A 142,549-nucleotide genomic window follows, 5' to 3' on the forward strand; every position below is an offset into this window, starting at 1 on the left:
CAAAATATATGATTCTGATTGCGGTGGAGAAATGCACTGTTGATTCAATCCCAACCCTCCACAGATCGCCTAACATATCATTTTAAACTTTCCAAATTAAAGACCGACCCAGCCAAATTGTACCATCTATTAACCCCTGAATGAGGCTAACAAAACCAGGTGTCTTTAGATCAACAAACTAACTGTTTAATTAGAAAAACTAAATTCTTAAACACTACTAAGATATAAACATTTAAAATAGGAAAATTAGTGTCCTTGCATATTTACACCCCGAAGTGAAATCTTCCAATGTGGAATAGTCCAAGGTTGCTTGAAGTCCTCACAGCCGTCTGATGGGTAAAAAAAGGTTCAACAGTAGAACAGTCCATAGTCTAATTCAGCAGTTGAATTGATGCTCTTTTCCAGTGATGAATTTCAACAATTGCAGTTCAGTAGTTAAAGGAATTTGGTTATTTTCTTTTAAGAAATTAATCTGGCTTGACATCAGAATTCTGAGAGTATGATAAATAAGATTTAAATAAACAGAGAGAGAGCTCTCATTTCCTTCAGTATATGTTGGTCCAGCTGTCTGTCTGTGTCTCCTATAAGCCAGTTCAAATATAAATTGTAACATTGTATCTCTCAATCTTCAGTCTGAGTGGCTGTATCCCGGGGCAACGAGAATGCATTCTTTGACCCAGTCTCTGGAGCTTGTTGCCTTAAAGCAGTACTACTCCTTTTCCAGCCTTAAAGGCACACTGCACTCTTCACAGAAAAAAACACTACGGGATCATAACAATGTGAAGGAATTGGAGAGTGCAGAAAAGACTCACGGGAATGGTTCTAGGGATGAGGCACTTCAGTTACATGGATAGATTGGAGAAGCTGGGTCTGTTTCCTTTGAAAAGAAGGTTGAGGGGAGATTTGATAGAGGTGGTAAAAATCATGAGGAGTCTGGACAGGGTAGACAGGGAAATCTGTTCCCATTGGTGGAGAGATCGAGAACAAGAGGGCAGAGGTTTAAGGTAATTGGCAAAAGAAGCAATAGTGACATGTGGAAAAATATTTTCCATGCAGCGATTGGTTAGGATCTGGAATGCACTGCCTGAGAGTGTGGTGGAGGCACTTGAGAGAATTGGATTATCTGAAAAGGGAGAATGTGCAGGGCTATGGGGAGAAGACCAGGGAGTGGCACTAGGTAAACTGCTCTTTCAGAAAGCCGGTGCAGACATGATGGGCTGAATGGCCTCCTTCTGTGCCGTAACAATGGTGATGCTGTAGTTTTCTTAATTACTGGATAACTAGATTTTAATACAAATTGCTATTCAGCAATGTATATTCAACTTATCCTGGACTATAACCCAGACTGAGGCAGGATTCTTGAATTCAGTGACAGTTGCTGGGATTTGCATTCCAAATATTACTCAAGGTGATGCCACTAAGTCAATGAACATCACAAACCAGAGATGAATTAAAGTTCCTACTTTAAAAATCTTGTCCAGGCCGAACAGCATCACAAACATCAGCAAAGGACCAAATAGGCATTTTCGTCATCTGAGGTTAAGATACCCAGAGAATCAAAGCCACACACACTATTCTGGATACTGAAGAATTGTCAAAAATAAGGCTCAACTACCACCTGTTACTTTTCTTGTAGCTCCCAGGATCCTCAGCTACTAGTTTCCTATAGCTATGGCTTGAGACTCTAGAACAGCTTACAATTCTACAGCAGAATTGTTTAGTTGCTTGTCATTATTTTCTTTGGCTTTGGACTTCAGCTTCCTCTCACTTGAGCAATGTCTACTGAAGTAGCAGCTTACCTGGCCCATCCCTGCCAACACCACAGAAACCCAAGTTCAGTCTATATTTTTTTGAATACTCAGACTATTTCAACTTTATGGCTGTATGTAACAGATCAAGACCAATCTGGAGAAGAAAACAAAGCTAGAAAATTACAGGACCAATCATTAAGTTGTCAAAACTGAATGTTCCCAGCAACTTGCTTTCATTATCTTGTGACTATAGAGACAGATTTGAGCATAAATAATGAAAAAGAAACAGGAATGAATAGATTGGCATTTATTTAAAAAAGTACACAGGATTTCACATCAGTCTCATCTGCTGAAACTTCAATTAGCCGAATCTAAGATTTATTTAAATATTACGAGCAAATATTACGAGCAAATATTAGTGTATCATTCAGCAGGTATTTGACTCTGACAGTTCTTGAGAATACATGGATATTTGGCATATTGTGCCATTAAAGAGGTCCCTTTAAAACAGAACATCTCTGGACAGGAAAAAAAAAAAGCTAACTTTGTATAGCAGATCGGAACTACAGTAATATTTTTGGTCACTAGTTATTCCACTTGGTTTCTCATGGTTTGACAGTATTGTAGCATTTGCAACTTGTTTCACAATTCCTTCATATATTCACTAGAATGCATTTTACATTATCCTGTCTTGTCCAATACAATGTGTATTACACTACTCCTATTCAGTAAAGTAGTCACTGGTTGCAGTATCTAATTAACAGGATGTATGTACACCACCACATACATAATACATCCCCATTCGTGTGCCCAGTTATCTCAAAGTCTCAAACAATGTCTGCATTTGAAAGACAGTATCTCATTAAGTCAATCAGTCTAGCAAATCATATGTAGAAGATTTCCAACCTCCTAAAACACAAGCCACACAATATGGCTTTTTAGCAGACATTCCATGCACTTTAAAGAAAACCAATTTATGTCTCAACGCAAGATGTAAATCCAATTAGAAAATGTCTATAAACCTTAAAATAATTAGGCATCCATTTCTTAAATTTGTAAAAGTATACCTTTGATGCCACCCTGAACAATTTATACTCAGGAAGTGTTAAAAATGTCAAGATTTAAATGCAGAAGGCACTTTAAAACACAGTCGATACTGTGTGAAATGTCTCTCGGGTAGTCATTCCTCAATGTACCTGTCTTGTAACAAGATTGTTTAGTTATGTTAAACAACTTTTTAAATATAAACACACAGACCAAGAACTTCAGGCAGATTGAGGTCAGAAATCGATCACAGGTTAAAAAAGTTCTGCAGGGGAATTCATCCCAGTGTGGTACATTTAATAAGCTTTCTAAAAAATAAATAATTTATCAAGAGTTGAATTTTTGGACACGCTAAAACTATCTCTATATTTAAAAAAAAAGAGTACAAGCTGCTGGTTCAGCACACGTTTGATGTCAAGTGCAGCAATATCATAACATGACAACATATTGAATGAATACCAGCTGTCTCTAACGGTATTGTCAGCCAATGAACTGAAGAGAAATCAGAGCTTGCCCTCTGGCTACGCAAATCATGTAGACTGCACTGTAACAGCTCCACGCAGGCAGCAATTCAGTCCAACTGCTGTTCCTTTTTTGATTTGATGACTGATCTAAAACAAGTAAAACTGACTAACCTGTGCGACAACCCCACACGGGTAAATGCAAAGTTGTTTCATCATTGCCAACAGTATCATCCATATTCCACACTGCAGTGACTTTCTGGGAGTGGGACTTTGCAGCGCTAATTGACACTGAAGAATTTACATAAACTACAGTTGTTAACTAAACTCCAAGCCATTAAACTATTTGCTATGTTTGTCCATTTGCATTCACTTGAACACAGCTCCCGGCAAAGCCTATAGAACATACATGGATGCAATTGCTGCTGAAACGGACACAGAGCACAGTTCATTAGAATACGGGGAAAAAAAAGAAACAATGGATTACATAGATGTCTAACTAACACTATCACACCATTGCACTAGTCACTCAACCCCATGAGCCCCAAACTTCTACTTCATTAAAAACTGAAAACCTAAAATGGTGAAAGTCTTAAACAAGTCTCCCTCCTGTAATGTTTCTGTAAAAACTAAAAAACCAAAACCTTTCAGCTATAAATTCAGAATTGTAGCTAGATTTCCTTCCATGCAAATTAGGAAAGGACTTCCTTTATTTTTTACCTCGCTCCCCATTCTGGGAAATGCCAACCCTCTGGTACTTGCCCTAAGTGGTCATTCTTCATGTGTGAGCATGGACAGTTAGTGTTAGTGGGGCAAGTGAAACATGGAAATGATCACAGCCAAGCTTGACTCTGTCCATGCACATATAATTCCTGCAATGGACTACTGGATAATCATCAGGGATGAGAGTCCAGACTAAATCTCCTTCACTCACCTGGGATTCTCAGGTAATTTGTCAGAACCTCACCACTGCCCCTTGTAAGGATAGGGAGAACCAAGTAACAATTTGCTTCAATTAGACAGTTAGCTTAAATATCAGCACTTAAAAATTCAACAAAAAATTACACTGAAAATGAAAAATGCTGTATATTTTACTGAAACATGAGATTTTTATGAAGGTTACGACTTGTTAATGTTTGGATCTGAACTAAAAGCTCTGAATTTTATGGTTTTAATATGGTTGCACAAATTTATTAAAATCAAGCCCGTGTTAAGTCAACCGAGCAAAGATCTCAAAAAAAGGCATTCTACGAAAAGCAGTTAAGAAAGCCTCTTTGGATTCCAATGCGTCAGAATTAAGAATTTAAAATGTAAATAATGAAGGTCTGCAGCACTTTAGCACTGCTAGTCATTTTCAAAAGTTGTCATCTTCAATACTATGGAGGCAAAAAATTAGGCAAGATATAAGAAGAAGCCAAGTAATCCTGAGGTAAATGTCTTGCATTTATGCTGATCTACGAGAACAGCAGGAGGTATTTATTATTCTGTTTCCCTTCTGTGAAATCTCAAGAGGCCTTAATGAACTTTATCACTGAGAATTTTACCCTTGTATGTGCCCACAGGACTCTCACCTAGTTTGTTTGGTTGTGCCAGCTCCCCACGTGCACTTGCGATATAACCCAGCCGATTTCTCTTGTCCTCTTATTAAGCAGCCAGTGTTGAATCCAAAAGGTTTAAATATCAGTACTATGCTATTAATCTATCCCCTAAATAGCTCTGCGTCTAAACTTATGATTTTCAGTAGGTTACCTTTGCTAAAGAGCAGTGATATATTGAACCAGTCAGTGCACCTTCCATACCATGCACCACCCCCCCCACCACAAAATGAAAAATATTAATACACAAATACAACAGGCAATCATTGTCTGAGATGGTTACAGTTATTAACGTGATTAGCAGCAGTCTTAATGTAAAAAGTCAATTGCTGCGACATTGCTTTGCCACTTATACAACTGAAATGGGATACAGTGCTGTAAACAGTATAAAGTGAAGGTACAGCTAAGACACAAACCATATTGCACTTGGAAATGTCTCACAATACTCCCTGGGTAAAATACCAGAACATCGCAGGCAGCCAGTGCTAAATTAACACAAGTGGGGATAATGGCATTGCCTTCAAGTAAAAAAAAAGTGCCCCTCCCCATAGCTTCCATGTAAACAATATAAAAATGTCACAGTAATAACAGCCCTTTATGTGAGTTAAGGCAGCAGCTTAAAAATTCTCTTCAAAAAAGTATCTTTTTCTTCTCCAAATCTATCAAAATATTTTCATATGGCTTCCTGACATCCCATTGGACTCTTCAGTCTCAAAAATGTTCATACAGAATACCAACGCTGGGGCATTCGCATAGTCTAAAACAATTAGTATATTTCCATAACAGAAATTGTAACAAGAAAAGCTACACTGTAAATCGCTCTTTTGCATATCCAAAATAAAAAGTTAAATCGATCTAACAAATCTCATGTCTTCTGAGAGACAGCTTCCACGGTCGAAAAGTAAATGATATTTACCAGTTCCGGAGGATGGTCAAAAAAAATTGCATTTACTGTCATCTGTCAAAACAGCCAGTTGCATATGCGTGATGTCCGCTTAAAAAATTACTACCATAGGCCACGGTGATGCAGTGTCTGGGCTCTGTAGTTATGGCTACCTGCATAGCAATGGGTCCCTGGACAGGCAGAGCCCTTACTGTGGGCTGTAGGCTGGCCTGTAAACCTGGGTACGACTGTAGTGTATAGCTGCTGCCAGTACTTCCTGAGACAATAGTAGCTCGACGACCCTGCATGTGGCTCCTATGGGCCTGAACTGAAGCCTGAGGTTGCAAAGGTGAATGGAACTGTACGAGCTGTGAGGGGTTCTCGGTGAGGTGTTGGTACTGAGCCTGCTGGAACAAGAGCTGCGGTGATGACTGGTGTTGATGTTGTTGTTGCACTGTTTGCTGCTGTAGAGCTGACTGTTGTCCTTTGGGCTTGTTGGCTTCTTTGACATCATTATCATGGGCACTAAACAACACAAAACACACCTCAGATCAGACACTTGCTAATATATTGCCCTCTAACTTTAACTGTATGTACCAAGGCAAGCAAATAATGTCAAGTTGCATTTAAACCTTTGCGTTTACAAGTCAAAACTTTTGTTAATTTAAATTGTGATCAGCAGCAGTCTTAATGTAAAAAGTCAATTGCTGAAATAATACACTCTGGAATAAAGTAGTCCACTACTTCAACTACAAAGGATTTGAGCAGGAATAATCCAGAACCAAGTGTTATATAACATACAGCACATTTCTTTCATCGTCCAGCTATCTCTTCTCTCAAGACTAACTTATTATGGTACCTCATCCAAATTACCCTGTCATATAAGACCAGACACCATCTGTGCGCAGGCTATTCAACCATGGAAAGCATTATAAGAATCATTCTTGTCAAGTAAAATGCACATTGAAACCTTGATGCAAGCAAGTCAATGGACAGTAAACAGACAGGAACCTTGGCTAACTTCGCAACTCACTGGTCCAGAGGTGGTGTCAACTGTCCAAACCAATGAGCAAAAACAAAGACCAGGGATCAAACTTTGGAACTTACTGGTCTGTATGGCCCAGTTTTATTCTAGTTAAATGCATTAGGGAGCTATGTATCAAATTTCTTTCAAACAAATACTGCAACTCCAGATGTTTTTCAGCATGAGGCCAACTCCCATGGCATTGCTCATAGGCAGAAAGAATGTGATCAAGTGGTGGCAAAATCCAAGAACAGGCTGAATTTGAACAGAATTTGCCAACATGGAACTGGACCCCAGGACTTAATGCCTTCAGCAGAGAAGCAGGGAGAACAATGGCAACACTTAATATAAAGATATTAAAAAAATATATAGAGCACAGTATCCAACTGAATCTAGATATCATCAGAACTAGACTGCCAGGAAGAGTTACACCAGTGTCAGGATTTGCTGATAAAATTACTTTACAAACCTTAGCACCAACTGCTCATTTAGAATAATCCTTAAATCGATTCAACTTACACAATATTACCAGACATCCAGCATATGCTCCTGTCATTTGAGATACTTATTGCACTAAATAAGGCAAACTGGATAAGTGAAGAATGTTTTCTGCTGTATAATGGGAGTAATTTAGTCCTCTGGAATCCTTAGGCTGGATTGACTAGGAGTAGAGATTATATAGCAACAGATTAGAACATTAGAACATTACAGCGCAGTACAGGCCCTTCGGCCCTCGATGTTGCGCCGACCTGTGAAACCATCTGACCTACACTTCTATCCTTGTCCTTTTCCATAATTATGTTAAAACTGACTGAATTATGATCACTACCACCAAAATGCTCTCCCACTGCCACTCCTTCCCCTGCCCAGCTTCATTTCCTAAAACTAAGTCCAAAACTGCGCCCTCTCTTGTTGGATTTCCCACACACTGGCCAAAAATGTTCTCCTGAATGCACCTCAAGAATTCTGCTCCCGCACTTCCTTTCCCACTAAAATTATCCCAGCTAATATTGGGGGTAGTTAAAATCCGCTACTAGTACTGCCCTATTGTTTGTGCACTTCTCAGATATTTGCCTACATATTTACTCTTCTATCTCCCTCTGTTTGGGGTCTCTAGTACACTCCCAGCAATGTTCAGCACCATTCACGACTCCTCAGATACTGAAGCAGTCCGTGTAGAAATGCAGCAAGACTTGGACAATATACAGGCTTGGGCTGATAAGTGGCAAGTAACATTTGCGTCACACAAGTGCCAGGCAATGACCATCTCCAACAAGAGAGAATCTAAACATCTCCCCTTGACATTCAACGGCATTACCATCGCTGAATCCCCCACTATCAACATCCTAGGGGCTACCATTGACCGAAAACTGAACTGGAGTAGCCATATAAATACCGTGACTACAAGAGCAGGTCAGAGGCGAGGAATCCTGAGGCGAGTAACTCACCTCCTGACTCCCCAAAGCCTGTCCACAATCTACAAGGCACAAGTCAGGAGTGTGATGGAATACTCTGCACTTGCCTGGATGGGTGCAGCTCCAACAACACTGAAGAAGGTCGACACCATCCAGGACAAAGCAGCCCTCTTGATTGGCACCCCATCTACAAACATTCACTCCCTCCACCACCGATGCACAGTGGCAGCAGTGTGTACCATCTACAAGATGCACTGCAGCAATGCACCAAGGCTCCTTATACAGCACCTTCCAAACCTGCGACCTCTACCAACTAGAAGGACAAGGGCAGCAAATACATGGGAACACCACCATCTGCAAGTTCCCCTCCAAGTCACACACCATCCTGACTTGGAACTATATTGCCGTTCCTTCACTGTCGCTGGGTCAAAATCCTGGAAATCCCTTCCTAACAGCACTGTGGATGTACCAACCCCACATGGACTGCAGCGGTTCAAGAAGGCAGCTCACCACCACCTTCTCAAGTGCAATTAGGGATGGGCAATAAATGCTGGCATAGCCAGCAATGTCCACATCCCGTGAATGAATTAAAAAAAAAAATGTGACTGCCCCTTTTTTGTTCTTTAGCTCATTTGGACTCATTTGATGAGCCTTCTAACATAGCTCGTCTGCTTTATTTGCTGTAGTCCTTGCATTGAAATAGATACCCTTGAGCGCAAGGTTCCGTGGAAGTTGTCACAATGCATACAAAGAACATAGAACAGTACAGCACAGTACAGGCCCTTCGGCCACGATGTTGTGCCGAACCTTTAACCTACTCTAAGATCAAACTACCTATCTACCCTTCATTCGACCATCATCCATGTACCTATCCAAGAGTCGCTTAAATGTCCCTAATGTATCTGCTTCTACTACCACCACTGGCAACGCATTCCACGTACCCACCACTCTCTGTGTAAAGAACCTACCTCTGACATCTCCCCGAAACCTTCCTCCAATCACCTTAAAATTATGCCCCCTGGTGATGGCCCTTTCCGCCCTGGGAAAAAGTCTCTGGCTAACCACTCTATCTATGCCTCTCATCATCTTGTACCCCTCTATCAAGTCACCTCTCATCCTTCTTCGCTCCAATGAGAAAAGCCCTAGCTCCCTCAATCTTTCTTCGTAAGACATGCCCTCCAGTCCAGGCAGCATCCTGGTAAATCTCCTCTGCACCCTCTCTAAAGCTTCCACATCCTTCCTATAATGAGGCAACCAGAACTGAACACAATATTCCAACTGTAGTCGAACCAGGGCCTTATAGAGCTGCAGCATAACCTCGCGGCTCTTAAACTCAATCCCCCTGTTAATGAAAGCCAACACACCATACGCCTTCTTAACAACCCTATCAACTTGGGCGGCAACTTTGAGCGATCTATGGACATGGACCCCAAGATCCCTCTGTTCCTCCACACTACCAAGAATCCTGTCTTTAAGCCTGTATTCTGCATTCAAATTCGACCTTCCAAAATGAATCACTTCACACTTTTCCAGGTTGAACTACATCTGCCACTTCTCAGCCCAGCTCTGCATCCTGTCAATGTCCCGTTGCATCCTACAACAGCCTTCCACACTATCCACAACTCCAGCAACCTTCGTGTCATCGGCAAACTTGCTAACCCAGTCTTCCACTTCCTCATCCAAGTCATTTATGAAAATCACAAAGAGCAGAGGTCCCAGAACAGATCCTGCGGAACACCACTGGTCACCGAGCTCCATGCTGAATACTTTCCATCTACTACCACCCTCTGTCTTCTATGGGCCAGCCAATTTTGTATCCAGACAGCCAACTTTCCCTGTATCCCATGCCTCCTTACTTTCTGAATGAGCCTACCATGGGGAATCTTATCAAACGCCTTGCTAAAATCCATATACACCACATCCACTGCTCTACCTTCATCGGTGTGTTTTGTCACATCCTCAAAGAATTCAATAAGGCTTGTGAGGCATGACCTGCCCCTCACAAAGCCATGCTGACTGTCTCTAATCAGACCATGCTTTTCCAAATAATCATAAATCCTGTCTCTCAGAATCCTCTCCAATAATTTGCCCACTACCGACCTAAGACTGACTGGTCTATAATTCCCAGGGTTATCCCTATTCCCTTTCTTGAACAAGGGAATAACATTTGCCACCCTCCAATCATCCGGTACTACTCCAGTGGACAGTGAGGACGCAAAGATCATCGCCAAAGGCGCAGCAATCTCTTCCCTTGCTTCCCGTAATATCCTTGGGTATATCCCGTCTGGCCCCGGGGACTTATCTGTCCTCATATCATTCAAATTTTCCAGCACATCCTCCCTCTTAACCTCAACCTGTTCGAGCATATCAGCCTGTTCCACGCTGTCCTCACAAACTACCAGGTCCCTCTCACTCGTGAATACTGAAGCAAAGTATACATTTAGGACCTCCCCTACCTCCTCCGACTCCAGGCACAAGTTCCCTCCACTATCCCTGATCGGCCCTACCCTCACTCTGGCCATCCCCTTGTTCCTCACATAAGTGTAGAACGCCTTGGGATTTTCCTTAATCCTACCCGCCAAGACTTTTTCATGTCCCCTTCTAGCTCTCCTAAGTCCATTCTTCAGTTCCTTCCTGGCTACCTTGTAACCCTCTAGAGCCCTGTCTGATCCTTGCTTCCCCAACCTTAAGTAAGCTTCCTTCTTCCTCTTCACTAGCTGTTCCACATCTCTTGTCATCCAAGGTTCCTTCACCCTACCATCCCTTCCTTGCCTCATTGGGACAAACCTATCCAGCAGTCGCAGCAAATGCTCCCTAAACAACCTCCACATTTCTGTTGTGCATTTCCCTGAGAACATCTGTTCCCAATTAATGCTCCCAGTTCCCGCCTAATAGCATTGTAATTCCCCCTCCCACAATTAAATATTTTCCCTTCCCGTCTGCTCCTGTCCCTCTTCATGACTATAGTAAATGTCAGGGAGTTGTGATCACTATCACCGAAATGCTCTCCCACCAAGAGATCTGCCACCTGGCCTGGTTCGTTGTCAAGCACCAAGTCCAACATAGCCTCCCCTCCTGGACACACCTGACAAAAACTGCTCCATCCAAACGATTTGCACTACATGGCGAGGCAGTCTCAGGTGCTTCAACTCTTCGCACCGCAGAGCCTCTGTGGATGGCTCCTGGCTACCAAGGGCTATCCACTAAAGGCATGAATCGTGCCTCCAATGTGGAACCCCATGACAGAGGCAACAACCGCAGCACTATCTCCACCAGGGAAACCATCGAGCCAGTCATTGGTCTTCTGAAGATGCAGTTCTGGTGCCTTGATCGATCTGGGCCAGCCCTCCAAAGGTCTTGTGCATTGTAGTATGCTGCGTGTTGCACAACAAGGCGATGCAGAGAAGAAAGCAACTTGAGCAACTGAAGCAAGAGAGGAAATAGCAGAAAGTCTGACCACCCCTGAAGGTGGCAACGCAGGTCAATAGAGTGGTCAAGAAGGCATACGGCATGCTTTCCTTCATCGGATGGGGTATTGAGTACAAGAGTTGGCAGGTCATGTTACAGTTGTATAGGACTTTGGTTCGGCCACATTTGGAATACTGCATGCAGTTCTGGTCGCCACATTACAAAAAGGATGTGGATGCTTTGGAGAGGGTGCAGAGGAGCTTCACCAGGATGTTGCCTGGTATGGAGGGCGCTAGCTATGAAGAGAGGTTGAGTAGATTAGGATTATTTTCATTAGAAAGACGGAGGTTGAGGGGGAACCTGATTGAGGTGTACAAAATCATGAGAGGTATAGACAGGGTGGATAGCAAGAAGCTTTTTCCCAGAGTGGGGGATTCAATTACAAGGGGACACGAGTTCAAAGTGAAAGGGGAAAAGTTTAGGGGGGATATGCGTGGAAAGTTCTTTACGCAGAGGGTGGTGGGTGCCTGGAACGCATTGCCAGCGGAGGTGGTAGACGTGGGCATGATAGCGTCTTTTAAGATGTATCTAGACAGATACATGAATGGGCAGGAAGTAAAGAGATACAGACCCTTAGAAAATAGGCGACAGGTTTAGATAGAGGATTTGGATCGGCGTAGGCTTGGAGGGCCGAAGGGCCTGTTCCTGTGCTGTAATTTTCTTTGTTCTTTGTATCATTTTCCAGACCTCACTGGATACAGCTGTGGTGCCGGAAGATTGGAGAATTGCTAACATTGTACCTCTGTTTAAAAAGGGATCGAAGGATAGACTGAATAATTACAGTCCATATTCTTATTTTCTCCATTATCTCAGTAGCTCCTTACTAAATGGGATCTTCGTTAATGGCATTTGATTGTAATTAGTGTAGACAAATTACAGGCTCTAATTTACTTATTTGGAGTCAATTTTTCATTTGTCTGAATAAGGAGTTTATCTAAGAAACATGCACACAAAATGTGGGACAGGGATAGAGAAAAAAAACACCTCTTGGGAGTCAACTAATTTTTCAAACTAGATCTCAGTTGTGGTAGTAGTGGGGTGTTGTACAAGTCAGTGCCCCTTTTGGTGGGGTGGGGGGTAGGAGGGGGAAGCTAGGGCTCCAGTATTTGTAACCTTTGCTGGAAAATGTGCACCTGTAAATATCAAGTGAGGACATAAATCAAGCTCGGCTATGATGCTCTCCACAGGAGACTAGCCTGCTGGCAGTCAATATCTAGGCTCACATGAAGATGGTCACTTTGGCACACCACCGAAGGACATGGGGCACCCATGAGATAATATCCCAGCATGAATAAACACTTTCAGAACTGGGGAGAAAAACTGGAAGGGAGGTGGGGATGAGATAGATTTGCTTTTTATTTTGATAAAAACCTTATGATAGAGGAAGAAAAAAACAATTCCTTAAGAGTACACAGTTTGTTGGTGTAAGGATGGAAGTTACTTTTTCTGGCATTTACATGTCCCTGATGCAAGGTAGCTTAGCTATTTTGGCTAAATCAGATGTTAAACTTGGACTGCTGGGCTGCAGCAAATTCAGTTTACAATAGCAGTGGAATAAGGAGCAAAACATCAATAATTTTAAATTCTACCTCATGACATTTTAGCCATTAACTCATGTTAATTGGTCACATATCCATCAAATGCAGAAGAAAAACCCCTCAATATTGAGAACACAAGTCAGCACTATCCAGCTCTACGGCAGTTCAATGCTCGTGTGATTTGACAATCATTTTAATAGCCACTTAAGGAGCAAATGCAATTTCAGTAATAATGCAAGATGAAAGATCAAAGAAGCAATGACAATTAAATGGTGGGAAGAGGTTCCAGGGCTGCAGTTTTCAGTTCTCTTTGATCGGAGTTCTACTGAAGGGCCCCAATTTCCAAGATGTTTAATAGAGTTCAAAGCATTTCTAACATTTCATCTTCCAATTACTTATAAACCTAAAATTAAACCAATGAGCAAATCGAATATTCTGCATCAGCAAAGAACCGACTGAACTCAATACTCAGGCTAGACCAGCTGTCTTCCTTAACATGGCATTTATTTGGAAGCAGCAGCTCAGAGACCATCAAATTCCATGAAGCTTTCAATTATTTCCATCTGCAGTTAATCATATAACTGTCAGTCCTATTCCTAATCAGCCAACACCATCAAAAAGAAAGCTGGGAGAAGAACAACTGCTTTATTTAAGAGTAAGCTCCATGTAGAAGAATTTTTGGGAACAGAAAAAGGAATTACGCTCAACAAGTCAGTCTTTAATTCAGACATGAACCAATTTCTACAGGAGGAGAGAGGGCGGGCAGGGATTCAGAGGGCCGGGCAGGGACGCAGAGGGCCGGGCAGCTCCGGTGGTAGGGAATATGGGATTACTGTAGGGTTAGTATAAATGGGTGGTTGTTGGTCGGCACAGACTCGGTGGGCCGAAGGGCCTGTTTCAGTGCTGTACCTCTAAATAAATAAAGTCGTGGATCAACAGGTGGTCACGTAAATGAAGTCCACGATTGGATAATTGCACATGGTTGCTAGATGGAATGGGTTTGATGGGCTAAACCTCTCTCCCCTGCTCCAAACATTACATTTTCAAAGAATGATTTTTATCCAACTTGAGAATAAAGTACCATTGGGAAGCTCGCTATCCAACAAGATCTCAGCCATTATCGTACTTATCTCGATATTACAGCAGGACAGTTGAATAAAGCAGGCATTCGTTGAAATGTCTGTAACCAAGGTATCCTTTTTTATTCTAGTGCCTTTAATAGTGCCTCTCTGGACTGTGCTACCAGGAGACAACTATAGATCACAATACATAAGTACCTGGAGAAAATTATGAGATTACCCCCAAAAAGTATTGAGACATTAAATTCCAAATATTTAAATATATAATTAGATTCAGCAACATTCCCAGAATGTCATTTTTTTTTTAAGATTCGATTTTGAACTTTAATCCGCTACAGATGTCTTTTAAGAATATTTGAAAAGGATAAAGAGAGGGTTTTACAGCATCGTTGGAACTCAATTTGGGAAGAACACAAATCACAATTGCACAATCCAGGAAAACCATTGCCCTTGATTTAAACAGTCCTCCCTTTTTAATGTTGTATTAAAAAGTGAATGTATCTTACATCAGCATGAGCTCAACACAGGCAGTCAGGTGCTCCCACGTATATCCAGTCAGCAGGTGAAGGTGAGTGGTCAGGGATGGGCTGATGTGTAAACAAATGCGGGATGCTGTTATACAGGCAGCTGCTACCAGCGATGGACGAAAAGTCAGAAAGCTGTGATCTATAAGAACAGCAGCACAAGATCAATCATTCTTAAAGAATGTAACATATTCCATACCAACTCTTCCCCATGACCTGATTCTCTGTGACTTACATTGACTCCCATTCTTCCAACACCTGCAAGTTAAAATTCTTATCCTTGTGTTTAAATTCCTTCATGGCCTCGCCCCACTTCTCATCTCTAACCTTACTGCCACTCCCCATCCAACTCCAATTCATAATGTAAAATAAAAACATTCATTACATTTTTGCCACCTGTGCCAGCAAGTCCCATTTCCAGCATTCAATAGAAGGAAAGGCAGAAAGAATGAACAAACTTGCACTTACCTAGCATCTCATTACATCTTAGCTATATCGTTGTTTAGAAAGGAACTTTTGTTAGACTCCCTACTCTTTAAATGGTGGCATGAAATATTTTACTCCTTGGAACAATCAGATCTGGGCATAAGTTTCATGTAAGATTGCACTTACTATAATGCAGCAATCTTCCAATAATCAATGGGAGTACCCAGACAGCCTTTTTCCCACATTACTTCCACTTAGGAGAAAGCAGGAGAACCTATTTGGAAACTCATTTGTTTTAAAATTTGATGCACAAATTACTGTATGGCCTAAAGGTTGCCTACTTACCCTCTGATCTTGTACTGAATTAGCTAATTGCAGCTAAGGTGGCAGCTGCAAAGCTACAATTGGTCCCATGTCCCTATTCCTGGCTGCTATTCCTCTGGTGGGTGCACAACTTGGCTGAGAATAGGATTGACCTCACCTGCGGTGCTTATCCCCCCTCCTCTTCACCCTCCATGACACTGTCTGGATCACATATGACAAGTGACCATTTGGGTGAAGTATCAGAGTTTACCTAATGCCTGTGGAACCACATCCTAGTGCAAGTCAATGCCTTAGGAGAGGGCGTAAAAAATTTTTTTTAAACTTCTGTCACTAGGATGGCACAATAGGGAAATGTAATTTCCTGTTCTAGGTTGTGCTTCAAATTTTGGGGGAAGGCGTTGGGGAACAGGAAGATCATGCACAGAGGTGGTTTCCAAATGACACTCCAGCATAAACACAACTGAACCTAGAGATTGTTACATTCACAGTTTCGTTTTTGACAAACATACCTTGAAGAGAAACTTCTAAAAAATAATGGGCATATTTTTCCATGAAGGCTTTGGTCTTGGCAATAGAGGTGAGCGGCCAGCCATTGTGAAGGTCACTCTCGTGGACAGAGCCAGAGAGGTAGTAGTCAATGAAGTGTGCCGCTGTGGGCATACAGAGGTTCCAGTTGAAAGTCTCCAGCAGCAGCAGCTCCATCTGCAGCAGGTCTCGTTTGTTCAGCACCAGGTGCAGGCTGCTCATGAAGCCCAGGCTGTTGAGCTGTTCCAACTTTGGCACTCGATCTTCTTTCTCTTCAAATTTGCCTAGAAATAGCAGCAATAATAATGAACCTTTCGCTTTCCGACACTCCTCATCACACAAGACTCACATAGAAGGGAGATTTAGAGCTGGCAACCAGCTTACTTTCTAGCCAATCATATTTAAAGCTGATTAATGAATTTTAGTGTGCACTAATTTCAGAAATCCCTGCCACACTTCTTGTTGGAGCTAAAATGTCTAGTCAATTTCATCCAAATAGTGTGTCCATTGATTATCAATCCATGATTTTAAAGAAAAATAAATAACTTTTTCTTAAAATGCATGGGTTAAACAAAACAAAATGTACTTAAAGCAGTACGAAGTCATGGCATATGGAAATTGTTAAAGCAATAGGGTGCAGTTTCAGGCCCATAATTCCCCATACTATTGCTTTAACAATCTCGCCGTATTGCATTTGGGAAGAACTGAGAAGGATGGAAATAGATAATTAAAAGCTGAATTCAAAAGTTTACTGTGAACTGAATTAGTAAGAGCCAAGCACATGAAGTTCCTGATCTCCTGCCTGATGCCACGGTGAGCACAGGTGAAGCATTGTCCATGGGGAGGAATGCACCAAGCCCTGCTATTCATAAATAGCTTTTAATGGGATTCACAGAAGGTCTGGAGCAGGGCTATCCAAAGATAGTGACATTAAAAAAGATAAGCTAACATAAAATAATGATGGTAGATTCAAGGGAAATAAATGTACCTCCTACTAGTCACATCATGTGAAGCACTAGTTCAGGCCTTAATTAAAAAATTAAGACTGAAGCAAAATTGAATTTATTATTTTTAACCAGATGATCAGCTTTAACAGTACATGCAACTGGGACAGAAAGACATGATGCAGCACTTCCTAAAAAAAAAAATTGCACAAGACAAGCAGGCCAGTGTTTGTTGACAGAGTAAAAAATAGAGTAAAATAGTTTCAGAGAAAAGTAACCAATCTGGTTCTGACCACTGAACTTGACAGACAGACATCACTAATAAACACTATCAACTTTACTATACATTAATGTGAGGGATATGCTAGTTACAAAATGAGAGATCACATGAAGGTGCAAGAGAGGAGAGCACAAGAAACACCTCTCCAAAACAGTTTCCTAGATTTAAAACAATCTTTGCAGAATTGCCTTGCTAGTCATTGTTCCTCAATTTGTCCCTCCACGTTTTTTCTTCTAGTACTCTCCATCTCAATGGCTTCATGATCCATGCTCAGTTGTTGCTACTTACCTGATGTTCCCTTACTATGGTTTACTTGTCATCAAATTGGACTGTATGCTTGAATGGGGAACATAGTTCCTTTACAATTTATTAAAATTGAACTTTCATACTTCATAATCACAAAAAGCAGGACAGCTGCAGTAATTGTATTACACATCAATAGCCTCAGCTCTACATATCTGCATTTCTTCCTCCATCACTGTTTGACGAGATTCATTTTGAATGCCATACATTCTTGATAGCATTTCACCACATTATACAGAGCAATAAAAGTATTAATAAAGTTCTTACTCATGAATCAAGCCTAACTGGCAGTGAACCAGATAGCACTTCTGAACATTTGCAGCAGCCTCAATACAAATAAAACTACTCTATGTTGGTGTCCTTTAGACATAGGAACATAGAAAATAGGAGTAGGCCATTCGGCCCTTCGAGTCTGCTCCGCCATTCATTATCATGGCTGATCATCCAACTCAGTAGCCTGTTCCCGCTTTCGCCCCATATCCTTTGATCCCTTTAGACCCAAGAGCAATATCTAACTCCTTCTTGAAAACATACAATGTTTTGGCCTCAACTGCTTTCTGTGGTAGCAAATTCCACAGGCTCACCACTCTCTGGGTGAAGAAATTTCTCATCTCAGTCCTGAAAGGTTTACTCCGTACCCTTAGACTATGACCCCGGTCCTGGACTCACCCACCATCGGGAACATCCTTCCTGCATCTACCCTGTCAAGTCCTGTTAGAAATTTATAGGTTTCTATGAGACTCCCCTTACTCTTCTGAACTCCAGCGAATAGAATCCTAACCGACTCAATCTCTCCTCATACGTCAGTCCTACCATCCCAGGAATCAGTCTGGTAAACCTTCGCTGCATTCACTCTATAGCAAGAACATCCTTCCTCAGATAAGGAGCCCAAAACTGCATACATATTCCAGGTGTGGCCTCACCAAGGCCCTGTATAATTGCAACAAGACATCCCTGCTCCTGTACTCGAATCCTCTCGCTATGAAAGCCAACATAGCGTTTGCCTTTTTTACCGCCTGTTGCACCTGCATGCTTACCTTCAGCGACTGGTGTACGAGAACACCCAGGTCTTGCTGCATATTCCCCTCTCTCAGTTTAGAGCCGTTCAGATAATAATCTGCCTTCCTGTATTTGCTACCAAAGTGGATAACCTCACATTTATCCACATTATACTGCATCTGCCATGCATTAGCCCACTCACTCAACTTGTCCAAATCACCCTGAAGCGCCTCTGCATCCTCCTCACAATTCACCCTCTCATCCAGTTTTGTGTCATCTGCAAATATGGAGATATTACATTTAGTTCCCCTCATCTAAGTCATGAATGTATATTGTGAATAGCTGGGGTCCTAGCACCGATCCCTGCGGTATCCCACTAGTCACTGCCTGCCATTCGGAAAAAGACCCATTTATCCCTACTCTTTGTTTCCTGTCTGCCAACCAATTTTCTAGTCATCGCAATACACTATCCCCAATCCCATGCGCTTTAATTTTACATGCTAATCTCTTATGCGGGACTTTGTCGAAAGCCTTCTGAAAGTCCAAATAAACCACATCCACTGTCTCCCCCTCATCAACTCTACTAGTTACATCCTCAAAGAATTCTAGTAGAGTTATCAAGCATAATTTCCCTTTCGTAAATCCATGCCGACTCTGCCTGATTCTACCTCTGTTCTTTAAGTGCTCTGCTATAAAATTTTTGAAAATGGACTCTAGAATTTTCCCCACTACCGATGTCAAGCTGACTGGTCTATAATCCCCGGCTTTCTCTCTACCTCCCTTTTTAAATAGTGGGGTTACATTAGCTACACGCCAATCTGTAGGAACTGTTCCAGAGTCTATGGAATCTTGGAAGATGACCACCAATGCATCCACTATTTCTAGGGCCACTTCCTTAGTACTCTGGGATGCATACCATGAGGCCCTGGGGATTTATCGGCCTTAATCCCATCAACTTCCCCAACACCATTTCTCTACTCATACTGATTTCCTTCAGTTCCTCTCTCTCACTAAGCCCTGTGTTCCCCAACATTTCTGGTATGAGTATTTGTGTCCTCCTTTGTGAAGACAAAACCAAAGTATGCATTTGGTTGGTCAGCCATTCCTTCAGTCCCCATAATAAATTCCCCTGTTTCTGACTGTAAGGGACCTACATTTGTCTTCACCAATCTTTTTCTCTTCACATACCTATAGAAACTTTTACAGTCAGTTTTTATGTTCCCCGCAAGCTTGCTCTCATACTCCATTTTCCCCTTCTTAATCAATCCCTTGGTCCTCCTTTGCTGAATTCTAAACTGCTCCCAATCCTCAGGTCTGTTGTTTTTCCTGGCTTGTCCTTCGAAAAGATGCCTACATGTATATTTGTTTCCTTCTCCTCCTCCAAAGGTTAGAAGGAATGGCACCATGAGAGTATGCCATTACTTAAATAGCAAAAGACCACAGTTTTTTTCTGTCAGACATATATTTTAAGCAGAAAAAAGAATAATAAACCCAGTGCTCCTTGTGGAGGCACTTAAAACAAAAGCAGCTTCCTGGGCTGCAGTTCTCACAACTCACTTTAGGAGTTCTAGCCAGCTCCATGCAATCCATCATTAGGCCATTCGGAGATGACAGTAAGTAAGGAGCATGATCTTCATGGACTTACCCAATACCCAGCTGGTTACAAAAAGGAGCAGCTGAGCCAGAGGGACCTGCGGCTTCTAGGTTTAACCTCCATTCTGTGCCAAGTCAGTTTTTCTCAGCCGGACCAGCAGTAAGGACACAATTGGCCTTGGTGGGAGCAGGGAGAAAAAATAAGGGAAAAAAACAAGCAGAGTTTTCTTGATCACTACCAGCAATGCTGCCAGAAGTATGCATCTCTAGATGACAAGCGAGACCAAGATTGGTCTAGTGTCTGATGCCCCCGACAGCTGAACAGCCTGTTTCATTCTTAATGAGTCAAAACTAAGTGCAAATTAAGTACGAACCTTGAGCCATTCGATACAGAATTAAAGACAGTGAACGTGCATAGCTGACAAATTCTGAGTCTCATTGATTTTGGCACCAGAAAGTTCAGTTTCAATAAATAAAACTGTTAGAAAAGTATCACCCCTATAAGCAGGAATGGCATTGTGAAAATAATTTTCATAACGGGCGGTACCAGTGGCGCAGTGGTTAGCACCGCAGCCTCACAGCTCCAGCGACCCGGGTTCAATTCTGGGTACTGCCTGTGTGGAGTTTGCAAGTTCTCCCTGTGTCTGCGTGGGTTTCCTCCGGGTGCTCCGGTTTCCTCCCTCAGCCAAAAGACTTGCAGGTTGATAGGTAAATTGGCCATTATAAATTGCCCCTAGTATAGGTAGGTGGTAGGGGAATGTAGGGACAGGTGAGGATGTGGTAGGAATATGGGATTAGTGTAGGATTAGTATAAATGGGTGGTTAATGGTCGGCACAGACTCGGTGGGCCAAAGGGCCTGTTTCAGTGCTGTATCTCTAAATCAAATCAAATCAAATAAGTAATTGATAGTTATTTATTTCCTCATTACAATAGCAATGTTTCACAATCCTTCCACGCAGTTCATTTCTGGTGTTGATTCGAAATTCTTAATCAAAAAAATGAAGCAGAGGGCTTTCAGCAACCACAGAACTGTAACCCAGCAGGAAGCCAATTCCTTCAGGAGAGTGGCTGAGGAGAAAATCAAGGGAAAGCATAAAAAAGGAAATAGAAATATAAAGCATCTTTAGTTGCAGCCTATAGAAACTTCAGCTTCTCCTCAATTCAGGCCCAAGTATATCGCACTAATGCATTATGCTATACAACACTAGCAGTAATGCAATTAATGGTATACTTCATGACGATGCAATAAAAAGGGTTTAAGGTCAAGGCTTTTTACTTGAAGCAAATCAACAGAAGGAACTCAGCATCTATTAGGACTGCCACCACATTATTAATCACAATATGCGGGAAGCTACTAAAGCTTCTATATTTATAATGGAAAATATACTTTACCTAATTCTTAGTTATTGTGGTAATTCAACCAGAAATCTAGGTTTGCAAGTTATATTTAAAAATTTATATTATGTCCCTTTCCCATAAACTAAGTTCAGTATTTTTCACAGGCCTGTAGGTCCTTAATGTGTGTCGAACACTGATATTCAGTTTACATGTCACATACAATGCAATCATCCCATCCCCACAATGTACATCCAGAGTGTGAAAGACAATGTTGATTTGCTAAGGAATACCATTCACAAAAACACTAACTGAGGCTCGTATGCCTTATTAAGACCAGCAATCAACTCAGCTTTAGTTTGTTTTTCAGAGCACATTTAAACTCAACTGCTAGTGACTTTAATTTAACATAAGCAGTGTTAGCACAAGTAGCAAAGCTAGACCAGTAAGAAAAATAGGCTTCTGCCTTACAAACTAACTGGTGGGAGGAATGCACACTCTGGAGGCTGAGTCCCACCAAAGGAGCTCTTTTGTTCAGATGCCTCTCATAGTCACTGCTATGCAAACAAAAGCATACCCTTAAAGGGTCTTGCCATTGGAGATGAACTTGAACACCCTGTAAAGAAACAAAGTGGCATTCCCTTCACGAGTACTGAGTGGAGATTCCGCAGGTGCTGGGGAAGATATGGTGGCAAATCCACAAAAGACCCGTAATTTGTTGGCTTACATTTGCACAATCCAATGTAAATATTGTTGCTTAACCCTTTGTCAGAACATGGAGATTTGACGATTGGCATTTGAAATGCTGTTATGCGTTCATGGCTTAAAATGAAATTTGGTACTTAAAGCTTTATAGTAGAGTATGATTTTAAAGGAACTGATGATTTTTCCTGGATAAATGGGAGTCCCCTCGAGAACAGAGAGAATTCTTCCACCCACAGTCTTTGCATGTTTATCATTGCCTTGTTTTCCAGCCCGAGCAACAGCCTTATGATCTCATTACTTTGAACCAATCGTGCAGGGCAATTACACTGGTTGCCCACTGCAGAGGGAGCTGGATCCTTTTTCCTTGCTCAGTAGGGGGTCAGGTTACAACTAGCAATCCTTTCACCAGCCCTCACTGGTGTGAGCATTCCTCAAGGGTGCATCATTATAATGAAAATGCTGAACTAAAACTGTGTAGCATAATCGGAACACAGGGTGTTAAACTAAAACAAATCCAAAATATACAGCCAACCAAGTGAAGGAAGCACAGAGAAATGTGTCTAAAATATGTTAGGTTTTCCAGCCTCAGGCCTGGGAAGGGATTGGATTCTTCCTCCTTTGAAATTATATAGCTGATTTAAGCATGTGACTGGCAGCTGCAATAGAATCTAAATAGATAAAAGAATAAATTGAGGCAGTTGGGAGGCTGCTCCTTTCTTTGGCTGCATCATGTGTCAGTCATCTCTTAGCTTGCAGGCCTCAAAACCCTCCACACTGCCATGAGGCACAAATTGGAAGTTTTGCTCATCACTTGCAAAGATATTGTATTTAACAAGTGCTTTATAACAAGTAGAGTCATTGCTTACAGCTTTGAGACACCTTTGCCCTTTTCTCCTAATCATTAAGGTTTAAGGTAACTACTTTAGCTAATTTTTTTTGCTGATTAAGGACAACAACTTGCATTTAAGATGCAATTAGAGGTAACTAACAAGGGCAGATATCGCGAATATTATTTTCTGGTGCTTGCTGGGAGCAGAGAAAGATGTGTAGAAACTAGTGTTATACCAAACAAGGTGAGTTGCCCATGTTTTAACATACGCTCTCAACATGTAGATACATACTCCTCTTAATTTTGTCAATTAATTCAATTTTTTTTTAAAGCATCAAGTTCACACTTTACTGTTATTTACATTGCTTAAATAAAAGTATTAGACAATTCAAATTATCAGTAGACTTATTTACTTTACCAGCCAACCCCACAACCCTGGGACATTATTCGATTCATGTGATGGGACAGTTCTTTAAACACCATCACTAGTCAAATTCTGGCAATTACAGCTTATTTCCATCAAAACTGAAGAAAATTGCAAGTTAACCATCATTGCCAGTATCTTCACCATGCACACAATGGTTCACAAAGTTAGGTCCTGAGTGTCTAGTAGATATTCAAAAATGGGAAGCATCACCAATGTTCTCACCTAATGCCAACACATGCACACCTGAAGCTGGACTTGCTAGATATAGCCATGAGAATATTGACATTCAGCCCATCAAATCTGTACTTTTGCTTTTCTCCACGAGCTAGTCGAATCCAACTTTCTATTCACACCCTATTCTCGATCATCCTTTTTCAGGAAAATATCTAACATCCTTTTAAAACAATCTATGGATGCTGCTTCTGCAATGAATTGTGGCAAAAAAACATTTTAACTAATGTGTGAAGAATTATTCCTCTATAATACATTTGTGTGTCGTGCCATCTTAACTAGTGGAAACAGTCACTATCTACCACATCGCGACCCTTCATAATCTAAGACCATCAAGTCACCCTTAACATTCTCAAGGCCAATGATAAAAGTTCTAACTTCAAGCGCCACTTCATAACTGCAATCCTTATTCCTGGCAAATTTATACTGCATCTTTTTCATTTCTTTTATTTTCTTTTCCAGAATAGGCTTTATGCCTATGTAAACACCAAGTCAGATGCATCCATTTTTCGATTGTTGAATTGCCCGGATGATTTCCCCCTTTCCAATGCAGCGGCACCAAGACATAGAACATAGAACAGTACAGCACAGTACAGGCCCTTCGGCCCACAATGTTGTGCCGAACCTTTAACCTACTCTAAGATCAAACTAACTACCTACCCTTCATTCTACTATCATCCATGTACCTATCCAAGAGTCGCTTAAATGCCCCTAATGTATCTGCTTCTACTACCACCGCTGGCAGCGCATTCCACGCACCCACCACTCTCTGTGTAAAGAACCTACCTCTGACATCTCCCCGAAACCTTCCTCCAATCACCTTAAAATTATGCCCCCTGGTGATAGCCCTTTCCACCCTGGGAAAAATTCTCTGGCTATCCACTCTATCTATGCCTCTCATCATCTTGTACCCCTCTATCAAGTCACCTCTCATCCTTCTTCGCTCCAATGAGAAAAGCCCTAGCTCCCTCAATCTTTCTTTGTAGGACATGCCCTCCAGTCCAGGCAGCATCCTGGTAAATTTCCTCTGCACCCTCTCTAAAGCTTCCACATCCTTCCTATAATGAGGCGACCAGAACTGAACACAATATTCCAACTGTGGTCGAACCAGGGCCTTATAGAGCTGCAGCATAACCTCGTGGCTCTTAAACTCAATCCCCGTTAATGAAAGCCAACACACCATACGCCTTCTTAACAACCCTATCAGCTTGGGTGGCAACTTTGAGCGATCTATGGACATGGACCCCAAGATCCCTCTGTTCCTCCACACTACCAAGAATCCTGTCTTTAAGCCTGTATTCCGCATTCAAATTCGACCTTCCAAAATGAATCACTTCACACTTTTCCAGGTTGAACTACATCTGCCACTTCTCAGCCCAGCTCTGCATCCTGTCAATGTCCCGTTGCAACCTACAACAGCCTTCCACACTGTCCACAACTCCAGCAACCTTCGTGTCATCGGCAAACCTGCTAACCCAGCCTTCCACTTCCTCATCCAAGTCATTTATAAAAATCACAAAGAGCAGAGGTCCCAGAACAGATCCTTGTGGAACACCGCTGGTCACCAAGCTCCATGCTGAATACTTTCCATCTACTACCACCCTCTGACTTCTATGAGCCAGCCAATTTTGTATCCAGACAGCCAACTTTCCCTGAATCCCATGCCTCCTTACTTTCTGAATGAGCCTACCATGGGGAACCTTATCAAACGCCTTGCTAAAATCCATATACACCGCATCCACTGCTCTTCCTTCATCAATGTGTTTTGTCACATCCTTAAAGAATTCAATAAGGCTTGTGAGGCATGACCTGCCCCTTACAAAGCTATGCTGACTGTCTCTAATCAAACCATGCTTTTCCAAATAATCATAAATCCTGTCTCTCAGAATCCTCTCCAATAATTTGCCCACTACCAACGCAAGACTGACTGGTCTATAATTCCCAGGGTTATCCCTATTCCCTTTCTTGAACAAGGGAACAACATTTGCCACCCTCCAATCATCTGGTACTACTCCAGTGGACAGTGAAGATGCAAAGATCATCGCCAAAGGCGCAGCAATCTCTTCCCTCGCTTCCCGTAATATCCTTGGGTATATCCCGTCTGGCCCCGGGGACTTATCTGTCCTCATATCATTCAAAATTTCCAGCACATCCTCCCTCTTAACCTCAACCTGTTCGAGCATATCAGCCTGTTTCACGCTGTCCTCACAAATGACCAGGTCCCTCACTAGTGAATACTGAAGCAAAGTATTCATTTAGGTCCTCCCCTACCTCCTCCGACTCCAGGCACAAGTTCCCTCCACTATCCCTGATCGGCCCTACCCTCACTCTGGCCATCCTCTTGTTCCTCACATAAGCGTAGAACGCCTTGGGATTTTCCTTAATCCTACCCGCCAAGACTTTTTCATGTCCCCTGCTAGCTCTCCTAAGTCCATTCTTCAGTTCCTTCCTGGCTACCTTGTAACCCTCTAGAGCCCTGTCTGATCCTTACTTCCCCAACCTTAAGTAAGCTTCCTTCTTCCTCTTCACTAGCTGTTCCACATCTCTTGTCATCCAAGGTTCCTTCACCCTACCATCCCTTCCCTGCCTCATCAGGACAAACCTATCCAGCAGTCGCAGCAAGTGCTCCCTAAACAACCTCCACATCTCTGTCGTGCATTTCCCTGAGAACATCTGTTCCCAATTTATGCTCCCCAGTTCCTGCCTAATAGCATTGTAATTCCCCCTCCCCCAATTAAATATTTTCCCATCCCGTCTGCTCCTGTCCCTCTCCATGACTATAGTAAAGGTTAGGGAGTTGTGATCACTATCACCGAAATGCTCTCCCACCGATAGATCTGCCACCTGGCCTGGTTCGTTGCCAAGCACCAAGTCCAACATAGCCTCCCCTCTAGTCGGCCTATCTACATATTGAGTCAGGAAACCTTCCTGGACACACCTGACAAAAACTGCTCCATCCAAACTATTTGCACTAAGGAGGTTCCAATCAATATTAGGGAAGTTGAAGTCACCCATGACAACAACCCTGTTACTTCTGCACCTTTCCAAAATCTGCCTCCCAATCAGTTCCTCCATGTCTCTGTTGCTATTGGGGGGTCTATAGAAAACTCCCAATAAAGTGACTGCTCCTTTCCGGTTTCTGACTTCCACCCATAATGACTCAGTAGACAAACCCTCCTTGACGACCTCCCTTTCTGCAGCTGTGAAATTGGGTACTTTCCAACCTGCTTAACTGTCTGGGCAGCTCAGCTACAAATGTAATACAAATCACACAGGAAAGGAGTGAGGACCAATGTAACCAATTCATCACACACTTGCCAAATCTTATGATACAAAAACTGAGGAGCGATCATCTACAAACAGCAGCCACATCCTTATGGTTTATTATAATATAGGTAAAGGCACCAAATTTGATGTGAAAATGAAAATCAAAATGCTTTCAGTCATAGCCCAACAGGAGATTGTACGTACTCTTCTAAATCCAAATAACTCATCTCTTTCCTAGTGCACACTGCAACTTTCACATAACACACTCACTACATTTTAAAGTAAATAAACAAGCTCCAAACAGCAAGAGTTCTGCCCCCTTTCTAAACACTTCCATATATTGAGATGGATGTCAGCATCAATGAAAATCAAGTTTCATTCCTCTGACTAGTGCCAAGTTGACTGCATTAGAATGCATAATCATGAAACCTTTTTTCCCCAAAGCATACTTTATTCATAAAATTTGTAAAAGTACATTCCATAACAGTTCAAATTTGGCATTACATAAAATGCAATACAGATTAGTTTCTTTCAATACAGTACATGGGGTGCCTCACTAGCCATCACAGGTTATATTTACAATGTACATTTACATTTTATGTCGAACATTCTCTTCTGCATACAGCCCAAAGGATTTTACACGGTTTCCAGCCTCTCAGCATACTATGGTGGTAGGGCCTTACACAGTGGCCTATCCTCATTAAGCCTTTGCGTCCCTCAGCACATTGTCCTGGACCTTGGAATATGCCAGTCTGCAACACTCTGTCATTGACAGCTCTTTGCACTGGAAGACCAAAGAGTCTGACAGTCCTCCAGCAGCAGTTGATGTTTATCTCTATGTGTATCCCTGGGAACAGTCCGTAGAGCATCGAGTCCTGCATTAGAGCTGCTCAGAATGAACAAAAACCAGTGCATCTATTTCCATACCTGCTCCACAAAGGTGCATTCCAGAAGGTGGTAGGTGACTTTCTCTATCCCACCGCAGCTGCCTCAAGGGCAGCATGCATTGGTGCTAAGACTCCAGAAATGCAGGAAAGATCTGATGGAAATGGCCTTTCTCACCACCAACTAAGCTATGCCTAGGTGCTTGTTTGATAGTTCTGGTGATGAGGCATTCTGCCAATTGAGTTTGACAGTCTGCTCAGGGAACCGTTCTGCATAATCATAAACTGAAATCCACGCTCCTATAAACCTGACCATCCAAGTGGACTACAAGCATTCACACTGCTTTTATATTGGGATCAAGCAAGGGGTCATATCTGGATTTTTGGATCATTTTATTTTTACAAAAAGGTTTGGGAAAATGGAATTACTTTAAATGCAGCAATTTAAAAGTATGGTGACAGTGTAAGTGAGATGGTAGGTGAGTATGCTAAGTTAGCTTTGATGCAATTTCCTCATGGGCTCCAAATAATATACAATTCACTGTTCTGTCTAGGCAATGAGAAAAATATCTCTCGTCCATTGCGTTGAAGAATCCTTTGACATCTACCTGCAAGGGGGGATAAGAGACAGATATGAAGATAGCAAGGTAGGCTTTTGAAACAGCAAGGCTACAATAGCAGTCAATTTTGTTAAAGGAAAGCTGTGAAAGCCTTCATTGAGACAAAGGCTAGAAGTACAGGAGAATAGTCAGAAGATCTCCTTAGAAAGACAGCCGAACAAAGTGTCATGTTCATTATTTTGTGTTAGATTAATCTAAATTCTACTAATTAATGCAAGTTAATCTAATCATAACTGTTGCTCTGTATATTTCACTTTGTGTAATCAAGAACTTAACTCAAATCTAGCCTCAACTAGTGTTAAGTTGGTCCACATTCAGAGATCCAATAAATACCTGTGCAAAAAACAAGGATATCTTGTTCAGGTCACAAGGAGGTCCCAATGTTATACTGCTGGGTCACGCTATCATACAAGTAGATATAGCACAACTTAAGTCAACTCCTATAAAACTATGATACTCAGGTTGCTTATGGATGACACCGTTGATTCAGAGAATGCATCTCTGGTGCACCCAAATTTGTAAGAGGTGCTAAAGCCATTGGATTCCGGGTCTCACACCAGACGTCAACCCCAAATTGCTAGATTCACTTGGAACAGCTGCTAGAAGGACCATTTTTAATCAGAATAAATTGTGGACGATGGAAGGATGCCAAACAGAATGGTTAACCATGAATGAGTATGCCAGATGAGAATGGAATCAGATTTGCCTGTGATGCCTCCTATACTAAAATAGTTTGCTGACAGCAAGATTAACAGAATTTGTCTCTTAACATATCAAACGGCAACCAGTGCCCACGGCACTGCATCCAATTACAAGTCACTTGATTTAGGAAAGGGGTGTGTGCGCGTAGGGGAAGCAGGGAAGAGAAACAAAGAAAATTGGAACTCTGTACATAAAAGCCAAACTTTTTAAGTTCAGTTTTCATGAATGTCTCAACCCCCGAGAAGCTCTAAAGATTCCATATGGCAAAAGTCATGGGATGGAAAATGAGATGGGCCACAATCAAGTTACCCATGGAAAATTGCCATCTGAACAGGGCACTCTGTGCTTTAAACCATTTAAGCACTAATTACTCCAGCATACACAAGATGCAGTTTAGATTCTACTGTTCACACTACTGGCTATATTTTCTACAGACATCAGACACAAGTCGGAAAATAAAACATCTGTTATGTGTCCCACTGTTCAAACCACCCTCTGAGAAGTGCCTTAAGTTTTGCTATGTTTTGGCCCTATATAACTTTAATGCACTAGACAGCATGACAACAGGATACAGCCAGCTACAAGTGCAAGAAGGCCACACAGCACAAACTTCATATTATGGTGGTTACGGGAAAGTATTGCATTGGGATACTAATAGGCAGATCACAGATTTCCAGCCATAGCCAAGTGCACACTCAAACTGGTTCAGCAAGTGACTTCTGAACTGACATTTGACCTTCTACAAAAGTGTACAATATAGTATCTAAATTACAACACAGTAACTTGCATTTATACAGTGCCAGTGACTGAAAACTCGCATTTACATAGCACCTTTAGCATAGTAAAATGACCCAAGGGGCTTCAAAGGAGCAAACAAAATTTGACACCGAGTCACATAACGAGATATTAGGGCAGATGAACAAAGCTTGGTCAAAGTAGTAGGTTTTAAGGAACATCTTAAATGAGGGGAGAGAGGGGTAGAGGCACTGAAGTTTAAGGAAGAGAATTCCAGAGCTAAGGGCCTTGATAGCTGAAGGCATCGTCAACAATGGCAGTGATGAAAATCAGGGATGTGCAAGATGCCAGGATTGGAGGAGCACAGATAAAGGGTTGTAGGGCTGAAGGATGTTAGAAATAGCGAGGGGGAACGCCATGGAGGGACTTAAAAACAAGGATGTAAACTTTAAAATCGAGGGTTTTTTTAAAACTAATAAGAGAAAATATAGGTCAGCCTGCAGAGGCAATGGGTGAATGGAACTTGGTGCAAGTTAGGATATGGGCAGCAGAGTTTTGGATGACCAAAGTTTATGGAGGGCGGAAGATGGGAGGCCAATCAGGATTCCTTTGTAATAGTCAAGTCCAGAGGTAATGAAGGCACGGATAAGGGTTTCAACAGATGAGCTGTGGCAGGAGGAGGAGTCAGGCGATCTTACAAGAGGGAAATAGGCAGTCTTAGTGATAGTGCAGATGTGTGCTCAGAAGCTCATTCTTGGGTTAAATATGACACCAAGGTTGCAAACAAGTTTGGTTCAATCTCAAGACAGTTGCCAGGTGTTGGCAGCTGGGGGAGAGTTTATGGTGGGGACTGAAGACAATGGCTTCAGTCTTCCCAATATTTAGTTGGAGAAAATTTCTGCTTATCCAGCACTGGACATCAGACAAGCAGTATGACAATTCAAAGGCAATTCAGGGGTCGAGAGAGGTGGTGGGGAAGTAGAGCTGGGTGTCATCAGCATACATGTGGAATGTGACAGTGTGTTGTTGGATGATGTCGCTGTAAATGAGAAATAGGATGGGGTCAAGGATAGTTCCTTGGGGGACTTATTGCAGATGACTATCTATGACTGGATAGATAAGAATAAAGCCAAAGAGTGAAGTCATACCCAGCTGAACAATGGAAGAGAGGGGTTGGAGGAGGATGATGTGGTCAACCATACCAAAGGCTGCAGGCAAGTCGAGAAGGATGAGGAGGGATAGTTCATCATGGTCACAGTCACACAGGGTGTTGTGACAGCAATTGTTTCAGTACTGTGGGATGGACAGAAACCTGATTGGAGGGAATCAAACATGGTGGGTCAGGAAAGGTGGGTACAAATTTGGAAAATGACAGCACATTCAAGGACTTGAGAGGAAAGGGAGGTTGGAGATTGGGTGGTACTTTGCAAGGACAGAGGGGGTCAAGGTTTTTCTTTGAAGAGAAGGGTGATGATCTAAGATACTTCACAAATGATAGACAAGTAACAGATGTGGAGCCATACAAAATTCTGACTGTACAACAGAAGGCTTAGTGAAAAAGATTAAGTTTCAGAAGGCTTTTAAATTAGATAGAAGTTGACACAAAAAGTACTTTAGCTGGTGTGCTTCACACAGTAGGGCTAAGTGAGCTGAAGGATGTGCCACTCTTCTGGGGGAAGATTCAGGAGTGAGACTCTCAAAAGGTCAGTGATAGACAACAGAAGAAGTGTGGAGAAGGGACTATAAGGAGAAAGAAGTTGCAGTGATCAGATGGGGGAAAGCCAGGGAAGAACTTTAGCTGAGGGCAAAGAGTTTAAATTTGATAGGTTGGGAGACAGTTGCAGGTCAGCCAGTGGCAGACAAGCAAAACAGAATACAGATAGATGTCTGTGTCCTAAACAAGTTGAGGTTTCAAGAGGATACCTGATGAGAATAAAAGAGAGCATTGGAATAATAGTGAAATAAGCATGGGAAATATGCAGTCTTGGCGATGACTAGTACGTGAAGTTTGAGGTGTAGCTCAGGAAATAGCCTTCGTGAGTGGTCAGGGAGGGGAATGGAATCAATGGTAACAGTGATAAAAACAATGGCTTTGGTTTGAATAATGTTAAATTGGGAGTTGTGGTTCAATTATGATAATGTTAGATCGACAGTCTTAGAGCTTTAAGTGTGGAAAGGTGAGTCATAAGTGTGGAGATAGTTTGGTGTCAACAACACTCATGCAGAAGATGACCTCCTGCCTATGGACATTGCTGAGGGGCAAAATGTAGATAAGGAAGATTTCAGGCTAGGATCTTGGGGACTCTGCACAAAGAAATTATACCAAGTTATGTCATTTTGTTATGAAGCAATGCCTCATGTTAGTTCAACCTTTACATCTTGAGATTGAACAGATGAAAGATGTTGAGCTCCCTCAATAGCTCAGTGGAGCATTGTACAGTATTGCTGCTTCTCCAGATTACTACATGGACCACAGAGGTTCTGTCTGGAAATTCTAAGCTGTATTAATTCTCAGTTTTGTACTGAGGCTGTCTTTGTTCGGAATTTAGGAGACTGGAGTCCAAGACCTGTATCCTGGCAGCAGACCCAGCCAGTTTCTCATTGATTCTGGCCACAGTCTTAGCAACCTAAGAACAAAGAACAGTACCGCACAGGAACAGGCCATTCGGCCCTCCAAGCCTGCGCCGATCCTGATGCCTGCCTAAACTAAAACCTTCTGCACTTCCGGGGTCCGTATCCCTCTATTCTCATCCTATTCATGTATTTAAAATCAGATAGTTGAATTTACCAGCACCAGAATAAAAGCAGCAGAACATTAAAGATATTGCTGAACAGGCTCAAAGTCCTAAGTAGGATGGCAGTAAAATGCCACAAAAAAAGTGTGCGCCTGTGGACATGGTGGGGAATGGGGGTGGAGGACAGAATTGGTCTTAGCTGTGATGTCCTTCATGGTAAAAATGCCAGAGGGCGCCCAATGGAAGTGCCAGCTTCAGGATAAGAAATCTGTAACCATCAGGCTGAGAATAAAATATCAAAGAAAAATGAATCTCAGAAGAAAACACAGCAAGCTGCATGAGCTTTACGTTGCTAGTTCCTCCCCAACACAATAGTGTGAAATGGCACAGATTTACAAATAGACAGGATAATGTATTTTAAAGTATCTGCTGTTCTAACAACAGTTTCTCTCCAGTTTACCTTCATTTTAGGGTCATTGGCATTTTAACATATTACTTCTGCAGTGTGAAATATTACAAGCTTTGCTTTAATTGGTTTACTTTCCTGATAATGTTGAGTAAATTGACCTCATGATGCAGCCCCGAGTCATGTAGGCCAGCAAGTCCCCAAGAACCATCCCTGGTCTATGTTGAATTTGTCAACTGCAGTCTGGGTGGCATGTGGGAGATCCCCAGTTACTCCCAAGTGTTGCTCGGCTCAGCATCAGGGGGAAAACAATAAAATGAAGAGTTACTGTTCTTTAGCCCTGACCAGTAATCCCATTACAAATGTGCAAGTGCCGATGCTGAGTGCAAAAGAATCCGCTTATCTGTTATGCGACCTCTCCTCCACCCCCATCACAGAACAGCCTATCAGGTTTACTAGCCTAGCCTACACAAAAGAACAGTCGTTTGGACAAGGTGTTAACAAGCTACTGCTGTGCATGGAAATCTAACTCACCCCGAGTTACCGTTGAGGGGAGAGGAGAGAAAGACAAAATCCAAGAAAAAATTGGTGGATGATAAAAAAATAAGATGCTGCAGGCACCCTGTGACCTGCAGTTTCTCAAGCCAGAGAAGAGAAAGCTTCACTTTGAATCAAGTACAGTTTACTTGTCAGGCGAGTACTCAGCCAGACTGTCTAGAGTAGAAATATTTTCCATTTCCCAGTACTGGCAACCCCCACATTGATAAGCCAAAGTGAAGAGTTTATTTTCAGTGTATTAAAAATATTTAAATTGGCCACAAAGTCATCAGACTCTGCAAATTCAGTCCATTTAGTGATGGTTCAACACTTCAAAATGAATGTATGCGAGATGTTACTGCTATCAGTTTTATTTACAGGGGGCAGGAGAACAAAGATCGGTGCAGGAAAACACCCATCTCCAGCACTTTCTTCTAATTAATACGATTATCCTTTCAAGGGAAAAGGATATTCTTGTCAGTGCGAAATTTTGTGGTGGGCTTACTGTTATAGTTGTATCATTGAATTAATCACAAAGTACAAGATGATGACATTCTTAAGTAATCATATCTTTCATCTCTATATACAATTACATTTGTCTAGTGTATTATTACATCTGTCAAATTATTGCCTAGAAGCATTCAAAAAGCTAGGTTCTCTAATCGTTCAAAACCAACACGAATGCGGAATTTTAAAAAATTAAATGCAGTAATCAAAATAGTAATGTATCTAAAATTTTATATCTGCACACATGGATTACAAAATCTTACTTATTGTCACATCACACTCTCCATAATTTATATAACAATTGCCTAATTAGGCTGGTCACAGTGTAACTACAGCCTCTTGGCATTAGTGGCACTGTAACATGCCAGGTTTGCTTCTGCAAGTTCCCCAGCCTACAGAGAAACTCCAATGTCCAACCAGCTGTTTCCCAAATTGCAGTAGTTTTCCAATTTAATCAAAATATAAAATGAAATACAAAATAAAGGCAAAATGTTAACTTTAAAATGGGAATTGATTTACATCGGTGTCCCATTATTCCCTTGCCTCTAATCGCACTTCATCCAAGGACTACACTTAGTTTGGATTCCCATGGTGACTGAGTAACTGACTAGTAACATATTCAAAATCTTATGCCTGCACACACTCCTCTGTCACATGTGTCAACTTTCTCCACTGTAAATTTCTAAATCCGCATGATGGAAATGGCCAATGTAAGCTTGTCAGTGTAATATACCCTCCAATCAACAGCGGTGCTGTAACTTGATTATTTTCTGTCTCCCAGCCAATCAGCTTGTACTGCAGTGAAACTCCTATGCTCTACTCGCCTCTTTTTCTGAATTTCATCAAGTTTGCTATTTAACTACAAATAAATATTAAAACAAAAGTAGTGAAAGGGTGCACAAAGGAAAGGTGATGCCAATTAAGGACCAAAAAGATGATCAGTGGGCATGGTTGGGGTATTAAATGAGGACTTTGCATCTGTCTTCACATCAAGAGAATATTACCAATGTAGCAGTAAAGGAGGAGGCAGTAACTATTTTGGATAGGATAAAAATAGATAAAAAGGATGCACTTAAAGGGTCAGCAGCCTTTAAGTAGAAAATTCATCCCATCCAGATGGGATGCACCCTAGGTTACTGAGGGAAGTAAGCATGGAAATAGAGGCTCTGGTCATAATCTTCCAGTCCTCCTCAGATATGGAAGTGGTGCCACAGGACTGGGGGATTGGCAGTAATCCAGGGCAAAATTACTTGACACTTGGAAAAATATAGGCTAATAAATAAAATCAGCATGGATTTGCTAAAGGCAAATCATGTTTGACTAACTTGATCGAGTTCTTTGATGAACAGAGAGAGATGAGGAGGGTATATATGGACTTCAAAAAGGCATTTTAAAAAGTACATAACAGACTTGTTAGCAAAATTGCAGCCCATACGATTAAAGGGAAAATGGCAGCATGAATATAACATTGGCTAAGGAACAGAAAGTAGAATGTAGTTGTGAATAGTTGTTTTTCAGACTGGAGGAAAGTATACAGTGGTGGTCCTCTGGGCTGACATTAGGACCAATGCTCTTCTTGATGTATATTAATGACCTAGACTTGGGTATACAGGGTATAATTTCAAAGTTTACAGATGATACAAAACTCAAATGCAGTAAAATTGCAGTGAATAGTAACAGATTTCAGGTGGACATATACTGCTAAAATGGGCAGACAAATGGCCAATAAAATTTAACAAAGTGTGAAGTACTACATTTTTGTAGGAAGAATGGAGAGGCAATGTGAACTAAATGGTACAATTTTAAAGTGGGTGCAAGGCAGACAGACCTGGGAATGTTTGTATACAAATCTTTGAAGGTGGTAAGACAGTTTGAGAAAGCTGTTTCTTTTTTTCCCCAAAGAAAAACACATGAAATCCTTGGTTTTATTAATAGAAGAGTGCAAAAACAAGGAAGTTATGCTAAACTTTTATAAAACACTGGTTAGGCCTCAGCTGGAGTATTGCATTCAATTCTGCACACCACACTTTAGGAAGGATATCAAGACCTTGGAAAGGGTGCCAAAGAGATTTACTGGAATGGTACCAGGGATGAGGGACTTCAGTTACATGAAAAGACTGGAGAAGCTGGGAATGTTCTGCTTTCAGCAGAGAAAGTTAAGAGGAGATTTAATAAAGGTGTTCAAAATCATGAATGGTTTTGATAAGGAGAAACTGTTTGCAGTGGCAGAACAGTGGCACAAATTTAAAGTGATTGGCAAAAGAACATTAAAAATACTTTTTTTTTTAAAAAGACAGTGAGTTGCTATGACCTGGAATGCACTGCCTGAAAGGGTGGTGGCAGCAGATTCAATAGTAACTTTCAAAAGAGAACTGAATACTTGAACGGAAACAATTTACAGAGGTATGGGGAGCGGGGTTAATTGGATAGCTCTACTTATCAGCTGGCACAGACAATAGGCTGAATTGCCTCCTTCTGTATTATTCCATGATTTTATAAATGTCCTACAAAATTTTAAAATGGGGATAAAATACATCTATTCACACTACTTTGGTTATCTTCGGCCCGCTTCGTCGCACTTAACCAGAAAACTACACCTACTTGACTCTCTGTGTAATGCCATCAAGTATCAGGGCACAGAGAAATTTGAACTATGACACTTGCACTCCTATGCAATATAGTGAAAAATATCTATAATGCTCCTGATGATTTGGTGTTCATACAGACAGTAGTTGAACCACACCCATATGACAGTGGTTTAAGCCACTGTCAGCAGTAGAGGTGCTGCAATTGGCTTTAATTTTCCTGGCATGGGAAGAGAGACACGGAGGTTGCTGTTTAGCAATCTCTGCTAGAATGTGCATGTGCGAGAACACTGGATGTGGGGAGGATTGAAAGAACAAACTTGCATTTATATATCCTCAGGATTCCAAAGCACTTTAGAACCAATTAACTATTTTTAAAGTGTAATCACTATTGTTATACAAATGAGACAGTGAATTTAGGCACACCAAAAACCCACAAACATCAATGAGGTAAAATGATTAATCTGCTTCTGATAGGTTAGGCAGCATTTGCGGAGAAAGAAACAGGATTAATGTTACAGGTCAATGACCTTTTGTCCATTTCTCTCACCACAGATACTGCCTGACATGCTGAGTATTTCCAGCATTTTGTTTTTGTTTCAAATTTCCAGCATCCAAGCCAATTGCAGTACTTTTCTTTTGTATTTGTTTTCTACGTTGGTTGAGGGATCAAGTCGGCCAGGACACCAGAACTCCCTTGTTTTTCAAATAGTGCCATAGAATCTTCTACATCTATATGAACTGGTATATAGCACGCACTTTCAAGTGTTGCACTTTATCGATAATACCCTTATCATAAAGTACAGTATCCTGACAGACTATTAGTAATACCAAGGGAGCTCTGCCAGTATTTGGTTTAAAAATTGGAAAGATTATACGATTAGATATATTACGGCCCAGATTTTATTTTTACTCTTTCATGGGATGTGGGCATCACTGGCAAGGCCTGGATTTGATGCCCATCCCTAACTGCCCTCGAGAAGGTTGTGGTGAACCTCCGTCCTGAACCACTGTAGTCCATCTGGTACAGGTACTCCCACAGTGCTGTTAGGAAGAGTGTTCCAGGATTTTGATCCAGCGACAGTGATGGAACAATATAGTTCCAAGTCAGGATGGTATGTGACTTAAAGAGGAACTTTCAGGTGGTGTTCATATGCATCTGCTGCCTTGCCCTTCTAGATGGTAGAGGTCACGGCTTTGGAAAGCGCTGTTGAAGGAGCCTTGGTGAGTTATGGTACATGCTGCTACCACTATGCATCAGTGGTGGGGTTAATGAACGTTTAAGTTGGTGCGTGGGGTGATCAAGCGGACTGCTTTGTCCTGGATGATGTCAATTGTTGTTGGAGCTGCACTCATCCAGGCAAGTGGAGAGCATTCCATCACATTCCCGACTTGTGCCGACAGGCTTTGGGGAGTCAGGAGGGGAGTTACTCGCCACAGAATCCCCACACTCTGACCTGCTCTCGTAGCCACAGTATTTATACGGTTGCTCCAGTTCAGTTACTGGTCAATGGTAACCCACAGAATATCGATAGTGGGGGAGGTAATGCCATTGAATGTCAAGGGGGAGATGATCAGATTCTCTCTCGTTAGAGATAGTCATTGTCTTGCACTGTGCAGTGCAAATGTTACTTGCCATTTATCAGCCCAACCCTGAATGTTGTCCAGGCCTTGCTGCATATGGACACAGATGGACTCTAAGAGCACTGCTCTAAATTTCATCTTGCAAGTTGTAGCACCAGTCACCCTGTGAACCAGTGCCAAATGTATTCTAAGGAATGAGCAGCCTTGACTAATTGACATGTCCAGCACCACATCAAGTGCAAGATTTTCCTCTGCAGCTTTCTAATTAGCATGCAGTCATCTCAGCTGCATGTAAAAGTTGATGTTTTGACAAACCTTTTTTTGCTAGGTTAAAGCATAAGCATTATTAGTGTAATTGTACTGCTTCATTGTACAATGAAACAGATGCGTATGGTGTAATGTTGTGCAATGCCAGCAAGTGGCTAGCTTTAACTCAAGGCTGCAACTCTTCTACTGACAGTAATAGAATGGTAGGTGGTGTCAAAACCCATGTTAAAAATGGGCAAAAGGACGAAAATGTAAATGACTTCAAGATGAGAACAGCAAAAGGGAGCTGTGTGCTTCTGTGCCAAATCTGCTCTCAAGTGACTACCTATGACTTAACCTAGTTTCCATAAGAAAATTCAACAGAATTGATATTTGTGATCACACTAATCCACTTTTATACTGCTCTTTGGCTGTCAGTTCCTCTAAGCTGGGTCTCCCAAAGCCAGATGAAACCAAACCTACCATATTTTGTGAACTGGAGGCCAGGAAGACCCACATTTCCCTGGGTCTTAACACTTAGTGCCAGTCCAACTACACCTACTGAAGATTATGTGCCAGTATGCCCTCTTAATAATATCACAAAAATCACATCAATCACATCACACATACACCTAGCCCCATATAGGCTTTGCATACCGTGACAGAATTGCACTGCACACACTGGCACAGCCACTCTGTACACAACTTTTCCCTCTATTATGTTGAGGAACTGAAGAAGGAATTTAAAAATAAATTCAGGACACCAAAACTATTGCTCTCCCTGGACCCTAGTTTTTTTTTAAAATTTGTTCATGGGATTTGCACATCAGTGGCAAGGCCAGCATTTATTGCTCATCCCCAATTGCCCTCGAGAAGCTTGTGGTGAGCCACCGCAGTCCATGTGGTATAGGGACACCCACAGTGCTGTTAGGGAGGGAGCTCCAGGATTCGGAACCAACAATGAAGAAATGGTACTATAGCTCCAAGTCAGGATGATTTATGACTTGGAGGGGAACTTATGGGCTGCTTTGTCCTGGATTATGGGCTGAATTATACCAGCCCCTTGACCGTGGGTCGTGGCGGGGAGGCCCGTAAAATGCTAGTGGGAGCGGCCCATCACGACCCACGAAGCCGAGAAGGCCCTGCTGGATATTAGTGGCGGCAGCGAGGCCCCGATGCGGGTCCCCTGCCGCCAAGTGGCGAGGCCTTCATTAAAATATTTAAATGAGCGTTAATAAAATTCAAATGAACTTATCTGCCGATGGCAGCCGTCCCACGCCTTTACGGCCAACCGGCCGCAACCTGCGCACCTTTGAAACTCCGTTGGACACGGGTGGGGAGGGGGGAGGAATAAAATTATCAGGGCAGGAAGGGTAGGGGAGTGGGGAAAACACTATTGGCTGTGGGGATGGTGGGAAGGGGTTGAAGAGTAAATGTGAGAAGGTGTGGGGGATGTTTGGGTCGGGAATAAAATGTTTTCTGAATATACGGCAATGAAAAGACCATGGCGGGGGGGGGGGGGGGGGGGGCTGGTGGCTTGAGACAGGGTCTCCATCTTCTAATTATTTATTAAAGCAAATGAAATCTAATATCCTTTTAAAAATGTAAATTTTTGTTAAGGGCTTGAAGCCCATTAAAAATGGCGCTGGATGCCATTGCCGGGGGAAGCTGCTCCACCCCCTCCATTTAAATCACTAATACTGTGCTGCATCTGTGAGAGGTAGATTGGCAAGGACAAGGTCAAGTAGGTTTCTTGTTCTTGTTGGTTCTCTCGCCACTTGCTGCAGGTCCAGTCTGGCAGATATATCCTTCAGGACTCAGCCAGCTGAGTCAGCAGTGGTGCTACTGAGCCACCCTTGGTGATGAACACTGAAGTCCCCCATCCAGTACATCCTGTGCCCTTACTACCCTCAGTGTTTCTTCCAAGTGTCGCACAATACGGAGGAGCACTGACTCATCAGCTGAGGGGGGACAGTAGGTGGTAATCAGCAGGAGGTTTCCTTGGCCATGTTTAAACTGACGCCAAGAGACTTCATGGGGTCTGGAGTCAATGTTGAGGACTCCCAGGGCCACTCCTATACCACTGTGCTGCCACCTCCACTGGCAGGACAGATCCAGGGATGGTGATGGAGGAGTCTGGGACATTGTCCTAGTCACTGAATCATACCTTACAGGCTGTTGCTTGACTAGTCTGTGGGACACCTCTCCCAATTTTGGCACAAGACTCCAGATGGTAGTGAGGAGGACTTTGCAGGGTCGATGCCGGATAGTCCATCCGGTTTCATTCTTACTCAACTTTTCTGTTGAAATTTGATATAACTGAGTGGCTTGCTAGGCCACTTCTGAGGGCATTTCAGAGTCCTTGGGATTGGAGTCACATGTAGGCCAGATCAGGTAAGGATTAGTGAATTAGTAAACCAGATGAGTTTTTAATGACAAATTAGCAGTTTCATGATTAACATTACTGAGGCTAGCTTTTTATTCCAGATTAATAAATTAATTGAATTTAAATTGTTCAAACTGCGATGGTGGGATTTGAACTCTCATCTCCGGCGCATTAGCCTGGGTGTCTGAATTACTAGTCCAGTATAAAGAGTCTAAAAAACAGGGGTTGGAGCCAGCAATTTCAAAGCTGCAATACCTTATTAAAATTAGAATAGCATTAGTTGTTAAAATTTTATAAATCCTTCAAATAATTTAGGGTAAACAGAGCATTTTTATTTTTAAAATTGCAATATAGTGCAAAATATGTACTGAATGACAACTAAACAGCTAACAGCACTGTTTATTTTAAAAGGACAATCTTAGCTGCAGCTTTAATTACACTTCCATTAGACCATTTACCTGATGACTACATGGTGACACAAAAACCATTTTATGGCACAAATCTAATATCTACCCTTTGGCCTATGGTCAGACAAATCTCATTATGTTTCCCATTATCTCCTGTTTCTGCCCCAAGTCCCAATCCACAGAGAGCTTTGAACCATGGCCTTTGCCCTCTTCTACTTTGTTGTATTAATGGAAAATACCTAGAAAGACCCTGATGACTCAGCAAGTTCAGTCAGTCAGTAGTTGAGCCAGGTTCAAGCCAGTAGTGCAGGAACTGCAAATGGCTTCAGTGCCCCAGGCATGGGATGAGAGAAAGAGGTTGCCAATTCCAATAGCTGTTTAGCAATCTCTGTTGTAAAGCGCATGGGTGAGAATTTTGACTGAGAAGAGAATTGAAAGAACAAACTTGCATTTATACATCCCAAAGCATTCTAGACTCAATGAATTGCTTTGTGTGGAAATGATAGCGCCAAATTGAGCACAGCCAGATCCAACCAGCTGACGAGCTAAAATGTTTTGTTGTTGGTTGAGGGAAAAAGTTGACATTCTTCGAATAATGCCATATGATCTTACCCATTCATGTGGACAGATGAGCCTTGGTTTAATGTCTCATCCTAAAGACAACACCTAACAGCATAGCACTACTTTAGTACTGAGCCAGTGGAACATTTTGTTTCTCTACAGTATATTTTCCTCCAGTAACAGCATCTTTCTTAACCGTGGCGTTGGAAGTCTAGCTGTTGGGAGTCAACTGGCCTTTCGGCTGTTCCTCTCATCCTAAAAGATTCTCATCTCAGCTCAGAGCAACACAGCTGAGACGCATAACTTGCAATATGTAGCACATGCCCACATTCTACCACTCCGCACTACAACCTGTTATAGTCCCAATTTGCCACTGCCGCAGCATGTCTTTGATACTGCAAGTATCTGAACAGAAGAAGTATAAATGTGTCTCATCTCCCTGCTATTTTCTGAATAATTTCCAGTGGCAACGATTTAGTAATGGTCACAGTTTGCTTGTTGCCAAACCTCCCCATTTATAGAGGGATAAGTTTGGCAACAGACAAAATGCAATTTTTTATTTTTTATTTGTTGCCTTGATGCAGTATATCTTGTAGATGGTACACACTGCTGCCACTGTGCATCAGTGGTGGAGGGAGTCAATGGGGTGCCAATCAAGCAGGTTGCTTTCTCCTGGATGGAATTGAGCTTCTCAAGTGCTGTTGGAGCTGTACCCATCCAAGCAAGTGGAGAGTATTCCATCACACTCCTGACTCTTGCCTTGTAGATGGTGGACAGGCTTCAGTGAGTCAGAAAGTGAGTTACTCTCCACAGGATTCCTAGCCTCTGACCTGCTCTTTTAGCCAAGGTATTTATATGGCTACTCCAGTTCAGTTTCTGGTCAATGGTAACCCCCAGGATGTTGATAGTGGGGGATTCAGTGAGCATAATGCCTAGGACACTACTCTGAGGAACTCCTTCAGTGATGTCGTGGAGCTGAGATGGTTGACCTCCAACAAACACAACCATCTTCCTTTGCGCTAGGTATGGCTCCAACCAGCAGAGTTTCCTCCAATTCCCATTGACTTCAGTTTTGCTAGGGTTCGTTGATGCCATTCGTGGCCAAATGCTGCCTTGATGTCAAGGGCAGTCACTCTCACCTCATATCTTGAGTTCAACTCTTTTGTCCATTTTTGAACCAAGGCTGTAATGAGGTTTAGAGCAGAACCCAAACTGAGCATCAGTGAGTAGGTTATTGCTAAGCAACTGCTGCTTGATAGCACTGTCGACGACACCTTCTGTCACTTTACTGATGATTGATAGTAGACTGAATTGTCTTGCTTTTTGTGGACAGGACATACCTGGGCAATTTTCCACATTGCCAGGTAGATGCCAGTGTGGTAGCTGTACTGAAACAGCCTGGCTAAGGGCACGGCAGGTTCTGGAGCACAAGTCTTCAGTGCTACTGCCGGAATGTTGTCAGGGCCCATAGCCTTTGCAGTATCCATGTATAAATCTTGCATATGTGTAAGTAGTAAGAAGTCACTTTCACAACTTCATTATTCGGAGTAGGATCTTTCTTAACGCTGCATTGTAGAGTTGGATTGAGCCAGAGTACCCACAACCAGAACTAGTATGACAAACCCAACGTTACTTGCCACCACCGGGAGTTATTTAGCTTTGTTGCTGGCAGTACTTTCAGTCAGAGGCAGAGAGAAAATTTGCCAAGATAGGAAATTAAGACATTTTACACTACACCAGGCTAATAAGACATGTATTTTTATAGTGTCTTTCATGACCTTGGAATGCCCCAAACCATTTTACAGCCAATTAAGTATTCTTAAGTATAGCTACTGTTGTAATGTAGGAAATGTGCCTGCCAAACAGCATTGATAATGAACAGATCATCTGATTTAGTGATGCAAGTTGAGAGTAAATAATGGCTAAACAAAGGGGAGAATTCTCCTGCTCTTAAATAGTGCATTAATTTTTTCATTATATCCATCTGAGGGGGGAGATAGGGCCTCAGCTTAACATCTCACCAAAGAACAGCACCTTCAACAGTGCAGCATTCCCTCTGTTTTGCACTGAAACATCAGCCTATATTTTGTGCTCAAGTCTCTATAGACTGGGATTTGAACCCACAAAATTCTGACTTAGTGGCAAGAATGCTACCAATGCCTGCAGACACTCAAGCCTGATGTTGGCAGCAGTCTTTAGTGTAAACAAGCTGAGCTTCTCTGAACCAACATCATCGACACATAAAATATCAGTCTATGATTTTGCCTTCAGGTGAGGCTGCTGATTTTTCAAATGTAAACATAGGGGATGCATTGCTTCTACATTTGCTCTCTGGGTCTCTGTTTATGGAGCCCAGCAAACCTATGGAGATCAGCTCCTAACCAGGAATATAAAAGAAAGTAGTGCACACAAGCATCTTCCCTAAAACAGGATTCTAAAACACTATGTTTAAGCACAAAAATAGAAGCATCTTAAAAGGTGCATTATTGCATGGGGAAGTTGCATTACCTAGTAGTATAGTTAATGGTTACTATATTAAACACTTCTGAATACAAAACATTTTTGAGGTTTATACAGTAATGAGACACTTTGCACTGTGAAGACGACCAAGGCCCGCATTAATAAAGTGAAAATCTACATGACACAAGCCATTGCATTCATCAGAAGGCTTGTCAGAGCTAATTTAAAATGTCACAAGATGCCTCAGGGTGGGTGAGAGTCAGAGATGGAATGAGATCCTTTTTGTTTGGCTTGCTTCTCACAAAGCTTGTATTCTGCAGTTATGATGCAGCATGAAACACTTACCACTAAATTACACCCAGAATGCTTAAATTATTGCTTTGAATCAGCAAGTTCATACTCGGACTCTTTTCTTACGTCATATACTGCAGATTTTGTGCTGTAGTTAGTGACAAAAAAAATTAAGATCACAAAACCAGGACATACTGCTTTATCAACAAGTTCACTCTGATGAATGCTGTATCAGTCGATATTGCTGTAATCTGTGGCATTTACAATATAGATGTTGACTATATTACTCATGAGAAAACTAATCAGGGTAGGGTCATTTTGTCTAATGTCTACAAAAAGATATATTGTAACTTCAGCATTTCTTTTCTTTCTTTCTTTTGGGCCTCCTTATCTCGAGAGACAATGGATATGCCATTTATTAAATCAAAAAAATACAAACTGTTTGCTATGCATTTCTGGCTGTGTGAAATGTCATGGAATGAAGAATTTGGATTTTGAACTATGAAGTCTTTTGACTTATTTTTTCAATCGCTCATTCATTCATTGGTGCCCTGGTATTTATCGACATGGGAGAATTTCAGCTACAGCACAAAATGGGTCAACAGGCATTTTAAGCAGAAACCTACAGGAACAAGATTCTTATCCCAGTTATTTTTCATTAAGAATACAGTAACAGTTGAACATTCTGTCTGAAGGAAACATCAATGCAACAAACAGCTTAAAGTGTACATCAATTTGTATTTCAACCATTAGGTTTTTATATCCTCAGGCTTGGTAGTTCATAGCAGTGTTTTAAGATTCAGTCACAAGAATCTGTATCATGTACAATACATCTGTGGTACTGGTGACTGAAAATAAATGAAACTAGCTCCACAGTTACTGCATCAGCACAATTTTCCAGTGAGAGTATCCACACAAGTGAAAACACTACACATTGTTCAGTATCTTACAGACTATCAGCCCACCTGTATGGAAGGCGAAGTGTTTATTTATTTTTTATTTAGAGATACAGCACTGAAACAGGGCCTTCGGCCCACCGAGTCTGTGCCGACCATCAACCACCCATTTATACTAATCCTACATTAATCCCATATTCCTATCACATCCCCACCTGTCCCTATATTTCCCTACCACCTACCTATACTAGGGGCAATTTATAATGGCCAATTTACCTATCAACCTGCAAGTCTTTGGCATGTGGGAGGAAACCGGAGCACCCGGAGAAAACCTACGCAGACACAGGGAGAACTTGCAAACTCCGCACAGGCAGTACCCAGAATTGAACCCGGGTCCCTGGAGCTGTGAGGCTGCGGTGCTAACCACTGCGCATTCCTTTCTGTACAGAGGCTGATGAATTTTTTTTTTTTTTAATTTGTCAGTGTGACAAACACAGAATCCCATCTTATTCATGAGTATCCATAGAAATCTATGTCAAGTCTGTTTGCTGGTAATTGATAGGGATAATTGCACTGCAGTTCACTGTGCCTAAGGACAGTTTTGAAATGTGCAAGAGTTAGGGATCTCCAAATGTACACACGGCTATTGCTGGACTTTTAACACATGGGTCATCAATACAGTACAATATCAGCAAGCAGCCGTTAGGGCATTGATTTTTGGATTATCTAAATTGATTGGGAAGGATCCCACCATTCCCTACGGTGCCATTAAATGAGCTAGGTTAGTTAATCAATGGTGTTCTGGAGTACGTCAGACTTTCACATTGCCAAGCTTAATTGAAAAAATACCAGTGAAGTAGACAGTATTTAAGGTCCAGGCTGCCTAAATCATTAAATAACCCTTAAGAGAATGACTACTCACCTCCAGAGAGGGGAGGGAGGTGCACTTCTAGATACAATGGTGAGTGCAGAAGCACCTTCTAAGCTACTGATGGTTTATTTCAAAGCTTTTTTGTAAAGCTTATAATACTAAAATGAAACGGCAGCAGAGATATGAGCCAAACCATAATCACTGCTTTCCATTACCATCTGTCCTCACCAGCACCAATCATGGGATATGCTAGCATTTTGAACACTGAATTCCATGAAAGTGGGCAATAGGCTGGCTGCGACAGAAACACGGGCAAATTCCGCATGGCTGAGGATCGTGAAATCCACTGAAATCTCAGGAGATTCATGCACACAAGGCTGGAAGGATGCCCCTTACCACACGTTTTGGAAAACAGCTTTATAGATTCTGGTTCAGAAGACAGAGTAAAGCAAGTTGAAAACCTTCTGCTGGAAACTACAGAAGTTCTGATCTACATTTGGACTGTGGGCCAGGTGGTTTGTGTTACTGTACTAAATTCATAGGAACTAAAGTAACTTCACCAAGGTGCTTGTGCTGCCACCCTCATACTAGTAATGCTACCTTTAGAGTTTCACAAAGTGAGTGCTTTGTTGCAAAATGCCCTGCTCTAAAATGTTCATTCAGAAAGGAACAAATCCTCATTTTAACCTCCACTACACCCAGAAACCTGGGAAATTATTTTATGGGGGGGGGGGGGACGGGAAGGAGAGAGAGAGAGAGACGGGAAGTAGTTTAGGAACTGCTAAGCATCGAGACCTTGAACGATTACACCATATTCAGTTCTTTACTACAGGGTAGAATTCATCCAAAGCATATTTTCCCTTTTGTTTGGAGTTATCCAGGTCTTTTCTCAGACAGAAACAAAAGACAGTTTACATTGCTTACTTACACATTAGCTTTATTCCATTTAATTTTTTGTTTGAAAAATGCCACATTAAGAGAAATCATTTAGCCTTTTAGATGACTTGTGGAATAATTTTTGACATTATAATGAGTGTGTATCACAGTTTAAGTAAATGTTACGCAGTAATCAATGCCAGGCAGTGCAAGTAGCATGGTGAGTCTCAAACTAACAAGCATCAATTTAATATCAATTTCAGATAACTAGTAAGAGAGAACCAGTGGCAGAGGCCAGGGACACTATGGTATCTGCTACTCACTCGAATGGTACATGGCATAAGAATATTTAAAACAAAAGAAAAATGTGATGCTTTACATTTAGTAATGTGGAATACATTAGAGGAGGCAAAACCATCAAGCACATCACAATGAAATAACTTATTCTTAGTTCCCATCTAACAACAGCCCCTTCAGGCATACAACTGGATCAGATTTCAATGTACCATTGGTTAATTTTAGTAACACTGGATTGAAACCACCACAGTCAGCCAAGATAACTGACCTTTAGGGGATTATCCCACTTTAATGATTGGATTGTCTATGCTTCTTCATAAAATACTCCCAGAGAATAAGTTAAGTAGCGAATAGTATATCAGGGTGGCGTAGTAGAGGGGTCCCCCAAGGGCTCAATTACATTTTGCTCTTTTTAAGATAAAGGACAACTTTCCAGCACAAATGTGGAGCATTTCAATTACATAGTTGCTCAACAGCATACCTGAATGACAGTAATGCAAGAGAAAAGACAAAACAATGAAAATTCATTAAAAATGGTTATTTTCCCTCCCATTTTTTTGTCTCAAGGCACTGCTGAGTGCAGTTGATCGTCACTGGTAGCTCTTGACGATCTCACCAAAATTTCCCATTCGTTAAGTTTTAACCCAAACACAGGGTTATCGGATATTCTAAGATGTTAGGGACATCAGGCAACCCAGTCCATTTTGCAGCAGACGTCATTGGAATGTGGTCTGAAGAGGGAACACAGATTTCCAGCTGCCCACTGCGCCCACCTTGCTTTGTAGCCCAGGACGCAAAAGACCAATTGTATTGCCCATACTACTAACCTGCTGGCATTAATATATTGATAAAATAAGGAAGATGACCACCCCCTGCAAACATCCACAAAAACTGAGCTTGGCTGAATAGCCAACTTATTCCAAACTAATAAATTCCTGGTGTGGAAATCTCTGGGTCTCAGAATAATGGTGATGGCAGGACCATGCCTATTTACCATGCTAATTGCATAGCTAAAATGTTCTTACAAATTGCAAAGTTGATATTGTATTGAGATGTTTGATACCTTTTTATTTCCTGCTAATCATGCTAAAGGAAGCATTACTACTTCTTACACCCTTGTCAACATCAAGACACTTCCAGGTCTGTTACCAGATAAAAGTAAAGCTCCATTTACATAGCCCCAATAATGTGCCTTTACCCAAGCTCGGAGCAGCATCCCCACATTACAACACTGTTGATTTTCAATGTAACTTTTACATTCAGTCACTACAAGATGACAAATCTGCTGTTGGAATTGTTTCAATATGTAAAGGTAAATCAGTTGCGGCAGGAACAGGCGAGGATGTAAACCACCAATCCTATTTCCAGAGTTGGAAGCTTGAATTCAAAACAGACCACAACTTCTGTAACCCCACTAAGCCATTTGAGGATAAGATATAGCTGGACAGTAAGGGAAAAAACAGTTCAGGGTTCCTGCTGGAAATGGACTTATGGGCATTGGACAAGTATAGGATCCAGCTACCTGGCTCAACTGTGATGATCTTTCTTCTCACCCACTGCCCCACCCACTCACTCACCAAAGCTCATATAATAATGACTATTTAGGCAAGGTACCAAAAGCCAATGGTACTAATGGAACCATACCCCAAGATAGCGTCAACATCTAGAGAAAGGGAGAAAATTAGAATGGTATTCAAATTGTTATTACAAGTCACATTTTCCTGTACTGCAACAGTGACTACACTTCAAAAGTACTTCAATGTCTGTATAGTGCTTTGGAACAGCCCTCACATTCACCTAAACAAGGCCACAGTTTAATGTTGCTTCGACATATTGAACCTCAATCAATGTAGCACACCCTCTGTATTCCACTGAAATCCCAGCCTAAATTATGGCCTCAAGTCCAGGAGCAGGGCTTGAACTCATGGCCTGCTGACTTGGAGGAGAATGCTACTGCTCAGGCAAGCTGTGAGGAGAGCGCGCACGAGCATGCTAACACATGTGGAGAGAAAACAAACTGAAAGGTAGGTACACAAAAGTGGGCCTCATGCAAGTCATTGCTCAGGATTGCACCCCCTCAACATACCAGCAAGCCCCCTGATTTACATAGGATTTAAAGAAAAAGATTTCACCTCTGTGAAATCCAGAGATCTCAAGAAGGAACGTAGGAATAGGAGTAAGTCATTCAGACCCTCAAGCCGATTGTCATTGCACGAGATCATGGTTCATCTATATCCTAACTCCACATCCCTTAATATCCTTGACTCTCTAGTTATAAAGGCCAACATTTCACTAGCCTTTTTGATTTTTTTTGTACATGCCTACAACATTTTAGTTATCTGCGTACATGGACCCCCAAAATGCTTTGGATCACCACCATTCTAGCTTTTCACCATCTAACTACTCAGATCTATCCTTTTTGGTTCAAAATGGATGACCACACACTTATCTGCATTGAAATCCATCTGCTGACACTTATCTATCACTGCCTCTTTGTATTTTTGTGTCCCATCTACAACACTTACTATGCCAGCAATCTTTGTATCATTGGCAGACTTGGATATATGGCTCTCTATTCCCTTATCTTAGCTTATACAGTGAATAATTGAGGCCCCAGCATAGATCCATTTGGGACAGTCAACTCTTCCTAATTCGAGTGCATATCAATTATCCCTACTCTGTCTACCTAACCAATCTCTTAACCAGGTCAACAGATTATCTTCAATTCCATTAACTTTAATTTTAGTTAACAGACTGTTATGTGGAACCTCACTAATACCTTCTAGAAATCCAAATAAACTACATCCATAGATATTCCCTTGTCTACTACTTTAGTTACTTCAAAAAATTCAATTAGGTTTGTTGTATATAACCTACCCTTTACAAATCTATAAGATTTGTTCTGATGAAGGATCACTGGCCTGAAACATTAATTGTTTCTCTCAACACAGATGCTGCCAGACCTGCTGAGTATTTCCGGCACTTTCTGTTCTCTTTACAAATCTATGTTGGCTCTCTGCAATCAGCTCAAATTTCTCTACATGCTCCATCACTGTCCTTAATTATAGACTTAATAACTTCCTCACAACAGATGTTAGACTAACAGGATCTGTAATTTCCTTATTTCTTTCTCACCATTTTTAAATAATGGAGTTATACTTGTAATTTTCCAATCAAGTTGCAGAATTCCTGAATTGAGACAGCTCTGAAAGATGATGGCTAAAGTATTTGCAATGAATTACTGATTATTTATACATTTACTTATTTACTGTAGCCCCTTGGTTTAAATTACTCTGTACCTCCTTTCCCCTCTGCGCCAAATTCCTAATCTCACTGCCACTGTTTACCAAGCCACTCCATTTAGCAGGTTCATCCTAATCTCACCAAGGCTTGTGCTTAAATCTTTTCTCAGATATCCCTCTAATATAGACCCGGACCATCAGGTGCCTGCTGCCATCTGGAAAGCTAGCCAAGCACACCATGTCAGCTGGGACAAAGGCTGTGGCCAAGTACAGCTTCAACTAAAATTCTGCAGTGTACTGAAACAAAAGCACAATTAAACAAAAATTTTATACAGCTTCTAGCCAAAGATTTTAAATGTGACGCTTTTCCTCACATGTCACTAAGATAGTTATCTGAAAAGGAAGACTGCGCAAGGCTACAGAGAGAAGGCAGGAGACTGGCACTGGGTAAATTGCACTTTCGGACAGCCAACACGGACACAATAGACCGAATGGTTTCCTTCTGTGCTGTAACAATTCTGTGATTCAAAAATCATTTGATTCATCATGAATGCGTGGCCAAGGGTCTGTCTGATCTCTAATAAAAGGTTGCATGGTTTCAGTTCCTCAGCTGTTTACAAAACTCTCTCCAGGCATATTACTTGGTGAGATGAACAGGCTACAAAAATACCTTGAAGTACATAAAATGAGGAACGCTGAATTTTTTGCAACTAGAAAAAAATCTTTCCCCTCCTGCAAAACTACTTGGTACAATTTTAATTCCAGATAAATTGGGTGCAATCCTGAAGTGAATCTCAACTGTAAAAGCTACACTTGTGGAATCCTACAGCTAATAGAAACCACCACTCTCCCCCATTACAGGGCTCCAGATTGGCCGTACATCCTCTGATCAGCCGTTCATCTGCGCCACTCATCCCTTACTAACAAGGTTGCCAGTGCAACGATGTCTTAACAGGGTGTCATAACAATGCCATCTACCTACAAAAAGATATGCCATGTGGTGAAAACGCTGTTCATCTCAGACCTTCAAGCTCATTGGTATGTAAAATGAGCCAAAATAGGAAGTGCCTCACTGTAAAGGAATAATCAAAATTATGCACACATACACAATCTTAGAATCTCATCTGGCTTTTTCTCCCTTCCGAACCCAGGGGCACCGTGACCAGTTGTTGCGCCCACACCACAATCCCAGTTGAATCAGTTAACTCAGCTTAGACTGGAAATCAAATGCAAGATTTTCCTAGCCTGCGTGGTCCAAGTTTTGTTTTGAAATACTATAATTTAATGAAAGGTGACTAAAGTTGAATTTGTACTGTACGGTTTAATTTTATACACCACACAACAAGATAATAAAATCACTTCCAGGACAAGTCAAAATTCACATCAGTGCAATTAACTACAGCAGAAATGAGAAAAAATATTCTTATGGTTAAAAACTGGTAATGAAGGGAAGCTGCCTCATAATACCACTCCACCTGAAACACCAAACTCATTAGAAAGAAATTGAACATTTACTGTTTGTCCAGTCAGCATAGTGATCCTGTGTAAAATAGGAAGTAAATTGGCACTGAATAAAATATAAATACATTAGAAGGTTTAGAGTTTTAAACTATCTCTTCCTTTGCTGTTAACTCTGGTGACAGTTGTGAGAGGGAAGTAGAAAACACCTCATTTATTTGGCATTCACCTCAAGGTCAGAACAAGCTGGCTGATGTGAACCGGGTAATCCTCACATACATAGAAAAACAGGACAGTTATTGTGATCCAAGATCATGCCATCATTCGTGCCTTTGTTACCTCCAGACTCGACTATTGCAACACAATGCCAACTTGTCTCCCGCATTCTACCCCCCGTAAACTTTAGGTCACCCAAAAGTCTGGTGCTCGTGTCTTACCTCGCACCAAGTCCCATTCCCCTATCACTCGTGCTCACTGGCCTACATTGGCTTCCAGTCAAGCAACGTCTTTATTTAAAAATTCTCATCCTGGTTATCAAATCCCTCCATAGTCTTGCCCCTCCCTATCTCTAATTCCCTCCAGCCCCACAACCCTCTCATTCTGGCCTCTTGTGCATCCCAGGTTTGAACTGTTCCATCATTGGTGGCCACGTCTTCAGGCCCCAAACTCTGGAATACCTTCTTTACACCTCTCCACCTCGATTTCCTCCTTCAAGACACTCCTTAAAACCTACCTCTTTGACCAAGATTTTGGTCATCTGCCCTCATCTCTCCTTTTGTGGCTCAGTGTCATACTTTGTTTTATAATGCTCCTGTGAAACACCTTGGGACATTAAAGGTATATAACACAAGTTGTTACTGTACTACAGAAGGATATGCTAATTACTGCATACAAGATCATACTAAAGCTGAACTAGAGACCAAGGACAGAGTTGTCTTGAAAAGCACACTGGCACAGGCCTGTGCAAATAACTCCACTGATCGGTGATGTAAGGAGGTGTCAAATCAATTTATATGAACAGGATAATGACACAAGTTAAAAGGGAGTATTCTTTTCACACCATTCCCACTACTGCCAGGGATTTTAAAGGTATAAAAAGGATTAAAACATACATATGCAAGCCCTGGGAAAACAAAAACACTAAATAAATGTGCTTTAAATGGAAATGCAGGGAGGGGTGGGGAAGAAGAATATCAAGTTCTGTGTTTTAAGAGGTTGACCATGAATTTAGCTTTCCAGAAGTAAAACTATTATACAGTTTCAATTCCTCTATTAGTTCCAGTGCAACATTGCTTACAACTCCTTCATGACAAAAATCTGTAGTGTAAAAATGAACGAGATGGAAAGGTCTTTTGCACGAGAGCAGTAAAAACAAAGAAAACATGCTTGTGTTCTACAATGCATTAGCAGTAATGTTTTAAAAAGTGATCTAGTTGTTCCTATTGATTCCACAATTCAGAGCTTCTGAATATCAGGCTCTCTACCCAGTGCTGTGGAGCATTAGCTACTATATAACTGATTCAACATTGTGGTTTAAGGTAATTGTACCCATAATTGCAGTGTTAGCAGAGGCTCACATTTGTGAGCAAAGATTTGAAAGTATAAGTTACACAGGCTGATCTTGATCACTGGTCTTGCTGGAGACAGCAGTGGGTGAGGACAGGATTGGACTGGGTTGCAATTCTCTCCACAGTTGCCAACATTTACTGTCAAGGCAAGATACCAGAGGATGGCTGATACCTGAAGAAATGCATCACAGACTTAGTTAGCATCTTTAAGAAAGGAGGGCAGTAAATCATCTTTGGGTGGGGGAGGGGGGGGGGGGGTAGGAAAGAAAGTAATTCTAAAAAATCTGTCCTAAGTTGGCTCATAGCATGCAACCCTGGTGGCAACTATTTGCAAAGGCGAAAAATGTTTTGTTTCTAAAACTTATGTTTTGTGTATGTGGAATAAAATAGTTGAAGCCACCTAACAGTTTATCCTGGCCTGAATCCAATGCCTCTTGATTTACATAATGGCTTTATTCATTAAAATGGCAAATCGAAGTAACACTTTATCTACTTCTACTCTAGTCAGTCACTTTCAATTCAGATCAGTGGTCAAAATGGCAGAGAGCTGGTTACATTAGCCCACCTCTGCAGCTGGTGGCACAGGGAACAGGGACATTTTGGTGAGTTTGACCCAAACGGACTCTGGCAGTGGCTATGCAAAGAAGTTTATTCCGAAGTTGAATTGACGCACGTTTGTCTGGAATGAGGTATTTTGTAAATGGGGTTAAATGATGTGTTGCGATTTATTCCGTTCATTTATTGACTGCTATCTTTTTGTTACTTTATACTTCGCTTGTATAGTACCCAGAGGTCTTCATTCCAGGCAGCATATGATTCCACTATTCCACTTGGGTAGAAATAGTGTTTGTTTGTGCATTGAATGACACAATGCTTTCTGCATTCATACATTTTTTGTGTGGACAGTAGAGCAGTTGCGATTGGAAAAAAACTTGCCAGTAACAGTGGGAGTTTGCTAAGGATAGCACAGAGTTAGAAACCCTCTTTTTTTTTTAAATATCGGGGATATACTAGAATATGCAAGTTGTTTACCATGGCTCAGTGGCAGCACTCTCGCCTCAGTCAGAAATTGTGGGTTTGAACACAAAACCTAGGCTAACACCTCTCAGGTGTGCCTAAAAGATTCCGTGGCACTATTTCGAAGAGCAGCAGGGAAGTTCTCTATCGTGGGCAATATTTATCCCTCAACCAGTATCACTGAAACAGATTATCCAGTCATTATTATATTGCTGTTTGTGGGACCTTGCTGTGCAAAAATTGGCTGTTGTGTTTCCTACATTACAACAGTGACTATATTTCAAAAGCACTTAATTGGCTGTAAAGTGCTTTTGGACATCCTTAGGTCATGAAAGGCAAGAAGATAAATGCAAATCTGTCTTTCTTTTTTTCCCCCAAGGGTGAGCTGAGCCTTTTATATTGGTGTCCCTGAATTAATTCCTGCATGAAACCTGCTGCACAGGTAGCTTAATGACAAGAGATAGAGGGCAGAATTTTCCACATTTACACTAGCAATGAGGTAAGATCTGGAAGATGTCAAATCTGCTCTGACTGCCAGTGTAAACAGAGCACAAAGATGCTCAATTCACACCCAAGACCTTCCAGAGCACCACCATAAATGCAAAACAATCTTACGATGCCGGATCTAGCCATAGTTTGATTAGTCACCTCCCAAACATTTCAGAATCTGCTAGTAGCTTATTCCTACATGGTGCTGCATCTCACTGAATCAGCATTTCAGTACCATTGCAGAGAGAGGGATTAATACTCTACGCCTGGTGCTCAAGTGTTATTTTAGTCCTTAGAAACTGGCAATTGTTAGATGATACGAGAGAATTTTGAAGCTGGAAATGTAAATTCTGCACTCAAGGATCAAGAGCATGTGGTTATGGATCTGCTTTATGAATCCTTAATATATGTCACTTATTAAATTACAGTAGTTTTCCCTTTACAAGGTTACAGATCCCATAATCACTTAACTCATATTACCATGCACAAAATAGAACAGCTCACCGCCTGGGACGAAATCCCATGCCCCACTATAAATCCTTTTTACAGGTTTTCATAAATGATATGGAAAGCCAGAAAGCAGGCCATTTGTGCAGCTACTGCAATTGAGGACTTTAATCCATCCAAAAATATTTGGAACAGGAACATGGCAGGAAATGGTGAATGTTTTTAGTATATATCCATTATATATGGCAGAAAATTGGTAGGAAATTCCAGGGCATTGTGTTTTTAGGAATACTGTACTGTGTAGTTTATTCACTAAACATTAGTGAAATGAACGATTCATCCATGTACAAAATTCTTGTGTTATTAGCGAGGGTGGGGGGAGGCTTCTCAGAGTAATTATGTTGGTGGAAGTTCAACCTGCCCTCATGGGGCTCAGCCCATGCTTATTGTAACATTCAATGGCATTCTCTGATTTACAATCAGAGTTAGCCAGGTTGTTTATTTCTTTGTTTATTGTTTGCCTATTTCTTACAAAAGATGAAACTTGTTCTTGCATTTTTTGTAGATTTGGGTTTAAGTATGTTAATGTTAAATGGGCATCATCCTGATGCACTCAGGGATAATTGCTACAGCATTGATGCTTTAAGAATCTTCAGTACAACAGCTTGGTACTGCTGTAGATCTGCCACACTTCCCAACTACCATGTCGGGTCACAATTGTCAGTAATCTCCCTACTGGTGAGGCAATGCCTCTGAAACACAGACCTCCTCGCCATACAAAATTAATGCTGGTTCATCTCCATATTTGAAGGAGCACATCACTTTTTGTTAAATAACTAGGGACAGCTCCTTCCTGGCCAGATGGCAGCACATACACAAATCAGGAACGTCAGGGTAAAACAAAGAGATTACAACTTTTTTTTAAGCTAACACATTGAAAGTCTATTTGCTAAAATATATCCTCGCTCTAGATTTATAAAACTCTAGAGCCACCATGATCTGTAATTTTTCCTGAGTTTTTGAAAAGTTTGTGGATTACGGTCTTGAATTACTATCTAAATAATTATAAGACCAGGAAACAATATGTAACAATCTGATGGCTGTTACTTAGTGTCAACAGGTGCAGAGAGTCTGCAGTGACCGGTTAGATTTTTTCTTGTTAGAGAGGCATAATAAAGTAAAACAAGGGCAAAAAAAATTTGGAATTTAATGCGAGGTCAAATGAAGGACAATAACTCATCTGAATTTAGAAACTCTCAGCAACATAAAGTATTTTCTCGATCGGTTTGGCATTTTACTTGGGGACTGTGTAGGAAATACCACTTTTTGATCTGTGGTATTTTATCAGACAACTTCTTCCTGCTTTTCCAGATGCATTATTCCCAGTCTCCCTCAGTTCCTGGACTAAACAAATTCCCAGGCACACACTACACAGTTTAACTCTTTCAATAAACCATGTGCAAGGCAAGTACCCAGCTGAATAGCATCAGAGTCGGCTGCTGTGGCAACTTTTGTCTTCTCTCAATAACAGGAACATATGGCAGGTGCCCTGAAAGGCTTGTTTATAGCCCAAGGGCGCAATTAATAGCAATGCTCTTTCCAAGCTATTCAGTCCAAGAAATTATCCACTCTTTCCATACTTTGCATGGGATATTTTTCCTTTTAAAAGCCTGTAGGCTAGACACTAATTCCAAAAGCAATTATGGATCTTTTAAAATATGTACATACATAAATGCCATCAAACTGAAATCAATTACATGTTGGCAATGTTTCTGCACCCAGATGCAATGAAACTATTGTCCATCACATGCCCATCTCAGGTTTACTTTCCATCTATGTTACAATCCAGCATCACATAAGAAATGGAAGCAGGTGGCTATTCAGCCCCTCGAACCTGCTCCGCCATTCAGTAAGAGCATAGCTGATAGAAAAATATAGAAGAATTACAGCACAGAAAGTGGCCATTTGGACCATCATGTCCAAGCTAGCCAAAAACGACCTCTCCAGTCTTATCCCACGTTCCAGGTCTTGGTCCAGAGCCTTGTAGGTTACGGCACATCAAGTGCATATCTAAGTGGTTTGAAAATGCGATGAGTGTTTCTGCCTCTACCACCCTTTCAAGCAGTGAGCTCCAGACAGCAACCTTTTCCCCCCCCCATCCCCCCACCAAACTCTGGGTGAAAACATTACTCAACTATCCTCTAATCCTTCTAGTAGTTGCTTTAAATCTATGACTCCTGGTTTTTGACCTCTCTACTGGGTCCTTGCTATCCACTCTATCTAGGCCATTCAAAATTTCATACACCTCAGTTAAATCCCCCCTCAGCTCCAAAGAAATAGAAACATGGAAAGATTTACAATCTCCTATCTCAACTCTACTTTCCCACCCTATCCCCCTCAATTGTGTCCAAAAAGAAACAGTCAAGGTTTACGGTGAGCAAATAGGCCAAATTCAGTTTTCTCAGCACTTTTATACTGATCTTTGGCTACAGGCCCCAACCAGCTGAAGATAAAACTGCTTGTTAGACAAATACTTGGAACCACCACTTTTTTTTCCCCTTGGTCTTACTAGCACTTGTTGCTAGTCTAATAAAAATGTTGCACCAGCATAATCTTCAAGGATGTTTAGCACATGCGTCCTGATGCTATTTGTTGATGTCAATACCATTATGGTACACATGTACAATAGCCAATTTATCACAGCAGCTCTGCAGATGCTCAATACCCAGAACAAGCTTTTCTACTGGTCAAAGGTCCAACTGCAGTGTAAATTCAGGAAAGTTAAACTCTTGGACAACTGTCCCAAGGCCAGGCATGCAGTACAAAAGTGCTTTCTATCATATGGAATCATGAGTTTTTTTTATGAAAGTACTTCATTTTATAATGTTTTGTGAGGACTCGTGTTTTAAAATTGTGGAATTGGATTCCTTTGGAAATTGGAAGAGATTACATAGATGATCGACTTTGTCTTTTTTTTTTAAAAAGGTCACTGGAAGGACTTTGGGACTTGGTTTAGAAACACACCTACTGAAGTCACAGGCCTTAAACTAAGTAAACAGCAAGTCTTGGTGACTAGGGGGACTTGCTTACAGAGAAGTGACATGCCAAGATTTATGGTGTCAAGAGTTTGTTCAGTTTTGGATATTGTTTTGAGTCAGTTTGGGTACGCCTTTCTCCATGTCTCTGAGAAACTGAGAATCCAGTGTGAGCTGAAACCCCTGATGCCACATTTCTCCTGGAAAGCCCACCAGACTAATCCTTGACATTGCCCGAACAGAACTGTTCCAAAAAAGATGCCAGTGCCAGCCGTCTATGCGTATTTGGGATGTCAGAATAAAAGGGACAACTGATATCATTCCATATCAGTCAGAGTTATACAGCACAGAAATAGGCCCTTCGGCCCATCTTGTCCATGCCAGCCATCAAGCACCTATCTATTCTAATCCCATTTTCCACCACTCAGCCCGTAGCCTTGTATGCTATGGTGTTTCAAGTACTCATCTAAATACTTCTTAAATGTTGTGAGGGTTCCTGCCTTTACCACCTCTTCAGGCAGTGTGTTCCAGATTCCAACCACCCTCTGGGTTAAACAATTTTTCCTTAAATCCCCTCTAAACTTCCAGCCCCTCAAATTAAATCTATGCCCCCTGGTTATTGACCCCTCCGCTAAGGGTAAAAGCTTCTTCCTGTCTAACCTATCAATGCCCCTCATAATTTTGTATACCTCAATCAGGTCCCTTCTCAGCCTTCTCTGCTCTAAGAAAAACAACCCTAGCCTATCCAATCTCTCTTCATAGCTGAAATGCTCCAGCCAGGCAACATCCTGGTGAATCTCCTCTGCAATCACATCCTTCCTATTGTGCGGCGACCAGAAATGTACACAGAACTCCAGCTGTGGCCTAACTAGTGGTTTATACAGCTCCATCATAACCTCCCTGTTCTTATATTCTATGCCTCAGCTAATAAAGGCAATTATCCCATATGCCTTCCTAACCACCTTATCTATCTGTGCTACTGCCTTCAGTGAACTATGGACAAGTACACCAAGGTCCCTCTGACTCTCTGTACTTCCTAGGGCCCTACCATCCATTGTATATTCCCTTGCTTTGCTAGTCCTCCCAAAATGCATCACCTCACACTTCTCACGATTAAACTTCATTTGCCACTGCTCTGCCCATCTATATCATCCTGTAATCTACGGTTTTCCTCCTCACTATTTACGACACCAATTTTCGTGTCATTTGCAAACTTACTGATCATACCTCCTACATTCACGTCCAAATCATTAATGTACGCCACAAACAGCAAGGCTCCCAGCACTGATCCCTGCGGTCACCTCCTCGACAAATTCCATCAAATTTGGTAGACATGATCGCCCCCTGACAAAGCCATGCTAACTATCCTTGATTAATCCCTCCCTCTCCAAGTGGAGATTAATCCTGTCCCTCAGAATTTTTTCCAATAGTTTCCCTACCACTGATGTTAGACTCACTGGCCGGTAATTACCTGGTTTATCCCTGCTACCCTTCTTGAATAATGGTACCACATTCGCTGTCCTCCAGTCCTCTGGCACCTCTCCTGTGGCCAGAGGATTTGAAAATTTGTTTGAGCCCCTGCAATCTCCTCCCTTGCCTCACATAACAGTCTGGGATACATCTCATCTGGGGCTGGGGATTTATCCACTTTTAAGCTTGCTAAAACCGCTAATACCTCCTCTCTTTCAATGCTAATTTGTTAGCACATTACCTTTCAGAGAACTGCCAAGCTCTACTCCAACTTCAACTGAGTATTTCCAGCAAAAAGGCCATATTCTCTCCTCTGTACACTGCTGATTCTAGGAAGGTGGTGCTCTAGTCACAGGTGTGCTGTACAAGTTCCTGTAATGCTCACTGTATTCTGTTCTTACTGTCCAGTTCACTATGCTGTTCACTAGATTACATTCATTCAAATCACCTTCCCATTTACGTCTGATAATCCATTATTTTACCCAGCTGAAATAAGAAAAATGGATCTGTGGACAGCACATCTGCTTGGTCACTCTTTGAAAATAACAACCTTTGTCCGTTTACTATTAACTGGGACCTCCCCAGTGTTGATCCCGTCTTCATCATTGGGGGCTAGTATTTCAAAAGTCTCCACCTTTTCCATTAGTGCTGGATGATAAATACCATCTATCCAACAGGATTTACTTATCTGGAAATGTAATGCCTGCCTACGACTTCCAACTCCCTTAAATCGAAGTTGCTCCTTCTATTTATGACCTTTCTTGGGGGTAAGGGAGGATATGCTGCTCGTCTTCCCTAGTGGCTAGTAGGAGTAATCATCTAAGAAATCAGCTTTTTGCCTTTACCCTGTTTCAGCCCTGTTTGTATCCTTTACTGCTCTTACCTTCTTGCTGTTCATGTGTCGAGTTTTGTACTGTTATCTGTACCTATGCTTTTTTATCTCCAGATTCCTCTAAACCCAGATGACCCTTTTAAGTGGCAGCTTGGCTCAGTGATAGCACTCTCGTCTCAGTCAGAAATTTTTTTGGGTCAAGCCCCACTTCAGGACTTGACCACATATCTAGGCTGAAACCAAGTGCATGTGACATTGTCAGAAGTGATGTCTGTCAGATGAAATGTTAAACAGAGACTGTCTGTTTGTCTGTTCAAGTAGCCATAGCAGACTCCATGGCAAGGGAGTTTTCTCTGTGCCCTAGCCGTCTTTTATCTCTCACACCACAACCAAAATCTGTTGTTTCTAGGACCTTGCAGTGCACAAATTTGCTGCCATATTTGATTACATAACAGTGACCACACTTCAAAAGGTACTTCAAGGGCTGTGAAACACAACACATCCAACAGGTGTGAAAGCTGCTATATAAATGCAAGTTCTTTCTTAACAGGTGTGCACAAGTTCTTGAATTCATTACAGTTAACACATGTTGGGTGGCACAGTGGTTAGCACCGCAGCCTCACAGCTCCAGCGACCCGGGTTCAATTCTGGGTACTGCCTGTGTGGAGTTTGCAAGTTCTCCCTGTGTCTGCGTGGGTTTCCTCCGGGTGCTCCGGTTTCCTCCCACAGCCAAAAGACTTGCAGGTTGATAGGTAAATTGGCCATTATAAATTGCCCCTAGTATAGGTAGGTGGCAGGGGAATATAGGGACAGGTGAGGATGTGGTAGGAATATGGGATTAGTGTAGGATTAGTATAAATGGGTGGTTAATGGACGGCACAGACTCGATGGGGCGAAGGGCCCGTTTCAGTGCTGTATCTCTAAAATCATAAAATCATGTACCTTATTCCTCAGTTTGTTCATCTTTTGATTCTAATGGCCAACAAGCAATTGGCCCTATAGGGAAAGGGAGGAAGGTGGTAAGCAAGGTTCTATTTGGGGTCAATTTAGCAAAAGATTACACATCTGGCGATGGAAGATGGGAACCTAGTCAACCCTCTACGGCAGATGTGGTAACCTGATACTTGTGCCAGACAGTTCTGTAGTGCTCCAGGGCACTGCTGATGATTGATCAGCCAGCCTTTCACATTAATTGGGTGGAGGAGTAGAGATGTCAACTAGGGAGAGGCTGCAATTCTTCTCACCCAAACCCAGCCAATGCCCTAAAAGCTAAGGTGGTCTTAGCTGTCCAAACAGCAGGAAGCTTACCAGTGTTTTACAGTGGGAAGTTCTGCAGGTTTAGCTGGTTATACTGAACACGCTTGGAGTTCTTACTGCTTTTGGTGTTGTCAATTTGCACCCAAGCTCTGTGATCCAGAGAAAAGCGTGCACGCATTCTACATCAAGCAGACAGAAACAGTGTAGACTTCTCAATAGCTTGGTTTCTAAACTCTTAAATGTGACAATCAAGTTTCTTCGCATGCCGTGACAACTGGCTGACCAGAACAAAAAAAAGTTATTGCTCCGGGATGAATCACTGCTTCCAGGATAGAACAAAAAAAAATGGAGAGGGGAAAGGGAAAGAGATGACAAATACCTATGTAATACAAATACAACCACATTTAAACAGAGCAAACAGTGCTGCAGTAATAAACAGGGAGTCTGAATTAAGGAAATTCCGAGCGATGATGTTAAGCAAACTAAACATGGATTATTTTGTTCCACTTTAGAATACCCCCCTACATTGATGCGTTTCTCTCTTCTAAAGGATGTATTTTCACCATCAGTGCAGTCTTTCGAAAGGCCGTCTTGTTCATTTTTCAAGATTTTTTTTCCATTTAATTCAGTTTTAAGATTTAGCACACTGTTTATGTCCTTTTTATAAAAAAAAGCCAAGTCACCCGAAGCCAAAATATCATACAGCTCCGAAGTAACATGTTTGATAACTTTCATCTCATCCCTTAACCTCCAAAAATTTGCAGCTTTTGGCTGAACCATCGAACTTTATTAATTTAAAATCTATGCTTTAATCTATAGCTATCTATTGTCAGGGCAATCAAATAATAGTAGAGACATTAAAAATGGAGACTTGGGGCTTTCCTGAGGCAGGGAGCAGTTATGCCATACATACAATGAAGGTCTCAGGTCCAGAAATATTTGCTGGTCTTAGCCAGGTTGACAACAGGACTTTAATAGCCAACAGCACCTCTGGGATCTGGAAAGAGGTGGGCAGAAAATCAGTGTTATTGCTTCTGATCACCTCCAGTGTGTTCTTGTTTGTTCCATGGCAGCATGTTGGGTGAAATGCATGCCTGAGCAACAGATGAGCACAAAATCAGGCTTAGCTTTCCATGTCCTAACAGCCTACACTCCCATTTTATACACAAAGAATAGACCAGAAGGTGTCAATGAAATTGTACTCCAAGTCAACGTCCTTAGGGCAGGAGGACAAAAAAAAAGTGACAAAAAGTTCAAACGTCACATAAAAGCAACTGAATTCCATCGGTGTAATAGGGTATGGTAGCCTAGCAATTCACAGGTTGTGAGTTCAAATCCAACATATGGTAGATTGAGAGATTAAACTTGATGCATCTGATCATTTATGAGCTGGCACCAGAAAAACATGACCATGAAAGCTGTTATAATAACCCAATTGATTCACCAATATCCTTCAGGGAAGAGAGCTGCCACCCCCACCAGGTCTCGTCTAGATGCGGCTGTGGTCCTACACTATGTGGTTGACTTTTAACGCCCTCGGGCAACTAAAGATGAGCAAGAAATACTGCCTTGCCAGTGTCACCATATCCCAAAAATAAAGAACAGCATGGTTTTTCATCCAGCCCAAATTAAAATCAAAAAGGCTCTAGCACTTCTCAAAAAGATAATATCCCTTTAACTATTTGACTTTGCCACAACAAACCACCTTTTACCTTTATATATATGAAAAACCAGCCTTATATAAAAAAAAGACTTAACCCAACATGCTGCCAGAGTGAACAAGAACACAATTAGGAAATCTGATAAACCTAATTATCTGAGAAAAGTTTGCTTGAACCAAGATTTCTGTGAGCCGCTGCTAAAAATAAATTGACAATTTACAGCATAAATTTCAACCAATTTTAATTAAGCCTGCTGACCAGAACAGCTGAATTTTTAAAAAAGGATTGTGATGATGAGTGTGACAATTTATGCAGTGTGCTCAGCAATGAAACAAACTGTGGAAATATTATGCTTGGATCAGGATTATACACACTATGGGAGCTGTATCAAAAATCTCACTTTAATGGAAAGAATGAAGTAATTTGCTCCACAAGAATTCTATCTGGGATCGGGTATGTGTTTGCCTTTATCTGAAGCTATGCTCATTCCCCTCCGCCTACTTTAATCACAATAGATATTTGAAGGGGAGGATTTTTGGTGAATGAGGCAAAGGTATGATTAGGATGATCCACTTTCAGACATAGAGAACCTTTTAATGCCCTCTGGCTGACATTTAATATATTTTTGTAGCTGCTAAAAGCTGATAGTAAAGATCCGCTGGTAAAGTAGTCAGGCCTGCCTCTCATTTTCAGGCTAGCACACCACCCTGAACACTTGACAGTAACTAATTGCTATTTAAAACTATTCACAGCTCCCGGGGGCAGGGACTGAATTATAAATTGTTATAATAATCCAATCAACACATCTGCCTGTTTTAGCATGAGTAACGGAGCCAGTTACACACCCGACTACGACTGTTGACACCCAGCTCTAGGAATTTAGTTAAGTGGACGTTAAACAAACTGGAGCCTCATACTTCAAACAGTTCTATCAATTCACACAACTAAACTGTTCACAGCTGCTTCAATTTGGCCAACTGCAGCCATTTCTACACACCATTCATTCAGTTTCTAATCTTCAATCAAGACACCAGCTCTATAATTCAGCAGCCACACATTATAAAAGGCTTGAGTGTGGCTGGGAGGTGATGATCTCTGTGCTTACTAGTTCCAATTTTAATTACTGAAAGAACACTTAACCATGGGAGGGGGGGCAAGGTAGATAGGCTGCCAATTTTTTCTGATAAACGCTGTAATATAATGCAGCATGGACAAACACATGGCAGATGAAATTCAATGCAGAAAAGTGTAAGGTGATGCATTTTGGTAGGTAAAATGAAGAGGCCACATACTAAATGGTAGAATTTTAAAAGAGGTCGCAAGAACAGAGAGACTGGTGGGAGTAGGTGGGATGGGGGGAGGTGGTGGCAGTAGCTCTGCAGAAATCCTTGAAAGGAGGACAGGTTAACAAAGCAGTTAATAAAGCATATGAGATCCTGAGCTTTATAAATGGAGGTAGAGTGTACAAAAGCAAAGAAGTTTTTCTAAACCTTTATAACACACTAGTTCGGCCCCAGCTGGAACATTATGTTAAATTCTGGGCACCATGCTTTAGAGGCCTGCTACCCGACCCGAACCAGACGGCATGTGTCGGGTTCAGGTCGGGTAGCAGGCCTCTGCTCTACCATGCTTTAGGAAGGACATAAAGGCTTTGGTGAGGGTAGAAAAAAGATTTACTGGAATGGTTCCAGGGATGTCGATTACAATTATGTGGATAGACTGGAGAAGCTGGGTTCTCCTTCGAGCAGAGAAGGCTAAGAGGAGATTTAACCAGGGGTTTAGATTGGGTAACTGAAGTGAAACGGTTTCCAATAGCTGAAGGGTCAGTAACAAGATTGATTGGCATGCTTCCAACTGCGAGAGATGATGGGAATGTAGCCGAGTTAACTCATTTCAGTCACAGCAGTACTGAGTTAGCTTAGTGTTCCCAGATCAAGAAATAAATTGTCAGCAATCCTGTTCCTGGTCACTATCCATTGATCCCCTGAAAAATGGATAAATGATTGAATGAGGACAAAATTAGACTCAGTAATGAGGCTGCCACTCACCCGAAAACCAGAGTTGATATTCACTGCCAGGACTGAGCCATGAAAAATGGCCAATTGAACAGGTTATCAGATAGCTGGCAGGGCCGAGCCTCAGGAAGAGTCAGCAATTTAACTTTCTATATGAGGATATCAATCACTTCTATGCATGCAATATAGTTAAGAGACAAAAACAGTCCCAGGAGGACAGGACACTACAAAGACTGCATAAAATGTAGTTTGAATTAATTCAGTAGCAAATAGCTCCCTGTAAATATGCAACTGGGTACATGAATCACAGATAGCTTTTCTTTATGAAAAGAACTCTGTTTAATGAGGGAAGGTACAAAAGAAAACCTGTGGGCTCTTAACTTCAGACATACTGACTCCGGACGCTATGAAGTCTCATGAAATTAGGTCAAACATGAGCGAGGCAACCTCCTGCTGATTCCCACCTACCGCCCCCTCCCCCCTCAGCTGATGAATCAGTACTTCTCCATGTTGAAGACCACTTGGAAGAAACACTGAGGGTAGCAGGGTCACAAAATGTACTCGGGTGCGGGACTTCAATGTCCATCAAGAGTGGCTCCGTAGCACCACTACTGACAGAGCTGGCCATGTCCCAAAGAACATAGCTGCTCGACTGGGTCTGCGGCAGGTTGTGAGGAAACCAACCAGAGGGAAAAACCTACTTGACCTCGTTCCCACCAATCTACCTGTGGCAGATGCATCTGTCCATGAAAGTATTGGTAGGAGTGACCACCGCACAGTCCTTGTGGAGACAAAGTCCTGTCTTCACACTGAGGGTACCCACCATGTTGTGTGGCACTACCACCATGCTAAATGGGATAGATTTCAAACAGATCTCGCAATTCAAAACTGGGCATCCATGAGGCGCCGTGGGCCAACAGCAGCAGCAGAATTGTATTCAATCACAATCTGTAAACTCATGGCCCGGCATATCCCCCACTATTATTACCATCAAACCGGGGGACCAAACCTGGTTTAATGAAGAATGCAGGAGGGCATGCCAGGAGCAGCACCAGGCATACCTAAAAATGAGGTGTCAGCCTGGTGAAGCCACAACACAGGACTACTTGCTTGCCAATGAGCAGAAGCAGCATGCAATAGACAGGGCTAAGCAATCCCACAACCAACAGATCAGATCTAAGCTCTACAGTCCTGCCACATCCAGTTGTGAATGTTGGTGGACAATTAAACAACTGACAGGAAGAGGAGGCTCCACAAACATTCCCATCCTCAACGATAGGAGAGCCCAGCACATCAGTGCAAAAGACAAGACTGAAGCATTTGCATCCATCTTCACAAGAAGTGCCGAGTGGATGATCCATCTTAGCCTCCTCCCCAGATCCCCAGCATCACAGATGCCAGCCTTCAGTCAATCCAATTCACTCCACGTGATATCAAGAAATGGCTGAAGACACTGAATACGGCAAAGGCTATGGGCCCCAACAACACTCCAGCAATAGCACTGAAGACTTGTGCTCCAGAACTAGCCACACCCCTAGCCAAGCTGTCCCAGTACAGCTACAACACTGGCATCCACCAGACAATGTGGAAAATTGCCCTGGTATGTCCTGTGCACAAAAAGCAGGACAAATCTGACCCAGCCAATTACCACCCCAGCATCAGCAAAGTGATGGAAGGGGTCACCGACAGTGCTATCAAAGGGCACTTGCTTAGCAATAACCTACTCACTGGCGTTCAGTTTGGGTTCCACCAGGGCCACTCAGCTCCTGACCTCATTACAGCCTTGGTCCAAACATTGACAAAGAGCTGAACTCCAGGTGAGTGACTGCCCTTGTCATCAAGGCAGCATTTGACAGAGTTTGGCATCAAGGAGCCCAAGCAAAACTGGAATCAATGGGAAACAGGGGGAAACCTCTCTGCTGGTTGGAGTCATACCTACCACAAAGGAAGATGCTTGATGAGGGCAATCATCTCAGTTCCAGGACATCACTACAGGAATTCCTCAGGGTAGTGTCCTAGGCCCAACCATCTTCAGCTGCTTCATCACTGACCTTCCCTCCATCATAAGGTCAGAAGTGGGGATGTTCGCCGGTGATTGTGCAATGTTCAGCACCATTCATGTCCTCAGATACTGAAGCAGCCCATGTCCATATGCAGCAAGACCTTGACAACATCCAGCATTGGGCTGATAAGTGGCAAGTAACATTTGCACCACACAAATGCCAGGCAATGACCATCTCAAACAAGACAGAATCTAACCATCTCCCCTTAACATTCAATGGCATTACCATCGCTGAATCCCCCACTATCAACATCCTGGGGGTCACCATTGATCAGACACAGAACTGGATCAGCCATATAAATGCTGAGGCTACAAGAGCAGGTCAGAAGCTGGGAATTCTGAGACGAGTAACTCACCTCCCGTTTCCCCAATGCCTGTCCACTATCTACAAGGCATTAGTCAGGAGTGTGATGGAATACTCTCCACTTGCCTGGTTGAGTGCAACTCCAACACTCGAGAGGCTCGACACCACCCAGGACAAAGCAGCTGCTTGATTGGCACCCCATCCAGCACCTTCAACATTCACTCCCTCCACCACTGACGCAGAGCGGCACCATCTACAAGATGCACTGCAGCAACTCATTAAGGCTCCCTCAACAGCACCTTCCAAGCCCATAACCTCTACCACCTCGAAGGACAAGGGCAGCAGCTGCATGGGAGCACCACCACCTGCAAGGTGATGATTCCCCTCCAAGCTACACACCATCCTGACGGAACTATATCACCGTTCCTTCACTGTCACTGGGTCAAAATCCTGGAACTCCCTTCCTAACAGCACGGTGGGTGTACCTACCCCACATGGACTGGAGCAGTTCAAGAAGGCAGCTCACCGCCACCTTCTCAAGGGCAATTAGGGATAGGCAATAAATGCTGGCATCACCAGCAACACCCACTTCCCCTGAACAAAATAAAATATCCCAGGTATCTTCTGCCCTTCTCCTTCCTCATCCTCCCCCACCCCATTAAAAGGGACTGTTCTCCAGTTCTAAAGTACTTAAACCACATCCAAATGCTGGAAAATGGAATGGCTCAATTATAAGGCCCACTTCAAAGAGGCTGCTATCTTGAAGTGGTGACTACTCCCGTATTTCCCCGTCCTATCACTGCATCAGTTGTTAGGTTTACAATTACATTATAGGATTGTTGGACACAGAGCGCAGTGGTTAGCACCGCAGCCTCACAGCTCCAGCGACCTGGGTTCAATTCTGGGTACTGCCTGTGTGGAGTTTGCAAGTTCTCCCTGTGTTTGCGTGGGTTTTCTCCGGGTGCTCTGGTTTCCTCCCACATGCCAAAGACTTGCAGGTTGATAGGTAAACTGGCCATTATAAATTGCCACTAGTATAGGTAGGTGGTAGGGAAATATAGGGACAGGTGGGGATGTGGTAGGAATATGGGATTAGTGTAGGATTAGCATAAATGGGTGGTTGATGGTCGGCACAGACTCGGTGGGCCGAAGGGCCTGTTTCAGTGCTGTATCTCTTAAAAAAGAGCTGCCACTGGTGGCAATGTAAATGCAGCCCACTAGGACCCAAATCAATAATGCAAACTTTTTTTCTCCACTGGAAGTTATTCATGTATCACAAAAAGCAGATGAAAGAACCTATATCCATATCATGTATGTCTCTTCAAAATACCCAAAAAACTGAGTTAGTTGAGGTGCAATCATTGATACTGAGTAGGCCAACAGGTGTTAATTTGCTCAAATTTGGTACTAATCATATAATCTATCTTTGGTGGCTTGGTTGAAGGAATAATGTAGGCCAGAATCAATGCAGCTATCGAGAGTCATAGATTCATTTCTCTAAAAATGGTTACTTATGGTTCTCCTGATGCTCTCTGATTGAAGTTCTGCCGAGTGCAGCTCCAAGTAATACAGACCAGAAGGTTCCAGGTTCACTTTTTGAACTGTGGAAAGCTAGTTTATGACAGCAGGTGGGCAGCTACAATTGCAGCAGGTGGGCAGCTACAATTGGCTTCAGAGTCCATGAGCTAAACAATAAAGGGGGGGGGGGGGAAAAATAGTTCAGAAACCCTAGCCCCAAAGAAAATCCAATGACCTCTGCCGGAATCGTGTTTGTGTGTAGGTCATCGAATAATCATAGAATTGTTACCAGCACAGGAGGCCGCCATTCGGTCCATCATGGCTGTGCTGGATCTCTAAGAGCAACTCGGCTCGCCCCACTCCCCTGCCTTTTCCCCGCAGCTCTGCAACTTTTCTCTCCAGATAATTATCCGGTTCTCTTTTGAAGGCCTTGATTGAATCTGCCTCCACCATTCACTCAGGCAGTGCATTCCAGACCCTAACCACTTGCAGCATAAAACATTTTTTCCTCCTGTCGCTGCTGCTTCTATTGACAATCACCTTAAATCGGTGTCCTCTGGTTCTGGATCTTTCGGCCAACAGGAACAGATTCCCCCTATCTACTCTGTCCAGACCCCTCATAAGAACATAAGAAATAAGAGGAGTAGACCATTCGGTCCCTCACCCCTGCCCTGCCATTCAATAAGATTATGGATGATCTGTCACAGACCTCAACTCCTCTTTCGTGCCAGCTCCTCATAGCCCTCAACTCCTTGATATTTCAAAAGTCTATCTACCTCTTTAAATACTTTGTGATCTAGCCTCCACAACTCTTGAGGTAGAGAATGCCAGACATTCACTACCCTCAGAAGAAATTCTTATGCATCTCAGTTTTAAATGAGTGCCCCCTTATTCTGTAACTATGTCCCCTAATTTGAGATTGTCCCACTAGTGGAAACATTTTCTCAACATCTACCCTGTCAAGCCCCCTCAGAATCTTGTAGGTTTCAATAAAATGACCTCTCATTCTTCTAAATTCTAATGAATAAAGCCCCAACCTGTTTAGCCATCCTTGATAAGTCAACCCCTTCATCCCAGGAATCAGCCTAGTGAATCTCTTTTGAACTGCCTCCAATGCCAGTATGTCCAAAACTGTACACAGTACTCCAGGTGCGGCATCACCAACACCCTGTACAGTTGTAACAAGACTTTCCTATTTTTAAACTCCAACTCCCCTAGCAATAAAGGCCAAAATTCCATTTGCCTTCTTAATTACTTGCTGCATCTGCATGCTTTTTGTGTTTCATGCCCAAGAACACCCAGATCCCTCTGTGCTGCACTTTTTTGGTGTTTCTCCCATTTAAATAACAGTCTGCCTTTTGGTTCTTCCTATCAAAGTGCATGACCTCACACTTTCCTACATTAAACTCCATCTGCCAAGTTTTTGCCCACTCACTCAACCTGTCTATATCCCCTTGCAGATACCTTATGTCCTCTGTATCAGCAAATTTGGATATGTTACACTCTGCCCCCTCCTCCAAGTCATTAATATAGATAGTAAACAATTGAGGCCCTAGGTCTGATCCTTGTGGCACTCCAGTAGTGTTCATAATTTTGAACACTTCTATCAAAACTTCTGCCAACCTTTCCTCTGAGAACAGACCCAGCTTCTCAAACCTATGCATATAAATGAAGTTCCTCATCCTTGGAACCATTCTCGTGAATCTTTTCTGCACCCTCTCTAATGCCTTAATATCCTTCTGAAAACGTGGTGCCAGAACTGGACACAGCACTCCAGTTGAGGCCAAACCAGTGTTTTATATAGATTTTTCATAACTTTGTTTTTGTACTGTATGCCCCTATTTAGAAAGCCCAGGATCCCAAATGCATTGTTAACTGCTTTCTCAACAGGACCTGCAACTGTCAATTATTTGTGAATAGTTATCCCTGCACCTGGTTTAGAATTGTATCCTTTATTTTATATTACCGCTCCTCATTCTTCCTACCAAAATCACTCACTTCATACTTTTCTGCATTACATTTCATCTGCCACTTGTCCACCCATTCCACCAGCCTATGTCCTCATGAAGGTCATCACTATGCTCCTCACAGTTCACAATATTTCCAAGTTTTGAGTCATCTGCAAACTTTGAAATTCTGCCTGGTACACCCAAGTCCAGGTCATTAGTATCGTCATGGTCTTTTTTCTTCCTGGGAAATACGTGGTGATGTGGTGTGCCTTTAAGGCTGTAAGAGATCTGTATTTCTTTAAGGCAGCCAGCTTCAGAAGTCACCAGAAAGCGCATCTTGGTTGCCTTGGATACTGCCATACAGAGAGGGAGAACAGGGCATAACATATTGCCGTTTAACTTTGAAAAACTGTGTTTGTTCAGAGGCAGTTGGGACACAGACTGTTCTGGCACATGAAGGAAAGAGGAGAGCTCTCCCTCAATCTATTTACACCCTATTTCTTAATCTCTCTCAGAATTCTGAAAAGTCAAGCTAGGTTAAGTCATTTATTTAACAAAAAGCTATTTGTTGATCTACTGTGTTCATCACTGGAAAGAAGGGGAACTCTGATGCTTCAACTACTTAACTGTAATTGCTGAACTCCTATCAGGCCTTGCAAGACTTCAAGCAACCTTGGATTGTTCCACATTCGAAGATTCCACTTCGTCAGGACCGTAAATCTGCAAAGACTTTGTTATTCTGTTTTTTTGGGCAGCTAACACATCCGATAATTTGGGTATATATTTGCGAATGCGGGGAGTTACATTTTTAAATAAGTTATAAGGTCTTTAGATATTGGTTTATCTTAGTAGTGCTTAAGATTTTAGGTTTTTTTTTTAAAACAGTTAATTTGTTGATATCAAGATACCTGGTTTGGTTCACCTCATTCTGGGGTTACTAGATTGATTAATTAGGCTGCTGCTTTCTTTGATTTAGAATGCTTGAAGATATGTTATGCGACCTGTAGGGAGGCGGGACGGAATTGACAGTGCGTTGCTCCCACTACAATCAGAATCATATATTTTGATTGGGGGCTTTGACCTGAGCAGTCGTGCCATAACATATCAATTGAGGGCTCGTTCGCAATTGAATCATATTTAATTAGGCGGCTCGCATCCGAAATCAGAATCAGACTAATTTGGAGGACTAGCGTTTGGGATCATATTAATTACTCGTCTCTGGGTTAACATATTTTATATCAATTGGAAACCTGATTGTTTGGATCTAAATCTAACGCCAATTACGAAGAAATATAAGGAACCAGGTCGCTTGTATAATAAGGCACAGTCTATACCACAGTAATGGCATTAGCGGTTGAAGCAGAGTTTTTGGGAAAGCAGAATGTTTCCCACAGTCACTATATAACTTTAACGAAGAATTAAAAGAATTTGCAGCACAAATGGGCTTAATTAGGTGCCAAAAAAGCAGAAATAATTGACATAATAGTCGAACATCTAGAATTTGATGAGGAAGGGGAATATGAGGAACAAGATAGTAGTAGGTTGGAGGGTAATGCAGTGGAATTGGCTAGGATTCAGTTAGAAATGAAAAGACTGGAGCTTCAATAGGAAAAAGAAAAAGCAATAATACGAAAACTTGAACTTCAGAGGGAAAGTGAAAGACGAGAGGGAATTTAGGCTAAAAGAGATGAAACTAAGCCAAAGTCTTAAATTCAGGAAAAATTTGGGTCAGAAAGAATCTGAATTTAGCTCAGAACCCAACGAAAAGTTGTTTAAATTTATACAGGCTCTTCCTAAGTTCGAGGAAAGGGATGTAGAGGCATTTTAACATCTTTTGAAAAAATAGCCAGACAAATGAAATAGCCGAAGGAAAGCTGGACACTCCTTATGCAGGGTAGGTTGGTAGGCAGAGTTCATGAAGTTTATGCCATGCTTCCTGAAGAGGTTTCTGCAGATTACGAGATGACAAAAAAAGACTATTCTCACTGCGTATGAGTTAGTTCCTGAAGCTTACCGTCAGAAGTTTCAGAATTTACGGAGATTGGCTGGGCAGACATTTAGAATTTGAGAGGGTGAAGCAAATTAATTTTGACCGTTGAATACATGCATTAAAGACAGAAAGCATATGAGAACCTTCGAGAATTGATTCTCTTAGAGTTTAAAAACTCCATTCCTTCAGTAGTGAGATCTCAGATAACCTGAAAGTTTTGTAAGCTAGGCAAGCAGCGGAAATTGATGATTGTGAGCTTATGAATAAACCAACCTCTTTTATCCGTCACCCCATAAACCAGAGAAGGATAGAAAGTGGGAGAGTGAAAATAAGGCATGTAGCCGGGGACAAGGAGGAACAGTTGGGAATGCTCCAGGATCACCACCTCCAGACAGAAAGGAAGGTGCTGAGGGTAGAAGTGAAGCTCGCAGGCTGAAGTGTTACCATTGCCACAAAACAGGTCATCTTCATTCAGAGTGCTGGAAATTGCGAGGCAAATCCATAGGACTTGTGGGGGTACGCAAAGCTAGTGCAGAGGAAAAGACTCTGAGTATAGCAGACCAGGCTATAGCTTTAATGACAGCTGTGAAACCAGATACTAAAACTAAAAGGAATGTAGAGATTAAGAATAAAATACCTGAAAGTTATAATGAATTTTTGTCAAAGGGGAGTGTAACTCCATATCCTGTAAGTTAGGCAGGAAAACCTATTATACTTGGGGATATAGGAGCAACCCAAACACTCTTGCTGGGGAAAGATACAAGGTTTCCACCAGAGAGCACCTTGAACACTAAAGTTTTAATAATGGAACTGGCAGGGAGTATACACCCGTACCTTAGTATAAAGTATGCTTAGAGAATGACTTAAAATCTGGGATAGTAACTGCAGGAGTTGTCCACAGTTTGCAAGTAGGGGGAATTGATCCACTCCTAGGAAATGATTTGGCCAGAACAAAAGTATCAGTTTCTCCTATGATTACAGAGGAACCAAGTAAAATTAAGGAAACGGAGCAATTACAGGAACAAGTTCCTAGAATACTTCCTACGTGTGTAGTTACCCGAACAATGGTTAAACAGGATCCGTTGTTGGAGGTAAAAGCGGCACTACAAATAGATAGCCAAGTATCTGAAACCTTATTTGGGGATTTAGATAATCCAAATGAGATGTTTAACAGATTGCCTATTATTGCAGCACAGCAAGCTGATCCAGAGATATACCGAATGGCACAGACGGCTGTCAGAAGCAGAGTCGAAAGAAGTTCCGGAAGGCTATTGTATGGCAAACGGGGTTTTGAGGAGAAAATGGAGACCACCTCATAGACCTGCCAACAAAGACTGGACAGTTGTTGAACAGATAGTGGTACCCAAATATCGCCAAGGATTATTAAGGTGAGCACACGACATTCCTTTTGCAGGACATAGGGAAATTCGGAAGACCAAATCACACATAAGCCAACATTACTACTGGCCAGGTCTTACAAAGAATGAGACACAATTTTGTCGGACATGCCATACCTGTAAAATGGTGGGAAAACCACAACCTACCATAAAACCAGCACCACTCGTTCCCATACCAGTGATTGAGGAACCATTTCGCAGGGTATTAGTAGACTGTGTAGGACCCTTGCCAAAAACAAAAGCGGGGCATCAATACATACTGATCATCATGGATATGGCTACTCAATCCCCAGAGGCCATTCCTTTGAGGACAATTACTGCTCGGATAGCGGTAGAGAAGTTAACCCAATTCTTTCCGAGATATGGGTTACCACTTGAAGTTCAATCAAATCAAGGTTCTAATTTCATGTCTTGGATATTTCAAGAAGTCATGGGCAATTTAGGGATTAGATAGTTGAAATCTTCAGCACATCACCCAGAGTCACAGGGAGCTTTAGAGATTTCACCAAACTCTCAAAACAATGGATTCGAACATTTCTTTTGGGCCTCCTTATCTCGAGAGACAATGGATACGCGCCTGGAGGTGGTCAGTGGTTTGTGAAGCAGTGCCTGGAGTGGCTATAAAGGCCAATTCTGGAGTGACAGGCTCTTCATACTGTCACGAATATCCACATGACTGTGATAAAGGACTAGACTTTCTTTTATTTGCCACCAGAGACTCACCGAATGAGTCTATGGGCTTCAGTCCTTTTGAATTGGTTTATAGACATGAAGTAAGAGATCCTCTAAAACTTAGAAAAGACAGATTCTTGGAACAAAAGAATGAATTTTCGATACTAGACTATGTATGCGTTCCGGAAAAGGCTCATGAAAGCTTGCAGTGTGGCTCAGAAACACAAAGCATACCAAGCCAATATGAAAAAATGGGCAGACAAGCATTCAAAAGCCCGTGATTTCCAACCAGGGGATGAAGTATTAGCATTGTTACTGTTACAGGGAGAACCGTGAAAAGCATGGTTCAGTGGCCCATATAGAGTGATCAAGAGTGGGTAAGGTAGATTACTTCATTGACACCCCTGATCACCGGAAGAACCACGAGTTGTGTCACATCAATATGCTAAAGCAATATTACCGCAGGGAGGAGGATAAGCCAGGACAGGTATGTCAGGTAATTGGGACTGTTGAGAAGGAAGAGGATAGAAAGGATGAGGCAGAAGCAGGCCTAGGAAATTCTCAGATTGAACCTCTAACTATCAGATTAGCGAATATTTTATTTAGAGATACAGCACTGAAACAGGCCCTTCGGCCCACCAAGTCTGTGCCAACCAACAACCACCCATTTATACTCATCCTATATTAATCCCATATTCCCCACCATTCTCCTACCACCTACCTACACTAGGGGCAAGTTACAATGACCAATTTACCTATCAACCTGCAAGTCTTTGGCTGTGGGAGGAAACCAGAGCACCTGGCGGGAACCCACGCGGTCACAGGGAGAACTTGCAAACTCCACACAGGCAGTACCCAGAACTGAACCCAGGTCACTGGAGCTGTGAGGCTGCGGTGCTGGCCACTGCGCCGCCCGTTATATAGAATGGCTAGGAAAATTAGACAATATGTTTTTGCACTTACTGGCAAAATAGCATGAGGACCTAACCAGGCTTTTAACCACACAGGTTAAGGGGTACTCGAGAAACTTCTGAGAAAACAGTGAACCAGTAGTAGTCAGTGCTCCTAGCTGTGCAGTTCACCTGGCTGAGATGATGGATGGGACACTTGGAAGGAAAACACAAAACAACTGGAAGACTACGCTTGGAAATTTGGAATGGATTAATTGGGATGATCTTTCGAAATTTTAAAGCCGAAAATGTTCTGATGAAACTTGTTGCTTTAGTCTTGCCATTTTTGAAAAATTGTATATCTATAATGCGGAAAAAAAGTTAGTATTTTTTAATTTCCATTTTTTACATTGTAAAGAAACATATTTTGGGAATGGCATTTCATTTCGCCAGGGCGGAGGTGTCATGATCCTGTTTTTTTTTCCGGGAAATATGAGGTGTGTCTTTAAGGCTGTAAGAGATCAATACTTCTTTAAGTCAGCCAGCTTCAGAAGTAACCGGAAAGTGCATCTTGGTTGCCTTGAATACAGCCATACAGAGAGGGAGAACAGGACATAAAATATTGCTGTTTAACTTTGAAAAACTGGGTTTGTTCAGAGACAGTTGGGACACAGACTGTTCTGGCACATGAAGGAAAAAGGAGAGCTCTCCCTCGGTCTGTTTAAACCCTATTTATTATTCTCTCAGAATTCTGAAAAGTCAGATTTTTTTTTAAAACAAAAAGCCACTTGTTGATCTACTGTGTTCATCACTGGAAAGAGGAGGAGTTTGATGCTTCAACTACTGAACTGTAATTGTTGAACTCATATCGATACATCAGGCCTTGCAAGACTTCAAGCAACCTTGGATTGTTCCACATTCGAAGATTCCACTTCGTCAGGACCGTAAATCTGCAAAGGCTTTATTGTTATTCTATTTTTTTGGGCAGCTAATTAAACACCAAACTTCCGATAGTTTGGGTATATGTCTGCAAATGCGGGAGTAACATTTTGAAATAAGTTATAAGGTCTTTAGACATTGGTTTATCTTGATAGTGCTTAAGATTTTAGTTATTTTTAATAGACCGTTAATTTGTTGATATCTAAAGATACCTGGTTTGGTTCACCTCATTCTGGGATTACTAGATTGCTTAATTCGGCTGCTGCTTTCTTTGATTTGGAAAGCTTAAAGATATATGTTAAGTGACCTGTGGGGCGGCAGGACTGAATTGACAGTGCATTGTTCTCACCGCAATCAGAATCATCCATTTTGATTGGGGGCTTTGACCCAAGTGGTCATGCCATAACAAATATATAAAGAAAAGGGTCCCAACACTGACCCCCGAGGCAGCCCACTATATACCTTCCTCCAGTCCTAAAAAACTGTTAACAACTACTGTTGCCTGTCACTCAGCCAATTTTGTACCCATGCTGCTATTGTCCCATTTATTCCATGGGCTCTTACTTTGCTAACAAACCTGTTAGGTGCCACTATCAAATGCCTCCATGTACACATCAACTGCATTACCCTCAGCAATCCTGTTACCTCATCAAAAATATCAAGCAAGTTCGTTGAACACTATGCCGTGAATGGTGGTGGACAATTAAACAACTAACTGGAGGAGGTGGCTCCACAAATATCCCCATCCTCAATGATGGGGGAGCCCAGCACATCAGTGCGAAAGACAAGGCTGAAGTATTTGCAACAATCTTCAGCCCAAAGTGCCGAGTTGATGATCCATCTCGGCCTCCTCCTGAAGTCCCCAGCATCACAGATGCCAGATTTCAGCCAATTCGATTCACTCTGCGTGATATCAAGAAACGACTGAAGGCACTGGATACTGCAAACACTATGGGCCCTGACAATATTCCGGCAATAGTACTGAAGACCTGTGCTCCAGAACTTGCCGCGCCCCTAGCCAAGCTGTTCCAGTACAGCTACAACACTGGCATCTACCCTGCAATGTGGAAAATTGCCCAGGTATGTCCTGTACACAAAAAGCAGGACAAGTTCAACCCGGCCAATTACCGCCACATCAGCCTACTCTCAATCATCAGTAAAGTGATGGAAGGTGTCATCAACAGTGCCATCAAGCCACACTTGCTTAGCAATAACCTGCTCAGTGACGCTCAGCTTGGGTTCTGCCAGGGCCACTCAGCTCCTGACCTCATTACAGCCTTGGTTCAAACATGGACAAAAGAGCTGAACTCAAGAGGTGAGGTGAGAGTGACTGCTCTTGACATCAAGGCAGCATTTGACCGAGTATGGCATCAAGGAGCCCTAGCAAAACTGAGGTCAATGGGAATCAGGGGGAAAATCCTCCGCTGGCTGGAGTCATACCTAGCGCAAAGGAAGATGGTTGCGGTTGTTGGAGGTCAATCATCTGAGCTCCAGGACGTCACTGCAGGAGTTCCTCAGAGTAGTGTCCTAGGCCTAATCATCTTCTGCTGTTTCATCAATGACCTTCCTTCAATCATAAGGTCAGAAGTGGGGACAGCTCCAACAACGCTCAAGAAGCTCGACACCATCCAGCACAAATCTGCCCGCTTGATTGGCACCCCATCTACAACCATTCTCTCCCTCCGCCACCGACGCACAGTGACAGCAGTGTGTACCATCTACAAGATGCACTGCAGCAATGCACCAAGGCACCTTAGACAGCACCTTCCAAACCTACAACCTCTACCAACTAGAAGGACAAAGGCAGCAAATACATGGGAACACCACCACCTGCAAGTTCCCCTCCAAGTCACACACCATCCTGACTTGGAACTATATCGCCGTTCCTTCACTGTCACTGGGTCAAAATCCTGGAACTCTCTTCCTAACAGCACTGTGGGTATACCTACCCCAAATGGACTGCAGCAGTTCAAGAAGGCAGCTCACCACCACCTTCTCAAGGGCAATTAGGTATGGGCAACAAATGCTGGCCTGGCCAGCGTCGCCCACATCCCATGAATGAATTAAAAAAAAAAATTTGCCCTTAACAAATCTGTGCTGACTTTCTTTAATTAATCCACATTTCTCCAAATGACTAAAAATGTTTCCCCGAATTATAATTTCTAAAAGTTGACCAACCACCAGGCCTTTCAGTACCATTCGCAACTCCTCAGATACTGAAACAGTCTGTCTACATATGCAGCAAGACCTGGATAACATTCAGGCCTGGGCTGATTCGGGGCAGGTAACATTCTCACCACAGAAGTGCCAGGCAATGACGATCTCCAACAAGGGAGAATCTAACCACCTCACCTTGACGTTCAAATGACATTATCATCGTTGAATCCCCCACATCCTGGGGGTTACCATTGGACCAGAAACTGAACTGGAACAGCCACATAAATACTGTGGCTACAAAAGGAGGTCAGAGGTAGACCTCCTAACTCCCGAAAGCCTGTCCACCATCGACAAGGCACAAATTAGGAGTGTCATGGAATACTCTCCTCTTGCCTGGATGAGTGCACCTCCAACAACACACAGGAAGCTCGACATCACCCAAGGCAAAGGAGCCCGCTCGATCGGCACCCCATATCCACCACCTTCAACATTCACTCCCTCCACCACCGATGCACTGTGGCAGCAGCATGTACCATATACAAGATGCACTGCAGCAATTCACCACGCCTCCTTCAATAGCACCTTCCCAAACCCGCGACTACTTCTACCTAAAGGACAAGGGCAGCAGACATAGGAACATAGGAGCAGGAGTAGGCCATTCAGCCCATCAAGCCTGATCCGCCATTCAGTATGATCATGGCTGTTAATCCACTTCAATGCCTTTTTCCCACACTATCCTCATCCCCTAATGTTATTTGTATTAGGAAGTCTGTCAATCTCTGCTTTAAACATAGTCAATGACTAAGCGTTCACAGCCCTCTGGGGTAGAGAATTCCAAAGATTCACAACCCTCTGAGTAAAAAAATTTCTCATCTCTGTCCTAAGTGGCTTCCCCCTTATTTTGAAATTGTGTCCCCTGGTTCCAGACTCCCCAACCAGGGGAAACATCTTACCTGCATCTACCCGGTCTATCCCTTTTAGTATTTTGTAGGTTTCAATGAGATCACTTCTCATTCTTCAAAACTCTAGAGAATACAGGCCCAGTTTCCCCAATCTCTCTTCATAGAACAGTCCCGCCATCCTGGGAACAACTCAGGTGAACCTTTGTTGCAATCCCTCTATGGCAATAATATCCTTCCGAAGGTAAGGGGACCAAAACTGCACATAGTACTCCAGATGCGGTCAATTGAAGCAAGACTTCACTACTCCTGTACTCAAATCCTCCTGTGATAAAGGCCAACATACCGTTAGCCTTCTTAATTGCTTGATACACCTGCATGTCAGCTTTCAGTGACTTATTGACAAGGACACTCAGGTCCCTTTGTACATCTGCACTTTCTAATCTCTTACCATTTTAAGAAATACTCTGCACACCTGTTCCTCCGACCAAAGTGGATAACCTCACATTTTTCCACATTATATTCCATCTGCCACATTCTTGCCCACTCACCAAGTCTTTCCAAATCCCCTTGAAGGCACTTTGCATCTTCCTCACAACACACATTCCCATCTAGTTTTGCACCATCTGTGAACATTTGGTCCCCACATCCAAATCACTGATATATATTGTAAACAGCTGGGGCCCAAGCACCGATCCCTGCGGTACCCCACTAGTCACAGCCTGCCAATGCGAGAATGACCCGTTTATTCCTACTCTGTTTTCTGCCTGTTAACCAATCCTTAATTCATGCCAGTATATTACCTATCCCATGTGCCTTAATTTTGCCAACCAATCTCCTGTGTGGAACTTTATCAAAAGCCTTTTGAAAATCCAAGTATAGCATGTCCACCAACTCCTCTTTCTACGGCAAAAGTGCGAAGAGAAATGCAGACTGGTTTCAATCTCATAATGAAGAGCTGGAACCTGTCATAGCCGCTAAGCGCATTGCACTGTTGAACTACAAGAAAGCCCCCAGCGATTTAACATCTGCAGCACTTAAAGCAGCCAGAAGCACTGCACAAAGAACAGCCAGGCGCTGTGCAAACGACTACTGGCAACACCTATGCCGTCATATTCAGCTGGCCTCAGACACCGGAAACATCAGAGGAATGTACGATGGCATGAAGAGAGCTCTTGGGCCAACCATCAAGAAGATCGGCCCCCTCAAATCTAAATCAGGGGACATAATCACTGACCAACGCAAACAAATGGACCGCTGGGTTGAGCACTACCTAGAACTGTACTCCAGGGAGAATGCTGTCACTGAGACTGCCCTCAATGCAGCCCAGCCTCTACCAGTCATGGATGAGCTGGACATACAGCCAACCAAATCGGAATTCAGTGATGACATTGATTCTCTAGCCAGCGGAAAAGCCCCTGGGAAGGACAGCATTACCCCTGAAATAATCAAGGGTGCCAAGCCTGCTAGACTCTCAGCACTACATGAACTGCTTTGCCTGTGCTGGGACGAGGGAGCAGTACCACAGGACATGCGCGATGCCAATATCATCACCCTCTATAAAAACAAAGGTGACCGCGGTGACTGCAACAACTACCGTGGAATCTCCCTGCTCAGCATACTGGGGAAAGTCTTTGTTCGAGTCGCGCTGAACAGGCTCCAGAAGCTGGCCGAGCGCGTCTACCCTGAGGCACAGTGTGGCTTTCGTGCAGAGAGATCGACCGTTGACATGCTGTTCTCCCTTTGTCAGATACAGGAGAAATGCCGTGAACAACAGATGCCCCTCTACATTGCTTTCATTGATCTCACCAAAGCCTTTGACCTCGTCAGCAGACGTGGTCTCTTCAGACTACTAGAAAAGATCGGATGTCCACCAAAGCTACTAAGTATCATCACCTCATTCCATGACAATATGAAAGGCACAATTCAACATGGTTGCTCCTCATCAGAGCCCTTTCCTATCCTGAGTGGCGTGAAACAGGGCTATATTCTCGCACCCACACTTTTGGGGATTTTCTTCTCCCTGCTGCTTTCACATGCGTTCAAGTCCTCTGAAGAAGGAATTTTCCTCCACACAAGATTAGGGGGCAGGTTGTTCAACCTTGCCTGCCTAAGAGCGAAGTCCAAAGTACGGAAAGTCCTCATCAGGGAACTCCTCTGCTGACGATGCTGCTTTAACATCTCACACTGAAGAGTGCCTGCAGAGTCTCATCGACAGGTTTGCGGCTGCCTGCAATGAATTTGGCCTAACCATCAGCCTCAAGAAAATGAACATCATGGGGCAGGACGTCAGAAATGCTCCATCCATCAATATTGGCGACCACGCTCTGGAAGTGGTTCAAGTGTTCACCTACCTAGGCTCAACTATCACCAGTAACCTGTCTCTAGATGCAGGAATCAACAAGCGCATGGGTAAGGCTTCCACTGCTATGTCCAGACTGGCCAAGAGAGTGTGGGAAAATGGCGCACTGACATGGAACACAAAAGTCCGAGTGTATCAGGCCTGTGTCCTCAGTACCTTGCTCTATGGCAGCGAGGCCTGGACAACGTATGCCAGCCAAGAGCGACGTCTCAATTCATTCCATCTTCGCTGCCTCCGGAGAATACTTGGCATCAGGTGGCAGGACCGTATCTCCAACACAGAAGTCCTCGAGGCGGCCAACATCCCCAGCTTGTACACACTACTGAGTCAGCGGCACTTGAGATGGCTTGGCCATGTGAGCCGCATGGAAGATGGCAGGATCCCCAAAGACACATTGTACAGATAAGCTCGCCACTGGTATCAGACCCACCAGCCGTCCACGTCTCCGCTTTAAAGACGTCTGCAAACGCGACATGAAATCCTGTGACATTGATCACAAGTCGTGGGAGTCAGTTGCCAGCGTTCGCCAGAGCTGGCGGGCAGCCATGAAGACAGGGCTAAAATGTGGCAAGTCGAAGAGACTTAGTAGTTGGCAGGAAAAAAGACAGAGGAGCAAGGGGAGAGCTAACCGTGCAACAGCCCCGACAAACAAATTTCCCTGCAGCACCTGTGGAAGAGCCTGTCACTCTAGAATTGGCCTTTATAGCTGCTTCACAAACCACTGACCACCTCCAGGCGCGTATCCATTGTCTCTCGAGATAAGGAGGCCCAAAAGAAGAAGAATGTCCACCAACTCCTCTTTATCAACTCTGTTAATAACATCCTCAAAAAACTCCAACAGGTTCGTCAAACATGATTTCCTATTCATGCCCAATCAGATTATCCAACTGTCCATTTATCATATCCTTTCGAAACGATTCAAGCATTTTCCCAACGGCTGATGTAAGGCTAACAGGTCTGTAATTTCCCGTTTTCTCCCTTCCTCCCTTCTTAAATAGTGGGGTGTCATTTGCAACCTTCCAATCTACAGGAACCACTCCAGAATCTTGGAAGATGATCACCAATACATCCACTATCTCCATAGCTCCCTCTTTCAACACTCTGGGATGTAGAATATCAGGTTCTGGGGACTTATCAACCTTCAGCCCCATTAATTTCTCCAACACAACCTTCTTACAAATGCTAATTTCCTTCAGTTCCTCATTCCCCCTAATCCCTTGGATCTCTAATTCTGGGAGATTTCTTATATCTTCCTCAGTGAAGACAGACACAAAATAATCATTTTAGCTTCTGTCATTTCTCTATTCCCCATTATAAATTCTAACTCTGCCTGTAATGGACCCACATTTGTCTTAGACACGTTTCCTTTTTACGTACCTATAGAAACTTTTACAGTCAGTTTTTACTCGCTTACATTTATATTCTATTCTCCCCTTCTTTCAGTTTCTTCATCCTCCTTTGCTGTATTCTAAAATCCTCCCAATCCTCAGGTTTAGTACTATTTCTGCCAACATTTTCTTTTAATCTTATACAATCCTTAACTTCATTTGTTAGCCACAGTTGACTGCCTTTACTTTTGGCGTTTTTGTGCCTTGAAGGAATGCATAGTTGCTGTAAACTATGTAATATTTCTTTGAAGACTATCCATTGTCTATGTACTGTCATATCTTTTCATGTATTTTCCCTATCCACCCCAGCCAATTTGTCCCTCATACCTTCATAATTTCCTTTGTTCAAATGTAACACCCTGGCTTCAGATTGAACTACCTTTCAAACATAATGTAAAATTCTATCATCTTATGGTCACTCATCCCTAAAGGTTCTTTTACAACAATATTAATTAGCCCTTTCTCTTTACATAACTCGATCTAAAATAGCCTGTTCTCTAGTCAGTTCCTCAACATATTGCTCTAGAAAACCATTTCTAACACACTCCAGAAGCTTGTCCTCCACAGCATTGTGCTCATTAGGTTTACCCGTCTATATGCAGATTGAAGTCACCCGTGATTACTGTGCTACCCATGCCACATGCTTCTCTAATCTCCTGATTAATGCCATGCCCCACACTACCACTACTGTTTGGTGGCCTGTGAACAATTCCTACCAATGTTTGCTGCCCCTTGCTGTTTCTTAGCTCCACCCAAACAGGTTCCACATTTTGTTCTTCCGATGAGATCCTCCCTTACTAATAATGTACTGATCCCATCCCTTATCAGCGCAACACCACCTCCTTTTCCTTTTAGCCTGTCCTTCCTAAATGTCGAATATTCTTGAATATTCAGTTCCCAGTCTTGGTCATCTTGTCGCCACATTTCTGTTATGGCAATTAGATCATACCCATTTACCTCTATTTGGGCCTTTAAGTCATCTACCTTGTTGCGAATGCTGCATGCATTCAGGTAGAGTACCCTTAACCTTGTCTTGACATTCTGCATTCTAAGCCTAGTTGATGCTCGTCTTTGTTTCGACTGCCTTCTAATGTTGCTTGCTACTTTTGTACCTCCTGTTACCATCTTTACTTCCTTCCAATTTGAACTACCCCTCAGGTTTCCATCCCCCTGACAAGCTAGTTTAAACCCTCCCCAACAGCACTAGCAAATCTCCCTGCAAGGATGTTAGCTCCAGTCTGTTAAGGTGTAACCCGCCCATCTTGTACAGGTCCCACCTGCCCCAGAACCGGTCCCAATACCTCTGAAATCTGATGCCCTCCCTCCTACACCAATTCTCCAGCCATGCGTTCATTCAATTAATCCGCCTATTCTTATGCTCATTAGCACGTGGCACTGGGAGTAATCCTGAGATGACTGCTTTGGAGGTCCTGCTTTTTAATTTCCTTCCTAAATCCCTAAAATCTGCTTTCAGGACCTCATCCCTCTTCCCACCTATGTCATTGGTACCAACGTGGACCACGACCTGTGGCTGTTCACCCTGCAGCCACTCCGTGAATCCTTGACCCTGGCACCAGGGAGGCATCACACCATCCTGGAGTCACATTTACCTCCGCAGGAACGCCTGGCTGATCCCGACTACCGAATCCCCTATCACTATTGCTTTTCCATTCTTCTTCCTCCCCTCCTGTGCAGCTGAGCCATTCGTGGTACCACGGACTTTGCTCTGGCTGCACTCCCCCAAGGAATCATCGCTCTCACCAGTATCCAAAATGGAAAATCAATTAGCAAGCAAAATAGGCTCAGGAGACTCCTGCACTGCCTGCTTGGTTCTCAGACTGCCTGGCGGTCACCCATTCCCTCTCTGCCTGCATGCTCCTAAACTGTGGTGTGACCACCTACCTAAACGCGCTATCCACGTAGTGCTCTGCCTCACAGATGCACAGTGACTCCAGTCACCATTTGAGTTCCGAAACCCAGAGCTCAAGCTTCTGCAGCCGGTGACATTTCCTATAGATGTGTTCATCTAGGGCACGCGCTGCATCCATGACTTCCCTCATACTGCAGGACATACATTCCACTTTGCCGAGCTGACCTGCCATAATGTAGCTTTAAAAACTTAATACAATGAGAAGGAAAATAACTTACCAGTTATTCACCAATCAACTTATTCTCCTGTACCAAAGAGAGAGGCAGCTACCGGAGGCTGAAAAAAGGTAGAACAAAGCAAGAAAGAAAGGAGCCCTTCCGTCACACACCAAACTCCCACTTTACACTCTGTGCACTCAAATTTATTTTCTTAAATTTGTCAGGCAACAGCCCCCACCCCCCCACCACCCACCCGCCAAGAATGAGGAAAATTAATGTCGCCACATGAACACTGATTTTAAACAGTTGTTGAAGAAAGAACTTGCTTTAAAAGAAAAATTGGAGACTTTGGCAGGAGAGACCCAAGTACTTCAAAAGGACAAAGGAGCTATTCCCAGCTCCAATTTAATCCAGAATGGACTTTTGATTATCAGACATTGAAGGTGGTAAGGCTAGCATTCCAGGTTAACTGCTAAAATGGCTGAATACACAAACAGACATGGTCGGACCAGTTTGGTCACATGACTGGCTGACTTTTGTAAGTTCAAATTCAAAAAACAACAGGGATTTTGAACTCAAAAAGCTGCTTTCTCCAGGACTGAGAACACCTCTCTCCTGTCTGCTCTCAACTCGCTCTCACTTGCTTCGGAAACCACTGAAGACACATGAACCCCCAAGAGAGAAAAGCCTCCTCCAGTGAACAAGACTTAAGAAGAATACTGGACCCCAACAAAAAGACTACTTACAAAAGGACTACAGTGAGCATGAAGCACAGTAAACAAGAAACTCTTCTTATATTGCCTCAAACCTCCATTTTATTTTTTTTCTGCTCTTTTCTGTCCCTATTTGCATGTGTGTCCCATGATCATGTTAGCATGGGCACGTCATATATCCGTAGGCGTTAACCATATTAGAGTTTAAGTTTAAGGCTTAATAAATTTCACTTTTCTTCTTTAAACCTAAGAAAGCCTGTTTATACTCATTTCTTTGCCTTATAATTGGAAAGCTGTGAACAAGGATTCACAAAGGGGGAGCTCAAAACACTGTTTAAAATTAAACCCTGTCACAATAAGACCAGGTGAAGACAATAAAAGACCCGTAGACACCTTTCTCACCTGGTCGTAACATGGTTCCCCTCCTTACCGCACTCCCTTCTTCACACTCCAGCAGTACTCAATGCAGACAAGCAGCACTGAGAGTTCCCTCAATTTATACGCTGAAAACAATGTTGTGTCAGCTCTGCTCAAGCTCAGAAACCAGATTAAGCTAGCTACCTAATGAACTAGCTTCAGCTACTCAGAGTGTTAGTATACCCCTATATAAAACTGCAAGAAACCCAACTTACCTCTTAACTGAAACAGGAATTTCAATTAATTGCTAGATGTAAACAAAACAAAAATTAGTCTTGAGAGATTAACCCTTAAAATTCACTCACTTACCAAACTCCCTTCTTCACAGTGGCGCAGTGGTTAGCACCGCAGCCTCACAGCTCCAGCGACCCGGGTTCAATTCTGGGTGCTGCCTGTGTGGAGTTTGCAAGTTCTCCGTGTTTGCGTGGGTTTCCTCCGGGTGCTCCGGTTTCCTCCCAGAAGCCAAAAGACTTGCAGGTTGGTAGGTAAATTGGCCATTATAAATTGCCACTAGTATAGGTAGGTGGTAGGGAAATATAGGGACAGGTGGGGATGTGGTAGGAAAATGGGATTAGTGTAGGATTAGTATAAATGGGTGGTTGATGGTCGGCACAGACTCGGTGGGCTGAAGGGCCTGTTTCAGTGCTGTATCTCTAAAACTAGAATATTCAGATGCATGGGAACACCACCATCTGCAGGTTCCCCTTCCAGCCACACACCATACTGACGTGTAAATATACTGTCACTAGGTCAAAATCCTAGAACTCCCTCCCTAACAGCACTGTGGGTGTACCCACACCAGATAGGGTCATAGGAAATAGGAGGAGTAGGCCATTTGGCCCATTTAGCCTGCTCCGCCATTCAAACAGTTCATGGCCGATCATCTACCTCTACGCCATTTTCCCCCACTATCCCCATATCCCTTGATGCTCAATGATTGAGCTTCCACAACCCTCTAGGGCAGAGAATTCCACAGATTCACCGCCCTCTGAGTAAAGAAGTTCCTCCTCATCTCAGACTTAAATGGCATACCCCTTATTCTGAGACTGTATCCTCTTGTTGTAGACTCACCAGCCAGAGGAAACATCCTATCCACATCCACCCTGTCACGCCCTGTAAGAATTTTATAAGTTTCAATGAGATCACCTCTCATTCTTCAAAACTCTGGAGAAGACATGCCCAGTTTCAGCAATCTCTCCTCATAAGACAAACCCACCATCCCAGGGATTAGTCTGGTGAACCTCTGTTGCACTCCCTCTATGGCAAGTATATCCTTCCTTAGAAAAGGAGACAAAAACTGTACGCAATACTCCAGGTGTCGTCTCACCAATGCTTTATACAACTGAAGCAATACATCTTTACTCCTGTATTCAAATCACTTTGCAATGAAGGACAACATACCATTTACCGCCTTAATTGCTTGCTGCACCTGCATACTAGCTTTTAGTGACTCATGAACAAGAACACCCAGGTCGCTTTGGACACGAACACTTCCCAACCTCTCAGCAAGATGGACTGCAGCAGTTCAAGAAGGTAGCTCACCACCACCGTCTCAAGGGCAATTAGAGATGGGGCAACAAATGCTGGCCTAGCCAGCGACCCTCACATCCCATGAAAATAGATTTTTTTTTTTTTAAAAAGGATAAACTGACTGGCCTGTAGCTGCTGGGCTTGTCCTTACGCCCTTTTTGAACAAGGGTGCAAAGTTTGCAACTCTCCAGTCCTCTGGCACCACACCTGCATCTAAGGATTGGAGGATTATGGCCAGTGCCTCTGCAATTTCCACATTACTTCCCTAAGTATCCTTCAATGCATCTCATCCAGCCCTGGTGACTTATCAACTTTAAATACAGTCAACCTAATATTTCCTCTATCAATTTTAAGCCCATCCAGTATCTCAATGAACTCCACTTTCACCATGACTGGGACAACATCTTTTTGGTAAGACAGATGCAAAGTACTTATTTAGTATCTCATCCATGCTCTCTGCCTCCATGCGCAAATCCCCTTTAGGTCCCTAATCGGCTCCACTCTGCCTTTTACCACCTTTTTACTATTTACTTGCCTACAGAAGACTTTTAGATTCCCTTTTATGTTAGCCACGAGTCTCTTCTCATACTTTCGCTTTGCTTCTCATTTGTTTTTCCACTTCCCCTCTGAATCTTGTATATTCAGCCTGGTTCTCAATTGTATTATCCACTGGATATCTGTCAAATGCACCCCTTTTTCTGCTTCATCTTACTCTCTAGATCTTTCGCCATCAAGGGAGCTCTGGATCTGTTCACCCCACCTTTCCCCTTTGTAACTTGTCTGTTCCCTAGCTATCTCTTCTTGAAAAGCAGCCCATTGTTCAGTTATAGTTTTGCCTTCCAATCTTTGAATCCAATTTACTTGAGCCCGATCCATTCTCACTACATTGAAGTTGGCCCTCCCCCAATTAATTATCTTTACTCTGGATTGCTCCTTGTCCTTTTACACAACTAACCTAAACCTTATGATCCAATGGTCACTGTCCCTAAATGTTCCCCTGTTACTTGACGCACTTCATTTCCCAGAACCAGATCCAGCAATACCTCCTTCCTCATTGGACTGGAAACATACTGCTGTAGAAATGTCTCCAGAACACACTCGAGAGATCCAGAGCCTCAGCTGTGATACCCTCCTCCAGATTTAAATGGCAATCAAATCTCATCATATAAAGAATCCTACTTGAGTAGACTGCAAGTGGACAGTGAATTTCAGAGGAACCATATTGCAGCAAGGAGTCAATGCCCAAGGGAAGAAAAACTTTAAAAGCAACAAAAAACAAAAAAAGGGCTCATTTGTAAATCTCTTTGTCGGGTTAAGATTTCCTGTTGCAGTGAGCTAGATATGCAGAGCTGGTTCAACCTTTTGGACGTGTTGAACAATTTGGTCTCTGTATTTTCTGCCAAAGCCCAACATGCTGGAGATAGGTACCTTGTGACAAATGTACACAGAGATCTGGAGGGAGAAGGAATCAAAGAAAAAAACTCACATTTATGTAGCACCTTTCACAACCCCAGGACCTCCCAAACCTTTTTACAGCCAATGAAAGTACTTTTGAAGCGTAATCACGATTGAAATGTTAGGATAGGCAGTAGCCAATTTATGCACAGCAAGGTCCCACAAACAGCAATGAGATAATGACCAGAATCTGTTTGACTGATACTATAGAAATATTGGCCAAGAAACCAAAGATGAAAAAACACTTGCATTTATATAGCACCTTTCACGGCCACCAGATGTCTCAAAGCAATTTACAGCCAATTAAGTACTTTTGAAGTGTTGTCACTGCTGTAATGTTGGAAACACGGCAGACAATTTGGGCACAGCAAGCACCCACAAACAGCAATATGATAATGTATTTTTGTGATGTTGTTTGTGGAATAAATATTAGCCAGCACAGCAGGGATCACTCCTCTGGTCTTAAAATCATAGGCATTTACTACACAGGAGGCCACCATTCGGCCCATCGAGACCATGCTGGCTCTCAACGGAGCTATTCAGTCAGTCCCACTTCCCCGCTCAATCCCCGTAGCCCTGCAAATCTATTTCCTTCAAGTGGCCATCCAATTTCCTTCTGAAGTCATTGATTGTTTCCGTTTCCACCACCCTTGTGGGCACCGAGTTCCAGGTCATTACCACCCACTGTGTAAAAAGGTTCATCCTCATATTTTCCTTGCATCGCTTGCCCAAAACTTTTAATTTGTGTCTTTGTACCATTAGTTAATAGGAACAGTTTTTCCTTCTCTAACTTATCTAAGCCTGCCATAATCTTGTACACCTCTATTAAATCTCCTCTCAATCTGCTTTGTTCCAAGGAGAACAACCCCAGCTTTTCCAACCTAACCATGTAACTAAAATCCTCCATTCCTGGCGAATCTCCTTAGCACCCTCTCAAGGACCTTCACATCCTCCCTAAAGTGTGGTGACCAGAACTGGATGCAATTCTACAGTTGGGACCTTTATAAAGGTTCAGCATAACTTCCCTGCTTTTGTACTCAATGCCTCTGTTTATGAAGCCCAAGATCCCATATGCTTTACAAACCACTCTCTCAGTATGTCCTGCCGCCTTCAAAGATCAATGCACATGCACCCCCAGGCCTCTCTGTTCCTGCACACTCTTCAGAACAATGCCATTCAGTATATATTGCCTCTCCCTACTCCTTCTACCAAAATGCATCACCTCACACTATGCCACAAGCCTCAATTTGTTAACCAGCCTTTTATGTGACACCTTATCAAATACCTTCTTAAAATCCATATAAACATCCACTGCATTCCCTTCATTAACTTCTGTTACTTCATCAAAAAATTCAATTAGATTAGTCAAGCATGATCTGCCTTTTATAAGTCCATGTTAGCTACCCTTAATTAACTTGAACCTCTCCAGGGATGTTGATTTTTTCCTAATTATGGTTTCTAAAACCTTACCCACCACTGATGTTAAACTAACTGGCCCTGTAGTTGCTAGGACTGCCCTTACACCCTTCACAAGTGCCACTCTCCAATCCTCTCCCGTATCCAGGGAAGAACAGAAGATTCTTCGGGACAGGATTTACTCCCATTTGGAAACAAATGGACTTATTAGCGAGAGACAGCATGGTTTTGTGAAGGGGAGGTCATGTCTTACTAATTTGATTGAGTTTTTTGAGGAAGTGACGAAGATGATTGATGAGGGAAGGGCGGTGGATATTGTCTATATGGACTTTAGTAAAGCCTTTGACAAGGTCCTGCATGGCCTTGATAAGTATGTACCTGTCAGGCAAGGAGGAATTTGTCGAGCGAGGGAGCCGTGGTTTACTAAAGAAGTTGAAGCGCTTGTCAAGAGGAAGAAGAAGGCTTATGTTAGGATGAGACGTGAAGGCTCAGTTAGGGCGCTTGAGAGTTACAAGCTAGCCAGGAAGGATCTAAAGGGAGAGCTAAGAAGAGCAAGGAGAGGACACGAGAAGTCATTGGCGGATAGGATCAAGGAAAACCCTAAGGCTTTCTATAGGTATATCAGGAATAAAAGAATGACTAGAGTTAGATTAGGGCCAATCAAGGATAGTAGTGGGAAGTTGTGTGTGGAATCAGAGGAGATAGGGGAAGCGTTAAATGAATATTTTTCGTCAGTATTTACAGTAGAGAAAGAAAATGTTGTCGAGGAGAATACTGAGATTCAGACTACTAGGCTAGATGGGATTGAGGTTCATAAGGAGGAGGTGTTAGCAATTTTGGAAAGCGTGAAAATAGATAAGTCCCCTGGGCCAGATGGGATTTATCCTAGGATTCTCTGGGAAGCCAGGGAGGAGATTGCAGAGCCTTTGTCCTTGATCTTTATGTCGTCATTGTCAACAGGAATAGTGCCGGAAGACTGGAGGATAGCAAATGTTGTCCCCTTGTTCAAGAAGGGGAGTAGAGACAGCCCTGGTAATTATAGACCTGTGAGCCTTACTTTGGTTATGGGTAAAATGTTGGAAAAGGTTATAAGAGACAGGATTTATAATCATCTTGAAAAGAATAAGTTCATTAGCGATAGTCAGCACGGTTTTGTGAAGGGTAGGTCGTGCCTCACAAACCTTATTGAGTTTTTCGAGAAGGTGACCAAACAGGTGGATGAGGGTAAAGCAGTGGATGTGGTGTATATGGATTTCAGTAAGGCGTTTGATAAGGTTCCCCACGGTAGGCTATTGCAGAAAATACGGAAGTATGGGGTTGAAGATGATTTAGAGCTTTGGATCAGAAATTGGCTAGCTGAAAGAAGACAGAGGGTGGTGGTTGATGGCAAATGTTCATCCTGGAGTATAGTTTCTAGTGGTGTACCGCAAGGATCTGTTTTGGGGCCACTGCTGTTTGTCATTTTTATAAATGACCTGGAAGAGGGTGTAGAAGGGTGGGTTAGTAAATTTGCGGATGACACGAAGGTCGGTGGAGTTGTGGATAGTGCCGAAGGATGTTGCAGGGTACAGAGGGACATAGATAGGCTGCAGAGCTGGGCTGAGAGATGGCAAATGGAGTTTAATGCGGAAAAGTGTGAGGTGATTCACTTTGGAAGGAGTAACAGGAATGCAGAGTACTGGGCTAATGGGAAAATTCTTGGTAGTGTAGATGAACAGAGAGATCTTGGTGTCCAGGTACATAAATCCCTGAAAGTTGCTACCCAGGTTAATAGGGCTGTTAAGAAGGCATATGGTGTGTTAGCTTTTATTAGTCGGGGGATCGAGTTTCGGAGCCACGAGGTCATGCTGCAGCTGTACAAAACTCTGGTGAGACCGCACCTGGAATATTGCGTGCAGTTCTGGTCACCGCATTATAGGAAGGATGTGGAAGCTTTGGAAAGAGTGCAGAGGAGATTTACTAGGATGTTGTCTGGTATGGAGGGAAGGTCTTACGAGGAAAGGCTGAGGGACTTGAGGTTGTTTTCGTTGGAGAGGAGGAGGAGGAGAGGTGACTTAATAGAGACATACAAGATGATCAGAGGGTTAGATAGGGTGGATAGTGAGAGTCTTTTTCCTCGAATGGTGATGGCAAACACGAGGGGACATAGCTTTAAGTTGAGGGGTGATAGATATAGGACAGATGTTAGAGGTAGTTTCTTTACTCAGAGAGTAGTAGGGGCGTGGAACGCCCTGCCTGCAACAGTAGTAGACTCGCCAACTTTAAGGGCATTTAAGTGGTCATTGGATAGACATATGGATGAAAATGGAATAGTGTAGGTCAGATGGTTTCACAGGTCGGCGCAACATCGAGGGCCGAAGGGCCTGTACTGCGCTGTAATGTTCTAATTACGGCAAGCCCTTCCGCTATCTCCATCCCCACTTCCTTTAGCAAACTGGGATGCAAGTTATTCGGACCAGGTGACTTATCTACCCGAAGCATAGCCAGTCTTTTTAGTACCACTCCCCTCAATGTTTACCCTATCCATTGCCTCGACTCTCTCCACTTCAACTGATATTTTTTCAGATTTAACTCCCTTAATGAACATTGATACAAAGAACAGTACAGCACAGGAACAGGCCATTCGGCCCTCCACGCCTGCACCGATCTTGATGCCTGTCTAAACTAAAACCTTCTGCACTTGCAGGGTCCGTATCCCTCTATTCCCATCCATGTATTTGTCAAGATGCCTCTTAAACGTTGCTATCGTACCTGCTTCCACCACCTCCCCCGGCAGCAAGTTCCAGGCACTCACCACCCTCTGTGTAAAGAACTTGCCTCGCACATCCCCTCTAAACTTTGCCCCTCGCACCTTAAACCTATGTCCCCTAGTAACTGACTCTTCCACCCTGGGAAAAAGCTTCTGACTATTCACTCTGTCATGTCACTCAACTTTATAAACCTCTATCATGTCGCCCCTCCACCTCCATCGTTCCAGTGAAAACAATCAGAGTTTATCCAACCTCTCCTCATAGCTAATGCCCTCCACACCAGGCAACATCCTGGTAAACCTCTTCTGTACCCTCTCCAAAGCCTCCACGTCCTTCTGGTAGCGTGGCGACCAGAATTGCACACAATATTCTAAGCGTGGCCTAACTAAGGTTCTGTACAGCTGCAGCATGACTTGCCTATTTTTATATCTATGCCCCGACCGATGAAGGCAAGCATGCCGTATGCCTTCTTGACTACCTTATCCACCTGCGTTGCCACTTTCAGTGACCTGTGGACCTGTACGCCCAGATCTCTCTGCCTGTCAATACTCCTAAGGGTTCTGCCATTTACTGTATACTTCCCACCTGTATTTGATCTTCCAAAATGCATTACCTCACATTTGTCCGGATTAAACACCATCTGCCATTTCTCCGCCCAAATCTCCAACCGATCTCTTTCTTGCTGTATCCTCTGACAATCCTCATCACTATCCGCAACTCCACCAACCTTTGTGTCGTCCGCAAACTTACTAATCAGACCAGCTACATTTTCCTCCAAATCATTTATATATAATACAAACAGCAAAGGTCCCAGCACTGATCCCTGCAGAACACCACTAGTCACAGCCCTCCATTCAGAAAAGCACCCTTCCACTGCTACCCTCTGTCTTCTATGACCGAGCCAGTTCTGCATCCATCTTGCCAGCTCACCTCTGATCCCCTGCCACTTCACCTTTTGTACCAGTCTGCCATGAGGGACCTTGTCAAAGGCTTTACGAAAGTCCATATAGACAACATCCACTGCCCTTCCTTCATCAATCATCTTTGTCACTTCCTCAAAAAACTCAATCAAGTTAGTGAGACACGACCCCCCCTTCACAAAACCATGCTGCCTCTCGTTAATAAGTTCATTTGTTTCCAAATGGGAATAAACCCTGTCCCGAGGAATCCTCTCTAATAATTTCCCTATCACTGACATAAGACCTCACCGGCCTATAATTTCCTGGATTATCCTTGCTACCCTTCTTAAACAAAGGAACAACATTAGCTATTCTCCAGTTCTCTAGGACCTCACCTGTAGCCAATGTGGATACAAAGATTTCTGTCAAGACCCCAGCAATTTCTTCCCTTGCCTCCCTCAGTATTCTGGGATAGATCCCATCACGCCCTGGGAACTTATCTACCTTAATGCTTTGCAAGACGCCCAATACCTCTTCCGTTTTGATAATGACATGACCCAGACTATCTGCACTCCCTTCCCTAGACTCATCATCCACCAAGTCCTTTGGTGAATACTGATGCAAAGTACTCACTTAGTACCTCGCCCATTTCCTCTGGCTCCACACATAGATTCCCTCCTCTGTCCTTGAATGGGCCAACCCTTGGCCTGGTTTACCCTCTTGCTCTTTATATACATATAGAAAGCCTTGGGATTCTCCTGAATCCTTTTTGCCAATGACTTTTCATGACCCCTTTTAGCTCTCCTGACTCCTTGCTTAAGTTCCTTCCTACTTTCTTTATATTCCTCAAGGGCTTCGTCTGTTCCCAGCCTTCTAGCCCTTATGAATGCGTCCTTTTTCACTAGGCTCACAATATCCCTCGTTATGCAAGGTTCCCGAAACATGCCAAACTTATCCTTCTTCCTCACAGGAACATGCCGGTCCTGGATTCTAATCAACTGACATGTGAAAGACTCCCACATGTCAAATATTGATTTACCCTCAAATAGCCGCCCCCAATCTAAATTCTTCAGTTCCTGCCTAATATTGTTATAATTAGCCTTCCCCCAATTTAGCACCTTCACCCAAGGACTACTCTTATCCTTATCCACAAGTACCTTAAAACGTACGGAATTATGGTGACTGTTCCCGAAATGCTCCCCTACTGAGACTTCGACCACTTGAACGAGCTCATTCCCCAATACCAGGTCCAGTACGGCCCCTTCCCTAGTTGGACTATCTACATATTGTTTCAAGAAGCTCTCCTGGATGCTCCTTAGAAATTCTGGCCCATCCAAGCCCTTAGCACTAAGTGAGTCCCAGTCAATATAGGGGAAGTTAAATTCACCCACCACTACAACCCTGTTACCTTTACATCTTTCCAAAATCTGTCTACATATCTGCTCCTCTACCTCCCGCTGGCTGTTGGGAGGCCTGTAGTAAACCCCCTTCCTATTCCTGGGCTCCACCCATATTGCCTCGCTGCATGACCCCTCTGAGGTGTCCTCCCGCAGTACAGCTGTGATATTCTCCTTAACAAGTAATGCAACTCCCCACCCCTTTTACATCCCCCTCTATCCCGCCTGAAGCTTCTAATTCCATAACATTTAGCTGCCAATCCTGTCCTTCCCTCAACCAAGTCTCTAATAGCAACAACATAGTTCCAAGTACTAATCCAAGCTCTACGTTCATCTGCCTTACCTGTTATACTTCTCGCATTGAAACAAATGCACTTCAGACCACCAGTCCCGTTGTGCTCAGCAACATCTCCCTGCCTGCTCTTCCTCTTAGTCTTACTGGCCTTATTTACTAGTTCCCCCTCAGTTATTACACCTGCTGTCCGACTGCTCAGGTTCCCACCCCCCTGCCACACTAGTTTAAACGCTCCCGACTGACGCTAGCAAACCTCGCAGCCAGGATATTTGTGCCCCTCCAGTTTAGATGCAACCCTTCCTTCTTGTACAGGTCCCACCTGTCCCTGAAAAGATCCCGATGATCCAGATATCTGAAACCCTCCCTTCTACACCAGCTGTTCAGCCACGTGTTTAGCTGCACTATCTTCCTATTTCTAGCCTCACTGGCACGTGGCACAGGGAGTAAACCCGAGATTACAACCCTAGAGGGTCCTGTTTTTTAAACTTTCTACCTAACTCCCTAAACTCCCCCTGCAGGACCTCGTCACTCTTCCTGCCTATGTCGTTGGTACCGATGTGTACCAAAACCTCTGGCTGTTCACCCTCCCCCTTCAGAATGCCCCGTCTGTTCAGAGACATCCTTGACTCTGGCACCAGGGAGGCAACATACCATCCTGGAGTCTCTTTCATGTCCACAGAAGCACCTATCTGTGCCCCTGACTATAGAGTCCCCTATAACTATTGCTCTTCTGCGCTTTGTCCCTCCCTACTGAACAGTGCCAGCCATTGTGCCACTGCTCTGGCTGCTGCTGTTGTTTTCCCCTGATAGGCCATCCCCCCCAACAGTATCCAAAACGGTATACTTGTTAGAGAGGGGGATAGCCACAGCGGATTCCTGCACTGCCTGCCCCTTCTAGCGGTCACCCATCTATCTGCCTACACCTTGGGTGCAACCACTTCTCTAAAACTCCTGTCTATGACGTTTTCTGCCACCTGCATGCCTCTAAGTGCATCCAGTTGCTGCTCCAACCGATCCATGCAGTCTGTGAGGAGCTGCAACTGGGTACACTTCCTGCAGATGTAGTCGTACGGAACGCTGGAAGCGTCACGGACCTCCCACATCTCACAGGTGAAGCATTTTACCCCTCTAACTGACATTTCTAGCACTAATTAATACATTTTCTCATTCTCCCTTTGCCAGTCTAATTTTCTTTTTCACCTGCCCTCTCAACTTATTTTAAAATAAGTCACTTGAAAAATTCACCTGACATGCATCATACACCCTCTTTTTTTTGTTTCATCATAATCTGCATCTCCCTCGTCATCCAAGGAGCCCTGTTATTGATTCCCTGACCTTTCACTCTTGTTGGAATGTACTTAGCCTGTACCTGAAGCATCTCTTCCTTAAAGATATCCCATTGTTCTGATACAGCACTTCCTGTCAGTCTTTGGTTCCACTTCAAAATAGTGCCATGGGATCTTTTACATCCACCCAAGCAGGCAGGTGGGGCCTCAGTTTAACATCTCATCCAAAAGATGGCACCTCCAACAGCGCAGCACTCCCTCAGTACTGCAATGGAATGTCTGCCTTGATTTTTGTGTTCAAGCCCCTGAGTGTAACTTGATCCCGGAACCTTGTGATTCAGAGACGTGAGTGCTACCAACTCAGCCACAGCTGACAGCAAGAGAACTCCTCGGCTTTTTAAGTGATGTTGGAAGAATAAACATTGGCCAGGATACAGAAGAAAAATTTCCTGTTCATCTTCAAAATAATGCCATGGGATCTTTTACATTCACCTAAGGGGACACACAGGGCTTCAGTTTAACATTCATCCGAAAGACAGCACCTCCGAAAAGCAGGGTTTTCACTCCTGCTCACTATCTAATGGCCCCTGCTCGAAAGTTCCCACGTGTGGACAAGATCAAGCTCAGCTGCTATGCTCTCTGCAGTTGAATTGCCTGAGTGCTTGGTTCACACATGAAGAATGATCATTCAGATAAGGTACGAGACACCTGGTATTTGGGAAACCATAATCCAATGCGGGTTAATTACTTCAGGAGAGGAAGGAAGCAAATTGGAGAGGGGGTAACAAAATGTGACAATGAGCATTGTGCAACGATCTTTAAGCACAGGCATATATAATTATGGGGGTAAAAAGCATTCATAAAATCACGAGCTATTTTAGGCTGGAGAGTATAAAGACAACCTATAGCACGCATATCACCAACTGTTTCTGCAAACCAAAAGTATTTGCTTACAAAGCAGGCTAATGACTACAGTAAAAATTAAGAGCTATTTTTGGACATCTTCAAAGGTTCAATATGAACAGTTCACATAAGAGTTCAGCAAAGCTTTGAAGGATCACATGGCTTCCACTTCTGCTATTGTCTTTGTAGCATCAAGCAGACAACTGCTGCAATAACAGCCAAAGCTGTTTAGAAATTATTCTGCTATAACTAAGGAACAGCACATGCTTCAATGGTGCAAATGAACTTCCTTCGATTGCAGCTTAAAAGGAAAGTTCTGCCCTTCCTCACCCTTTGTACATTTAAAATCAGTAATAAGTAGACTGCAGTTAGACTGAATAGACAATACCAATCATGATCAATCACCATTTCCCTCACCCAACATTCCATAGTCCCCAAGGATTTTCAACTACTAATCCAGGTACTGGTTTAAAGGAGATCACTGTCAATTTATGGAGAAAATAGCTCAGAAAGGCCTAGCATATAATGAGGAAGCAAAGCAAATCCCACCTGCAGGATATGGATTTATAAGCAGATGTGAAAAATCTTGGAAAAGTTTACATTTTCAGAAACATCCCCTCCAGGCACAGGTGCGAGGAAGACCAACTGGTCAGATTCCTGCAAGGTTGGAATTTCAGATAGCAAATCTGGTGAGCAAGACAGACTACTAAATCTTAAATTTGACATTCTAAGGAAAAACAGGGAGATTTACTGGGGGAGGGGGGAAATGATTTGATTTCCGAGCTATATTGAATTATAGTAACCTCTCACTAATTGTGTACTGTCCAGTGAGCTACAGCCATGCTGGTCAACAGGTTTTATTCACTGGCCCATGCCAAGTGAACTGCTCTTAGCCACAGCATCAAACAGGCTATGCAAATGCCTTCAAACAAGATGCGATGGTGACAAGAGGAAGTTGGAACTTGGATCACTATATAGTGAACCCTGATGGAAAGGCCAAGAGGATCACATTCAGTTGTAACGGTCACCATATCTAGTTTCCAACATTCACTTCCACGACTCACTCAACGGGGGCGGGGGGGGCACTTGGGTGAGTATTAGTGGACCACTAGCACTATCCCCTGCTATGTCTCAATATCTTCAATAGAGATCATGGTAGACGGAAAATTTCAAAAGAACAAAATTACAGTTTTTCTCTAAAAGCTTTCACTTAATCATTTTCTTATTATGACGCCCTTGAACAAATCACCAAGCTCAAAGTTGTTGAATGGGAAAGATTGCCAGTATGAACAGTTTAGATATCAAGCTGAACCTCAGGAAGGATATACCAGTATACTACCAGGATTTGAAAGATTAAATTGAGGATAGGTCACAAAGTTGACTAATATTTTCTTTGATTTTAGAAGGCTCAGGATGATCTAATTGAGGTTTTTAAAATAATAAAGAGATTCCACAGGTTGGATACATAGAAATAATTTCCTCTGGTGGGTGGGAGATCCAGTAACAAGGTAGCACGATATTAAAACTAGAGCTAGGCCATTCAGGACTGAAATCGAGCGCTTTTCCCACGCAAAGGGTAGTGAAATTCTGGAACACTCTCACAAAGAGTATGATGTGCTATGGATAAAGACAGATAACTGCAGTTGAGGTACAGATCAGCTATGATATAATTGAATAGCAAAACAAGTTCAAGGAACTGAATGGCCTACTTACTGTTCTTATGTTACTACAAAATGTGCACAAGTTTGAATACTGATGTTGCCTGTCAACAATATGGACACTTTTCAGCCATTTGATAAAGTATCACACAGCAGCAAGTCACAGGGTAGGGGAAAGAGATGGGGGAGAAAATGACAATCCCCTTGCCACCAACAACTACTTATATTTACATAGTGCCTTTAACATAATAAAGTTTCAAGGCACTTCACAGGAGCAATATAAAACAAAATAAGACACTGAGCCACATAAGGGGATATTACATCAGATGATCAAAAGCTTGGTCAAAGAGGCAGATTTCAAGAAGTATCTTAAAGGGGGAAAAGCAAGATAGAGGCAGAGGGGTGTAGGGAGGGAATTCCAGAGCTTAGGACCTAGGCAACTGAAGGCAGAGCCACCAATGGTGAAGCAATTAAATTCAGGGATGCTCAAGAGACCATATCTCGGAGGATTGAGGGGCTGGGTAAGTTTTTAAAGAGGAGGGGGCAAGACCACGGGGAATTTGAAAACAATGATGAGAATTTTTGAACTTCCTACAATTCGATCACAGAATTTCTGTCAACATTCTCGGAGAAATATATTGCACCATACCTTCTTCCCCCAACTTAGAACAGTGGCACTGTGCCAAATGACTTTACAGGCAGAAAGAACATCTTAAATAGGCATCGCTTTGGGTAGGCTTAGCTCCTTGAACAGCCCATGCTATCACAGTTGCTGGGGAAGAGTTAATGCTACAGTTGGCAAGAATTGCTGTTTCAGCAAAAGCTGTTAACCAGAAACTGTCACTGTAAAATAATGCTTCAATCCACTAAATTTGCCACAATGAGAAATGATCATAAACTCAAATTTCACATTCCAGGCATAATTTTGCAAGGTTTCACGATTGATACGGCAACTGATTAGCAGTAAGCATGAACCCAGAGATGGGCTACAACACTGCAACCCATATTTTCTGACTCACATTTATTGCTTGAGGGGCTAGGAAGTAAACCTGGGTATGTATGCATCAACAAAATTATCCCATAAAAGATATTTTTAAGGAACGCTTCCCGATTTAAACACAAGGTGGCTAATAAAATGGTGGAACAGAACTAATGGCCGACTCCAGTTCTTGGGTAAACCTTTGCTTTTATTCAGCAGAAATAAAAAGCACAAATGCTGGATACCTTAAACAAAATAGAAGACTTATTCATGAAGCCTCGCTCAAAATATTAGGCTATCATTGTCCCAAATATTTCAGTACTTTCTGCTTTTATTTTTGATACAGAAAATTACAAGAACAGAAACAGTAATAACTGTTTCCATAATACTCCTCCATTCCCCCTCTAGTCTCATCTTTGCTATTCCTGACAACTGATAAAAGGCTGAAGGTCACTGAAATAGAACTGTTAAACTAAAAGATTTAAAGCAAAACAGAAAATGCTGTAAACACAGTGGAGGTCACTCAACAGCTGCAGCAAGAACAGGCAAGTCAACATTTCGAGCTGGACACTTATTAGGGATTCCGACGGCTTATCCAGTAACTTATAGGCAGAACAGGATAGGTCCCTGGCTCAATTCCCAGTTTCTGCTGAGTTAGCTAATTGCAGCAAGTTACTAACAGAAAAAAAAGGGATGGAACTTCCATTTATATAGCGTTTTTCATGACTTTAGGATGTCCTAAAGCATTTCATGGCCAATTAAATACTTTTGAAGTGCAGTCAGTATCATAATGTAGGGAAATGTGACAGTCAATTTGTACACAGCATGGGTCCACAAACAGCAACGAAACAAATGACCAGAAAATCCATGAGTAATGTTGGCTGAAGGATAACTGTTGGCCAGGATACGAAGTGAACTTCCCTACTCCTCTTCCATTGGTTCTTACTTGTCCAACTGAGAGGGTAAACAGGACCTCACCTTGTCATCTCATTCAAAGGACAGCACCTCAGACGATTCAGCAACCCCACAGTACTAAAATGAAGTGGCAGCCTAGATTATCTTCTAACTCCAATGCAACAGTGCGACTGAGGCAAGGCTGACACTTCAAGCAGGGGCTACAAAGACCTTCCTTGAGAAAACTTGGTCCATATTCCCACTTGTGGGGACATTGGGAAAGGCCAGGACCAATCTCAGTTATGCTGCCCTGACAACTCAGTACCCTGACACTTGCTATATGCTTAAATATAGACTAGTGTGTGAAGTACAAATGGACAGCTCGAAGCTGTAGATTGATACCCAATATAAGTTAATGCCTTCAAGAGGGGAGGGAGGAGATAAAATTGAGACGGGTGGGAGATAGACAGACAGAGGAATCAATTCCCTCAATTAAACAATAAACAAACTGTTCAACACAATTTAACTCTCTCAGATGGACTTTTCAAAAAGATTTTCAGCAAAGGTCAACTGTGAAGCTACACAATTTAATAACAGCAGAAGTACTGTTTCAAAGGACCGCAATCGTATCTTACAATCAATCCCCATTAATCAGCTGCAATTTTAAACTCTCTCAACTTATTTTTTCAAATTGCACTTGGGGGTTCAGTTATTATGCAGGTTTATTGGTAGCATGAGTCGATTTGAACATTGCACAGATGCTAAAGATTTAGATTAGATTAGATTAGATTAGAGATACAGCACTGAAACAGGCCCTTCGGCCCACCGAGTCTGTGCCGACCATCAACCACCCATTTATACTAATCCTACACTAATCCCATATTCCTACCAAACATCCCCACCTCTCCCTATATTTCCCTACCACCTACCTATACTAGTGACAATTTATAATGGCCAATTTACCTACCAACCTGCAAGTCTTTTGGCTTGTGGGAGGAAACCGGAGCACCCGGAGAAAACCCACGCAGACACAGGGAGAACTTGCAAACTCCACACAGGCAGTACCCAGAATCGAACTCGGGTCCCTGGAGCTGTGAGGCTGCAGTGCTAACCACTGCGCCACTGTGCCGCCCGCATAAACCTGAAGTCAGGGCCGCTCGCTCCAAAGTATAAATTCAGCACAATGTCAAATCTGGTTTATAAAGTGCTCAAGGGGTCACCTGACCTCAATAAAGTGTTTAAAGTAAAGATTCTTCCTTCTGAATTCTTTAAACATTTAAATTTCTAGCTTGGAGACAGCTCTGCCCATGTGTGTATTCAGGCCTGTGGAGAACTCTACTAAACACTGCAGTTATGACTTCCAGCCAGACAGAAATCAAGCAACATACATGCAAACTGCAGCTATTGGTCTCAGGCTGGTTAGCTGCAGTGCAAATACATTCCAAAGGATGTAATGGGTTGGATGTAATTCATGTAAGATTTTATGCACTTGTTGAGGAAGCAAAGCTACATAAGAAAATGGTTACTTCTACCCAAAAAAAATGACCCCAATACTGAAGGTAGGTTTTGGGTGGAACAGACACTGCGCCATGCAGCAAAAAAGTTAGGCAATTTAAAAACAATGTAACAATGTAACAGTATATGGAGAACCCCTGATTTTTTCTTTGAACAGAATAGTCTTTATTGGATGTAAAACTTAATCTACAATTACTTTCTAGATACTGAATAGTTAAAAGGTTTACTTGTCCTGAATGTCCTCAGGATGAGAAATATGCTTCAAAGTCACACATTCCTTTTTGAACTGGTTAATATTCAGACAGGTATGATTATGAAAAGGACAGTAATTTTTGCAATATTTACACTTCCAGACATTGGCCATCTGCAACTTTATAAGATCACCTCATTAAAAAAAGTAACATATCAGCCATCAATTCCAAAACCTGGCAGAGTCATTTTCAAATTATACTTATTTAAGCAGTCCAATTTAAAAAACATACTTACTAGCTAGGAGGAGGCAGGAAAGGGCAATGACATATAGCTGTTTTGCTGCAACGTCGTAGTGGTCCATGAAAAGGTCTAGTAAGTAAACAGCGAGGTGACGTGCTGTGGGACAGAGCTGGTAGCGATTGCTCAGGATGGCGAGGAGGTCAGCAAAATAGCGGCGCAAGCCAATCTGTGGTGAATGAGCCTTGTAGACAGGCAGCTTCAATTCCTATGCACACAATGCAAAAGAGCAGGGAAAAGAAAAGGCGTCAAGTGTGTGTCTTGACAGAAAGAATACCTAGAAGCTCTCGCTTGCCACCTGCTAGTAGGGTCTGACTGCTTAGCAACAAAGGCACATTTTTTTTTAAACCACAGAACAGTTGCTGGAACAGGATTTACGCCAGGAAGAAAAAATGCAAAGCACGGCCCTCATTAGGAGATGCGTAGTTGTGCTACGAAACCTCATCATAAAAACAATGTACAAAGCCCATGCACAATACCAGGCCATGCTCCAGTAAGCTCCAGGCTTTTCTAAGCCCGTGTCATATTTTGCCATGAGTGAACAGCTGCATGCTGAGCTTGGTGAAGCCAGAACTTTGATGCTTACAGGTGACCCTCATTATATAAGGTAAATAAAAAGCCATAGTTAAGTCAACAGTCTGTTTGCAATCGTACAACTCAACTTCACCTAATAGGATATTTTAAAAAATCTCAAGAAAAAAAGATTCACGCTTGCCATTTGACCTTCCAATTGTTTTCCAAGACCTCTTCAATTTCGGTCACCCGTTTAGACCTCCTGGTGAGATAAGAAAGTCGTTCCAAAACTTCTGTGTTGTTTTAACACTGACACCTAGTTTACATTTCCCACGGCTTGTTTGAGAACCAAACAGGAATCTCAAAAATGCACATGACATTTTTCATCACTGTGCAGAGGAAAACCAAGATTTGAAAATAAAATGTCTCCATTGCATTAAGTTCTTGTTACAAGTACTAAAGAGGAAAAAGCCTGTTTATGATGGAAATCACTTCTAACTAACTCTATAGGTTTAGTTCTTAAATTACTGAAACCACTTATTTTGATAACTTGTAAAAGGCTCCAATTCAAAAGCATCAATTGATGTTTTAACAAACCAAACATGTTAAGTCCTCTGTACAATCTAGTAAGTTACTTTGGATTCAGAAGGACCTGTACTGTTAGCGAACAGCTTGTATTTTGGACCTAGGCTGTAAAAAGTGAAGGACAATGTTGGGCAGCTTTGATTTGGATAGATTTATTTAACTGCCAGTATTTCAGATGAAAGTTTCAAAGCAGGGAATTACTTCAAAATTTAGTTTTGTAAAGTGCAAACAATGCTAGAAGTATTGTAATTTTCCAAACTAGCCAAGCTCAAGTTTTATCATTTTGCTGAAGCTGCATTGTTATAAAATAAAATGGATATTTAGCAATGAACATAAAACTCAAAACTAACTTTCACAGCCGCATGAACAACAACTCACATCGATAAACTATTCAACCTGTAACGACAGCACCAACATTTTAGTTATCAGTAATTCTGTGAATTAATAAACTAACATGTATTGTTGGAAGCCAGGGATTGAGTAATTAAACAGAAAGGAAATGCACCATAGCCATACAAACCTCTAATTATAATAGGAAATCTTCATATCCTGGGAACAGTTTGATATAACTACTAACATCTGCAAAATAGGACCTTACAACTTCTTACATACAGGGTACAACAGTTCAGAATACAAAATCTTTTTAGTACAGGGATAATAAATGTAAATATCGATTATACAGTGACAGTCAAACCTTCATTACTGGCTGTTCATACTGTATATAGGCGGTAGCTGAACTCCAGTGTTGAAGCCAATGTAGGTATGCATAAACCCTGCCTCAGATTATTCAATTTTAATTTCAATCAGGACATGGGGTCCTAAAATCACATTACTCAACAACCCAGGTATCTTCAATAAGTGATGACATTGTCCCTGAACCACTGAAATAAGGAATGGCCAAGAAATACAACAATGAAACAGAAAGGGGAGTCAGTAATGTAACAAAAGGCATCGTTTCAATACTGGATGTAAAACTAAACATGACTTTGTTACGACCGAGGCAAGAGGAGTGCACTGTTTATTCTAATTCCACTTCTTCACCGGTCACAACATATATTTAAATTTTTTCCCCACTAACCAATACAGTCAATCACAGACTCTTTTTACCCTAGAATAAAATACACCAACCATGTTTCTTTTATAATAAACTGATAATTTTGTTGTTTAAACAAGTCTTAACCAGTAATGAAGTAAAGTATAAACACACAGATTGAAATATTAAAGTTCCCTTTTTACCTTCGCCCTTCACACACACACACACACACACACACACACACACACACACACACACACACAGGTTAACCAGAAAAATTAAGAGATTTGTATTTTAGACGTCGATTATAGACAAAAAACACACGGGCTGAATACTTGCTCATTCTTGAAGCAACAGCAGATGAAATATGTTGTGTTCTAAAACTGGCATACAGTCTGGCCTCCGAGTACACGTAGATGGGTCACTGGGATCTTTTAGAACTGTTCTTTTTAGGCGGCGTTGAGAATTAATTTAGCAGGCTTTTCTCCAAAGACAGGAGACGAGATGAGTTGACACAGTAGACTTCTCAGGGTCTTGTAGAGAGGTGCTGGAAAGCTGAGCTGGGTTGTGGTGTTCTCTTGTCTCCTTGGAAGTTCTTTCCTTTTTTATACAGTTCAACCACAACTCGAAACAATTCAAAAGCAAAACTGAGAACAGGAGGGTCAAGCTTTTGACCGGTCACTTCTTTATAAACAACTTCTCCAGATTTCCAAAGTTCTCTGTTGTTTATTGAGCTTCTTCTTGTTGCTGGAAATCAGGTGGTTTCCAGGAAAGGCTTGTTTTCCTCACAAGACCTCAGTGCCCCTTTAAAAAAACATTTCCAGAGGCTGTTTTTCAGTCAAGTGGCCTTTACATGACCCCCTTTGAATACCCCAAAGTTTAACATTCCTTCAATTTTTCAAAAATGAATCCTCAAAACAGAGGCACTTTCATAACTTCATTGCCTATGTACAGCATTCATTTTGAGGGATGAAAATTTACAATAAGTTTAACTTGCTCCAAGTAAAATAGTTTTATTTACTTCTAATAACAGCTCTGTAGTCTGTTTTCCTGTGTTTAGCTTTGAGCTTTTGTACATTATTCACACAAACAATAACCAAAGGCAAGTTTCTGAGAATCCAAATGAAACCTAAGTTCTCTGTTTAAAAATGTATTATGGCATCAAATAGTTGTTGGACACTGCATCACCGTTTTGCACTTGTTGCAGCTTCTAAAAGCCCCATAGTGAGCACTAAATTACAGGTAGAAGTAAAACATTTTGCATTCATCACTATGTCTTCAAAACTGCTTTTACTTCTTTAAAAACTACTTGATGGAATGTTTTGAGTGTTTAAAGGAACAATTCCAACATTTGCTTTCCATTAACGCTGAAACAATCCAAAACAGAACTAAGTATTAGTTTGACACTGCACTAGGAAAAAAGTTAGAAAGGGCTTTTAAACAGGACAAAAAACCTCATTTGCACTTACCAGCCACAATAAAAGAACTTAAAACAAATTGAATGGGAAGGAGTACAACTACTAAGTACTTCAAACTGTTCCTTCTAAACAGACAACATTCTTTACACAAGCAGTGTTTAAAAATCAAATGACAAATTCGCATACAAAATAAACAGTAAGTAACCTTCCATCAACAAAACAGGTAGAGAAACTTTTAAAGAGACAGCAGTGAACAAAGGGGCAGTTAAATGGCAAATGGGAGCGAAGGCCTGGAGAGAGAGGTAGAGGTGGGGGGGGTGGGAAAAGAGAGGTGGGGGGGGTGGGAAAAGAGAGGTGGGGGGGGGTGGGAAAAGAGAGGTGGGGGGGGGTGGGAAAAGAGAGGTGGGGGGGTGGGAAAAGAGAGGTGGGGGGGGTGGGAAAAGAGAGGTGGGGGGGGTGGGAAAAGAGAGGTGGGGGGGGTGGGAAAAGAGAGGTGGGGGGGTGGGAAAAGAGAGGTGGGGGGGGTGGGATAAGAGAGGTGGGGGGGGGTGGGAAAAGAGAGGTGGGGGGGGTGGGAAAGGGAGAGTGGGGGGGGTGAAAGGGAGAGTGGGGGGGGGGTGAAAGGGAGAGTGGGGGGGGTGAAAGGGAGAGTGGGGGGGTTGAAAGGGAGAGTGGGGGGGTTTGAAAGGGAGAGTGGGGGGGTTGAAAGGGAGAGTGGGGGGGTTGAAAGGGAGAGTGGGGGGATGAAAGGGAGAGTGGGGGGGTTGAAAGGGAGAGTGGGGGGGTGAAAGGGAGAGTGGGGGGGTTGAAAGGGAGAGTGGGGGGTTGAAAGGGAGAGTGGGGGGGTTGAAAGGGAGAGTGGGGGGGTTGAAAGGGAGAGTGGGGGGGTTGAAAGGGAGAGTGGGGGGGTTGAAAGGGAGAGTGGGGGGGTTGAAAGGGAGAGTGGGGGGGTTGAAAGGGAGAGTGGGGGGGGTGAAAGGGAGAGTGGGGGGGTGAAAGGGAGAGTGGGGGGGGTGAAAGGGAGAGTGGGGGGGGTGAAAGGGAGAGTGGGGGGGGTGAAAGGGAGAGTGGGGGGGGTGAAAGGGAGAGTGGGGGGGTGAAAGGGAGAGTGGGGGGGGTGAAAGGGAGAGTGGGGGGGGTGAAAGGGAGAGTGGGGGGGGTGAAAGGGAGAGTGGGGGGGGTGAAAGGGAGAGTGGGGGGGGTGAAAGGGAGAGTGGGGGGGGTGAAAGGGAGAGTGGGGGGGGTGAAAGGGAGAGTGGGGGGGGTGAAAGGGAGAGTGGGGGGGGTGAAAGGGAGAGTGGGGGGGGTGAAAGGGAGAGTGGGGGGGGTGAAAGGGAGAGTGGGGGGGTGAAAGGGAGAGTGGGGGGGGTGAAAGGGAGAGTGGGGGGGGTGAAAGGGAGAGTGGGGGGGGGTGAAAGGGAGAGTGGGGGGGGGTGAAAGGGAGAGTGGGGGGGGGTGAAAGGGAGAGTGGGGGGGGTGAAAGGGAGAGTGGGGGGGGTGAAAGGGAGAGTGGGGGGGGTGAAAGGGAGAGTGGGGGGGGGTGAAAGGGAGAGTGGGGGGGGGTGAAAGGGAGAGTGGGGGGGGTGAAAGGGAGAGTGGGGGGGGGTGAAAGGGAGAGTGGGGGGGGGTGAAAGGGAGAGTGGGGGGGGGGTGAAAGGGAGAGTGGGGGGGGTGAAAGGGAGAGTGGGGGGGGGGTGAAAGGGAGAGTGGGGGGGGTGAAAGGGAGAGTGGGGGGGGGTGAAAGGGAGAGTGGGGGGGGGTGAAAGGGAGAGTGGGGGGGGTGAAAGGGAGAGTGGGGGGGGGTGAAAGGGAGAGTGGGGGGGGTGAAAGGGAGAGTGGGGGGGGGTGAAAGGGAGAGTGGGGGGGGGTGAAAGGGAGAGTGGGGGGGGGTGAAAGGGAGAGTGGGGGGGGTGAAAGGGAGAGTGGGGGGGGGTGAAAGGGAGAGTGGGGGGGGTGAAAGGGAGAGTGGGGGGGGGTGAAAGGGAGAGTGGGGGGGGTGAAAGGGAGAGTGGGGGGGGTGAAAGGGAGAGTGGGGGGGGTGAAAGGGAGAGTGGGGGGGGTGAAAGGGAGAGTGGGGGGGGTGAAAGGGAGAGTGGGGGGGGTGAAAGGGAGAGTGGGGGGGGTGAAAGGGAGAGTGGGGGGGGTGAAAGGGAGAGTGGGGGGGGTGAAAGGGAGAGTGGGGGGGGTGAAAGGGAGAGTGGGGGGGGTGAAAGGGAGAGTGGGGGGGGTGAAAGGGAGAGTGGGGGGGGTGAAAGGGAGAGTGGGGGGGGTGAAAGGGAGAGTGGGGGGGGTGAAAGGGAGAGTGGGGGGGGTGAAAGGGAGAGTGGGGGGGGTGAAAGGGAGAGTGGGGGGGGTGAAAGGGAGTGTGGGGGGGGTGAAAGGGAGAGTGGGGGGGGTGAAAGGGAGAGTGGGGGGGGTGAAAGGGAGAGTGGGGGGGGTGAAAGGGAGAGTGGGGGGGGTGAAAGGGAGAGTGGGGGGGGTGAAAGGGAGAGTGGGGGGGGTGAAAGGGAGAGTGGGGGGGGTGAAAGGGAGAGTGGGGGGGGTGAAAGGGAGAGTGGGGGGGGTGAAAGGGAGAGTGGGGGGGGTGAAAGGGAGAGTGGGGGGGGTGAAAGGGAGAGTGGGGGGGGTGAAAGGGAGAGTGGGGGGGGGTGAAAGGGAGAGTGGGGGGGGTGAAAGGGAGAGTGGGGGGGTGAAAGGGAGAGTGGGGGGGTGAAAGGGAGAGTGGGGGGGTGAAAGGGAGAGTGGGGGGGTGAAGGGAGAGTGGGGGGGGTGAAAGGGAGAGTGGGGGGGGTGAAAGGGAGAGTGGGGGGGGTGAAAGGGAGAGTGGGGGGGGTGAAAGGGAGAGTGGGGGGGGTGAAAGGGAGAGTGGGGGGGGTGAAAGGGAGAGTGGGGGGGGTGAAAGGGAGAGTGGGGGGGGTGAAAGGGAGAGTGGGGGGGGTGAAAGGGAGAGTGGGGGGGGTGAAAGGGAGAGTGGGGGGGGTGAAAGGGAGAGTGGGGGGGGTGAAAGGGAGAGTGGGGGGGGTGAAAGGGAGAGTGGGGGGGGTGAAAGGGAGAGTGGGGGGGGTGAAAGGGAGAGTGGGGGGGGTGAAAGGGAGAGTGGGGGGGGGTGAAAGGGAGAGTGGGGGGGGTGAAAGGGAGAGTGGGGGGGGTGAAAGGGAGAGTGGGGGGGGGTGAAAGGGAGAGTGGGGGGGGGTGAAAGGGAGAGTGGGGGGGGGTGAAAGGGAGAGTGGGGGGGGGTGAAAGGGAGAGTGGGGGGGGTGAAAGGGAGAGTGGGGGGGGTGAAAGGGAGAGTGGGGGGGGTGAAAGGGAGAGTGGGGGGGGGTGAAAGGGAGAGTGGGGGGGGGTGAAAGGGAGAGTGGGGGGGGGGTGAAAGGGAGAGTGGGGGGGGGTGAAAGGGAGAGTGGGGGGGGGGTGAAAGGGAGAGTGGGGGGGGGGTGAAAGGGAGAGTGGGGGGGGGTGAAAGGGAGAGTGGGGGGGGGTGAAAGGGAGAGTGGGGGGGGGGTGAAAGGGAGAGTGGGGGGGGGGTGAAAGGGAGAGTGGGGGGGGGGTGAAAGGGAGAGTGGGGGGGGGGTGAAAGGGAGAGTGGGGGGGGGTGAAAGGGAGAGTGGGGGGTGAAAGGGAGAGTGGGGGGGTGAAAGGGAGAGTGGGGGGGTGAAAGGGAGAGTGGGGGGGGGTGAAAGGGAGAGTGGGGGGGGTGAAAGGAGAGTGGGGGGGGTGAAAGGGAGAGTGGGGGGGGTGAAAGGGAGAGTGGGGGGGGGGTGAAAGGGAGAGTGGGGGGGGGTGAAAGGGAGAGTGGGGGGGGGTGAAAGGGAGAGTGGGGGGGGGTGAAAGGGAGAGTGGGGGGGGGTGAAAGGGAGAGTGGGGGGGGGGTGAAAGGGAGAGTGGGGGGGGGGTGAAAGGGAGAGTGGGGGGGGGGTGAAAGGGAGAGTGGGGGGGGGGTGAAAGGGAGAGTGGGGGGGGGTGAAAGCGAGAGTGGGGGGGGGTGAAAGTGAGAGTGGGGGGGGGTGAAAGGGAGAGTGGGGGGGTGAAAGGGAGAGTGGGGGGGGTGAAAGGGAGAGTGGGGGGGGGTGAAAGGGAGAGTGGGGGGGGTGAAAGGGAGAGTGGGGGGGGTGAAAGGGAGAGTGGGGGGGGTGAAAGGGAGAGTGGGGGGGGTGAAAGGGAGAGTGGGGGGGGTGAAAGGGAGAGTGGGGGGGGTGAAAGGGAGAGTGGGGGGGGTGAAAGGGAGAGTGGGGGGAGTGGGGGAAGGTGGGGTAGGCCGAGGTGGGGTAGGCCGGGGAGGGGTTTCGGTGCTAACGGGCCCGAGCTCCAAGCTCGGATCCACAGCCTATACAGCAGATCCTCGGCTTCTGACCCTGGGAAGAAGTTTCAGCGAAGGAGCGGCAGCCCTGGTTCCGCTTCAAAGTTTTCCCATAACTGAGGGGTTCGACTGGCACCCCATCCCCCCCCCTCCCTCCTTCCCCTCGGCCCGGATGAAAGCCCAGACCTTGACTCTGAGTGCCTGGTGGATGTCGGTTGCCAGCTGCCCCTTCCACCACTGTTCCTCCAGCTCCATCCTTCCCATCCACACAAAGAAGCCCGTCCGAACCGAGCACACAGGCATCCGGCAGTAACGGCAGCCGGGCGCTGGGACCGTGCCCCGCAGGGTCCGATCTGCGACTGCCGGCAGACCCCACAGCGAAGGGCCGGAACACCTCGTCCGAGCTCACTCCAACCGCACCACAAGCCGGTGGCTGCAGCAAACACAGCGCATGCGCCAACAGCCAGCCTTCCCCGGCTGGTGAGGCGGGGCTAAGGAGACGGAAGGACCAGTAAGGGGCGGGGCTTCAGGGGGATATGGGCGGGGCTTCAGGGGAACATGGCTGGGCTTGAATGGTACATGGGCGGTGCTTCGGGGGAACATGGGCGGGGCTTCAATGGAACATGGGCGGGGCTTCAGGGGAACATGGGCGGGGCGTCAGGGGAACATGGGCGGGGCGTCAGGGGAACATGGGCGGGGCGTCAGGGGAACATGGGCGGGGCGTCAGGGGAACATGGGCGGGGCTTCAGGGGAACATGGGCGGGGCTTCAATGGAACATGGGCGGGGCTTCAATGGAACATGGGCGGGGCGTCAGGGGAACATGGGCGGGGCGTCAGGGGAACAGGGACGGAAACAGGACGAGAAACAAGGAGCAAGGCAAAGAGGAGATGGGTCGGACCAGAGCGGCAGGGGCTGGGCTACATGGAAGAGGGATCGGGGTTTACTGGGGGGGGTTGGGGGTAGAGAGGGGTGGCAAGGGTGGTGGGGGCTGAGTAGGGTGGTGAGTGGGGGGGCAAAGGGCGGTGGGTGGTGCGAGGGTGGGGAGTGGGGGAGAAAGGTAATTGGGGGGGGAGAAAGGTAATTGGGGGGGAGAAGGGTAGTGGGGGGTGGAAGGGTGGTGGGTGGAAGGGTGGTGGGGGTGTGGTGAGGGGGGGGAAGAGTGGTTGGGGGTGGGGTGAGGGGGGGAAGAGGGGTTGGGGGTGGGGTGAGGGGGGGAAGAGGGGTGGGTGGGGGAGTGGGTGAGTGAGGGGGGAAGGGTGGGGGTGAGTGAGGGGGGGAAGGGTGGGGGTAAAGAGGGTGGTGGGGGGGAAGGTGAGAGGGTGGTTGGGGGGAGGTGAGAGGGTAGTGGGGGGGTGTGGGTGGTGGAGGGGGGAAGGGTGGAGTGGGGGTGTGGAGGTTGAGAGGGGGGAAGGGTGATGGGGGTGAGAGGGGGGAAGGGTGATGCGGATGAGGGGGTAAGGGTGATGGGGGTGAGAGGGGGGAAGTGAGGGGGGAGAAGGGTGGGGGTGGGTGAGAAGGGGGGAAGGGTGAAGGTGAGAAGGGGGAAGGGTGGAGCGTGAGAAGTGGGGGTGAGAAGGGGGGAAGGGTGGGGGTGAGAAGGGGGGAAGGGTGGGGGTGTGATGTGGGGAAGCGGGGAAGGGTGGGGGTGAGAAGTGGGGGTGAGAAGGGGGGAAGGGTGGGGGTGAGAAGGGGGGAAGGGTGGGGGTGTGATGTAGGGAAGCGGGGAAGGGTGGGGGTGAGAATGGGGGTAGAGGGAAGGGTGGGGGTTGAGAAGGGGGGAAGGGTGGGGGTGTGATGTGGAGGAAGCGGGGAAGGGTGGGGGTGTGATGTGGAGGAAGCGGGGAAGGGTGCGGGGTGAGAAGGGGGTGGGGATGAGAAGGGGGAAGGGTGGGATGAGAAGGGGGATGGGTGGGGGGTGAGAAGGGGGAAGGGTGGGGGTGAGAAGGGGGAAGGGTGGGGGTGAGAAGGGGGAAGGGTGGGGTGTGAGAAGGGGGGAAGGGTGATGGGGTGAGGGGGGGAAAGGTGATGGGGGGTGCGAGGGGGGGAAGGGTGATGGGGGTGAGAGGGGGGAAGAGTTATGGGGGGGTGAGGGGGGAAGGGTGAGAGGGTGGGGAAGGGTGATGGGGGGTGAGGGTAATGGGGGACAGGGTGGGGGGTGAGAAGGGGGAAGGGTGGGAGGTGAGAAGGGGGAAGGGTGGGGGGTGAGAAAGGGGGGAGGGTGGGGGTGTGAAGGGGGAAGGGTGGGGCGTGAGAAGTGGGGGGAGGGTGGGTGGTGGGAAGGGGGTGAAGGGTGGGGGTGTGATGTGGGGGAAGCGAGGAAGGGGGGTGGAGAAGCGGGGTAGAGGGAAGGGTGGGGGTTGAGAAGGGGGGAAGGGTGGGGGTGTGATGTGGGGGAAGCGGGGAAGGGTGGGGGTGAAAAGGGGGTGGGGGGAAGGGTGGGGGTTGAGAAGGGGGAAGGGTGGGGTGAGAAGGGGGATGGGTGGGGGTTATGAAGGGGTAAGGGTGGGGGGGTGGGAAGGGGGTAAGGTTGGGGGGTGAGATAGGGGGGAAGGGTGGGGGTTGAGAAGGGGGGAAGGGTGGGGGTTGAGAAGGGGGGAAGGGTGGGGGTTGAGAAGGAGGGAAGGGTGGGGTGAGAAGAGGGGGGAAGGTTGGGGGGGGAAGGGTGAGAAGGGGGCAAAGGGTGGAGGTTGAGAAGGGGGCAAAGGGTGGGGCTTGAGAAGATGGGGAAGATGGGCGTGAGAAGAGGGGGAAGGGTGGTGGTGAGGAGGGGGAAGGGTGAGAAGGGGGCAAAGGGTGGAGGTTGAGAAGGGGGCAAAGGGTGGGGGTTGAGAAGATGGGGAAGGTGGGGGGGAGAAGAAGATGGGGGAGGGTTGGGGGTGAGATGGGGGGAGGGTTGGGGGTGAGAAGGGGGGATGGGTGGGGGGTGAGAAGTGGGGAAGGGTGGTGGGTGAGAATGGGGGGAGGGTTGGGGTGAGAAGGGGGAAGCGTGAGGGGTGAGAAGGGGGGAAGGGTGGGGGTGTGATGTGGGGGAAGCGAGGAGGGGGGTGGAGAAGCGGGGTAGAGGAAAGGGTGGGGGGAAGGGTGGGGGTTGAGAAGGGGGGAAGGGTGGGGTGTGATGTGGGGGAAGCGGGGAAGGGTGGGGGTGAGAAGTGGGGAAGGGTGGTGGGTGAGAAGGGGGTAGGGGAAGGGTGGGGTTGAGAAGGGGGAAGGGTGGGGTGAGAAGGGGGATGGGTGGGGGTTGTGGAGGGGTAAGGGTGGGGGGTGAGATGGGGGAAGGGTGGGGGGTGAGAAGGGGGGAAGGGTGGTGGGTGAGAATGGGGGGAGGGTTGGGGTGAGAAGGGGGGAAGCGTGGGGGGTGAGAAGGGGGAAGGGTGGGGGTGAGAGGGGGGAAGGGTTATGGGGGTGAGGGGGGATGGGTGATGGGGGGTGAGAGGGGGGAAGGGTGATGGGGGTGAGGGTATGGGGGACAGGGTGGGGGGTGAGAAGGGGGGAAGGGTGGGGGTGAGAAGGGGGGAAGGGTGGGGCGTGAGAAGTGGGGGGGAGGGTGGGTGGTGAGAAGGGGGTGAAGGGTGGGGGTGTGATGTGGGGGAAGCGAGGAAGGGGGGTGGAGAAGCGGGGTAGAGGGAAGGTGGGGGAAGGGTGGGGGTTGAGAAGGGGGAAGGGTGGGGTGTGATGTGGGGGAAGCGGGGAAGGGTGGGGGTGAGAAGTGGGGTAGGGGGAAGGGTGGTGGGTGAGAAGGGGTAGGGAAGGGTGGGGTTGAGAAGGGGGAAGGGTGGGGTGAGAAGGGGGATGGGTGGGGGTTGTGGAGGGGTAAGGGTGGGGGGGTGAGATGGGGGAAGGGTGGGGGTAAGAAGGGGGCATGGGTGGGGGTGAGAAGGGGTAAGGGTGGGGATTGAGAAGGGGTAAGGGTGGGGTTGAGAAGGGGGGAAGGGTGGGGGGTGAGAAGAGGGGGGAAGGTTGGGGGTGGGAAGGGGGAAGGGTGGTGGTGAGGAGGGGGAAGGGTGAGAAGGGGGCAAAGGGTGGAGGTTGAGAAGGGGGCAAAGGGTGGGGGTTGAGAAGATGGGGAAGGTGGGGGTGAGAAGAGGGGGAAGGGTGGGGGTGAGAAGGGGGAGACTGGGGGTCAGAATGGGGGGAGGGTTGGGGGTGAGGAGAGGGGGAAGGGTGGGGGTGAGATGGGGGAGGGTTGGGGGTGAGAAGGGGGGTGAGAAGGGGGAATGGTGGGAGGTGAGAAGGGGGGAAGGGTGGTGGGTGAGAATGGGGGAGGGTTAGGGGTGAGAATGGGGGAGGGTTAGGGGTGAGAATGGGGATGGGTGGGGGTGTGAGAATGGGGATGGATGGGTGGTGAGAAGGGGGGGATGGATGGGGGGAAGGGGTGGGGTGAGAAGGGGGGTGGTGGGGGTTGTGAAGAGGGGTCAGGGTGGAGGGGTGAGGGGGTAAGGGTGGTGGTGAGATGGGGGGGGTGGGTGGGGGGTGAGAAGGGGGTAAGGGTGGGGGTTGAAAATGGGGTAAGGGTGGGGGTAGAGAAGGGGGGAAGGGTGGGGGTGGGAAGGGTGGTGGTGAGGAGGGGAAGGGTGAGAAGGGGGCAAAAGGTGGAGGTTGAGAAGGGGGCAAAGGGTGGGGTTGAGAAGATGGGAAGGTGGGGGTGAGAAGAGGGGGAAGGGTGGGGGTGAGAAGGGGGGGAATGGGTGGAAGTGAGAAGGGGGGAAGGGTGGGGGTGAGAATGGGGGGAGGGTTGGGGGTGAGAAGAGGGGGAAGGGTGGGGTTGAGATGGGGGGAGGGTTGGGGGTGAGAAGGGGGGAAGGGTGGGGGGGTGAGATGGGGGAAGGGTGGGGGGTGGGAAGGGTGGTGGGTGAGAATGGGGGAGGGTTGGGGTGAGAAGGGGGGAAGGGTGGGGGGTGAGAAGGGGGGAAGGGTGGGGGTGAGAAGGGGGGAAGGTGGGGGGTGAGAAGGGGGAAGGGTGGGGGTGAGAAGGGGGAAGGGTGGGGGTGAGAAGGGGGGAGGGTGGGGGTGAGAAGGGGGGAAGGGTGGGGCGTGAGAGTGGGGGGGAGGGTGGGTGGTGAGAAGGGGGTGAAGGGTGGGGGTGTGATGTGGGGGAAGCGAGGAAGGGGGGTGGAGAAACGGGGTAGAGGGAAGGTGGGGGCTGGGAAGAAGGGTGGGGGGAAGGGTGGGGGTTGAGAAGGGGGAAGGGTGGGGGTGTGATGTGGGGGAAGCGGGGAAGGGTGGGGGTGAGAAGGGGGTAGGGGGAAGGGTGGTGGGTGAGAAGGGGGTAGGGGAAGGGTGGGGGTTGAGAAGGGGGTAAGGGTGGGGTGAGGTGAGAAGGGGGGATGGGTGGGGGTGAGAAGGGTGGGGGGGAGGGGAAGGAGACGGTTAAGGGGGAGGGGGAGGGGATGGGGAAAGGGTGGGGGTGTGGGGAGGGGGGAAAGGGTGGGGGCAGGGTAGGGGGTAAGGGTGTGTGGTGGGAGAAGGATGTGGGGAGGGAGAAAGGGTGTTGGGGGAGGGGAGGGGTTACTGTTGGCGGGATAAGGATGTGAGGAGGGGGACGGTTTGGGGGGAAGGATGTGGGAAGGGGGGAAGGGTTAGACTCACTACTTTCTTGTTTTGTTTTTGCTTAGAATGCCTGATGTAAAATGTGGAACAGTTGGATCTGTAGTTCATTTCACAAATGACATCAATCCAGAGTGATGAGAACAGAAGTCGGTTAAAGAATTGGGTGAAATAAACCCAATAGTACTTCACTGTTCCTCCTTCCCATTGTGTGCATTATGTGCTATAAAAGAGTTTATAGAAGCTGTAATGACAGCGAAAAACACAACCAAGCAATCTGAAATGCAAAGGGGTAAGCAGGAAACCATCTGTCTGGGACTGGTGGCCATATCCACAGGGCAATCATTAACAGCTGCATGGTTAGTTGATAAATACCCTGGATCAGTAACTGTTTGCTCTCAGTCCATGCTTTTGTCCAGTAACAAAAGTCTTCTTCCTGGAAGAGATTTAAAAAAATTATGGCAGGAACAATAATAGTTGCTTTTTTTTTTCCTCCTTTTTTTATTCCTACTTTTCGGTTAAATGCAATTTTCAAAACGGGCTCTCTGTTATGGCTAGAAACCTATGGAGCTATCGAGGGAAGACTAGTCTTGTTGCTGGGGACGTTGATGATGTAGTTGGTATAGTCTGCATGTAATTAAAACATTGATGTGTGCTATTGTATGTTATCTCAACTGCCAATTGTCCTCTGATACCTTATCCAAGTGTCCATTTTTTATGGGGCATCAGCTGCTCTGCTGCAGAAAATACTTAAGATGCAGATCAGCCATAATTTCATTGAATGGCAGAACAGGCTTGAGGGACTGAATGGCCTCCTTCTGTTCCTTATGGTCATTCTTCATATGTGAGTCCAGATAGTGAGCATTGATGGGTTACTAGGTGGACATTGCACTGAGCCTCTCCTCACCTCACCTCACCTCATGTGCACTGGTGGATTCTGTACTGAAGTAAGCCACAAGATGATTAGGAACGCAAAGGGGGCATTTTTCAATTATCCTTACCATTTCTGCGCTGCGTTCAGTTAACCGCACGGGCTTGGGGTTGAAACTGGGGATATAGAGGGGGTCATCTTGCAAATGACTCAAGGGACAGCTTCAGATTACTCTTTGATTTGTGTATAATGGCAGTGAGGTAGTATTTCATCTCCTCATCTCCATTGATATCTTTTGTACCAGCAGCTACCTTGATGGCTCAGTATCTAAATAGGCAGCATGTTGCAGCACCTCCATTGGGTGGGTATAATTAGCTTGCACAGCTATTGATAAGCACACACACGCAGTTAACTTTATCAACGTGGTCATAGGAATTCATAATGGAAAAAGTTGATGAAATGTATGACCTGTATATATTCGTATGGATATCCTAATATTATGGCTGGAAACACAAAATACATCCACACAGGATTGTAAACTCATTTCCCGGCGGAGCAGCAGGAGAAGGTAGCGACTCTTCGGTGGGTGAGTGAAGGCATCAGGAGCTGTGTTTTAAAAGTAAGTACTTACTGTTTTACTTACTGTTTTCCTTGTCTTTGAGTTTCTTTTGGCGCCGGAGGAACCGGAAGCTGGTCGGCAGCGAGGACTCCTGGGTAGGTATTTTCCTTAAAGGTGCGGAGCTCCGTGGACTCGGCCTCATTTCCCGGCGGAGCAGCAGGAGAAGGTAGCGACTCTTCGGTGGGTGAGTGAAGGCATCAGGAGCTGTGTTTTAAAAGTAAGTACTTACTGTTTTACTTACTGTTTTCCTTGTCTTTGAGTTTCTTTTGGCGCCGGAGGAACCGGAAGCTGGTCGGCAGCGAGGACTCCTGGGTAGGTATTTTCCTTAAAGGTGCGGAGCTGAGTAAACCCGAGCCACTACACATGTAGTGTCTCCCACCCATCCTCATCCTCTAACCTAATAATAAGACCCTTTTTACCCTCCTCCTCTAACCAAAAAGGACTGAGCAGGTAAGCTATTTACTGTTTTTGTTAATATCTATAGTTGTACTTAACTAAGGGGTAATTGAATAAAAGAAATGGCAGCCAGGGGAGTGCAGTGCTCCTCCTGCAGAATGTTCGAGGTGAGGGAAACCTCCGGTGACCCTGCCGACTTCACCTGCTGGAAGTGCATCCGTCTCCAGCTCCTATCAGACCGTGTTAGGGAATTGGAGCTGGAGCTGGATGAACTGAGGATCATTCGGGAAGCTGAGGGGTTGATAGATAGAAGCTACACGGAGGTCGTTACTCCACAAATCAAAGGCAGCTGGGTAACAGTTAGAGGTGGGAAGAGGTCAGTGCAGGGATCTCCTGTGGTCGTTCCCCTCAACAACAAGTATACAGTTTTAGATACTGTTGGGGGGGACGGCCTATCGGGAGCAGGCTGCAGTGACCGGGCCTCTGGCACGGGGTCCTGCACTGTGGCTCAGAAGGGAAGGAGGGAGAATGGGAGAGCACTAGTCATCGGGGACTCGATGGTGAGGAGTACGGACAGGCGGTTCTGTGGGCGCAGGCGAGACGCACGGATGGTTTGTTGCCTCCCTGGTGCCAGGGTCCGTGATGTTTGTGATCGCGTCTTCAGGATCCTTAAAGGGGAGGGGGAGCAGCCAGAGGTCGTGGTGCACATTGGCACCAACAACGTAGGAAGGAAGGGTGGCACAGATGTTAGAAGTGAGTTTAGGGAGTTAGGCTGGAAGCTGAAAGCTCGGACGGACAGAGTTGTTATCTCTGGTTTGTTGCCGGCGCCACGTGATAGTGAGGCTAGGAATAGGGAGAGAGCACAGCTGAACACGTGGCTGCAGGAATGGTGTAGGAGGGAGGGCTTCCAGTTCTTGGATAATTGGACTGCATTCTGGGGAAGATGGGACCTGTTCAAACAGGACGGGCTGCATCTGAACCAGAGGGGCACCAATATCCTGGGAGGGAGGTTTGCTAGTACTGTTCGGGAGGGTTTAAACTAGTTTGGGAGGGGGATGGGAACCGGACTTGTAATCCAGGGACCAGTGGGTCCACTCAGAAAGACAAAGAGTGTAGTGAGGTATTGGGGAAGGTAGCACTGTCACAGAGGACAGATGGGCACGGAGAAGGGTTAAAGTGCGTATACTTCAACGCAAGAAGCATCAGGAATAAGGTGAGTGAATTGAAGGCGTGGATGGGCACTTGGGACTACGATGTTGTGGCCATCACTGAAACGTGGATAGGTGAGGGGGAGGAATGGTTTTTGGAGGTACCTGGTTATAGATGTTTTCATAAGATTAGGAATGGTGGTAAAAGAGGTGGGGGGGTGGCATTGTTAGTTAGAAATAGTGTAACAACTGCTGAAAGAATTTTCGAGGAGGATCTGCCGACTGAGGCACTGTGGGTTGAGGTCAGGAACAGGAAAGGAGCAGTCACCTTGATGGGAGTTTTCTATAGGCCCCCCAATAGCAGCAGGGAGGTGGAAGAGCAGATTGGGAAACAGATTTTGGAAAGGAGCAGAAGTCACAGGGTAGTAATTATGGGGGATTTCAACTTCCCAAATATTGATTGGCAACTCTTTAGATCGAATAGTTTGGATGGGGTAGTGTTTGTGCAGTATGTCCAGGAAGCTTTTCTGACTCAGTATGTAGACTGCCCGACCAGAGGGGAGGCAATATTGGATTTGGTACTAGGTAATGAACCAGGGCAAGTGATAGAGCTGTTGGTGGGCGAGCACTTTGGAGATAGTGATCACAATTCTGTAGCATTCACTGTGGTAATGGAGAGGGATAGGTATGTGCAACAGGGCAAGGTTTACAATTGGGGGAAGGGTAGATATGATGCTGTCAGGCAGGAACTGAGGAGCATAAGTTGGGAGCATATGCTGGCAGGGAAGGGCACGGTCGAAATGTGGAACTTTTTCAAGGAGCAGATAGTAGGGGCCATTGATAAGCATGTCCCTGTCAGACAGGGAAGGGATGGGCATGTGAGGGAACCGTGGTTGACAAGAGAGGTTGAGAGTCTTGTTAGGAAGAAGAAGGATGCGTATATAAAGTTGAGGAAAAAGGGCACAGGCATAGCTCTGGAGGGATACAAGATGGCCAGGAAGGATCTGAAGAAAGGGATTAGGAGAGCTAAGAGAGGGCATGAAAAATGCTTGGCGGGTAGGATAAAAGAAAACCCCAAGGCCTTTTATGCGTATGTCAGAAATATGAGGATGACTAGGGGGACCATAGGTCCGGTCAAGGACAATAGCGGGAGACTGTGTGTTGAGCCGGAAGAGATAAGTGAGGTTTTGAATGAGTACTTCTCTTCGGTATTTACGAATGAGAAGGGGTGTATTACTGAAGAGGACGGTGTGAAACAGACTGGTAAGCTCGAGGAAGTGCTCGTTAGGAGGGAAGATGTGTTGGGGTTTTTGAATAACTTGAAGATAGACAAGTCTCCCGGGCCTGACGGGGTATATCCAAGGATGTTATGGGAAGCAAGGGATGAAATTGCAGAGCCGCTGGCAATGATCTTTTCATCTTCTCTGTTGACGGGGGTGGTACCAGGTGATTGGAGGGTGGCAAATGTTGTGCCCCTGTTCAAGAAAGGGAATAGGAACAACCCTGGGAATTACAGGCCAGTTAGTCTTACTTCGGTGGTAGGCAAGTTGATGGAAAAGGTGCTGAGGGATAGGATTTCTGAGCATCTGGAAAGACACTGCTTGATTCGGGACAGTCAGCACGGTTTTGTGAGGGGTAGGTCTTGCCTCACAAGCCTGATTGAATTCTTTGAGCAGGTGACCAAGCAAGTGGATGAGGGTAAACCAGTGGATGTGGTGTACATGGATTTTAGTAAGGCATTTGATAAGGTCCCCCATGGTAGACTTATGGAGAAAGTCAGGAGGCATGGGATAGTGGGGAATGTGGCCAGTTGGATTAAGAATTGGCTAACTGATAGAAGGCAGAGAGTGGTCTTAGATGGTAAATACTCAGCCTGGAGCCCAGTTACCAGTGGCGTGCCGCAGGGATCAGTTCTGGGTCCTCTCCTGTTTGTGATTTTTATTAACGACTTGGATGAGGAAGTCGAAGGGTGGGTCAGTAAATTTGCAGATGATACAAAGGTTGGTGGAGTTGTGGATACCGAGGAGGGCTATTGTCGTCTGCAAAGGGACTTGGATAGGTTGCAGTGCTGGGCTGAAAAGTGGCAGATGGAGTTTAACCCTGAAAAGTGTGAGGTCGTCCATTTTGGAAGGACAAACATGAATGCAAAATACTGGGTTAACGGTAGGGTTCTTGGGCATGTGGAGGAGCAGAGAGACCTTGGGGTCTATGTGCATAGATCATTGAAAGTTGCAACTCAAGTGGATAGGGCTGTGAAGAAGGCATATGGGGTGTTAGCGTTCATTAGCAGAGGGATTGAATTTAAGAGCCGTGAGGTGATGATGCAGCTGTACAGGACCTTGGTAAGGCCTCATTTGGAGTACTGTGTGCAGTTCTGGTCGCCTCATTTTAGGAAGGATGTGGAAGCCTTGGAGAGGGTGCAGAGGAGATTTACCAGGATGTTGCCTGGAATGGAGAATAAGTCTTACGAGGAAAGGCTGAACATTCTAGGCCTCTTCTCATTAGAAAGGAGAAGGATGAGGGGTGACATGATAGAGGTTTATAAGATGATCAGGGGAATAGATAGGGTAGACAGTCAGAAACTTTTTCCCCGGGTGGAGCAAAGCGTTACAAGGGGTCATAAATTTAAGGTGAAGGGTGGGAGATATAAGGGGGATGTCAGGGGAAGGTTCTTTACCCAGAGAGTGGTCGAGGCATGGAATGCCTTGCCCGGGGAAGTTGTTGAGTCAGAAACTTTAGGGACTTTCAAAAGGCTTTTGGATAGGTATATGGATAAAGGAGAATGATGGGGTATAGATTAAATTGTCCTTGACAGAGGACAAAGGATCGGCACAACATTGTGGGCCGAAGGGCCTGTTCTGTGCTGTATGTTCTATGTTCTATGTAAACTCTTAATAACAGACTCTAAAACATTTTGTCCATTTTGTTTGCTCGTTCAAGCCCACTCTTTAATTATCTTGTCAGCACACACTAGGAAGTTGAATCTAAGTCATAGGCACTTTCTCTGAATATTGGAGCCCTTTGTCATATAAGATTTGAAGTAATTTACTGAACAAATCCAAAAAGTAGCAGCATAGAAAAAGGCCCAAAAGCATGTTTGCTACAGACTGTCAGCTGGGAACTGGTGCATGTTAGAGAATATTCAACAGGGAGCAGGGGGAAAGGAATGTATTACATAATGCATATTTTTCCTAATAATTCAGTCTTTACACTTGATCTAAAAAAATGTTTTCAACCTTTCTTGGCATAAAATAATGGCCCCATTATTCCTGGTGCAAGTGCAGTGGAGCAGAATTCCTGCCCACCCGAGTCCTAAGCTAGAGACTCAGTCCTATATCTTTTATATGACCAGGCTGGGTACTTTAGGACACCTATTGGAATCTGTCTGCTGGAAGGCAGAACAGCCCAAAGTCCTCAAGGTACATCTAGGGTTGGCAACTTTGGTATTCCTGGAGGTTTGATCATGTGACATCTGCAAATTTTACTGTATTTACCATATAACAGTTGGGTCCCCTGTAGATGAGGATCTTTGCTTGTGGATTAGCACCAGCAGCTGTTGGGTGAAAAATTCCAAGAACAAGGAGGCCACCTGTTAGCAGGCAGGGAAAGGAAACCAAGGGTGGGAAAGAGGGGAATCGAAGGTTGGGAGTGATAAGCAGAGGGGAAACGTGAGATGAGCAAAGTGTAGATTTCACAAGTAACTACTGCAGTAACTCACTGAAATTGCACCAATAACTAACAATAATACTAGCAACATCAAATTCTGGAGGTCCCTTTCATTAGAAATCCTTCCTTTGACTGATGCGGCACGTCATCCCACCCTCCCTCTGTGATTGGTTGAGTAACTAGGAAATTGAATACTAATGCCGTGGCTGAGTTAAAGAGCCACAGCAAAGCCTGCTTCAATTACAAACAGGTTTATGTTCTACCACCAGCCACCCCCACCCCCAATGTATAGGGGGCTATTCTGTTAAGATTCTGCCCATATTATCTGTACCAATGGTGGTGCTCTCTCCAATAAACCTCATTCTCTCCTGTAACCCCATTCCGCCAGATCCTTTTATATTCTATTTCAAATATTCACCTGATTCCCTTGTGAACATCATCCCATGGTGATGCATTCCATGGTCTAATAGCCTTCAGTTCAAAAGCCTTCCTTCTCCTTTGTTTCTTTCAGTGGGAATGCTTGGTTGCCGTCCCCTTGCTCTACATTAACCAGAGGAAATAGTCTTTCGCTATTTGCCCAAAGTAAAGGCCTCAGGTTTCACTCACTGGTTACTCCTCTCTTGGCACCACTTCCACTCTCAATGCTTCTGCTGCTGCTGCTCTCAGCTTTGCAGAGAATGGTGGATGTCTCACCCATTCCCAACCCCATTCCTTCCTCTCCTCACCGCCCCCCCCACTCAAGCCCCAATCCCTCGATACTCAATCCCTCGTTTCCCTCTCTTCCCCTGAGCCCCCATCCCCCAGTCCCTTGTCTCCCTCTCCCCTGACCTCCAGTTCGCTGCTATTCTCTCCCCGTGCCCTGAACCGCTCCAGTCCTAGCAGCAGTGCTCTGGAGATTCATACCCCATTCTGGGAGACTCCCAGGTAACCCAGAAAGATTGGCTGCCCTAGACCCTTTCTAGGGCTGAAGTAAAGAAAGGTAAGAATGTTTGCAGCTCTGATGAGAGCCTTGCAACATTTGAAGAAAGGTAATCAATGCCCTCCAGGATCAACCATCTTTCTCGGCAAATTCTGGAGTCTTTACTAGAACCTCAGTAGTATTCACACAAACTGTCAGCTGGCATGAGTTCACTGAGGCTTAAAGGACATAATTTCCTGGAGAAACCTCCTGTGGATATGTTCTCCTTGCAGCAGAGAAGGTTAAGAGGACATTTTATAGAGACATTCAAAATCATAAAGGGTTTTGATAGAGTAAATAAGGAAAAACTGTTTACAGTGGCAGAAGGATCAGTATCTAAAGGACACAGATTTAAGATAATTGGCAAAAGAACCAGAGGTGACATGAGAAAAATTAAATCTATGCAGTGAGTTCTTGTGATCTGGAATGCACGGCCTGAAAGGGTGGTGGAAGCAGATTTGATCATAACTTTCAAAAGAAAAGTGAATAAATATTTTAAAAGCAAAGATTTGTAGGGCTATGGCGGAAGAGCAGGGGAGGAGATTAATTGAATATCTCTTTCAAAAAGCCAGCACAGGCACAATGAGCCAAATGGCCTTCTCCACTGTATCATTCTATGATTCGATGAAAGCCAGGAACTACCTCACACATGCACACCTTGATGTGGTGGGGGAGGGGAATTGGATAAATGCAAGTTTTACCCACTGGTTAGTCTAAACAGCATGGAACTCCAGCAAAACCATGTTCTGCTCCAAATTCCTGCCACGCTGGGTGTCAAATCAGCAGTTTGTCTGCCCAGACCCCAGAATTTCAGAGCCAATATCACAAAGATCTAAAGGCAGAGAAATGCATCAGGCTGAGTAGAGAAGCTGCTTTGGGTGCTTCCAGGCCCATTAATTGCAGGAAAAACAACACAAAACATTCAACCTTTTTTTTTATTTCCAAAATATACTTTATTCATAAAAATCTGTAAAAATTACATTGCCAAACAGTTTCAAAACAGCACCAAAAAATACAAACATTGCAAGGGAGATCAGTTTCCTTCAATACTATCATGAGTTTCTTCCCAACCCTTCCGTTTCGCAATTGTCATGTCAATTACAGTTTTACATTTACAGCAATTGAGAATATTAACGATACAGTTCGAGGGGTTTCCCATGGATCCAGCCCCTCAGTTCAGCTTGGTGGGGGGACCTTACACTGTGGTCTTTCCCCATTGAGCCTTTGCTGCGGCTGCCCCAAGCTTTAGTGCGTCCCTCAGCACGTAGTCCTGGACCTTGGAATGTGCCAGTCTGCAACATTCGGTGGTGGACAACTCTTTGCGCTGGAAGACCAGCAAGTTTCGGGCAAACCAAAGGGCGTCTTTCACCGAATTGATAGTCCTCCAGCAGCAGTTGATGTTTGTCTCGGCGTGCGTCCCTGAGAACAGCCCGTAGAGCACAGACTCCTGTGTTACAGAGCTGCTTGGGATGAACCTTGACAAAAACCACTGCATCTCTTTCCACACCTGCCTTGCAAAGGCACATTCCAGGAGGAGGTGCGCGACCGTCTCTTCCCCACCACAGCCAACGCGGGGGCACTGTGCGGAGGGGGCGAGACTTCGGGTGTGCATGAAGGATCTGACGGGGAGGGCCCTTCTCACCACCAGCCAAGCTACGTCTTGGTGCTTGTTTGAAAGTTCTGGTGATGAGGCATTCCGCCAAATGACTTTGACGGTCTGCTCGGGGAACCATCCGACAGGATCCACCGTCTCCTTTTCCCGTAGGGCCTTGAGGACATTCCGTGCAGACCACTGCCTGATGGACCGGTGGTCAAAGGTTCAACCTTGTCTCCATCTCTAGCCACTATCAAGAAGTGCACTGGAAGACTCTGCTCTAGCATGTTTACCCAGCCAGTAACAGATCCAGACACACTAGGGATGTCTCGGGTGCAATCCCTGTAAGGCACTGAGTTGGCTTAACTCAGGTGGCAATCAGACTTTTACCATTGGCCTCAGTATTGCTGAATGTTGAAAGGGTAAATAAAAAGAAAAATTTTAATGGATTTGATGGCAGATGAGGCACCCACTCAATGCAAATGAGAAGCTCATTGATAAATGCTAATTTGGGTTCTAGGATGTCAATAGGAACCTGATGGCATTTTGAGCACAGCCCAAGCAGTGAAGCTGTCACAACATTTTTGGTGGATGAAGAGGCCCTCCAAGGTAAGTGTGAAAAGTTCCCTTGTGGGGCCAGGAGGAGTAGGAATGCTCCCTTGGTCCTGGCCCTGGCACCCCACCCGCCCCCCTCCCAACAACTGCCCCCCCTCCCCCTTGTATTAGAACTGCACAGAAGGAAGGAAGCTACTCTCCCATCCCTATCTAAGGGAAGGGTGTTTATTTCTTTTGAGTGCCCTTCTGTGCAGATGAAGGCTGTCATCGGGAACATCAGGCCTGAGATTTGGGCTACAGGTAGCTCTGAAAGCTTCAGTGGTGACTCCTTTTTGTCGGTGGCATGGTCTGCGAGGACCTATGAATGAGTGGCTGCCTCTGCTGCACCTTCAGCCCTGTCACTACTTATTGCTAAAAAGTATGGGATGAAAAGCTATAATCACTCCAACATGACGATCAAGGCATGCATCAAAGCCATGGCCGGGGTTGAAAGAAATGTGTCCTGGTGCCTGCGAGTGATCCTGTGTGTGACTCTGTGACCATGCCCAAGGTCGAGATGGTGCCTGCTTTGGTGAAGCATTCACATCCCATGGCCAGGCTTGGGTGTGGGAGCATAAAGGAGAGGGAGGTTACGGAGCCAGAGGGCTTGACACATATGGAGGTCTCCTCCCTCCACATCTCTCCTGGTAAAGAAGGAGGTAGTGCCATTCATCGGAAGCAGGGAAGAGTCGACAGAGGGGAATTCCATCCATGGAAGAGGAGCCCTGCAGATTCTGCTGTTTGTATTATATATAAATGATTTGGAGGAAAATGTAGCTGGTCTGATTAGTAAGTTTGCGGACAACACAAAGGTTGGTGGAGTTGCGGATAGTGATGAGGATTGTCAGAGGATACAGCAGGATATAGATCGTTTGGAGACTTGGGCGGAGAAATGGCAGATGGAGTTTAATCCGGACAAATGTGAGGTAATGCATTTTGGAAGATCCAATACAGGTGGGAAGTATACAGTAAATGGCAGAACCCTTAGGAGTATTGACAGGCAGAGAGTTAGTTAGGCCACACTTAGAATATTGTGTGCAATTCTGGTCGCCACACTACCAGAAGGACGTGGAGGCTTTGGAGAGGGTACAGAAGAGGTTTACCAGGATGTTGCCTGGTCTGGAGGGCATTAGCTATGAGGAGAGGTTGGAAAAACTCGGATTGTTTTCACTGGAACGACGGAGGTGGAGGGACGACATGATAGAGGTTTACAAGGTTATGAGTGGCATGGACAGAGTGGATAGTCAGAAGCTTTTTCCCAGGGTGGAAGAGTCAGTAACTAGGGGACATAGGTTTAAGGTGCAAGGGGCAAAGTTTAGAGGGGATGTGCAAGGCAAGTTCTTTACACGGAGGGTGGTGAGTGCCTGGAACTTGCTGCCGCGGGAGGTGGTGGAAGCAGGTACGATAGCGACGTTTAAGAGGCATCTTGACAAATACATGAATAGGAAGGGAATAGAGGGATACGGTACCTGGAAGTGTAGAAGGTTTTAGTTTAGACAGGCATCAAGATCGGCGCAGGTTTGGAGGGCCGAATGGCCTGTTCCTGTGCTGTACTGTTCTTTGTTCTTTGTTTGTACACCGATGTGATCTCACCAATACCCAATACAACTGTAGCAAAACATCCCTACTTTTATATTCCATTCCCCTTGAAATAAATGGCAACATTCTATTTGCCTTTCTAATCAGTTACTGTACCTGCATATCAACCTTTTGTGATTCATGTACCAGGACACCCAGATCCCTCTGTACCTGAGAGTTCTGCAATCTCACCATTTAAATAATATGCTGCTTTACACATTTTCCCAAGTGTGGGAGTGAAACTCTACCCAAGCGAGGGGTGGAGGATCCATCTGATATAATCCAGTCACTCATCTTTGGTCAGGCATCCTGGAGGCTGATGTAGGTGAGGTCGATAAGGCTGAGCCCATCCGGCCACATGCTGACATTCCCCAGGACCTGCTCGACCTGTTCAAGGATTCGAATAAACAGGCCCCACACGCTGGGTCACTAGGCAGTGGCTCGAGAGGGGATGGCCCCCTTTCTCTTTCTTTGCCACCAGGGGTACTGGTGCTGGGGATGAAGCTTTTCCCTGTGTTGCTATCCAGACCTCCCAGAGGAGTCCTAGGCGGTCCCCCTCTGGCGTTGATCCTGGGGGTGGGATGATGACAGAGGTAGGGCCGGCTAGTGCGGTTGGGCCACCTCGGTCAGTGGCTAAATGGTGACAACCCAGAGAAGGATGGTGACTTGGTGGAGGATACTCTGGATGGGACGGTGAACGCCTTCGTGCCCCCAACCGAATCTCCCCTAATCCTCCTGGCGGAACTCTGAGAACTCCTGGCCAAAAGCTTGGGTTGCCTTGACAAGGTCCAGCTGGCTCTCATCCGATGTTAGGAGCTGGTGTTGCTTGTCAGCTGCTAGAAAGACCGCGAACATGAGAAAGGATGAGCCAACCCGAGCTGTGCCGGCTCAGGGTGTTCCTCACTGGGCTGCTGAAGGAGTGGAGGATCATGAGTGACTCCAATTCAGGCAGGGTGGTCATCTTGCTGGCCCCACATTTTCAGCCAGGATCTTGGGGGTCAAGGAGCCTGTGCCAGGCCGCTTGCTCCATCTCACTGTCTGACTGGGGGATGTGTCACTTCATTAGCGAACATGCACACTCCCCAGCCCGGCACGCAGCAAGTGTGCTTCTTTGAAGAAATGTCCACTCATCTCGGCTCCAATGACGCCGGTGAGTGCATTATCCTCGGGGGAATTTCAACTGTGCCCTCGAGATGATGATGGGGAAGTTAAGTCACTTGGTCGAGCCCTACGACTTGGTGGACTTTGGGCAAAATCACCATCCCGGCTCATTTTCATGAGGTCTGGAGGAGAGTCCAGAATCGACTGACTTTACATTTCTCAGGCCGGCACCTCCTGCATTCTGGCGGCTTCCATGCCACTGGTGCTGTACTCAAACCACCACCTGTTGTGGGCGGAGCTGGTTCCGTGATCCCGTGGTATCCGTATACTGGCATTTTAACAACCTGCTGCTGGGGGACGAGCGGTTTCAGGACTCATTCTGTCAATTCTGTGCCAACTGGAGAAGGAAGTGGGGGGGTTTCCCCTCCTTGAAGCTATGGTGTGATGTGAGCAAGGCTCACATCCGCATCTTCTGTCAGTAATACGCAAGGGGGTCGACCAGGGGCTAGGAAGGTCAAGTCAAGCAGTCAGAAAAGAAGGTGCTCAACCTGGAGTCCCAAGTCGGTCAGGCCGTCGAAGACACGGCCCTGCAGAAGATGTACAAAGAGAAGAAGGGTGCACTAAAGGACCTGCAGCTTATCAGGTCCCAAGGATTGTTTGTCAGGTTGTGAATGTTGTTCGTCCAGTACCTGGTCCATGACTCCCCCTTCTTTTACTCGCTGGGAAAAGCGCAGGGGGTCCATAAGCAGCAACTGGAGTTGCTGGCCAACAATTGATCCCTGGTTTTGGATCTGGAGGGCATCAGTGCCCAGGCCTTAGCATATAATGGTGCTCTGTTTCCTCCAGATTTGTCCAGTGAGGATGCTCGCAGAGTTTTTGTGGGAGGACCTGCAAAAGGGCCCAAAGGGCACTGAGTAGCTTGATGCTGCACTCAGCCTGGCGGAGCCAACTGGCTCTCGAGGGGCAAGTCCCTGGGTTTGGATGGGCTGACTGTGGAGCTTCACAGAGCATTTTGGGACGTCCTGGGTTGGGGGGTGGTTGGTGGGGGGGTGGTCGATGCACAGGTCCTGCGGGAGAATCTGGTGACTGTGGAGATGCCCCTCTCGCTGCAGGGCCATCATTGTCCTGCTGCCCAAGAGGAGTGATCTCCGTCTGCTTAAGAACTGGCGCCCCATCTCCCTCCTCAGCACATACTACAAGAAGTTTGCCAGGGCCATGGCTGCTCGTCTTGGCACCATGCTGGCCCAAATGATCTCCCCGAGCAGTCCTATACGGTCCCAGGCTGGACAATCCATGGCAACATCCAGTTGGTCCGAGACCTGGACCACCATTCCCAGAGGGCTGATCTATTCATCGCATTCCTTTCCCTGGATCAGGAGAAGTCGTTTGACAGGGTGGATCACAAATACTTATTCAGGACTCTGTAGGCTTTTCAGTTTGGGACCCATTTCACTGCCCGAATCCGACTTCTGTTTGCTGTGGTGGAGTGTCTGATTAAAGTTAATCAGTCAGTGACTGTACCCCTTCGCTATGGGAGAGGAGTGCATCAGGGGTGCCCCATGTCCGGCCATCTGCATGGAGCCTTTCTTGTGCCACTTGTGGAGGAGGTCGACGAGACTGACTCTGCATGGGCAGGGCATGGAGTTCATCCTTTCAGCTTACACTGATGACATGCTCCTCATGGTCACGGATCCTGTTGGCCTACAGAGGATGTACAAGTGTCAGCAAGTCTACTCTGTGATGTCCACTGCCAGGTTCAACTGGGAGAAATGTTCTGGACTCCTGGTCAGTCAGTGGAAGATGGACTCTCTGCTGAAGGAACTCAGGCCTTTTGGCTGGAGCACCAACCACCTCCTCGAACTGGGAGTCTATCTTAGCACTGCCACGGTGGCCTGGCCTGCAAACTGGCAAGAGCTAGGGCCAAGGTCACCACTCATCTAGGGCACGGGTAGGACTTTTCTGAGTGCTGTCCTACAGGGGTCGGGTGCTGGTCATAAAACAACTGGTGGCCGCTTTGCTGGAGTATCAGTTGGTCACTTTGATCCCTCCTCGTGAGTTTGTCACCAAGATGCAGAAGAAGCTGATCAACTTCTTTTGGGACAAAAGGGTGCACCGGGTCTCTGCTGCGGTGCTAAGTCTCCTGCTTAGGGAGGGCTGACAGGCGCTGGTATGTCTTCACATCCAGGTGGCAACTCCCGGCGCTGGTATGCCTTCACACCCAGGTGGCAACTCCAGGCGCTGGTATGCCTTCACACCCAGGTGGCAACTTTCCAAGTTCAGACCCTATAGAGATACCTGTACGTATGCCTCCTCCCAGATGGTGTGCGCTGGCGACGTCTTTCTTCCGCCAGTTACACGGCCTCAATTATGACATGCAGCTCTTGTTTACTGCCTGTCTTTTACTAGGAACTGATCTGGGTCTGGAACATGGTCACCTCCAGCTGGAGATCCCCCCTGTTAGGAGTGGTGGCTATCCTCTGGGAGCTGCTGTTCAGAAATCCGTACCTCCATCAATATGGGTTCATGTGATGGAGGAGGAGAGAGCTGTGGCTGCCAAGGTGACCAGATTCAGGGACGTACTGGATGGTGGAGGAGTGAGCTGGATGTCACCAGAGGAGCTAGCACAACACGCGCCCTTGGATAGCGTCCAACTCGTAGCCAAAGCTATCAAGAATCTTAAAAAGGTGGTGCCTTAGTATATTCGTGGTGTCGAGGTGGCTCAGGCTTGTGGAGCACTCCTGTCCGAGTTCATCCCCGTTCGGACAGAATTTCTCATCGGTGCCAGGCCCCGAAACCTCCTTCAGGACCCTTGGCCCCACAAGCTGAGCTGTCTCTTGGAAATACCCTCCGTGTCATTCCACTCTGCGCAGAGGGGTTTCCTGTACAGTCTGCTCTTGAACACCTTCCACTTCCTCGCCTCGTCGATCATCTGAACACGTCATAGTGCTCCATCTTACTGTCCGGAGAAGGCAGGTGTCCCCAGTGGGAAGCTATCGGCACAGGAATCCTCCCTTTGTCCATCGGGGATTTGGCGTGAAGGGTATTCCACACGGCAGTCCTATGTGATAGACAGTTAAGTTGATTCACGGACTCTGGGTGACCTGTAATTTCTGCTTCTCAATTTCTGACTACACTTCAGTCTCACACTCCTGACCTTTGGCTACCTGATGTGAAGGGGAGCAGGCAGATTGGAGGACCTCCTTGTGGGACTGCTCCTTGGCTGGACAAGGTGGCCATCAACAGGTCCAGGCAGCAGCTAGTGAAGGAGTCGTTCATTCCGATTGCCTGCCTCTCTTCCACGACTCTGTCTGCACCCAGGTGTCCCTGGGGATGGAGCACGCGGTATCCGCTAGTATGCTTGAGACCTTCCATGACCGGTGGGCACCGGGGGGAGTGGAGTGTACCATCACCCCCCTCCGCTGAAATGTCACCTTAATTTGATTAACTAAGTTTCCTTTTTAAAGTGTTTAATTTTTGTTACAGTGTATTGGTGGTTCCCCTATCAAAGGGGGCACTTAGTTCCACTTAACTGGCACCTTCTGATTGGCTCAAAAGAATTCTAAAAATAGACATAGACTAGAACTGTGGTTGTTGAGTTAGGAGGCATATGCGGTGTAATATGTAACTCTGTAAATAAATGCTTATAAAAATGTATAAAGATAGGCTCCAGTTTTATCCTTCACCTACTGGCTTATTCGACTAGAATAAAAATTAGCCCCCCTACTTTTACATTCTTTATCAAAATGTGTGATCTGAAAAATGAAATTCCAACTAGATATCCAAATCTATAGTTTAATCAGTGAGCACATTATTGGAGGAAAGACAAAGAAACCAGTGGACACTACACAGCTTGTCAAGTATGGTATTTTAAATCACTTTTTTCTTCTTTGGGATTGAGTTAAATTTAAATTGTGTCTTGTAAAACAAAGTAAATTTGCACAGGTTATTTTTCAAATAGTCACAGTTTGTATGTATTATAAGTGTATAGTAAAGTCAGGCAAACCAGGTAAAATATCACAGCTCACTTGCTGTTTCAAATAGAGACAATGGGTTGAATTTTAATTCTCAAAAATGGGTGGGTTGGGGTCATGTTAGAGATTACAATACAAAAAAATCTGTTTAACATGACTCTTCTGAAGTGCTATCTGCTCCATCCTATAAAATTCTTCTGATTTGGTGATCACTGCCCTTTTGTTGGCTGCCCTGTCTTCAGACACATATTACAAGCAGGTGGAAAGGTTGCACAAACATTGACCATCATGGGTTAAATTGTCATGGGACAATAGCAGTGTGAGAAATGGTCCATCTTCCTATCACTGATTATTCTACTGCCTCACCTCAACAACCACAATAACAATCTTCTCCTTGAGTTTCATGCTTTATTCGATGAATTCGCACTCCTGATACAGTGTCAATCCACAGAGGTCATCCATTAAGGTCCCTCTATCACCCTGTGACATGGTGTAGCTAGCTCTATTCTGTCAACAAAAGTAATTTGCATTGACATTGAATATTATTTTGCTTGCTAACTATCTAATAGAGGTTGTGCTGCTCTCCATTGATGTTTGTATGCTTAGCTACTTTATTTATAGGGAGAAATGTGTTTTAAATAGTCCTGTGTTTTGATGGCATTAGATTGACTATACACTTTATATACAGATTAATTGCCCCCATTTCCGTGGCTTTAAAGAGATGGAGATTCTGGCGCCGGAAACTTCACCTCCAGAACAACAGAGGATCAGGTGGTGGGGTGGGGCGCGAAAAGGCCGAGGCAGGGTACTCAGCATTTTTGGTCCACAGTTGGGAGCCTTGCCTCCTCCACAAAATCCAGCCCATTGCCTGTCAGACGCCCTGCCAAAGTAAACTGCCAACTTCACTCTCCCTGATACTCATGACTCTGCCTGGCCTACTGATCTCCAGGGTTTCTTGCTCTGGTTGGGTGAGGGCAATGCTGTTGGCGAGTTGGCATTATGCACAGTCTTATCCTACAGGAAGGAAAGGTGAGAGTAAAGGATTGACTACATGTTGAAAACATAAGTGGAGATGAGCGGGATTTGTGCATGTAATGCACGTGCCAAGAGCTGGGAAAATGCAAGATAGAATGAGAGGAAAGGGTAGGGAATTGTTGTGAATGATGGGGAGGGAGTGACAGGAATGTTGTCAGGTGTTAAGAGAGGTGGAGAGGTGAAGAACTGTATTTAATCTTGTTGCTCTTGAGTGGTCACTGAACCTGTTCTTACACTGGAGCCAGGTCCTGGGGTGACTGTGGAGGCACTGATCCTGTCAGGCATCTCTGTCCAAACCTGCTCGATAGTGACCCTGGGGATGCTCTTGTAGCTGTTGGGGAAGAATACCTTCCTCTAACTTTGTCATTTCAGTACCAAGATATTGTTCAATGATAAATCCAAGCAGCGGATGCAACCTATCTTTAAGACACAATTGTGCTAGATATTACAGGTGGGCAGGCTGCTCGATTCCTGAAATGATCAGGAAGACAGCCCATTTGTCAAATGGAAATGTGGCCAGAGAGTTAAAATTGCCTAGGCTTCACATTGATGTTGTCAAGGAAGGAATCTGCCTGCCCTATTTTCACCCCAAGTTAAAATCGGGGCCTAACTGTTTTGCTGAATGGTAGGATGGTGAGTCACAGGAGATGAACATTGAGCTCCTTTTACAGGTGTCAGAGCAGGTTATCTGTTCAGCTTCCATTGTATAGGAATAGGGTGGATTCCAGGAAGCCTGAACAACAGGAGGGGAAAAAATACAAAACCTGTTACCCAAAAATAAATGAAATGCAATTGCTGCTTATTTCAGTTTTTATTGAACTCTTCAGTTCTGATGAAATATGAGAATGCCTGCTCTTACCTTGGCTAAATAGAATAAATAAAAACAGCCAATGCTGTGCGCTACTGTCCAAAATGAATTTCACCCCCACTGAGTCTAACCGTAGTGTCCAAAAGCTGAGATTAGTTAATCGAACACAGATCAAGGACCAAACCTGAGCCCTTCTTGTTCTACTCAGCTATTGACATACCCCAGTGGTACCCTTGACCCATCTGTTAAAGGCGAAAGCTCTATCTTTCAGTAAACATCGGTGCAGAATTTTCTGTCAAAGTAACGGTGAGGCTAATGGCATTCACCATTACTTATATGTAAATGGCACAGCAGTTTCAGAGGAGGAGCCAATACAAGGTTGCACACGGATATCCAAACGTTCCTGTTCAAGTTGCGCCGTTCCACCATTAACTTTGTGAAATTGGCATCTCACCGCCTGCCTCACTAGTGAGAGGCATTGATTGGGGTGAAGTTGCTGTATTTGCATGGTGCATACCAACTAAACTTGCCACAGAAAGTTAAGTCTTGTCCACTTCAGTCTAAGTATTCTCTTATTGGCATTATAAGTGTTAATTACTGTCAAACAATCTCTCTGGCCCTGAAAATAAAGTGTAGAGTCTCAATCCTTCAGGTTTTTACTGTCGTTAGAAGTTTTAAAAGTGAAGATTTCAAAATGTATCATGTTTTTACTGTCTCTTTCTGTCTTTTTTCTCTCTCTCTTAATCTAATCTTTCTCTATTTCTCCTTCTGAATCTGTTTTGACTCAACTTCACCCATTCTAATTTATACTTTCTTCTCAGTGCTTGTGTTTTTCAGTTCACAATCCTTCAATCTGATTGGTTAAGGAGCTGCACAGTTTTTTGCCATGTTCACCCAGGTCCAAGATACCAAGCTTCCCTCGCTGCATTGTTATCAGCTCGCCCTTTTAGCAACTTATGACCTAATATATCATTGCGATTAAATGGGAAAGGACAAGTCTAACTAATGGCAGATGCCTTTCATTGCCCTACCAAAACAAGGTATGGCCCTTTATCAACCAGCCATTCAAACGTTCAATTGAATTTTTTTATTTTAAATACTGAATTTGTTCATGTAAAGGTATGGCCAAAATATTAAAAACATATTCATAAGCAACAACAATGGTAATAAACAGCAATCTGTTGATCATTCTGTTTGACATTTCCAGCACCCGAGAATGCCAAAGAAAATCACTAAACTATTCTCTTGTTCTTCAACAATGTAAAGATAGTCCCTCATTGTACTAACATTTTCTGAGAGATGTTCCACTCTACAACATGTACAATGTTGACTCTACAGTGGTGGAGCTAAATTGTAATATTGCTGGGATTGGAACCCCCTGGAGACATATCCTGGCTACGGAGGAGGAGATTTGCATTTAAACCCAATACAGTTATTATTTCATGGCTTGGTCAATAGTTCTGTTGGCATCACAACTAACAAGTCGATGTGAAGGAGTGGAATGTTTTTACTCTCATTTCTTTAGTGCTCCCAGCTCTATCTGGAGGCCACAAATTTAACAGGAACTTTTAAATAAAGGATAAAAGGCATTGAAGCAATGAAAAAAATAGCTTAAAAATGGGAAAAAAGCAACATATGTTTAAAATATCTTTCATGATGAAAAATTTATTTCTTGAATAATGTTCTGCTTTCTTTCCATATGTATTTCTGTGCTGGCATTCCTGCGTTCATAACACATGGGTCGAATATCTTCATTTAATTGTTTCCATGTTTCCATATCTATCCTGGTATGTTATTTATGTAAATATATAAGAAAATAAACAGTAAAACCAATAAAAAGGACAGAAATAATAATCATAGAGGGGAATAGATTGGTTTAGGTTGGTGGGATGCTTAAAATGTTAAGAATCTTAAACCCAATTCGAACCTGCTCACTTTTGCTTTCAACAGAGGTGGGACAGAGGGCAGGCATCCAATCCACTCCCTGGAAGGGGATTATTCATTTAAATATTATAATGAGGCTGTGTACCTCCAATTTAATCTCCATTTTAAATTTAATCCTTGCTGGTTGGATTTTTCAGACCTCGGAAAACCCAGTAACTAAAGGGAGGTGAGGACTGTTGCATTCAGCAGGTCTTTCCGCTTACCTGCTGGATCTAGTTTACCTGCTACCATGCCTCTGCAATCGGACACCCCCTTGAGCCACGATTTCCTGACCAAAACAGCACCCCCTCCCTGCCGCAGCTCCCTCCCCACCTCCGAGCTCATATCAGGGACCACTAAGTCTAATCATGACCTTGAATCATTGGTTCCTGGTAAAAAGTAGGCTGAGCTATCCACACCAGTATTGATTACTTGAAGTTTTAGTGTAAACTTTCATAGTGCAGGATTTTTAAAGAAAAAAAGAATTTGCATTTATATAACATCTTTCATAACCTCAGGACATCCCAAAACTCTTTACAGCCAATGAAGCACTTTAGAAATGCAGTCACTGTTGTGATTTAGGAAACGCGGCAGCCAATTCTACATACATCAAGGTCCCACAAACAGTAATATAACCAAATAATCAGTTTCAGTGCTAACTTTTATTTTAGCTTTATTTCATGCCTCCAATATTTTTCCCCTCTTCTGAAGGTGTCTCACTGTGGTGTAGTTCCATAGTAATCAGCAGTCCTCAGGTACTTTGTTCATGTGGCTCATGAATCTTGGAATTGAATTTGATCATGAAAGGCATCAAAGCCAAGACCACCAAGTGATCATCATCTGTTGTTCACGCACATGGCTTAGAAGTTCAATTGGCAAGATACGGGAGCTGAAAGGTCCAATATTGCACTTGCGTGCTCATTCTGTGCTTCACACCATATTGGTTAGGGTGCCCTATAGTCAGCAGCCCAATTTGTTTATGTAATTTCATCCCAGTTCCAAATTGTACAAGGCCGCAGCACAAAACTGATTCAGCGTCAGAGAGTAGAAATTCCTGTCTAGATGCAGTCAGCGCACTGAGTGCAATACAAGTGCTTTTCTCACACAACTGTTCCTGTCTAATATTCAGCATTATTCAAAATGAGCTGATGACAGCACAACAGGCAGCCAATGTCAAGCCATGTACAGCTGCCAGGAAAGTTTTGCATTTAAAGAGCTGCAGCACTGATTAAAGTGCTGCATTCTGGGCTGAACAAGGAGTTTAGCTGCATAAAGAGAAAACCTGAGGTAAAATGGGGCATTCTACCACACTCCCAGGTTTCCCGATGAATCTATATCAATAATTTGGATGTGGAGACCAAATGTAATATTTCCAAGTTTGCTGATGACACAAAACAAGGTGGGAATGTGAGTTGTGAGGAAGATGCAAAGAGGCTTCAAGGGGATTTAGACAGGTGAAGTGAGTGGGCAAGAACATGGCAGATGGAATATAATGTGGAAAAATGTAAAGTTATCACTTTGGTAGGTAAAACAAATGCAGAATATTTCTTAAATGGTGAGAGATTGGGAAGTGTTGATGTCCAAAGGTACCTGGGTGTCCGTGTTCATAAATCACTGAAAGTCAGCTTGAAGGTACAGCAAGCAATTAAGAAAGAAAATGGTATGTTGGCCTTTATATTTAAGTACAGGAGTAAAGAAGTCTTGCTGCAATTGCATAGAACCTTGGTGAGATTGCACCTGGGATATTGTATACAGTTTTAGTCTCCTTATCTGAGGAAGGATATACTTGTCATAGAGGAAGTGCAATGAAGGTTGACCAGACTGATCCCTGGGATGGCAGGATTGTCCTATGAGGGGAGGTTGAAGAGACTGGGCCTATATTCTCTAGAGTTTAGAAGAATGAGAGGTGATCTCATTGAAGCATGTAAAATTCTTACAGGGCTTGGCAGGGTACTTGCAGGAAGGATGTTCCTGGCTGGGGCGACCTAGAAGCATGGGACACAGCCTCAGAATAAGAAGTAGGCTATTTAGGACTGAGATGAGGAGGCATTTCTTCACTCAGAGGGTGGTGAATCTTCGAAGTTCTTTACCCCATAGAGCTGTGGAGGCTCAGTCATTGAGTATATTCAAGAAAGAAATTGATAGATTTCTAGATATTAAAGCTATCAAGGGCTATGGGGATAGTGCAGGAAAAGAATATTGAGGTAGAACATAAGAACTAGGAGCAGGAGTAGGCAATTTAGCCCCTCGAGCCTGCTCCACCATTCAATACGATCATGGCGGATCTCATCTCGGTCTCAACTCCACTTTCCTGCCCATTCTCCATAACCCTTCAACCCATTACTAATTAAAAATCTGTCTATCTCCTTAAATTTACTCAATGTCCCGGCATCCACCGTACTCTGGGGTAGTGAATTCCACAGATTCACGACCCTTTTAGAGAAGTAATTTCTCGTCATCTCTCTTTCAAATCTACTACCCCTTACCCTAAAACTATGACCTCTTGTTCTAGCTTGCCCCACCAGAGGAAACATCCTCTCTATGTCTACTTTGTCAATCCCCTTAATCATCTTATATACATCAATTAGATTTCCTCTCATTCTTCTAAACTCTAGAGAGTAAAGGCCTAAACTGCTCAATCTCTCTTCATAAGACAAACCCCTTATCTCTGGAATCAATCTAGTGAACCTTCTCTGAACTGCCTCCAATGCAACTACATCCCTCCTCAAGTAAGGGGACCAAAACTGTATGCAATACTCCAGATGTGGTCTCACTAATGTCTTGTACAGTTGCAGCAACACTTCCCTACTTTTATATTCTATTCCTTTAGCAATAAATGCCAAAATTGCATTTGCCTTCCTTATTACCTGCTGCACCTGCATATTAGTTTTCTGCGATTCATGCAGGAGGACACCCAGATCCCTCTGCACCGAAGCATTCTGAAGTTTCTCTCCATTTAGATAATAATTTGCCTTTCTATTCTTCCGACCAATATGGATAACCTCACACTTATTCATGTTAAACTCCATCTGCCAAATTATGGCTCATTCACCAAACCTATCCATATCCATTTGTAAATTTCTTATTTCTTTATTGCAACTTATTATCCACCTATTTTAGTGTCATCTGCAAATTTGGCTATAGTACCTTCTATCCCTGCATCCAAGTCATTAATATAGATTGTAAATAGTTGGGGCCCAAGGACCGAACCCTGTGGCACTCCACCAGTTACATCTTGCCAACCAGAAAAGGACCCATTTATCCCGACTGTCTGTTTTCTGTTGGTTAGCCAATCCTCTATCCAAGCTAATAAGTTGCTCCTAACCCCATGTGATCTTACCTTGTGTATTAACCTTTTGTGTGGCACCTTATCAAATGCCTTCTGGAAGTCCAGATATACTACATCTACAGGATCCCCATTATGTACTTTACTTGTTACATTTTCGAAGAACTCTAGCAAATTAGTCAAACACGATTTACCCTTCATAAAACCATGCTGGCTCTGATGGATTGCGTTTTGACTTTCTAAATGTCCTGTTATTACTTCCTTAATAATGAATTCTAACAATTTCCCAATGACAGATGTTAAACTAACTGGTCTATAGTTTCCTACTTTCTGCCTCCCTCCCTTTTTGAA

The 142,549-nt window shown here is 44.7% G+C and overlaps 1 protein-coding gene across 1 annotated transcript; it reads right to left on the minus strand.

Annotated features, from left to right (window-relative positions):
* Window positions 1-2,059: 2,059 nt before the first annotated feature.
* Window positions 2,060-113,500, minus strand: ccnjl (cyclin J-like). The gene is made up of 5 exons (XM_068043365.1): window positions 113,292-113,500; window positions 105,257-105,467; window positions 16,042-16,341; window positions 14,765-14,924; window positions 2,060-6,259 (listed from the first exon to the last, which is right to left on the minus strand). Exons 1-5 carry the CDS (start codon window positions 113,406-113,408, stop codon window positions 5,806-5,808), a joined length of 1,242 nt encoding a protein of 413 aa, XP_067899466.1. The 5' UTR covers window positions 113,409-113,500; the 3' UTR covers window positions 2,060-5,805.
* Window positions 113,501-142,549: the final 29,049 nt, after the last annotated feature.

Source organism: Heterodontus francisci, chromosome 12 (assembly GCF_036365525.1).
Source record: "Heterodontus francisci isolate sHetFra1 chromosome 12, sHetFra1.hap1, whole genome shotgun sequence".
NCBI classification, from domain to species: domain Eukaryota; kingdom Metazoa; phylum Chordata; class Chondrichthyes; order Heterodontiformes; family Heterodontidae; genus Heterodontus; species Heterodontus francisci.

Coding starts and splice junctions, on each gene's coding strand:
- ccnjl (XM_068043365.1), bottom strand. CDS start 113,408: ATGCCTGTGTGCTCGGTTCGGACGGGCTTCTTTGTGTGGATGGGAAGG. Junction 105,468..113,291: donor ACCAGGCACTCAGAGTCAAG/GTCTGGGCTTTC, acceptor TTGTGTGCATAG/GAATTGAAGCTGCCTGTCTA. Junction 6,260..14,764: donor TGTGTTGAGCTCATGCTGAT/GTAAGATACATT, acceptor TGTGTTGTTTAG/TGCCCATGATAATGATGTCA.